This window comes from Mobula birostris, chromosome 13 (genome assembly GCF_030028105.1).
Source record: "Mobula birostris isolate sMobBir1 chromosome 13, sMobBir1.hap1, whole genome shotgun sequence".
Classification (NCBI taxonomy): domain Eukaryota; kingdom Metazoa; phylum Chordata; class Chondrichthyes; order Myliobatiformes; family Myliobatidae; genus Mobula; species Mobula birostris.
Window position 1 is genome coordinate 110,333,520 of NC_092382.1, and position 122,938 is coordinate 110,456,457.

General features: G+C 49.2%; 3 protein-coding genes across 7 annotated transcripts; all 3 read right to left on the reverse strand.

Annotated features, from left to right (window-relative positions):
* Window positions 1-12,723: 12,723 nt before the first annotated feature.
* On the reverse strand, window positions 12,724-27,873 carry LOC140207345 (uncharacterized). The gene is made up of 6 exons (XM_072275890.1): window positions 27,770-27,873; window positions 22,610-22,726; window positions 18,424-18,858; window positions 15,771-15,913; window positions 15,296-15,360; window positions 12,724-14,343 (listed from the first exon to the last, which is right to left on the reverse strand). Exons 1-6 carry the CDS (start codon window positions 27,813-27,815, stop codon window positions 14,154-14,156), a joined length of 996 nt encoding a protein of 331 aa, XP_072131991.1. The 5' UTR covers window positions 27,816-27,873; the 3' UTR covers window positions 12,724-14,153.
* A 5,543-nt stretch (window positions 27,874-33,416) lies between these two features.
* Window positions 33,417-89,207, reverse strand: LOC140207342 (C-type lectin domain family 9 member A-like). Of its 4 annotated transcripts, none has more exons than XM_072275885.1 (8): window positions 89,135-89,207; window positions 87,011-87,130; window positions 83,848-83,967; window positions 77,880-78,028; window positions 76,517-76,622; window positions 35,556-35,698; window positions 34,644-34,708; window positions 33,417-33,606 (listed from the first exon to the last, which is right to left on the reverse strand). In XM_072275885.1, the coding sequence occupies exons 1-8, from the start codon at window positions 89,199-89,201 to the stop codon at window positions 33,417-33,419; spliced, it is 960 nt and encodes a 319-aa protein (XP_072131986.1). In that variant the 5' UTR covers window positions 89,202-89,207. The 4 variants fall into 4 exon arrangements, with proteins under 4 accessions (XP_072131986.1, XP_072131983.1, XP_072131984.1 ...); XM_072275882.1 differs by lacking the exons at window positions 33,417-33,606; window positions 34,644-34,708; window positions 35,556-35,698 and adding exons at window positions 70,290-71,481; window positions 72,974-73,038; window positions 75,074-75,216 and having other exon boundaries at window positions 76,517-76,783; window positions 77,912-78,028; XM_072275883.1 differs by lacking the exons at window positions 33,417-33,606; window positions 34,644-34,708; window positions 35,556-35,698; window positions 83,848-83,967 and adding exons at window positions 70,290-71,481; window positions 72,974-73,038; window positions 75,074-75,216 and having other exon boundaries at window positions 76,517-76,783; window positions 77,912-78,028.
* A 15,185-nt stretch (window positions 89,208-104,392) lies between these two features.
* On the reverse strand, window positions 104,393-119,329 carry LOC140207348 (C-type lectin domain family 9 member A-like). 2 transcript variants are annotated; one of them, XM_072275897.1, is made up of 9 exons: window positions 119,281-119,329; window positions 117,116-117,201; window positions 115,614-115,685; window positions 114,073-114,192; window positions 108,400-108,516; window positions 107,787-107,864; window positions 106,273-106,415; window positions 105,562-105,626; window positions 104,393-104,642 (listed from the first exon to the last, which is right to left on the reverse strand). In XM_072275897.1, exons 2-9 carry the CDS (start codon window positions 117,180-117,182, stop codon window positions 104,453-104,455), a joined length of 852 nt encoding a protein of 283 aa, XP_072131998.1. In that variant the 5' UTR covers window positions 117,183-117,201; window positions 119,281-119,329; the 3' UTR covers window positions 104,393-104,452. The 2 variants fall into 2 exon arrangements, with proteins under 2 accessions (XP_072131998.1, XP_072131999.1); XM_072275898.1 differs by lacking the exon at window positions 114,073-114,192.
* Window positions 119,330-122,938: the final 3,609 nt, after the last annotated feature.

Sequence of the window (122,938 nt, forward strand, 5' to 3'; positions counted from 1 at the left end):
CTTGAAGGGCCGAATGGCCTACTCCTGCACCTATTTTCTATGTGTCTATGTTTCTATTTCTCTCTCTCTCTCTCTCTCTCTCTCTCTCTCTCTCTCTCTCTCTCTCTCACTGTGTTTAATCTGCCCAAACCACGGCAGCCAGTGACTGACGTCATATCCTGCCTCCCTCAGGCGTTCTGAAAGCGACAGTCCACAGTAAACGAAACCTGCGGGTTTGGAACAACACCGACCCATAACACACTGACAGGGTTAGACACAGAGTGAAGCTCCGTCCACACCGTCCCAACACGCTCTCCCGTGGTCAGACACAGAGTGAATCTCCCTCCACACTGACCCATCACACAATCCCGGGGTCAGACACAGAGTTAATCTCCCTCCACACCGTCCCATCACACACTTCCGGGGTCAGACACAGGGTGAAACTTTCTCCACCCCGTATCATCATACACTCCCGCGTTGAGACACATAATGAAGCCTCCTCCTTCCTTTTACACAATTTGGTGATCAGACACAAAGAGTGCAGCTCCCTCCGCACTCTCCCTTCCCCCCACTCCTGTTGTAATAATCCGAGAGAGACTCCGTAAATTGTTTCCCATTCTAGGAATTAATCAAAGGAATTTAATTTCACCGAGTGTTGTTAGCACGCTCATGACATCTTTATCCATGCAACTGGATTGGAAATGCGAAAAGGGGTAAGATTTGGACTGATCTGTCGGGTTAGAATTAGGGAATGACACAATACTGACTGGAGAAAATTGGATTAGTTTACGGACTGAAATATGTTTGTGGGAAGAAGTGGACTATCGGGATTGTTTGAAGTCTGTAGGAGATTGTCGGGAGTGGGTCGCACAATGGGAATATTTTGGGGAACAATACGTGTCTGTCGAGGAAGGGTAGGGCTGTGGGAATATCTTGAGGACGGGCAGGAACTCTGGGGAGGATCAGTACCCTGGGATTACTTTGCTGACAGATGCAGGGCTGTAGGAATGCAAGACGCAGCGGAATTAGTTTAGAGAGGGACACGAAGTTATGGGGAGATGGATGGAACGTGGCACTGAACTGATTTGTGAGAAAAACGTTGGGCAGCTGGACCTCTCTGGCGCAGGTGTGACCTGTATCAAAACGACGAGTTGCACTTGAATCCTAGGGGGACCAATATCCTGGCGGGGAGATTTGCGAAGGCTACTGGGGAGACTTTAAGCTAGAATCGTTAGGGGGTGGGAGTCAAATTGAAGAGACGAGGAGAGAGGAGGTTAGTTCACAATTAGAGAAAGCTAGTAGACAGTGTGAGGGAGGATAGACAGAGGACAGCGAAGGGGAGCACACAGACCGAAGATGTAGGGGAGAAGGTAGAAAAAGATAACAAAGTTATTTTGCACCATTAGGGATAAACAGAGAGTAAGAGGTGGAGAGTTTATTAAATACATCTATTTCAATACTAGGAACATTGCAAAAAAAAGGTGGATAGTTTAGTGTATGGACTGATATCTGGAAATATGATGCTGTAGCTGTTAGTGAAACGTGCTGAGGCAGCGGTGTGATTGGCAACTAAATATTCCTGGATTTCGTTGCTTCAGGTGTGATAGAACCGGAGGAACAAGAGGGGGAGGTGTTGCATTGCTTGTCAGAGAAAATATTACAGCGGTACTTTAAAGGATAGATTAGAGATAGAACATGGTTTACTCGTCGGCAGCTACAAGATAGAAACTACAGGATAGAAACATGCACTGAGCTCATCTGCCTTTCGTACAATACTTCCTGCATTAAAACGCACTCAGCTCATAACATGAGACCCAGCAGGCTCAAATGTTTACTTCCATACTTTCTCTGAGATCTTAACAACATCTACCCCAATAACCACTCCACTATCAGTTTTGGCATTCTGCTTTACATCCCTCTGCATCTCGAGTATAAACCGTTTCAAGCCCCCTCTTATATGAAAACTTCCCGCTGGGTTATTGGTTCCCGTCCAGTTCGGGTGTAAACTGAGAGAGTTGCTCGGGGCAGAGAAAATGAATGAGCTGCACAATGTGGGGTGGTGTGACGTGGTCTCCAGGCAGGAGTATGTGCTGCCCCCTAGTGTTCGGTCGGCAGATGACAAGCTCTGTTCTGGTCTTCTGCGGATTTCAATGGCAGTCAGTGGACCCAGAGCTGCACGCTGCGTTGTCGCCGATTTTTATATACAAGCCCACAGAACCTCTTTTCTGTCCTATAACACGAATCCGCTATCATCACAGCTGACCTCATCTCGTTCGTCCCTTTCTCTTCTGAATCACCAGAGCCAACCTCATAGACATCATCTGCCAGACTTGCATCTACCCGGTTATTTGCACCCCTCTCCCTCGCCTAGAAGTCTACACAGTATTATACCTGTTAATGAGGAGTTTGACCCGGGGCACACTACACTGGGACTGGCTGTTTAATCCCTTTCATCCTCCTGACTGTCACCCAGTTCCCTGTGAACCTTGGTCTAACTTCCTGCCTATCACCGCCCCCCTCAGCTTCCCGCATGACCCTGAACTCATCAAGTTCCATTTCCTTATCTCTGAGTGTTGGAAGCAGCATCCGGATGCACTTCTCACAGGTGAAGTCGTCAGAGACACTGGAGGTCTCCCTGCCGTCCCAAGTCCTGCAAGAGGAGCATTCAAATATCACTCCAGGCATGCCTAATGCTCTTACTGTGCTCTTACTAAATCAAACCTATCAACTTTTACCCCTATCTTATCTTTATTTGCCCCCGCTTGGGAATCCGCTTCACAGATTGGTTGTTGTTCAAAAAAAAAAAAAAAACAACTCGAGACGCTGCTTTTTAATTCACATACAGTGGAATGCAAAAGTTTGGACACCCCTGGTCAAAATTTCTTTTACTGTGAAAAGATAAGCGTGTAAAAGATCACCTGATTTCCAAAAGGCATAACCTGAAAGATTACACGTTTGGTTCATATTTTAAGCGGATTACTTTTCCTTTATTTCCATCTTGTACAATTTAAAAATAACAAAAAAGGAAAAGGGCCCGAAGCTACAGTTCGGGCAGCCTGCTTGGCCAGTACTTAGGAACACCTCCTGTGGCAAATATCACAGCTTGTAAACGCTCCTTATAGCCTGCTCAGAGTCTTTCAATTCTTCTTCAGGAATATTCTTCCATTCTTCCTGCAAAACGCTTCTAGTTCTGAGAGATTCTTGGGCCGTCCTGCGTATCTTTTCAGGTCTTCCACAGACTTTCGATGATGCTTGGGTCGGGGGACTGTGAGAGCCAGGGCAAAATCTTCAGTTTGCTCCCCTTCAGTTAGTCTATTGTGGATTTTGAGGTGTGTTTAAGTTCATTATCCTGTTGTAGAAGCCATCCTCTTTTCATCTTCAGCTTTTTTACAAACAGTGTGCCGTTTTATTTATTTTTTATTTTCCAGAATTTGCTGGTATTTAATTAAATTCATTCTTCCCTCTTCCAGTGAAATGTTCCCAGTGCCATTGGATGCAACACAAGCCCAAAGCATTATCGATCCACCCCCGTGCTTAACAGTCGGAGAGGTGTTCTTTTCATGAAATTCTGCACCTTTTTTTCTCTAAACATACCGTTGCTCATTGCAGACAATAAGTTCTGTTTTCACCTCATTAGTCCACGGCACTTGTTTGCAAAATGAATCAGGCTTGTTTAGATGCTCCCTTGCAAACTTCTGACGCTGAATTTTCTGGTGAGGATGCAGGAAAGGTTTTCTTCATATGACTCTTCCATGAAGGTCATATTTGTGCAGGTGTCGCTGCACAATAGAAGAGTGCACCAGTACTCCAGGGTCAGCTAAATCTTCCTGAAGTTCTTTTTCAGTCAAACGGGGCTTTTGATTTGCCTCACCAGTAATCCTACGAGTAGATCTCTCGGAAAATATTCTGCTCTTCCAGCCCTCAACTCAACCTCCCCGTTCCTGTTAACTGCCATTTCTTAATTACATTACAAACTGAGGAAACGGCTACCTAAAAATGATTTGTTATCTTCTTATAGTCTTTCCTTGCTTTGTGGGCATGAATTATTTTAGCTCTCAGAGGGCTAGGCAGCTGCCTACAGGAGCCCATGGCTGCTGATTGTTGGGATAAGGTTTGAGGAGTCAGGGTATTTATAAAGTTTTCAACGTTGCATCACCTTGCTTTTCCTAACGATGATTGTCAACAAGCCATAACCCTAACAAGCTAATTAAGGTCCGAGACTTTGGTAAAAGTTATCTGAGAGCTCAAATCTCCTGGGGTGACAAACCTTTGCATCGTCATCCTTTCCCTTTTTTTCGCTCTAAAATTGTACAAAACAAAACAAATGCACTAATCTTGATTACAATGTTGAAAAGATTGTTTAAACATTAACTTAATGACTTTTGGAGATCAGGACATCTTCTATTCGTCTACACACACATTGCATGCCACCCTACTTGCCCCGCTCCTGATCTCTGTTTGGAGGCTGTCCCGACGCCAAAATTGTAAAAATTTATCACATATTCCTCAGATCATAGAGTGGAACTCCCACCGGAGCGTCCCATCACACAGTCCTTGGATCAGACACAGAGTGAAGCTCCATCCACACCGTTCCATCACACAGTCCTTGGATCAGACACAGAGTGAAGCTCCATCCACACTGTCCCATCACACACTCCGGGGGTCAGACACAGAGTGAAGCTCCATCCATACCGTTTCATCACACAGTCCTGGGATCAGACACAGAGTGAAGCTCCATCCATACCGTCCCATCACACACTCCGGGGGTCAGACACAGAGTGAATCTCCCTCCACACTGTCCCATCACACACTCCCGGGGTCAGACTCAGAGTGAATCTCCCTCCACACCGTCCCATCACACACTCCCGGGGTCAGACACAGAGTGAATCTCCCTCCGCACCGTCCATCACACACTCCTGGGGTCAGACACAGAGTAAAGCTCCATCCATACCGTCCCATTACACACTCCGGGGGTCAGACACAGAGTGAATCTCCCTCCACACCGTCCCATCACACACTCCCGGGGTCAGACACAGAGTGAAGCTCCATCCACACCGTCCCATCACACAGTCCCAGGATCAGACACAGAGTGAAGCTCCATCCACACCGTCCCATCACACACTCCGGGGGTCAGACACAGAGTGAAGCTCCATCCATACCGTTTCATCACACAGTCCTGGGATCAGACACAGAGTGAAGCTCCATTCATACCGTCCCATCACACACTCCGGGGGTCAGACACAGAGTGAATCTCCCTCCACACCGTCCCATCACACACTCCTGGGGTCAGAAACAGAGTGAATCTCCCTCCACGCTGTCCCATCACACACTCCCGGGGTCAGACTCAGAGTGAATCTCCATCCATACCGTCCCATTACACACTCCTGGGGTCAGACACAGAGTGAAGTTCCATCCACACCGTCCCATCACACACTCCCGGGGTCAGACACAGAGTGAAGCTCCATCCACACCGTCCCATCACACAGTCCTTGGATCAGACACAGAGTGAAGCTCCATCCACACCGTCCCATCACACACTCCGGGGGTCAGACACAGAGTGAAGCTCCATCCATACCGTTTCATCACACAGTCCTGGGATCAGACACAGAGTGAAGCTCCATCCATACCGTCCCATCACACACTCCGGGGGTCAGACACAGAGTGAATCTCCCTCCACACCGTCCCATCACACACTCCCGGGGTCAGACACAGAGTGAAGCTCCATCCACACCGTCCCATCACACAGTCCTTGGATCAGACACAGAGTGAAGCTCCATCCACACCGTCCCATCACACACTCCGGGGGTCAGACACAGAGTGAAGCTCCATCCATACCGTTTCATCACACAGTCCTTGGATCAGACACAGAGTGAAGCTCCATCCATACCGTCCCATCACACACTCCGGGGGTCAGACACAGAGTGAATCTCCCTCCACACCGTCCCATCACACACTCCTGGGGTCAGAAACAGAGTGAATCTCCCTCCACGCTGTCCCATCACACACTCCCGGGGTCAGACTCAGAGTGATTCTCCCTCCACACCGTCCCATCACACTCCCAGGGTCAGACACAGAGTGAATCTCCCTCCGCACCGTCCATCACACACTCCTGGGGTCAGACACAGAGTAAAGCTCCATCCATACCGTCCCATCACACACTCCTGGGGTCAGACACAGAGTGAAGTTCCATCCACACCGTCCCATCACACACTCCGGGGGTCAGACACAGAGTGAAGCTCCATCTACACCGTCTCATCACACACTCCGGGGGTCAGACACAGAGTGAAGCTCCATCCACACCGTCCCATCACACACTCCGGGGGTCAGACACAGAGTGAAGCTCCATCTACACCGTCTCATTAGACTTTGTCTGTCACAGACACAGAGCGAAAATTCTTCTTCACTGTCCCGTCCTACACTTACCGCCGTTCAATCTTTATGTGTGGCTCCCCTCCGCCCATTCATTTCGAGAGGACTGTGACGTAAAAGCAAGGATGGAATTTTACGGATCTGTGAGGTCATATTTGCAGTATTGTGATGTCAGTGACCTGTACTCGCTGGGATTGAGAAGAATGCGGGCTGACCTTATGGAAAGCTCTCGGATGGTGAAAGGCTGTGACAGAGTGGATGTGCAGAGAATGTTCATTATTGTAGGGGAGTTTCGGACCAGATGACACAGCCTGAGAACAGAGGGATATCTGTTGGAAAGGAGATGAAGAGGATTTTGCACAACCAGAGCGTGGGGAATCTGCGGAATTCAAAGTCGCAGGGAACCGTGGAGGCCCGGCCATTTGGGTATATTTAACGCAGAGTTTGATAGATTCTTGATTAGTCAGGGCATGAAAGGAGACAAGGAAAAGGCGGGAGAATTGGGGCTGAGAGGGAAATGGATCAGCCGTCATGAAATGGCGAGCGGACTCGATGGCCTAATTCTGCTCCTACGTCGCATGGACTTCTTTAAAGTTCCTGGGATCCAGGTCGTCAGCAACTCAGAGGATCTATAGTGGGCCCAACACGTTCATGCAAACACGAAGGTATCATGTGTCTGACTGAACAGGACAGACATGCGGGTTTCCGTTACTCCTTTACCCAGAGTACGGCGATGTCACTTTCCTTTTAAGGCTCAGACTTGCAATTATTCCCTGCCACATTCCTGCATTGGAAGTCTGTACTTAAAGGCCTCTTGCTGAGCACTCGGTGCTCAACCGTCAGATATACGAGTCCAGTCCTACTGTTTGTGATGTTTTTCGATTGGTTTCGATTCTTCTAGTTTATTTCTAGTCGATGCATGCGTTAATTCCAGACGTTAATATGTAAGTCTGTCATTAAATAACTCTAGCTGAGCACTCAGTGCTCAATCGTAAGAGTTAGGTTTCCAGTCCTACTGTTTGTGATGACTTTCGATTGGTTTCCTGCCGTCTGGCTTATTTCGTGCCTGAGTCTGAGTTAATTCTAGACCTCACTCTGCATTTGGGTTCAACACTATCCATAGCCGTCTTGTCACAGAACAGATCACAACTTTAGGAGTGTGAGCAGATGTGGGCTCTCATTGAAGATGAGGAAATTCCAATGGATGCACATTGGAGATCATGTCGGATAGCCTCCTGGTGTGGAGGCTGCAACGCACAGAATAGCAAGAGGCTCTAGAGCGTTACAAGCACAGCCAGCAGACACTATGATAGTCACACCCCTTCCAACCACAGACAAAACAGCGCAGCAGTCAACCGAAGTCCCTCGCGAAACGAATCTCATTATACAGCGCTCTCCTCACAGACCTGAGACCGTCCTCAAACAAATCACACTGACCCAATTGGTCCCGACAGCCCTGTGTCAGTCTCCAAACTAATCTCACAACATCGTGGACCACTCACAGGCTCCGGTCCGTCGCCAGACTGATCCTACTGACCCACTTTCTCTTCACAGTCCTATATCAGACCCACACGAATCCAACGGATGAACTCTACCTCGCCCACAAATGTATTTCAGTCCACAAACAAATATCCCTGTCCCACCCTCTCTCCGCAGACTGATGACAGTCCCGAAATGAATCGCTCAGCCCTGCTCTCTTCCCGCAAAAAGTTGGCGTTCCGCGAATTAATTCCATGGACCCTACCTCTCCCAACATTATCGTGTCATCCTCCAAACTAATCCAGCTATACGGCACTCAACCACAAACACGGGTCCGCCGCTAAATTTGTACCACTGAAAAACCCACTCCCACTTCCCTGCTTCAGTCCGCAAACTAACCCCACTGACGCTCTCTTTGCACACAGTCTCTAAGCTAATTCATTTTTCCAACTCTCTCCCCTCAGATCTCTGTCAGTCCCCAAAGTAATCCCGCTTCTGAACTTATTTTGTTTTACAAATCATTTCTGTCCCACGTTCCCTCCATCTCCCCATAACTTCGTGTCACTCTCTAAACTAATTCCGCTGCATCTTACATTCCCACAGCGCTGCGTCAGTCAGCAAAATAATCCCAGGATACTGATCTCTCCCGGGAGTTTCTGCGAGTCCTCAAGATATCTCCGTTCCCCTACCCTTCCTCAATAGACACGCATCGCCTCCTCAAAATATTCCCATTGTGCCAGCCGCTCCCGACAACCTCGTACAGACTTCAAACAATCCCGATGGCCCCCTTCCTCCGACAAACCTATTTCAGTCCGTAAACTAATCCATATTTCTCCTCTCAGCACAGTGTCATACCCAAATTCTCACCCCACAGATCAGTCCAAATCTTACACATTTTCGCATTTTCCAATCCATTATGCGGGGATACGGGTGACATGAGTGTGCTGACAAATAGGATGAATGTGCACAGTCTTTGTCTCCTTGTTTGGAGTATCGAGAGCCAGTGCGCACAGAATTGAGGTGAGAGTGGGTGGACAGAACGGAGAAAGGAGAGCAGAGAATGAGTTCCGGGGGGGGGGGGAGGGACAGGGTGAAAGGGAAGGAGTTGGAGAGAAGAAGGGGAAGAAGAGAAGAGAAGTGGAAAGGGGGAGTAAATAGGGGGAGCGAGGGAGAGCTGGGCAGGGAGGGGAGAAGTGTGGACTAGATGATGGAGAGGGAGAGCAGTGGAGGAGAATGGGGATGATAGTAGAGGAGGAGAATAGGTATGAGGGAGGGGCAGAGCGGGTGGGAGGGGATGAAAATATGGGGGAGTGAGAGTGCGGTAGATTGAATGGGGTGATGTGGGGTGTCGTCACTTGATTGAAGTCGGCCCGACAGGCTGTTGACAGAGACCTTGGATCTCTTCAGGTATATCCGGGTATAAATATGCAGACTTCGCGCAGATGAATCTGTATTTACTTTTGCAATTGTAACTCCATCTGTTCAGTGTCCATTTGAAGAACATCTCCGTGTCACAGTGAGGCCAGTCTGTCTCGTTCGCAGCTAATGCAAACGGTACTGTCCCTTCTGCAGTCAAGTTTCACTAATATCTGCAATGTCAGGCTCAGAGGCGTTGACCCCTGCCCTGAACTCATCTGCCCTTCGAACAAATCTTCCTGCATTGAAACGTACGCCGCGCAGAACATTAGTCCCAGAAGACTCAACGTTTTGCTTCTTGACTTTGTCTGAGGTCTTAAAAGCATCTGTCCCAACAACCACTCAACCTGTAATGACCTTCTTCTTTATATCTTCCAGCAACTCCAGTTTATACCACCGCTCAACACTTTTAATGGCAAACCTGACCGCTGGGATATTAGTTCCAACCCAGTTCAGGTGTAAACTGAGAGAGTGGCTCAGGAAAGAGGGAATGAAGGAGCTGAGCAACGTGGGGCCGGTGTGGCGCGGCCTCCAGGCAAGAATCTCTGCTGCCCCCCAGTGTTCGCTCGGCAGAAGACAATCTCTGTTGTGAACAATCGTCTATTACGGTTCCATTCAATGTGCCCAGGGCCCTCAAGCTGCATAAATGTGTGTGTGTGTGTGTGTGTGTGTGTGTGTATGTGTGTTTGTATTGTGTTTAGTAGCTTGGTCTTTGGCTGTATTCATGGGCTTTCATGTATGATGGAATTGCAATTAAACTTAAATTGAACTGAATTGAAATGAAATCAAACCGTCTCGTCTGTAGAGGTCGCACCTTCCGTGGAAGAGAGTCCAGCGATACGCATATCTGAAAATATTGATCCAATCCTAACTCTTCAGCCACAATTGAACTGAACGTTGTTTTTAATTTTGGCCACACCTGAAAATACGCAGGTTTGCAGAACTGGCTCCCTCTCCCTACCTAGATACTGGTGTCTATAACGACCGCATACATCAACAAATCTTGTTCTCGTCCACAGTACCACTTTTCTGTTCCCATCAAATCCCTATCCATACAGCTCGCTACATCTAACCCCCTTCACTTCTGAGCAACAACCACACTCTGTTCAGAGACATGACCGATGAGACATTGCTCTGATTAGTGATTTGCATCTCCCTCCTCCCATCCAGAAATATCCGAAGTGGTGTACCTGTTATTCAGCGCGTTGGCCACAAGGGGTCTCTGCACTGGCTCTACCTTTTTAGGTCCCTTTCACCTTTCTGAATGACACTCAATTTTCTGTGTCCTGCACCCAGCGTGTAAATATCTCTTTCTATGTCCTCCCTATAAACCCCTCAGTTACTCGAACGATCCCAAGTTCATCCAGTTCCAGCTCCAACTCTGCAACACAGTGTAAGGGGCAGCTGTGTGGCCTTCTTACACGTGAAGTTATCAGGAACCCTGGAGAACCCCCGCCTCCCCACATCCCGCATGGGGAGCATTCAACTGTCCTGCCAGGCATTGCTACCGCTCCAAATGTGCAATTACAAAGAAAGAAATGATAAATAAACTGAAAACAAATCAACCAACAGTTTTGTGCCTTCTCTCACTCAGAACTCTCCTCTCTGAGAAGAATCCATGAGTGACCCTAACCTGCTCTTTTCTTCAGCTCCATCCTGAGCTCCAACCCCTCGCTCCCTATGCCTTTCTATATCATTGTCCTTCTAGCTCAGCCCTCTCTTTCTCTCTTCGATCTCCCTTTCTCCACAACCTTGACGCTCATCAATTTTTTTCTCAGAGAGAGAGAGAGAGAGAAAGTTGGGGGGGGGGTGGGAGTTGGGGGTGGGGACCTCAGCACTGTCCAAACACTCACGATCGGGTGTCAGACACACAGTGAAGCTTCCTCCGCATTGTCGCATAGCTGACTAGTAGATCCAGAAACAGAGCGGATCTCCCTCTCTGGCCACTCTCCCTTCTCACCAATCACCAGCACTTCGGCGTTCCTGTAGTCTCGAATTCTGTGTCTGTCTCAGATTTAGCATGTGTTTGTGACCAGATGTACAGCAGAGGGAAGAGCAGGTAAGAGCAAGAGAGCGGAGGGCAGTGTAGGGATGTTGAGTTTGCAGTCCGTGGGACTAAGTAATGGGGAACCACACGACGACACTGCTAACACAGGGAGGTAGAGCGGTTCAGAACCGAGAGATCGGTACACGGTGGAATGGGAAAGTGAGAACACCAGACGTTAAAATTCCCCTTTATCCACGGAATTCCCTATTAACACAGACAGAAAACCGTTTGAGCCGCGTGTGCCGGAACCGGGATGCTGTTAGGGAGGAGGCGCATCACGGGGAATGAGGATCCAGAAGGGAGGGGGTGACGGAGAATGGCAGGGGTGTACGGCATTCAGGTGCTGACGGAGACGGGGAGGGGTGTAGATGAGGGATAACGTGACGGAGATGGGGAGGACTGTGAGGCAGTTGGAGTGTCGGATTTGGATTGTCCGACCTGCTTCAAAAGGGCGACAGTCACACCAGTGCCCGAGAAGAGTAGGGTGAGCTGTCTCAACAACAATCGCCCAGTGACCCTCACAGCTACTGTGATTAACTGCTTTGAGAGGCTGGTCATACCCGGAGTCAACTCCTTCCCCAGCAAGGACGTGGACCCGCCGTAATTTGGCGATCTGCACAAAAGGTCTACAGCGAATGCAATCTCACTTGCTGTCCCCTAGGCCCTGGGCCACCTGGACAATACACCAATGTATGGCTGCTTTTGACTAAAAACAACTCTGAATTCTGCATAATCAGACCCGCAAGTTCTTATACATAAGCTCCAGGTCATGGGCTAGTCTACTCCCTCTGTCACTAGTTGATGGACATCCTCATCGGGCAATCTCAGTCACTGCAGATCGGCACTGACGTCACCGATCTACAGGTAGGGTTGAGGAAGGACCAAGGCTAGAGGGGGGTTTTGAGAGATTGGGAGAAAGAAGCGGTGGGTGGATTACAGAGTCGGTATGTCTATGGTCATGCACTTCGGTGCAACAAAATAAAGGCGTGCACTATTTTCTGAATGGAGAGAAAATTCAGAGATTTGAGGTTCAAAGGGACTTGGGAGACCTCGTGCAGAATTCCCTAAAGATTAATTTACCGGTGGACTGTGTGGCGAGGAAGACAAACACGATGTGAGCATACTTGTCAACAGGATTACAATATGAAAACAAGGAGGCAGCTTTGAAACTTTGCAAAGCACTGGTGAGGCTTCACTTGGAGTATTGTGAACGGTTCTGGGTCCCTTATCTAATCCGGCCAGATGTGTTTGCAGTGGGAAGGGTTGAAAGGAAGTTCACGGAAATGATTCCGGGAATGAAACTCTTATCAAATCAGGAACTTTTGATGGCTGCAACCCAGAAGAATGATGGTTGTGTGTGTGTGTGGGGGGGGGGGGCGGGAGTGGAGTCGATTGCTGTAGTTGAAACCGATTGAAATTTTAGAGGCCTCCGTAAAGTAGATGTCGAGAGAAATTTCCCCATGGAGGGATAGTCGAAGACGAGTGGACCCATATCAGTCCTTTTAGAACGGAGTTTTGGAGGAATTTATTTAGCCAGAGTCTGGTAAGTCTGTGGAATATGTTACACAGGCGGTTGTGGAGGCCGATATTAGCTATATTGAAGTCATAGGTTGACAGATTCTTGATTAGTCTGGGCATGAAGGAATATAGTGAAAAGCAGGAGATTGTGGCCTAGAGGGAAATGGATCAGACCAGATGAAATGGCGCAGCAGCCTGAATGGGCCAAATGGCCTATCACTTCTCCCATATCTTACGGACTTATTTTAAGTTGCTGCGTTGCTGGCTTTCACCATCTCAGTAGAGCTATTCTGGGCCAAAGAATTTCACTCAAACACAAAGAAGGCGTCATGTTCCCGACAGAACAGCGGTGGGCATCAAGTGCGGGCACGCCCATTCTTACTAGAGTAGTTAGCTGTCACTTTCCCTTTAAGACTCAGACTGCCAATTATTGCCCGTCAACATTGCTTCATGGAATTTCTGCAGTCAAAGGCCCCCTGCTAAGCATTCGGTGCTCAACCGTAGGAAATCCAATACAGTACTATTCTTTGTGATTTAAACTTTGCATATCTTTACTGTCGTCTTGTTTATCTCCAGTCTGAGTATGAGTGTATTCCAGACCATGCTCTACTCGTCGTTTCCCAACCATCCATGGCTCTGTTGTTACAGAAGAAATTAGACCGTTAGCAGTTTGTGAAGATTTGGTCTTTCATTGAAGACCAGCAAATGGTCACTAGGAGCATTCCGTCTTGTTGCATCGCCGCCGGGTGTGGAGGCTGACACGCCCGACGTGGCAGGAGGCTGCAGATGGGTGTAGACCCAGCCAGCTCTGTCATTGGCACAACCACCCCCAGCATCCAGGACATCTTCAAGTTGCAATGCCTGGAGAAGGCGGCATCCATCACTCAGACTCTCACCCCGGGATAAGCTCCCTGTTCATTTCTATCATCGGGGAAGAGACACAGGAGCCTGAAAACTCAACGATCGGGGAAACCTTCTTCCCCACCGAAATCATATTTTTGAAAGCATGAGCACCACCTCGATATTTTTGCGGTCTTTACTATCTTTTCGTAGTTTACATTTTTTGCTCCGTACTGATCATGCAAGAATACAAATCTCAGGGCGATTTGTCACAGGTAATAAGTCACGTGTCGGGTGGCAAGAAACTGAAGGGAAGGAAAGTTGGGATGAAGTAGGGGCGATGGGAGAGCGAGTTTGCGGGGAGAAGGTAAAGAGATGGAACATTGCGGGTAAGAGTGCCGTTCGTAGAGAGAGGGGAATAGGGTAGGGCGAAAGGAAGAGCGGATGGGATTGTCAGAGTTTGGGAGGGAGATGGAATTGCGGTAAGAGGATGATGTCACTTGATTTACGTCGGCTCCACCAGATTTTGACAGAGATCCCAAATCTTTTCAGCAACGTCCGGGTGCAAAGGTGCAGACTTCTCACAGATGAAACGGTGCTGATCATTTTTACAACTGCTAAGCCAACCAGATTTACATTCGCTGCACTCGAACTTTCCAGCGTCCATCTTGTACACGAGATTAGAGGCCACTTTCCTGTCATGGAGGTGTAAATAATTTCAAAAGGGACAGCACAACTCCCGCAGAAATCCTGTATCAGTCTCCAAAATACAACCACTGAATCTATCTCCCCACACCGACCGGTGTCAGACCCCAAAATACTCCCACTGGAACTCAGTCTCTCCTCACTGACCGGTGTGAGGCCTCAAAATATTCTCATTGACTCAATCGGTCCTCACCGATCCTGTATCAGTCCCCCAAATACTCCACTAAATCCATCTCTCCACGCCGACCGGTGTCCGTCCCCAAAATATTCCCACTGACACAATCTCTGCTCACCGACCAGTGTCAGTTCCCAAAATACTCCCACTGACACAATCTCTCCTCACCGACCGGTGCCAGTCCCCTAACTACTCGCGCTGACTCAATCTGTCCTCACCGACCTGCGTCAGTCCCCAAAATACTCCCACTTATCTTCTCTCTCCCCACATACCTGTACCAATTCCCAAAACACTGTCACTGACCCACTCTCTGTAGCCCGGTTTCAGCCTCAGATTAATCCCTGGCCCAACTCTCTCCCCACAGAGCTGTGACACTCCCCAAAATAACCCCACGATACTTCTTTCTCCCCACAGGCCCGTGTTACTCACCAAATTACTCTCAAATCCCGGCCTCTCGCCACGGCCTCGTGTCAGTCCCTAGGATAGTCCAACAACCCGACTCACTCCCCACGGAAACGTGTAAATCTATAAACTGATTCCCTTGCTCCACTGTCCCCATATGCCGGTCTGATTCCCCAAAATACTCCCGATGATCCACTCTCTATCTCAAGACGCGTGTCTGTCCCCAAAATACTTTCACTGCCCACACCTCCATGACATTACACAATTAATCCCACTGCCCACTCCCGTCCCGCAGCCTGTATCAGTCCACAAAAAAAACCACGACCCATTCTCTCCTGAAAAACCTAAATGATCGCAGATCTTACCCGGCTTTGCATTTTCCAATCCAATATGAGTTGTCTTGTTCGCCGAAAGTTTTGTTAACAAAAATCTGTGAAAATAAATGCCTGTCATTAATGATTGAAATCGAGCATAATTTAAGGAGCCTCACGCACTTTCTAACCCCCGGAGAGTGTGATGGGACGTTGTGGAAAGAGTTTCACTCTGTGTCTGACACTGGAAGAGTGTGATGAGACAGTCTGCAGGGAGTTTCAATCTGTTTCTGATCCCGGGACTGTGTGATGTGATATTGTGAAGTTAGCTTCACTCTGTGTCTGACCCCGGAACTGTGTGATGGGACCGTATGGATGGAGCTTCACTCTGTGTCTGACCCCGGGAGTGTGTGATGGAGCAGTGTGGAGGGAGCTTCACTCTGTGTCTGACCCCGGGACTGTGTGATGGGACTGTGTGGATGGAACTTCACTCTGGCGTAGATACAACTTCTGTCGATCTGACACATACCTCTTCCTCTTCTGAATTTATTTCAAAAAGCTTTGAATCAGAGTCAGAACAATGTTGTTTCGCTCCATCGTATGATCTTTTAAATGTGGATATGAAATAACACCGGCCTTCATTTTTGATCCAGTCCTGGGAACACGCATGATCTGGAAATCAGGAATAAGGAACAGTGAATCTCCCTCCATACCGTCCATTCTGTCCGCTCGGAGTCAGACACGGAAAGGCACACCCCCGTGAACAGACATAGAGTGCAGCTCCCTCCACACCGTCCCATCACAGACTCCAGGGGTCAGAAACAGACCGAATCTCCATCCACACTGTCACGTCACACATACCCGGGGTCAGACAGAGAGTGAGCTCCTCCTCAAGGTCTATCAGAGACACCCGGTATCAACAGCAGGGTGAAGCACAGCTAGTAATAGACAATAGGCATTAGAGAATAGGTGAAGGAGTAGGCTATTCGGCCCTGCGAAGCAGCATCACCATTCACTGTGATCATTGCTGATCATCCGCAATCAGTACCCCGTTCCTGCCTTCTCACCATATACCTTGACACCGCTGTTTTTCAGAACTTTAACTACTCATTCTCGAAAGCATCCAGAGAATTGGCCCTCCCTGCATTCTCTGGCACAGAATTGCACAGATACACATCTCTCTGGGTGAAAAAGGATTTTTTCTGAACTCCGTTCCAAATGGCCTACTCCTTATTCTTAATCTGTGGCCTTTGCTTCTAGACAGCCCAACACTGGGAACGTTTCCTGCCTCGAGCGTGTCCAATCCATTAATAATCTTATGTGTTTCAATCAGATCCGCTTTCATCCTTCTAAATTCCGGATTATACAAGCCCAATCCCTCCCATCTTTCAACATATGACAGTCCCGTCATCCCAGGAATTAACCTCGTGAACATGCGCTGCACTCCCTCAATAGCAAGAACGTCATTCTGCAGATTTGGAGACTAAATCTGCACATAATACTCTAGGTGTGGTCTCACCAGGGCCCTGTACAACTTCGGAAGGACCTCTTTGCTCCTATACTCAACTCCCCTTGTTATGAAGGCCAACATGCCATTAGCTTTCTTCACTTCCTGCTGTACCTGCATGCTTACTTTCAGTGACTGATGAACAAGGACACCTAGATCTCGTTGTACTTCCCCTTTTCCTAATTTGCCACAATTCAGATGGTAATCTGTCTTCCTGTTCTTGACACCAAAGTGGATAACCTCATATTTATCCACATATAACTGCATCTGCGTTGCATCTGCTCATTCACCCAACTTGTCCAGGGCATCCTGCATTCTCATCACATCCTCCTCACATTTCACACTGCCACCCAGAATTGTGTCACATGCAAATTTGCTAATGTTACTTTTAATCTCTTCCTCTAAATCATTAATGTATATTGTGAATAGCTGCGGTCCCAGTACCGAGCCTTGCGTACCCCACCAGTCACTGCCCGCCATTCAAAAAAGGGACACGTTAGTCCCTACTCTTTGCTTCAGAATTTCCTTCAGTTTCCTCCGTTACCCTAGGTCCTCTGGCCACTCGGTCCATCATCTCTGGAGATTGTTTGTGTTTTCCCTAGTAAAGACAGATCCAAAGTACCTGCTCAACTCGTCTGCCATTTCTTTGTTCCCCATAATAAATTTACCCGTTTCTATCTTCAAGGGTATAACTGTAGTCTTATCTAGTTTTTCCCCTCTTCACATACCTAAAGAAGCTTTTACTATCCTCCTTCATGTTCTTGGCCAGCTTACATGCCTACCTCATTTTCTTTCCCAGTGTTGGCTTTTTAGTTATCTTCTGTTGCTCTTTGAACGTCTCCCAATCCTCTAGTTTGCCCACATCTTTATAATGTTATACTTCTCTTTTATCTTACACTGTCCTTGATTTCCCTTGTCAGCCATCGTCGCCCCTTACTCCCCTCAGAATCGTTCTTCCTCTTTGGGATGAACTGATCCCGCATCTTCTGTATTATTTCCAGAAATATCTGTCATTGTTGTCCCACTGTCATCCCCACCAGGGTGTCGTTCCAGTTAACTTTGGCCAGCTTCTTCGTCAAGGCTCATTCGTTCAACTGTAATACTGAGATTTCCAATTTCCCTTCTCCCTCTCAATTGTAAATTAAAACTTATCACACTATGGTCACTACCTCTTAATGTCTCTTTTACCTCGAGTTTCCTTATCAAATCCGGTTAATTACACAACACTAGATCTAGAATTGCCTTCTCCCTGGTAGATTCCAGTATAAACTGCTCTAAGAATCCATCTTGGAGGCACTTCACAAACTCCCTTTCTTGTGGTCCAATACCGACATGATTTTCCCAGTCTACCTGCAGGTTGAAATACCCCATAATCCGCAGCATTACCTTTGCGGCATGCCAAACCCTGAGCGAAATTATCTCCGTAGCGCCGCATCACGCCCTCCCGCGTATAGACACTTGGTGTCTCTCACTCCACACATTCCCATCACACACTCTCGGTGCAGGACCTTGGCTGTCGCTCCACCCCACCGTCCTATGACACACATTCGGTGTGACACTGTGGGTGTCGGTCCGATCGCACCTTCCCATTGCACATTCCCGAGATAGCTACAGAGTATAGATTCGTCTCTGTCTGCCGTGATGAGGAGAGGGAGAATGGCGGATGTTATCTCACCTTGTCTGCTGGTCAGCAGTTGGCAGATTTGAGCATTGGTTTCGTTGAGAGTTCTACACTGCATTTCGAGGTGATTGAAGTTGTGACGGAGATCGGCTTGCGTTTGATGCTGATCACAGAGCTCGGTGCTCCGGGGGGACAGGTTGCTTTCCAGGACCATCAATTGGTTCTCAAGGATGGAGACGTTGCATTCGCAGACAAATAATTTGTGTTCGAGCATGGAGAGGTTGTTGCTGGGGACGGAAACATTCTTGAGACAGGTGTCCAGGGAGAGCTTTTGGTGCGTATTCTTGGATGTCCTGGACTGAAGAGTTGAGTTCGGCTCGTGTATATGCAGCAGACATTGGCGCTGGGTCCTGTTCATCTCCTGATGTTGCTCCCAAAGTCTCTGGTACTTTTGATCGGAGGCGATCAGAGACTGACGGATCTGCAACACTGAGAGATACTGTGTAAGGTGTGCTAGTGTAACCGTGAGTGACGTGTCGGTGTTACATTAAGGGATGTTTTAGATATCACGTCGATGCGTGTGTTTGTGTTACGATCAGGTGCTTGTCCCTGTCACGGTGAGATTCGTGTGCCGTCACTTTGAGGGCTTGTTAGTGTCACGGTCACGGTTGCTTTCGTGTCCCCATAAAGGCATGTCGGTGTCACAGTGAAAGGTAAGTCGTCATCACTCTGAGAAATATTTCGGTGTCATGGTGATAGGCGTGTCGGTGTCACGGTGAAGTGCGTGTAAGTGTCACATTGAGAGGTGTGTCGGTGCTTGAAGAATTGTTGCGGGGCAGTAGTTTAGATTTTTTGGATCTTTGAGTTCTCTTCTGGCGGAGGTGCGACCTTACAAGTGGGACGGGTGACACCTGAACGCAAGGGATCCAGTTTGGGAGGGGTTACAAGAACTAAACGATTGGTTGTAAATGGAGTGATATGGTCGACGACATTGTTCTTAACAGGATGATTTGCGACGCTAAACGTGGACAGAATGGAGGGAAAAAAAAACAGATGTGTAAAGTGTTGACGGTATTATATTTGAACTACCATTGTGAACTGAATGAGGCAGATAAACGTGGAGCACAGTTTTGGTTCGGATATATGAAGTTGTGGATATAGTTCTAACATGGCCGCAGGAAGATTATAGCTGGGAGATTAACGTCCAAGCATCGACATTGTATCGAATATGGAGTCAAGTAGACAGAGGGAGCGGCGTGTCTCTGTTGGTAAACAGCTCAATCAAATCATTGGAAAGATATGACTTTTATCGTAAGGTTTAGAATCGTTGTGGATCGAGTAACGAAACTGCAAAGATAAAATGACACTGATGCGGGTTATATACAGACTCCCGAATAGTGACGAGGATGTACTCTACAAATGCTGGTAGATCGATAAAATTAGGTTGGTGCTGTACCGTAAAAGGGGGAGGTGGTGGAGGGGATGTGTAGAATGCAAAGGAGTTGAACTTTTAGAGCGGCTCGTGGTTGAGCCCACGAGGGGAATAGTTATTCGGAATGCATGCTGTGCAATGGATGGGAATTGATTAGAGAGCTTACGGGAAAAGAACCCATCGGCGGCACAGATCACAATATCACAAAATTCATCCTGCAATTTGAGAAGAGGAAGCTGAAGTCAGATGTATTTGTATTACAGTGGAGTTACGGAGAGCTGAGAGAGAAGCTAAACAAAATTTACTTCGAGGGGAAAACTAGCAGGGGCAGGAATAGTTAGAATCTCTGGGAACAATTCTGAAGGAGCAATATCGGAACATCCCAAACAGGAAGTAGAGGTATTCTAACGGCCGTATGCTGATGACCCAAACACGGCTGACAAGAGAATCGTATCCAGCATGAAAGCCAAAGATATAGAAAAATATTACAACAATAATGGGAAGTTAGACGATTGGGAATCCTCTAAAAACTAAAGGAAGGCAACAAGAAAGTCATAAAGGGATGGTGGACGAAGTTAATCTAGCCAATAATATTAAAGATGATATAAAAGTTTCTGCAGATATATAAGGTGTAAAAGAGAGGAAAAGGTAGATATCGGACCGCAGAACAATGATGCTGGAGAGATGGTAATGGGAGACAAGGAAATTGTGAAAGAACCGAATAAGTATTTTACATCAGTATTTACCGTGAAAGACACCAGCAGTATGCCCGAGATTTCTGATTGTCAGAGGGTAGAATTGGGTGACGGTGCCTTAACTATACAGAAGTTGCTTGAGAAACTGAGATGTATGAAGGTCCGGAAGTCATTTTGAATAGGTGGTCTACGTCCAGGTTCTGAAGCGGGTGGATGAAGAGATCATGGGTAGTTACTAATGCTTCTTCAAGAGGCATTGGGTTCTGCCATGGTTCAGAATGACTCGGAAATTGCAGATGTCACTCCACCCTTCAACAAGGGAGAGAGGCAGAAGAAAGGAAATCACTGGATTGTAGTTCTGACCTCTGAGGTTGACAATATATTGCAGTAGATTATCGAGTGTGTGGTTTCGGGTTGGAGGCACCTCATAAAATAGGCCAAAGTCAGCATAGTTTCCTTAAAGAAAAATCTCTCATGATGAATGCGTTGAAATACTTTGAAGGAATAGGACACTGGATAAACAAAGGAGATTCAGTGGAGATTGTGTACTTGGATTTTCAGAAATCCATTGACAAGGTACCACACATGAGTCTGAATAGTAAGTTAAAAGCTTATGTTATTACAGGAAAGATAAGAGCATGGATAGAGCAGTGGCGGATTGGCAGGACGCAAAGTATGCGAATAAAGGGAGACACTTCTGGTTGGCGGCCGGCGACTACTGGTGTTCCTCATGGTCTGAGGTGGGACCGCTTCTTTTTGCATTATATGTAAATAATATGGGTGAAGGAATTGCTGGCTTTGTGACCAAGTTTGTGGACGATACGAAGACAGTTATTCTTGCGAAATGGGAGAGGACATAGAAGGACTTACATTGATTGGGAGATTTAATCAACAATTGTCACAGGATACATTGTCGGTACGTGCACATTTGTAGCGGAAATAAAAGGGAAGATTATTTTCAAACGGTGAGATAACTACAAAGGTGCTTGGCAGTCCTCGTGCAGGGTTAATGGTAAGGCACTGAGGAGTGCCGTAGAACATAGCGATCTCGGAACACAGATACAAAATTCCCTAAAAGTGGCCTTACAGGTAGATAGGGTCGTAAATATGAATATAGGAAGGATGTGGAAGCATTGGGAAGGGTACAGAGGAGATTTACCAGGATGCTGCCTGGTTTGGAGAGTATGCATTATGATCAGAGATTAAAGGAGCTAGGGCTTTACTCGTTGGAGAGAAGGAGGATGAGAGGAGACATGATAGAGATAGAAGTTTAAAGGGAACATTGCGGGGGGGGGCGCTTCTTTACACAGAGAGTAGTGGGAGTATGGAATGAGCTGCCAGACGTGGTGGTAAATGCGGGTTCTTTTTTAACATTTAAGAATAAATTGGACGGATACATGGATGGGAGGTGTATAGAGGGATATGGTCCGTGTGCAGGTCAGTGAGACGAGGCAGAAAATGGTGCGGCAGAGCCAAGAAGGGCCAAAAGGCCTGTTTCTCTGCTGTAGTTTCTATGGTTTCTATGGTTTCCCTAAAGGTGAATATGCTGGTTGAGTCTGTGGTGACAAAGGCAAATGAGACGCTAGCATTGATTTAGAGCGGACTCGAGTACAAAAGCAAGGGTGTCATGTTGAGTCTTTATTAAGCACTGGTGAGGCCTCACGTGGAGTATTATGAGCACTTGTAGGCCCCCTTATCTAAGAAAGGATGAGTTGACATTGGAGATAATTCAAAGGAGAATCACCAAAATGATTGAGAGGCTTGTCAAATGAAGAACATTTAATGGCTCTGGGCCTGTACTCACTGGAAGTCAGGAGCATGGAGGGCAAATCTCATTGAAACCAAACGGTGACACGAGGCTGTGCGTGTTCATGCCCGTGACGCTGTAAAGACACTGTATTGTCACGCTGAGTGGCAAGTCGGAATCAGCATGAATAGAGAGTCGGTGAGGGGCCTGTCTGCGTCACGGTGATGGGCGTATTGGTATCACAGTGAGGGTCGTGTCGGTGTCACGTCGAGGAGAGTGACGGCGTCACTGTGAGGTTTTACGCGGTCACCTCACTCCACTCCGTTTCTTTAATGTCTGACTCCACACGGAGCCCATCTGACTCACCATGGATTGAGAGCCCCGCAATTATCGCGACGAGGACGGACGTAACGAGGCAGAGTAGGCAGATCTTACGGTACGATCTATTTCCGATGTTCCTTCTCGGCTCCTGTTTATGCGCACCTGTAGAGAGACCAGTCAGCGTTTGTGTGAATTCAGCCGTCTGCCCCACTGGGATTTCCTTCCACCCACCATCCACGCTCTCTCCTTCCACCACGATCACCCCTCCCTCTCCCAATCCCATTTACTTTCTAACCGTCGTCGCTGAGAGTGTTAAATCCGAAACTCGGCAAAGACGTTCTAATGTGGACTGATTTTTCGCAGTTGTAAATTGTTCAGAGGTTGGTAAATATTTGAAAAAAGAAAGTTGATTTCATAATAAATGCATTTTATAAAAATGAGTTTTTAACTTCGAGTTCGGCTGCCTACATAAGGCAGAGGGTGCTGCCGGATGGGACATATTCTCGCTCGTGGTCTGTGATTAGTGACGTCCCGCTGTGACCTACGCGGGGACCTCTGGTATTGTTGATGTATCGGATTGACATGGATGAAAATGGAAATGGGTGGGTTGGCAAACTTGCAACGACCGAAGGGTTGATGATATCGTGGACAGTGTAGAAGATCGCCCACGGATTCAGTGGGTTATTTGATCAGTTCTAAATGTGGGCGGAGAAAAGGGAGACGGGGTTTAACCTGGGTAAGTGTGAGGATTTGCGCTTTCCCAAGTCAAATGTAAATGGCCAGGACACAGTTAACGGCAGGACCCTTAAATTTCGACCTTCGAAGGGATCTTGGGTTGATCGTGCAATTGCGTAGGACGTTAAAGAGTTGACTTATGACGGGCCCTTGACAACGTCCCTTTCATGGCTGATTCACTCACAAGTTTGCCACGCATGGGATTCACATTGAACTGGCCATTTAGATTCCAAATCGGCCTGTCAACGGAACACAGCTGCGGCGGGTCGCTGGTTGGACGCCAGTGACAAGTGGAGTTACGCACTGATCCGCAGTGGGACCGCTGCTGTCTATGGCAATGTTTTCGATCAAAATCTGGCTAATCAACTTGGCTTTGTAGGTTTGGGACATTCCGCCTAGTGGATTTGGTATATTGGTATGTTATATTCACACATAGAAAACAGACAACCAGTTCCGAACAGAACAGACCCACAGTGTTTTCCCGAGTACATTCCCTCTGGTATTCGACATTTCAAGTTTGATGAAAAAGGTACCAGCAATCTACTCTCTCAGTGCATCTCATAATCTTATAAACCTCTGTCATATCTTCACACAACTTCCGCCGCTCCAGAGAGAACAACCCAAGTGTCCGACCTCTCGTTGTTACACACGTCATCTAATCCAGGCAGCTTCCTGTTAAACCTCTCTGGAGGCTATCGAAATCCTTGACATCCTTCCTGTAATTTGTTGACAGGAACTGTATGCAATGAGCCTGATACAGCCTAATTAGAGTTTTATTAAGTTGCAACAAAACTCTCTGACTTTTTAACTTAATGTCCCGACTAATAAATGCAAGCAGGCCACTTGCCTTCTGAAACATCCCATCAAAAAGCGTAGCCACGTGTAATGACTCTGGAATCCAGGATCCCCCTGCATTCTTTGCAAGTCTTCTCCACTATCCACAACATCACCCATCTTCCTAGCATCTGCACACCTACTGATCACCCATCTACATGTTATAACCATATCAACCATATAACAATGACAGTACGGAAATAGGCCATCTCGGCCCTTCTAGTCCGTGCCGAACTCTGACTCTCACCTAGTTCCACCGACCTGCATGCACCACATAACCTTCCCTTCCTTTCCTGTCCATATATCTATACAACTTAACTTTAAACGACAACATCTAACCTCCCTCAACTACTTCTGCTGGAAGCTCGTTCCACACAGCTACCACTGTCTGGGTCAAGAAGTTCCCTCTCATGTTAGCCCGAACCTTTTGCTCTTTAGCTCTCAACTCATGCCCTCTTGTTTGAATCTCCCCAACTCTCAATGGAAAAAAGCCTATCCACGTTAACTCTATCTATCGCCCTCATAATTTTCAATACCTCTACACCGCCCCCCCCCCGCCAACCTTCTACGCTCCAAAGAATGAAGACGCAACTTGATCAACCTTTCTCTGTAACTTAGGTGATGAAACCCAGGTCACATTCTAGTAAATATTGTCTGTACTCTCTCTATTTTGTTGACAGCTTTCCTAAAATTGGGTGACCAGAACTGTACACAAAACTCCAAATGTGGCCTCACCAGTGCCTCGTACAATTTCAACATTACATCCCAGCTCCTATGTTCTTCCAGATCGTTTATATACATCACAATCTGAAGAGGTCCCAGCCACTTCCATGGACACAGATCACTTCATTGGAGGAGAACAAGGTTGATCAATCACAGAATGCAGAATAATGTGTCACAGTTACAGAGCAAGTCCAGTGCAGGCAGACAATAAGGTGCGAGGGCCGGGACGAGGTAGACTATAAGGTCAAGAGTGCACCTTATCGTGCTGGGGGGCGTTGAATTGTCTGCTAACAGCGAGGCAGAAGCTGTCGCAGAGCCTGGTGAGACGTGCTGTCAGGCTATTGTATCTTCCCCCGATGGCGGCGGGAGGGTAAAGAATGTCCTGAGTGGGTGCGGCTGGGGACTTTACCGTCGCAGCAGGACGTGTAGACAGACTGCGTGGAGGGCAGTCTGGTTCCCGTGATAATCTGAGCTGCCTTCACCACTCTGTAGTTTCGTGCGATCACGGGCGGGGCAGTTCCGGACCAAGTCGTGATGCATTCCACTTGGATGCTGTCTGCGATGCCTCTGTATGAATGGCGGGGGTCGACGGGAACATGACAAGCCTTCAGCTTTTGAGTGTGGAACCAGCGCTATTCATGAGGTCAGTGGAGGAGAAATTTCAATAAGGGATTTATGGTTCCACACGGTAGGCTGCTCTGTAAAATGGTGTGGGGTCCATTATGATTTGACTGGCTGATTTGATAGTGGAGGACCTCTTTGTCTGGATTGCTGGATCCAATATATGCTGACATTAACATGTCCATTCACAAGGTCCCAGATGGTAGATTGCTGTGGTAGATGGACGAGGCAGAGATTAGGAAGGATATAGGGAGAGACTGAGAAGGAATAGAGTGGAGGGAGTGAAGGAGAAAGGGAGGATGGACGTTTGAAGCCGGAGGGAGATGCTAGATGACGAAAGACCGAGTGAGAGTTGCCTGAATGATTAGATCGGAGAGAACTGATCAGGCACGTAGAGCAGATGTAAGGACATGGACATGAAGAAGTCTATTAACAAGGGCACAGATGGTTCGCTGCTCTGGAGGCTGATACAGAACCAAAGGAGATCTATCTGACTAAATTGACTGCGAAGGTCTGATGGGGTCTGACTTGTAGATATAATGTAAGAGACTTCAAACAAGGACCCAGATGGAATAGCACTCTCGTTGCTGGTCTACGGCGCCGGTAGAGATGAGTGACTGGAAATACAATTGCCTCGGCAGTCAGAGCAAAGGTTTAGGGTTGATGTCCGTTTCTCAGACAGGAAGCCCGTCACTAGTACTTTTCACCAGGGGGTCGGCGTCGGGACCAATGATCTCTGTCAACGCTATCGACCATTCGCAGCAGATTACACAAGACGCAGTTGTTCAGCTTGCAGACAACACTAACTTTGCTGACGGAGTCAAGAGTGAAGACAGTTTTCTCTCTTAGTGGGATCTCGATGCTGGGGAAGTGAGCAGAGCAGCAACAAACGCAACTTAGATCAGATAAGCGCGGGATATCTCACTTCAGTAACAATAACCCTCTTTCACAGGGTTCAGGTTGAACGCTGAGAAGTGTTGTGGAACAGAGGGACCCAGGGGTACAGGGACACGATTCCCTGAAAGTGGAGTCACGGGTAGACAGGGACCCCGGGGAGTGTTGTAGAACTGAGGGACCCAGGGGTACAGGGACACGGTTCCCTGACACTGGAGTCACAGGTAGACAGGGACCCTGGGGAGTGTTGTAGAATAGAGGGACCAGGAGTACATGTGCACTGTTCCCTTAAACTGGAGTCACAGGTAGACAGGGACCCTGGGGAGTGTTGTAGAACAGAGGGACCAGGGTTAAAGGTACACTGTTCCTTGAAAGTGGAGGCGCAGATAGCCAGAGATCCCGGAGAGTGCTGTAGAACGGAGGGACCCATGGGTAAAAGTACACTGTTCGCTGAAAGTGAGGTCACAGGTCATAGGACGGAGAAGAGGGGAGCAAAGAGAGGGGGAGGAGGGGGAGAGGGTGAGACGGAGGGGAGAGTGAGGGGGAAACAGATGAGGCGGAGAGTGACAGAGGGTGAGAGAGAAGAAGAGAGGAAGAGGATGGGGTAATGGAGGATAGAGAGTGAAAGCTACGAAGTTAAAACTGTCGTCCATCTATCCGGAGACGGGGCTCAGGCAGAGCCGTGACGTTACATCCCACGTACGGTGCACCAGGTTCAGCTGGGGACAGCACAGGGAGGGTCAGAAACAGGGTGAGGCTTCCTCCACACGGTCCCAACACACACTCCCGCGGTCACACACAGAGTGAAGCTCCCTGCGCATCATTCCGTGACACACTCCCGAGGTCAGGCACAGAGTGAAATTCCAAATATATCGTCCCTTCACACACTGCCGGGGTCAAACACAGAGTGAAACTTCCTCCACACCGTCCCATAACACACTCCCAGGGTCAGACACAGAGTAAATCTCCATCGCCCTCTATACCGTCCCATCACAAATTCCCGCGGTCAGATACAGAGCGAGTCACCATCCGCACCGACCCCTCACACACTCCCGCGGTTTGACACAGAGTGAAGCTCCCGCCACATCGTCCCTTCACACACTCATGGGGTCAAACGCAGAGTGAATCTCCCTCCATATTGTCCTTTCACACACTCACGGTGTCAAACTCTGATTGAATCTCCCTGCATACCGGCCCATCACACAGTCCCGGGGTTAGACCCAGACCGAAGCTCCCTCTACATCGTCCCATCACACACTCCCGGAATCAGAAACAGAGTGTAGCTCCCTCCACATTTCTAGGGTCAGACACAGAGTGAATCTCCTTCCACCGCGTCCCATCACAAACTCCCGCGCTCAGACACAGAGTGATGTTTCCCTCTCTTTCTGCCCCACTCACCTCTGGAAGGAGACCGTGAGTCCATTTTGATGAACTTCGCATTCATGTACGTCTCGCACTGTCCTCCTGTCGAGGATTCTCTGCGTCTCTGAGCTCAGCGAGGGGAAGGAAATGTTGTCAGGGGAAGCCCGTGTTGACAAGGGGTGTGACCGACACAAACAAACACCGGATGAACAGCTGATAAAGGGACCAGGGGGAGGAGAGAGACGGAGGGTGGTGGAGAGGGTGATCCGGAGACACGAGAGTGGCGGGGCAAAGGATAGAGAGAGTGCGGAGATAGTGGGGGAAGGGGAGAGAGTGCAAATCTGGTGCTGACGGAGAGAGAGAAGTGGATAACGGTGCAGACAGGTTAGAAAGGGCTGAGAGAAGGAGATGTGTCAGGAGAGAGCTGGAAATTAAGGAATGGATATGGGGAAGCGTGAGAAGCCGGGACAGGGTTAGAGAAATAGAGGCTGTGGAGACTTGGAGGGATTGGGAGAGAGAGGCCGAGAAAAGAGGAACGGAAAACAGGAGAAAGAGTGAGAAGGGAGACGGAATGTGATGAACGGAGATAGAGGAGATGGAGAAGAGTGAAAGCGATAGAGGGAAGTGGGGCTCATGCAAGGCAGGAATGAGGGAGTGTGGACGATGGAGGGACAAAGTAATCGAGGAGGGAGAGAGAGAAGGTAGGAATGGAGGGACGGAGTAGAGAGGGTGGGTGTGTGTAAGGAGAAGCAAGTTAGGTGCGAGACATGAATGTGATGGGGAATGCAAAGTTGGTGGTGTATAGAGGCTGTAATTATGGAGTTATCGGGTTGTGTGTACACCCGGATCAAGATAAGGAGTGGGGTAGAGGGCGGGGTTTCACCTCCCTGAGAAGGAAGAGGATGTTCCCAAAGAAAGAGGGATAGACAAGGTAGAGGGGTGAGGTATAGGACACAGGAATTGGGAGGGGTTATGGATAGCCCTGCTCCTCTTCTCTTGCCGTCTGTGCTTCTCCTTTAAGGCTCGGAAAAGCGGGACAAGAATCTCCCGGCGCAAGGAGAGGTGAGGGACCGAGTGGAATCCTCTCCCCCTCCCTCTCCAATTCTCTACCCGCCCTCTTGTTCCTGTAAATCTCTTTCTCCCTCTCCTCTCACTTTATCTCCTCTCTTCCTCTCCAGCATCACCCTCTCCTCCGTGTCTCTGTCTGTCTCCCGCGTCCCTGCGGAATTCGCTGTCTTTATCTCTTTCCCTCCCTCTCTCTCCATCTCACCCTCTCTCTCCATTTCACCCTCTCTCGCCATCTCACCCTCTCTCTCCATCTCACCCTCTCTGACCACCCTCCCCCCTCACTGTAGCAGTTCTATCTACACCCTCTCTTTGAAGGCGTGCAAGCCTTCACACAACACATCAACTCGGTGAATAGAAATATTAAATTTACAGTAGACCACGTCGAGAACAATGTAATGCCCTTTTTTTTAGATTGTGGAGGGCTTATCAAAGGAAATGGACAGCTGGATATTGATGTTTACAGGAAATCAACGCAGACAGATCACTCTTTACGGTTTGACACTTCCCACCCATTGGAACATAATTATATGTTATCCGAACACAAATATCACCGCGCCAAGAATAAGCCCACAAACATGACAGCCAAAGGCAGGGAACACAAATATTTGAAAGAAGTCTTGAAAGCTTGTGGCTTCCCTGACAGACCTTCGTCAAGACTGCAACAACAAAAAAAAAGCAGTGACGTCAGCCCAGCAGAAGGCGATAAGAAGCAATGCAGACGGGAAACACAGACTTCCCAGACGGACCGGGAGTTTCAGAGTGACTCAGACAGGTTTTCAACAAACATGAAGTCCCTGTGTTCTTTCAACCTGCACACTCACTCAGAGAGAAACTGCAAGCATCCTGAACCCAGATATACACAGAGCAATGTTTATATGCTAGCGAAAGCAATGGGAACTGCACAGATCTGTGTATCGGCGAGAAAAACAACCACTTCACAAACGGATGGCCCAAATTCGGAGTGCTCACCCATCAGGTCGAGATTCGGCTGTATATCTACACCTAAAGGACAACGGACAGACCTTTGATGGCAACAATTTGCACATATGCACAGAGAGAACAGGTGGCTTGAAAGAGGGGTTAAAATAGCCATCTTTGTCAAACTGGAAAACCCATCCCAGAACAGAGGGGGTGTTGCACGACACCACCTGTCAGCTACCTACAAATCGGTCCTCAGATCCCAACCCCGCGTCCCCATTGTAGGTCACACCTCCGTTCATGCAAAGATAAGGCTCATGACTCTGTTATTTCCTCTACGACTCTTACCGACCCTCACGTGATTTTTTCAAACAACTCACAGGGTTTATCAGCTGGATGAGAGTCGCGATGTAATGATGCAGCTCTATAAAACTTGACCACACTTGGAGTACTGTGTTCAGTTGTGGTCGCCTCACTATAGGAAGGATGTGGAAGCATTGGAAAGGGTACAGAGGAAATTTACCACGATGCTGCCTGGTTTAGAGGGTATGGATTATGATCAGAGATTAAGGGAGCTAGGACTTTACTCTTTGGAGAGAAGGAGGATGAGAGGAGACATGATAGAGGTGTACAAGATATTAAGAGGAATAGATAGAGTGGATAGCCAGCGCCTCTTCCCCAGGGCACCACCACCAAATACAATAGGACATAGCTTTAAGGTAAGGGCTGGGAAGTTCAAGGGGGGTATTAGAGGAAAGTGTTTTACTCAGAGAGTGGTTGGTGCGTGGAATGCACTGCCTGAGTCAATGGTGGAGGCAGATACACTAGTGAAGTTTAAGAGACTACTAGACAGGTATATGGTGGAATTTAAGGTGGAGGCTTATATGGGAGGCAGCGTTTGAGGGTCGGCACAACATTGTGGACCGAAGGGCCTGTACTGTGCTGTACTATTCTATGCTCTATGTTCCCTGTGAACACAGAGAGGGAGGCGTTTGGGTGGCAGTGGGTAGTAACGGAGCCGTGGGGGCTGCAGGGAATGAGGTGGGTATCGGGGAATGGGCATCGGGGACGACAGGGGATGACGGAGAAGGGGCGGGTGTAGTTCCCTCAATGTCGCCAAAACAAAGAAGCTGTTTGTGGACCACAAGAGGAATGGAGCCAGGCTGAGCTCTGTTGACATCATTAGATCTGCTGTTGAGAGGGTGAGCAACCTTTAGATCTTCGGCAGAAACATCACCGAGGATCTGATGTGGTCTATACCTACCGGCTCTGTGGTGAAAAAGTCACAACGGCGCCCCTTTCACCTCAGAGTTTGACAAAGTTTGGTATGAGCTCCCCAAACCTAAAAACGTTCTACCTCGGTAGATTTGAGAGCATCCTGACTGTCTACATCATTGCCTGGCATGGGAACTGTAATTTCCTCAGTCGCAAGTAGCCAAATGCAATGTTAACATTCATGTTAAGCGGATTAGAATATAAAATCACGGATGTAAAGTTGATGGTTTATAACGCACTGGCGAGGCCTCACGGAGGACTGTGAGCGGCACTGGGTCCTGTATCTAATCCGGCCAGATGTGTTGGTACTGGGAAGTGTTGAAAGGAAGTTCATGGGAATTATTCCGGGATTGAAACGCTTAACAAATCAGAAAAGTTTGATGGCTGTATCTCAGAATAATGATGGGGCGGTGGGGATAGGGGGTTGTTGGTGCTGTTGAAACCGAACGACCGTATAAAGGCTTCGATAAAGTACATGTGGAGGGAAGTTTCCGTATGGTGGGAGAGTCTAAGTCCAGTGGGTTAACATGGAATAGCGGGCCGTTATTTTAGAATGGAGTTTTGGAGCAATTTCCTTTGCCTGAGTTGGGTGCATCGATAGAATCTGTTGCCACAACCGGTTGCGAAGGTTAAGGCATGATTTTTATGGCAGAGTTTGAGGGATTCCTGATTAGTCAGGTCATAAATGGATGCAGGGAGACAAGCAGGAGATTGGGGCTGTGAGGGAAATGGATCAGACATGATGAAATGGCGGAGACAGACCCAACGGGCCAAATAGCTTAATTCTGCCTCTCCGTCCTATGATCGCATTTCACGTTCCTGAGTTGCTGTGTGTCAGCATCTCGAAGGATCTACACTGGGCATGCAAACACGGAGAAATTATTTTTATCGGCATGGATTCAAGATTCGAAATCTCCATTTCCTGGAGTGTGGTTAGCTGTCACTTTCCCCTGAAGGCTCTCACTGCCAAATTTTGCCTGTCAGTAGTTAAAGGGCTCGAGCTGTAGGGGATCCATTTCTAGTAATACAGATTGTGATTTAATATTTGGATCTCGTCACTGTCGGATTGTTTATTTCAAGTCTGAGTCTGAGTGCATTCCAGACAATGCTCTACATCTGTTCACCACCACCCATAGATCTCTCGTTTCAGAAAGTGTTGCAAGGTCAGGAGTCTGAGAAGATTTGCCCTTTCATTGAAGACTAGGAAATGTCTACAGATGAACGTTGGGAGCATGCTGACTTGGAGCATCGCCGCCTGGAGTGGAGGTTGCAAGGGATAGGGTCACAGGAGCCTGCAGAGGGATGTAGATCACCCGGCGTCAAAGGCCCCACCTTCCCCAGCATCGAGGACATCTTCATCAGTGAGGCCCCTCACCCCGGGACAAATTCCCTGCTCAAAACTACCATGGTGAAAGAGGTACAGAAGCCTGAACACTCAGCGATTCAGAAACGCCTTCTTCCCCTCCACTACCACATTATTGAACTCCTGTGCACCAACATCGACATTTTAAGGTTTTTATTATCTTTGTTTTTTTTGTAATTCACATTAATTTTACATCGTTGCGTTGTACCGATGCTGCGAAAGAACACATTTCAGGTCGTATAAGTATCAGATAATAAAACAAATAGCGATTCCGTTGGAAAACATCCGATACGTGTGGAGAGGACACCCGGCAGGCTGGTCTTCACCAGTCAGGGCACTGACTACAGGAGTCGGGAGATGACGTTGCAGTGCGACAACACGTCGTCAAGGCCGCTGTGCTTTATGGGAAATGCCATTGAACTGGATAGCGTGTACAGGAAGTTCTGCGGGGATATTGCCAGAACTCGAGGGACTGAGTTGTGGAGAGAGTGAGGGGAGGCTGGGACTTTATTCCCTGGAGCGTATTTGTAAATTTACAGAGTTCCCATAAACACAAGACGGGCACAGACAGAGGGAATAGGCATAGTCTTTTACACAGGGTTGGGTTATCGAGAACCGGACAGCACAGGATTGCGCTGAGAGTGGGTGGAAAGGAGAACGAGAGAGAGAGATAAGGGAGACGGATGGTTCAGAGAGAACGGGGAGGGAAGTGAGAGAGAGCGGTAGAGAGGCGTCAGAACGGGGGATAGAGTTGAAAGTTGTGGACAGAGAGAGCAGAGGAAGAGTGGGCGGAGAAAGAGCGAAGAAATAAGAGGAGGTGAAGGGGTAGAGAGAAATTTAGATGGAGCGGGAAAAAAGCGGGTAGGAGGAAATGGCGAGAAAGAAGGTGATACACAGAGAGAGAGGTTTGTCAGGGTGTGGTGGGGAGAATATGGTTGCGACAAGGGGAGGAGATGGAGTAGGAAGGAGGGGCAGAGAGCGTTGGGAGGAAAATTGAAAGGATCCAGGAGTGAGAGAGAAGGAGAGAGAAGGAGGAAAAACTGGGGTTAGGCATTTGATTCATGTCGTCTCCACTGGCTGTTGACAGAGATTCTGGATCCTTTCAGGAATCTCCGGGAGCAAAAGTGCTGACTTCTCGCAGATGAAACGCCGATCACGATTGCAAGGGTAACTCGCTGGGTACGAATAGCAGTCTTTGCAGTCCGATGTTACAGAAGACACCTTGTACAGGATAGCCAAGGCCACATTCCTGTCCAAGAGGGTTAAACATTTAAACAGAGACAAAACAGCTCCAGCAGAGAACCCGAGCCGAGACCGTCCACAAGCTAATCCCATAACATCACTCCCTCCTAACAGCCTATGTCAGTCCGCAAACTCATCCCACTCATCCACTCTCTCCCCACAGCCCCGCGCCAGTACCCAGACAGATACCACGGTCCCAATGTCTCCTGACAATCCTGTGTCATCCCCCCAATAATCGTACTGACTCAATGTCACCCCACAGCCCCGTGTATTCGCAAAGGAACTCACAGAACCGCCTCCAAACCACAGTCCTCTGTCGGTCCCCTACGAATCGAACAGGGCCACCCTCTCCCCTCAGATCTGTTTCAGTCCCGGAACAAATACCACTGTCCCACCGTTTCACCACAGACTTTTGGCTGTCCCAAAATGAATACCACTGGTCAACACTCTTCCCTCAACCCTATGTCGTCCCAGATTAATCCCGTTGACCCTCCCTCGACCCAGAGCTTTGTGTCTGTCTGCGAACATATCGCACTGCACCGCGCTCTCACCATCGCCTCTGGTCCGCCTCCAGAATTATACAATTGGCACCCTCTCTCCCCATCCGTGCGTCCGTTCACAAGCTAATCCCATGAACACACTCTGTGCCAACCGCTCTGTATCGGTCTCCAAACTAATCCACTTGTCCTACTCTTGCCCCCCAGATCTATGTCATTCACCAAACTAATCCCGCTGTTGCTCCCTCTCTTTACAACCCAGCGACTATCTCCAAAGTAATCCCACTTCACCGCGCTCTCCACCCCGACATGCGTCAGTAACAAAATAATCTACGTGTACTGATCTCTCCCCACTGCCTCCTCGCAGTATCGGTAATTATTCCACTGCCCTGTCTTTCCCCGACAAACACGCAGGCCCGAAAAAGTTCCCTTTGTACCACACTCTCCCGAAAACCTAGTGTAGTCTAATCGTAAACTAATCCCATTTTCTCCCGTCAGGGCAATGTCGACGCCCAACTCTCACCCCACAGATCAGTTCAAATCTCACCAGTTCTCGCATTTTCCAATCCAATATGAACGGTCTCCGTCCACAAGTTTGCGGGAGACAAAGTTCTGAGAAATTAAAATTATTTGATTTACGCCAAAAATAGAAAACTGTTGACGGAGCTTCGTTCAGTTTATTAACAACCGGAATTGTGATGGGACGGTGCGGAGAGACCTTCACTCGGTTTCTGACCGCGGGAGTGTGTGATGGGATGGAGTGGAGAGTGCTTCATTCTGAGTCTGATCCCGGGAGTGCGTGATAGGGTGGTGAGGAGGGAGCTTCACTCTGTGTATGACCCCTGGAGTGTGTGATGGCATACTGTGAAGGAGACTTAATAGTGTGTCTGGTACCGGGAGTATGTGTGGAGGGAGATTCACTCTGTGTCTGACCCCGGGAGTGTGTGATTGGACTCTGTGGAGGGAGATTCGCTGTGTGTCTGACCCCGGCTGTGTATGATAGGACGGTGTGGAGGGAGATTCACTCTGTGTCTGACCCCGGGAGTGTGTGATGGGACGGTGTGGAGGGAGATTCACTCTGTGTCTGACCCCGGGAGTGTGTGATGGGACGGTGCAGAGAGAGATTCACTCTGTGTCTGACCCCGGGAGTGTGTGATGGGACCGTGCAGAGGGAGATTCACTCTGTGTCTAACCCCGGGAGTGTGTGATGGGACGGTGCGGAGGGAGATTCACTCTGTGTCTGACCCCGGGAGTGTGTGATGGGACGGTGTGTAGGGAGATTCACTCTGTGTCTAACCCCGGGAATGTTTGACGGGACAGTGAGGAGGGAGATTCACTCTGGTCTGACTCCAGGAATGTGTGCTGGGAGTGTATTGTGAGTTTTCACTCTGTATCTGACCTCGGTGGTGTGTGTTGATTCCTGTGTTACTGCGGGATCTTCTCGTGCCGTGACACATACCGCTTCATCCCTTGAATTGATTTCGAGAAGCCTTGAATCACTGTTTGAGCATTCTTGCATCGCTCTTAAGGACGATGTGTCAACCGTGGAGACATAATAACACCGGTCTTTATTTCTGATCCAGTCCTTGGAACACGGTTGCTCTGGAAATCAGGAATACTGAACAATGAATCTCCCTCCACATGTTCCCATGGCAGACACACGCCCGGGGTGAGACACTCAATGAAGATCCCTCCACGCTCTCGCATCGCACACACCATGGACCAGACACATCGTCAAAATCCCACCACACCGTTTCATCGCACACACCCAGGTGAGACGCAGAGTCGATTCAAGAGTCGAGCTCAACTCTTAGTCCTGCTGTTGATATTGGATCTGTGTTCTGTTCATCTCCCTGTACTGTTCCCAAAGTAGCTGTTTTTTTAATGTCGGAGATGATATGAGACTGACGAATCTGTGATATTGAGAGAGATGACCATGGATTTTCAACATTTGCAGTGACATGTGAGACAGCAGTACTTTACTGGGCGGGTCGCGGAAAGAGGTATGTCAGTGCCACGGTGTGGTAGTGTGGGGTTCATACTGAGGAGCGTGTAGGCGTCACGGTGACGAGTGCTATGTTACAGTGAGGATGTGATGGTTTCTTGTCCCGGTGGAAGGCGTGCTGTGTCACGGTACAGATCGTGCATGTGCCACGGTAAGGGGCCTGTTAGTATCAGGAATGAGGGGCCTATCGGTGTCACAGTCCAGAGCGCGCTGCCACCGTGAGGTGTGAGTTTGTGTCAGTATCACGGTGATGCTTGTTTCCGTGTCACAGTGAGGGGCATGTCGGTGTTGCGGTGAGGGCACAAGCAACAAGGACAGATGAGCAGCAGTGGCTGGGATTTCTGCGAAAACTGAGTGAAGTGCAAGACAGATATATTCCAAATAAGAAGACATTATCGTATAGAAGAAAGACACTGCCATGGCTGACAAGTGAAGTCAGAGCCGAAGTAAAAGCAAAAGAGAGGGCACAGAAGGACGCCAAAGCTAGTGGGAACGTGGAGGACTTCCGAGTTTTTTAAAATCTTGCAGAAGGAAACTAAGAAGGTCATAAGGAAGGAAAAGATGAATTATGAAAAGCAGCTTGTGACCAATATCAAAGAAGATACTAACAGTTTTTTTTTTTGAGTATATCAACGGTAAAAGGGAGCCGAGGGTAGATATGGGCCCAATAGAGAATAATGCTGGAAATATTTTAATGAGAAGGAGCATTGGAACTGAATGCGTATTTTGCATCAGTTTTCACAGTGCAATGGGTCTGCAGTATACGGGACATTCAAGAGTGTCAAGGAAATGAAATTTGTGCAGTGGCAATTACGGCAGAGAAGATGCTCAGGAAGTTTAATGGTCTGAGGGTGCAAAAATCTCCTGGACCTGATGGAGTGCACCCTCGGGTTGTGATGGAAGTAGCTGGAGAGGTTGCGGACGCATTGCCGATTATCTTTCAAGAATCGATAGATTCTGGCATTGTACCGGCTGACTGGAAAATTGCAGACGTTATTCCGCTCTTTAAGAAGAGTGGCAGGCAGAAAAAAAGGAAACTTTAGATCTGTGAGCCTGGCAACTTTGATTTGGAAGTTGGTGGAATCGGTTGATCGGAGTAGGACTGCACAGTACCTGGAGGCACAGGAGAAGAGAGGCCAACGCCAGCGTGTTTTCCTCAAAGGAATATCCTGCCTAACAAACCTAGTGCAATTCTTTGAGGAAATTACAAGGACGGTACATAAAGGAGATGCGGTACACATGGTGCACTTGGATTTTCAGAAGGCCTTTGACAAGATGCCGCTCATGAGGCTGCCTATAAAAAATAAGAGACCATGAAAATAAGAGACTCAGAGATTAAGGAAGCAAGGGCTTTACTCGTTGGAGAGAAGGAGGATGAGAGGAGACATGATGGATCTGTACAAGATAATAAGAGGAATAGTTAGAGTGGATAGCCAGCGCCTCTTCCCCAGGGCACCACTGCTCAATACAAGAGGACATGGCTTTAAGGTGAGGGCTGGGAAGTTCAAGGGGGATATCAGAGGAAGGTTTTTTACTCAGAGAGTGGTTGGTGGTGGAATGCACTGCCTGAGTCAGTGGTGGAGGCAGATACACTAGTGAAGTTTAAGAGACTACTAGACAGGTATATGGAGGAACCTAAGGTGGGGGCTTATATGGGAGGCAGGGTTTGAGGGTCGGCACAACATTGTGGGCCGAAGGGCCTGTACTGTGCTGTACTATTCTATGTTCTATGTTCTCTGGAATTACAGGGAGGTTATTAGCATGGCTCGGGCATTGGCAGGTTAGCAAAAAAAAAAAAAATGGGCATAAATGAATTAATTTCTGGCTGGTTCCCGGTTACCCGTGGAGTTTACACCCGTCGGTGTTGGGACCGCTGATTTTTACGACGGATTCATTGATTTGGACAACGGTATTGATTGATTAGTGCCTAAACCTGCCGATGATACAAGAGCGGGTAGTGTTGAGGAGGCAGAGAGCCTGCAAAGAGACTTAGATAGTTTCGGGGAATGGGCACAGAAACGTTCAATGAAATACAATGACAGAAAGTGTATGATCATGTATTTTGGTAGCAGAAATAAACAGGCAGACTATTATTCAGGTTCGCAGGGAATTCAAAATGCAGAAATGCAAAGGGACTTTGGTGTCCTTGTGCAAATATCAAACAGATGAACATCCAGGTTGAGTTGATGTTGAGAACGTGAATGCAATGTAGGCATTCATTCCTAGAGTTATAGAGGTATGGAAACCCGGTTTCGCTCCCCCTACAAAGCCTCGTCACACATTGCCTGGATGAGACACAGAGTGAATCTTTCTCCCCATGGCCTCATCCCACATTCCAGCGGTCAGACCTGGAGTGACGATCACTGCACACCGTACCGTCACGCTTTTCCGGGGTCAGATACTGGGTGTTTCTCCTTCCACACTGTCTCATCACACACTCCCAGGGTCAGACACCGCGTGAAGCTCCCTCCACAGCGCCCCTGACATACTCCCTGGGTCAGAGAACAGAATATAGATCCCTCCACAAAGTCCAATCACACACAGCCTTGGTCAGACGCACTGTCAATCACTCTCTCCGCGACCCCATCAAACACCCCAGCGGTCAGACACGGAAAGAAACTCCCTCAGCACACACGACAAATGTCAGAGGGAGAGTAATTCTCCCTCTTCGTCTTCTCATCACATCACCGAGGAAAGTGTCAGACACCCCCTGGTGAGTCACAGATTGAAGCTCTCTCTGAGCAGCCCATACCATGCCGGGCACACTCACGGGGTCAGACTCCCTCCACAACATCCAATCACCCAATCCGGTGTCAGAAAGAGTGAGTGGCCCTCTGCGCTATCCCATCACACATTCCTGGATTCAGACACAGAGATTAACTGCCTCTCCACGGTCCCATCACACACTCCCGGATTCAGACACAGAGTGAGGCTCCATCCACACAATCCCATCAGACACTCACTGATTCAGACACTGAACGAAGCTCCCACTGCACCGTCCCCTCACTCACTCCCGGAAGTCAGAGACAGACTGAGGCCACACCGTCCCATCAGACACTGCCGGGGTCAGATACAGAGTGAAGCCTTCTCTGCAGAATTCCGTCACATCCTCCCAGATTCTACAAAGTGAAAATCACTCTACATGGTACCATAACAGACTTCCGGGATCAGGCATGTGGTGAAGCTCTCTGGGTGCTGTCCCACTGTCAGATACAGAGTGAAGCTGGATCCATCCAGTCCCATCAGAGATTCCCTGATTCAGACATAGAGTGAAGCTGTGATGTTACGTCTCAAATTCCCGTCATCTGTCACAATGAATCCACCTCCACAGCGCCGCATCACACTCTCCTGGGTTTCGTGATAGAGTTAAACTTCCACCAGGCTTCACCATCACACACTCAGCCTGTCAAACACAGAGTGAATCTCCCTCCATCCCACCTCTTCACACGCTGCCGATGTCAAGCACAGAGTGAGCTTCCTCTCTCTATGCCTGCCCTGTGATGAGGAGCGGGTTAAAGAGGAGGATGATGCCTCACCTCTTTTGCTGCTCATTAGATCACAGATCTGAGCCTTGATTTCGTTGACAGATCTGTCTTTCCTTCCCGTCTCAGTACAGTTTCGGTCAGAGGTGATCATAGACTGACGAATCTGTGATACTGGGAGAGATGGTGAAGGATGTGTATCGTTTACAGTGACACGTGAGTCAGCGTCATGCTACCGAACGGGTCACAGAGAGTGTTGTGTGATTGTCACGGTGAATGGTGTCACAGTGAACGATGTGCTGGTGGCACAGTGTGAGGCGTCTGCGCAAACCTGAGGAGCGTGTCTGTCTCAAGTTGAGGGATATATCAATGACCTGGTGAAGGTTTTGTTGTTGATACAATGGGGTCTGTGTCAGTATCGTGGTGATGATTGATTCCCTGTCTGACAGCGGGCCGTGTCCGACATTCTGTGAGGGACGTGTCGGTGTCACTGTGATAGGAGTTTCTGTGCCCCGGCGAGAAGTGTGCCGGGTTACAATGAAGTGTATCTCCACGTCACGGCGAAGGAAATGTCAGAGTGCGGGAAATTTTAGAATGACAGTTCTGGCGATGTCACAGTGAGTGGAGTGTCTGTGTATTGTGTGGGTGTTGGTCTCATTGAGAGGAGTGTGTCTGTGTCATCGTGAGAAGCATGTCATGGCCACGCTGTGTGTGACTGTCTCAGGCTGACGCGTGTGTGTGTCGGTGTCGTGGAGAGTACTATGTCTGTGTCATTGTGAATTTAGGTGGCGGTATCACGGTAAGGGGTTTGCCTGTGTCAGGGTGCAGTGTGGGTAGTTGCCTCAGTGAGCAGTGTATCAGTGTTATGTTGAGGGGCAATGCTGTCTCGGTAAGGGTTGTTACAGTGACATGTGAGTCTTTGTCACGACGCGGAGCTGGGCGGTTCGCTTTGAGGAACCTGTCGGTGTTACACTGCGTGGTGTCTTAGTGTCACGGTAAAGGGCATCTCGGTGATACTGTCAGCTGTGTTTGGGAGTCCCCTTAGCCAGGTTCTCTCGGAGAGATCCGGCTGGGAAATCGCAGATATCTTCGATTCAAAGGTTGAGGATAACTGATAGACTGGTAGTCGACATGGGTGTTGAGTCCTGTTCAATCCTAATATTCTTCCCGAAGGAGTTTGTAATTTTGGTCGGAGCTGATCTCAGATGGTGAAGGGTGTTTGGCGTTTACACTGTGTCAGCGTCAATCTACTGATCGGATCACGGCGAGTGCTGTGTCAGTGACACGATGAGGGTGTCACAGCGTGGGGTGTGTTGGTGGCACCGTGAGGGGCGTCGGAGCCACAGTGAGGTACGTGTCTGGGACACGCTGAGGGGTATATCACGGTACCAGCGTGGTTTTTGTTGGTGTCACGATCGGGGCTACGTCAATATCGCGGTGATAGTTGATTCCCTGTCACAGCGAGTCGTTCTTTCAGTGAGGGACGTGTAACTATCACTGTGACAGGCGTTTCTGGGTCCGAATGAGAGGTGTACCGGGTCACATTGCGGTGTATCTCGGTGTCACGGTGGGAGATATGTCGGGGTCACAGTGCCAGACTTGTCGGTGTTACAGTGACACGAGCGTCTGTGTCGTAGTGTGCGGTGTATTGGTGTTTGAGGGAAAATGTCGTTGTCACGGTGAGGGGTGTGTCTGTGTAACGGGGAAGCGTCTGTTGTGGTCACAGTGGATGTGTCAGTGTCATAGTAAGTTTAATGTTGTTGTCACGGTGAGGACTGAGTGGCTGACACACTGAGGGTCTTTTCGGTGTGATGGCGGGGGGTGAGTCTTTGTGACGGTGACTGTTATGTCGGTGTTTTGGTGGGGCGGCTGACATGATAAGAGCTGAGTCGGATTCAAAGTGATGGTCGTGTCTGTGTCACAGTGACGGATGTGTCCACGTCACAGGGCGTGACGTGTCGGTGCCAAGGCGAGGGGCGTGACAGTGTTACAGTGAATCGTTATTACATTACGTTGTGTGTTGGTATCACGTTGCGGGATATATCGGTACCATGTTGAGGGATGTGTTGGTGGGGGTTGTGTCTGTATCACAGTGAAGGGTGAGTCGTTGTCATGCTGAGAGACCCGTCAGTCCCACAGTGAGGAATGTGTTGACATCACCGTAAAGGGTGTTTCTGGGAAATGTTGAGAACGTGTCGCTATTACAGTTGCCATTTTTATTCTCTACGATTTACTCGTTCCGACCGTTGTTCAACTCACCATGAATCCACCAGCAGATCCCCGTGATAACGAGGGCCGTTGTTAAAACGCAGATTAGCCATATTCTTGAGTCTGATCTGCCTCTTCTTGCGGGTCGTTCACTGCCCATGTGGTCTGAGGAAAAATCGTTCCTTGACATTGTCAATCCATCATCATATTCCCTGACCTACCCCACCTCTGCTCTTCCCACCTTCTGAGTTCAAATCACTCTCTTTCGCTCGTGCACAGCACTGAGCGTAAATCACAGGCAGGCTTTTTCCAAGATTAGGTGGGACTTCCACCAGAGGTCACAGGTTAAGGTCAGAGTTCGCTGGTCTATTATGTAGCCCGAAGAACATGGTCATACATTTCTTATTCCTTATTTCCACCCATAATGCCTCACTTCGACGACTTCCTTTGTCTGTCCTGACTGCGCAGTTCGGTGATATTTTCTCTCCCTCGTACCGTCACCCCTCCTCCTTTAATTCCTTACGCCTTTTGACGTCTGAAAATGAGGAACCCCGAAACATTGTGCTGTCTGGCTTGCTCCTCCTGCCACCAAGTTCCAATAATGGCTACCATATCAAACGGCCAAGTGCTGATTCATGCCCTGAGCTCACCTGCCTTTATGTAAAACTTCCAACACTGAAAGATAAGCACTACGGGACACTTTCCACATCTTGCTCGACCATGTGATGCCTGCCATTTTCTGACGTCTCTGGAATATCCGTCTCCACATGGAGTCCGCTATCTGCTCTGCAGCTCTGTGTCCTATCTCCCAGCAGCTCGAGTTTAACAAACTCTGTCCAAAAACCGTCATGCTCAGTACTGGCAAACCACCCCGCTCGGATATGAGCTCTCCTCCAGATTGGGTCTAGACTGACTCATGACCCGCTTGCTAAACTGTATGGTCTTCCTATGTCCGCTCCGAGCTTCGCCGCTTCACTTGCCGCTGCCTTATATTTGTTTGCACTTGTAATGAATCCCGTCCCGTGATTGTTTGCTATTCAAACGCCGGATCTTCCGCAAAGTACTGTTTTTAATGCACACTCCCATAAAGTTTCAGTTCCAACTTTCTCGTTCCCTATCTCTGACTGGAGTCTGATTAAACTATCGCCTGACACTCTGCCTGTGTGAAAAAAGGGGCGAAGCTCCCATCTTCCCTGATTCTCACCGCTCATTAATACCCAGCACTTCGGCATTCAGTAATCCCGAATTATGTGTGTCTCCCGGGGATTGTGAATGTGTGGATGCCGATGGAAGCGGGGATGAGAGGAGGCCAGAGAGAGGGCGTTAAGATTCCAGCCTTTGGTGCAAGTTTTATCTGTCCAAACGACCGGCCTGTGCATTCAGAGCTGTGGAGACAATCAGAACCGACAGATTAATAACCAGTGAAATGGGCCAGTTGTGAGTTCCAACATGTTGAGGTCTCTCGGAAATGGAGTTTGTCACGGACACGGGGAGGAGCGTAATGGAGTCAGGGCGTGACGGAGACATGGAGGTGTGCAGAGCAGGACGTGTGTCATTGAGTTCGGAAGTGTTTTTGAGGGGATGGGGATAATGGAGACGGTGAGGCGTGTGTCAGTGTTACAATGCAGGACGTGTCGGTGTATCATTGTCACGATGAAGAATGTGTCGTGTCACGGCGGTGAGTGTGTCAGTGTCACAAAAGCCGGTTTTTGTGCCCCGTCGAGAGCGGTGCGCCCTGTCCCATTCACAGTGTGTGTATCCCAGCCTTGTACACCAAAGTCCATCTCTCCTTCAACACTTCCCTCAATTCACAGTGTAGGCTGTTCCCTTTAACACCGACTTTAAACAGAGCTTGGGCTCAAAATTACCAAGTACATCTTTGGCAGAACAGAGCTTGGCCAAATCTACACTTTCCAGATCCTTTCTGATCGAACGTAAAATTGGCCTTGCTCCAATTTACAATCTAAACCGATGGTCAGTCCCGTACTTTTCCATAATTACGTTAAGACAAATGGCTTTACGATCAAGAGATACAAAGTGTCCACTTGCCTTGTCTCATTGCGTAGTAGGAGATCAAGTATTGCTCTCTCTCCTTGGGCTTTCTACGTACTGATTAAGGAAACTCCCCTGAATGTTTTTGACAAACTCGCTCCCACTGGTACATTTGAAATCTACGGCCCACAGTCAATACGTGTAAAGCTAAAATCACCTGTTATCGCAACGTAATGTTTCCTGCAACAGTCTGCGATCTCTCTACAGGTTTGTCACCCCGCCTCCAATAATTCCTTCCTCTTTTGACGTCTAAAAATAGGGCAACCCAAAATATCGTGCTCTCGGCTTGATGTTCCTGCAGCCAAGTCTCAATAATGGCAAAAATATTATATTTCAATGTGCTGATTCATGCCCTGAGTTCATCCACCTTTACTTAAATCGTCCAGCATTGAAATATACGCAAGTCAGGACATCAGTCACAACATGCTCCACAGATTGGTTCCAGCCTTTGTCTGAGGTCTTTGCAACATCTGTCTCCACAACGATAACGCTATCTGCTGGGAACTCTGAATCCCTTCTCCGTCCAACTAGAGCTTAAAAACTCTCCTCAAAACCCTCAAGTACAGTACCGGCAAACATTCCCGCTGGGACGGATTGTGGTCTTGTCCGTTAGTTTCATAACTGAATCCCTGAGCTCACTTTTTACAACCAACTTCCTGTCCATACCGATGTCGCTAATACCGATATGGAGACGGACTTCCGGCTACTCACTCACCCACTTCAGAATCATACAGAAGGAACAGTGCGCAGAGGGAAGAGGAAGCAAGGGGAGGAGAGTCGAGGCCACAGAAAGGGTGTTCAGATTGCAGCCTTTGGGCATGAACGTCTCAGTTAACATTTTCTTCTTCACGATCTCTGATTGGAGTCAGTTTAAACGCCGAAATACTCAGACCTACGACTGTGAGTCAGAGACAGAGCGAGGCTCCCTCCAGATAATCCCATCACACTCTCCTTCCACACCATACCATAACACACTCCCGGGGTCAGACAGAGAGTGAATCTCCCTGCGCAACGTCCCATCACACACTCCTGGGGTCAGGCACAGAGTGAATCTCCCTCCACACCGTCCCATCACACACTCCCGGGGTCAGACACAGAGTGAATCTCCCTCCGCACCGTCCCATCACACACTCCCGGGGTCAGACACAGAGTGAATGTCCCTCCGCACCGTCCCATCACACACTCCCGGGGTCAGACACAGAGTGAATCTCCCTCCGCGCTGTCCCATCACACACTCCCGGAGTCAGACACAGAGTGAATCTCCCTCCACACCGTCCCATCACACACTCCCGGGGTCAGACACAGAATGAATCTCCCTCCGCGCCGTCCCATCACACGCTCCCGGGGTCAGGCACGGGTTGAATCTCCCTCCGCACCGTCCCATCACACACTCCCGGGGTCAGACACAGAGTGAATCTCCCTCCGCACAGTCCCATCACACACTCCAGGGGTCAGACACAGAGTGAATCTCCCTCCGCACCGTACCATCACACACTCCCAGGGTCAGACACAGAGTGAATCTCCCTCCACACGGTCCCATCACACACTCCCGGGGTCAGACACGGAGTGAATCTCCCTCCACACCGTCCCATCACACACTCCCAGGGTCAGACACAAAGTGAATCTCCCTCCGCACCGTCCCATTTACACTCCCGGGGTAAGACACAGAGTGAATCTCCCTCCACACCGTCCTTAACACACTCCCGGGATCAGACACAGAGTGAATCTGCCTTCACACCGTCCCATCACACACTCCCGGGGTCAGACACAGAGTGAATCTCCCTCCGCGCCGTCCCATCACACACTCCCGGGGTCAGACACACAGAGTGAATCTCCCTCCGCACCGTCCCATCACACACTCCCGGGGTCAGACACAGAGTGAATCTCCCTCCACACCGTCCCATCACACACTTCCAGGGTCAGACACGTGAGGTACCTACCGCACCATCATGTGGTGCAGAGGCACTCCACCGGCCTGTGCATGCAGAGTTGTGGAGGGGCTCAGAACCTGGTAACAGATATGCGGTGGAAGGGGAGGTGTAGCGCCAGACGTGAACTCTCCCTCATACTCCCCACAGTTGCCTGTGAACACAGAGTGCGGCAGCGACGGAGTTGGGGCTGTCTCTAGTGGATACAGCGGGTCACGGAGACGGGGTGTGCAGTAGGGCAAGTCAGGGATGACGGAGACGGGAAAGTGTGCAAGAGAGGGTGTGGGTGACGGAGACGGGGAAGTGTGCAAGACAAGGTGTGGGTGACGAGACGGGGTAGTTTAGTTTGCCAAGGAGGGAGTGGTGTCGGAGACAATAGTGATGTTCCAGAGGGAGTGCATAACGGAGACGGGGATCAGAGCAGGAGAGTAAGAGGGTGTCGGAGACGTGGAGAGTTTTGCAAACTGAGGGACTTATACATACGGGGAGTAGTGTTCCCGTGCTACGGTGATTCGTGTATCGCTCTGCCGGTATCTTTGAGTGGTGGGTTCCTGTTACGGTGCAGGCCATGTCGGTGTGTCGGTGTCCCGATCAAGAGCGTGATCGTTTCACGCCGCGGGTTCTGTCGGTGCCACCGAAGCACTGTGAAGAGTCTTTGAGTGCCTGTCACGGTGAGTGTTGTTTGTCTCGTTCACAGCCTGTGCGCTCTTTGCTGTTTTTCCCCTGTGTTTGTCAACTTATCGTCAAATTCCTTGATCTCCCAAACCCCCTGCTCTTCCCATAGAGTGCGCTGGTAACCCCAGGGAATTTCTCAGGTAAGGACATTTTCGAGACAGCCTTCTGGGCCGGAAGGCGTGAATTGTGCTGCAAGTTTTCTATGTTTCTAACTATGTGTTCAATTCTCTATCTGCTGTTTCTTCAGAACAGAGAACGTAGATCACAGAAGAGATCAGACCCTTCGGCTCATAAAATCGTGATATCCCAATGAAACTAAATCCGTTCTGCCGACACAACGTCTGTCTCCCTCAATTCCCTGCACACTCACGTGCCTGTAAATAGCCTCTTAAACGCCTTTATGAACCTCCCTCCACCACCAGCGCTGGCAGCACGTTCCAATCACAACCCACTCTCTGTGACCATGCAGGGAAGGGAGGATTGAAGGAGAAGGAATATGGAAGTTGGAAGGACCTAGAAATAGAAGAATGGAGAGAGAAAAGAATGGAAGAAGGGGAAGAGTGAGGGATGACGAGTGAACAAGGAGGGAAGGGCGGGCGGATCTGTTGTCACAGATGCAGAGACTTTATTGTCCGAGAGACTTGCAACGAACACCAGCCCTCCCTCCCCTTAACCCCAACCTCCAGGTGATTCCTGGTTTGAGCGTCAGTGCTCCCGTTGCTCTGCTTATCGCCGGGTCTTCAGACCTTCAGTGCTCCAGAAACCACGGCGCGGGGACAAACCCGCAACACCCACCGAAGTAAGCGAGCCCCCTCCCTCCGAGAAGACGTTACAGCAATAGATTGACATTTTTAGACTGTGCAGTACTTATCAAAGGAAACAGGCATTCAGATATGGAAGTTTACAGGAAACTAGCGCACGCTGATCTGTATCTGAGGTTTGACTCTCCTCACCCATTGAAACATAAGCCTGGGGTTATCATTATTTCAGAGAAGTTTTGCAAGCGTTCAAATACACTAATTGACCCACCATATAGACAAAAAAAAATCGGTAAAGTATTCCCTCCGTCGTCTGCAAACTATTGGGAAGGATTGTTAAGGATAGAATCTTCGAGCATTTGGAGCAGTATCGTCTACTCAAGGATAGTCAACATGGCTTTTGAAGGGAAGGTCGTGCCTCACGAGCCATATTGAGTTTTTTGAAGAGGTAACAATTATATATTGATGAGGGTAGGGCGGTAGATGTGGTCTACATGGATTTTAGCAAGGCATTTGAAAAGGTCCCTCACGAGAGACTCATCCAGAAAGTCATGAGGCATGGGATCATGGAACCGAAGCTGTTTTGATAAGATATTGGCTTAAAGGAAGGAAGCAGAGGGTAGTAGTGGAAGGATAGTTTTCTGCCTGGAGGTAGGTGACTAGTGGAGTTCCGCAAGGATCTCACCTGGGACCCCTGACTTCTGTGATTTTGGAAACTGACCTGGATGAAGAGGCGGAAAGATAGGTGTGTAAGTTTACGAATGACACGAAAATCGGAGGAGTTGCGGATGGAGCTGAAGGTTGTCGAAGGTTACAGGAGGATATATACAGGATGCAGAGTTGGGCAGAAAAGTTGCAGATAGAGTTCAATCCGGATAAGTGTGGGCTGATGCATTTTGGAAGGACAAACCAGAAGGCTGAGTACAGGGTTAATGGTCGGTTACTTAAGAGTGTCGATGACGGAGGGATCTTGGGGTTCAAATCCATACATCCCTCAAGCTAGATTGACAAGTTGATAGGATATTACGAAGGCCTATGGGATGCTAGGCTTCATTAATAGGGGGACTGAGTTCAAGAGTAGAAAGGTCATGTCTCAACCCTACAAATCTCTGGTGAGACCACACTTAGAGTATTGTGTTCAGTTCTGGTCACCTCATTATAGGAAGGATGTGGAAGCTATGGAGACGGTGCAGAGGAGATTCACCAGGATGTTGCCGGGATTGGAAAACAAGTCTTATGAGGCAAGGCTGGCAGAGCTGGGACTTTTCTTTTTGAGGCGTTGAAGGATGAGAGGGGACTTGATAGAGGTCTACAAGATTATGAGAGGCATAGATATAGTGAATAGCCAGTACCTGTTTCCCAGGGCACGAACAACAAACACCAGAGGACATATGTACAAGGTTAAGCGAGGGAAGTTTAGGGGAGACATCAAGAGTTCATTTTTTGCATCTAGTGTTGTGGGTGCCTGGAATGACTTGCCAGGAATGGCGTTGGAAGCTAATGCATTAGGGGTGTTTAAGAGCCGCATGGACAGGCACATGGATGAAGAAAAATGGAGAGTTACAGGGTAGTGTGAGTTTAGTACGTTTTTTAGTGATATAGGGGTCGGCACAAGTGAAGTGGTCTATTTTGATAGGTCAAATATGATGGCAGAATATAGTATAAATGGTAACATTTTTGACAGTGTGGAGGTTCTTGAGGGATCTTGGGCACCGAGTGCATAGGACGCTCAAAGCAGCTGTGCAGGTTGACTCTGTGGTTAATAAGGCGTACAGTGCATTGCCTTTCATCAACCGTGGGATTGAATTTAGGAGCCGAGAGGTAATGCTACAGTTATATAGGACCCTGGTCAGACCCCACTTGGTGTACTGTGCTCAGTTCTGATCGCCTCACGACAGGAACGATGTAGAAACCATAGAAAGGGTGCAGAGGAGATTTAACAGGATGGTGCCTGGACTGGGGATAATGCCTTATGAGAATAGGTTGAGTGAACTCAGCCTTTTCTCATTGGAGAGACGGAGGATGAAAGGCGACCTGGCAGAGGTATGTAAGCTTATAAAAGGCATTGGTGGTGTGGATAGTCAGAGGCTTTTAGCCAGCTATGAAATGGCTAGCAGGAGAGGGCACAGTTTTAAGGTGCTTGGAAGTAGTTGCAAAGGAGATGTCAGGTGAATGTTTTTTTTTTACGCCGAGAGTGGTGAGTGCGTGGAATGGGCTGCCGGCGGCGGTGATGGAGGCGGATAAGATAGGGTCTTTATGAGACTGCTGGATAGGTACATGGAGCTTAGAAAAATAGAGGGCTGTGGGTAACACGAGGTAATTTGTAATGTTAGTACATGTTCGGCACAACATTGTGGCCCGAAGGCCTGTGCCGTGCTAAGGTTGTCTATGATGTTTCAGCACTGCTTAGGGTCTTCGCTGTGATAGTCTGTCATTTCTTTCATTTGACCGACCAAGGTGTACCATTTTATGTTTGTCCGGGATACACTCCAACTGCCCGGTCTCTAAACCATATCTGTAACTGATCTACGTCCCACTGAATTCTTTGTCAGTCTCCTCCGCTCTCCACAGAACCACCTCTAGCCGTATCATATGCAAACCTACTAACCCACGCATCTGCAATTTCATCTGGATCACGTATATACATTTAAGGGCCAAGTGGTAATGTTGCAGCTATACAGGATCCTGGGCAGACCCCACGTTCAGTACTGTGCTCAGTTCCGTTCGCCTCACTATAGGAAGAACGTGGAAACCATAGAAAGGATACAGAGCAGATTAACAAGGATGTTGCTTGGATTGGGGAGCATGCCTTCTGTGAATAGACTGAGTGAACTCGGTCTTTTCTCCTTGGAGCTACGGAGGATGAGAGGTGACCTGAGATATGTGTACAAGACAATGAGAGGCATTGATCTTGTGGATAGTCAGAGGCTTTTTCCCAGGGCTGAAATGGCTAGCACGAGAGAGCATGGTTCTAAGGTGCTTGGAAGTAGGTACAGAAGAGATGTCAGGGGTAAGGTTATTTTTTGTTTTTTTATGCAGAGATTCGTGAGTGGAATGGCCAGCCGGCGGTAGTGGTGGAGGCGGAAAAGATAGGGTCTTTTAAGAGACTCCTGGATGGCTACGTGCAGCTTCGAAAAAATAGAGTGCTATGGGTAAAGCCAAGGTATTTCTAAGGTAGGGGCATTTTCAGTACAGCTTTGTGGGCCGAAGGACCTGTATTCCGCAGTAGGTATTCTATGTTTCTATGTACATCAGGCACAGGAGAGGTACTAGATACATCCGTATACACAGATCACTTCATTGTCGTAGAACAAAGCAAATCAATAAAACAACGCAGAATGACGTGTCACAGTTACAGGGAGAGTGCAGTGCAGGCAAACTAGGTAGATCGTGAGGTCAGGTGTCCATCTGATTGTCCTAGGGGGCCGTTCGATAGTCCGATATCAAGGGGGTAGAAGCCGTCCTTGAAACTGGTGGGACGAGCTTGCGTATCTTCCCCCACGATGGGAGACTGTCCGTGTTGGGTGGGTGTCTATGATCATGCAGCAAGCTACCAGGAACTGTAAACAGAGTCCACGGAGGGAACATGGCAGATACCTATCTTTCGAGAGAGGCAGCAGGACGGCTGATGAGGGCAGTGTACTAGACGTGATGTATTGGGACTTCAATGAGCTATTGTTGGGCTGCTGTGCATAATAGTGCGGGGACCAGGGAGATTAGACTGACCGAGTTGATTGCGGGTGACCTGTTTGTCCTGATTGGTAGATAAAATGTACACTGACTTGGACAAGTACAGTCACAAGATCCCTGATATTAGATCACTCTGGGAGATGGAAGAGAGGAAGCCCGGAAGTGACGGAGAACAAATGGACCGGTGAGAGAGGGAGGAGGGGTGAGATAGGGAGAGTGGAAGGTGAAGGAGGGAGAGAGATACCAGATGGCCTGAAACCCAGGGGGTGTTGTCGGGCTAATGTGATCGGGAAGGACTGATCAGGCACCGACAGTGGATGTCATCTACCTAGACTTTAACAACGTCTCAGATGATACACTACTGTGGAGGATGATGGTACAGGGGTCGGGAGGTCACGATGCAGTTGTACGGTGACGCCGCACTTGTTCAGTGCTGGTCGCCAGGATATCGGAAAGGCCAAAGAGCTGGAAGGCTTACGAGGATGTTGGACTCGGGGGTGTGAGGCATGGAGAGAGGTCGGGCAGATCGGGGCTTAATTCCTTGGAGCGCAGGGGTGACCTTGCACAGGTGTATAAAACCACGAAGGGCGCAGGCAGGGTGAATGTGCACAGACCTTCCTTACTTCCGGGGTATGGGGAACCAGAAGGTATAGAATTGAGGTGAGAGTCGATGGCGAGGAGGGAAAAGATGTGTAAACGGTGGGGGGTGGGGGTGGTGGTGCTAGAGAGAACGAAGAAGGCGAAAGAGAGGCAAGAGATAGGGAGGGGAGGAAATAGGGGAGGAGAGAGTGGAAGGAGGGAGTGGGGAGAGTGGAGGGACGGCGAAGAGTGGAGAGATGGGGAGAAAGAAGGGCAGAGATGGGGCAAGGTTTGTAGGAGTGTGGTGAGGGAGAATCGGGAAGCGAGCAAAAGAGGAGAATGGGGTAGGGGAGGGGCAGAGAGGGTGGGTGGGTAATGTGAGGGTGGAGGAAAGAGAGGGAGGAGAACAAGGATTTTGCCGGACTCGAGAGCTGATTGATGGAGGGAGGTCGGGCAGGTTAGGTCTTTAATTCTTGGAGCGTCGGGGTGACCACACAAACCCGTATAAAACCACGAGCTGTGAATGCGTACAGTTACTTTCTCTAGACTTGGAGCATCGAGGACCAGAGAGCACAGGTCTAAGGTGAGAGGGGAAAGGGATGTAATTGGGGAGCCGAGTGACAACTTTTTGTGACCCACATGGTGCTCAATCTATGTCACGACCTGACAGAGGAAGTGGTCGAAGCAGATGCATTGGAAACTTGGTCCCTTGGGTGTATAACACAAGACCCCTCCAAAATGACGTCATTTCTGCGAACTCTGACCTGTTTTATCAGTGGTTGGCAGCCCGCCGGGTCCCGAGGTAATGGGAGGATCCTCGTCCTCATCGATGCGGTGTTCCTCTTTCCGAAAGTTCAGCTCTGAGTAGGTGGAGTTCAGACCAGCTGGGAGAGAGAGTCGGACAGGCAAATGAGGAAGAGAGTAAGAGCGGTAAAGAATGGGGGAGGGAGTCGGGGAGAGAGAGAAGACAGAATGGGTGATGGAAGAGAGAGAGAGGGATAAGTGAGGGGGAGAGACGGGGTGAGACAGCGAGAGAGATAGAAAGTGAGGGAGAAGGGGAATGAGAGAGGACAGAGATGTGGAGACAGAGAGAAGGCGAAAACGATGGACAGAGAGGGGAGAGAGCGATGTGGGCAATGGGCAGGGAAAAGCGTGAGAAAGAATGGGGAAAGAGAACGGGTAGAGAAAGGGGAGAGAGTGGGAAAAGGGCAGACGGGGAGATTGTGTCGGAAACCGCGGACTGAGAGGTTTAAGAGGAATGAAAAGGGAGACCGAAGGAGGGTAGAAGACAGAACAGGAGAATTTCAGAGAGACGGGAAAGAGCGGAGGGGAGTGCGTCGGGGAGCGGGAGAGGGGTGTGGGTAGAGAGGAGGAGAAGGCGTGGAGGGGAGATGAGCGGCAAAGTTAGGGAGAGAGGGAGGTGGGAAGAACGGGAGGGGTGGATGGGGTGCGGATGAAAGTGAGCAGAGAGAGAGGGAAAGAGTGCCGGGGGAGACCGAGAGTGGGACAGACGATGACTGTGACAGAGGAGAGACGAGACAGAGAGGGGGCAATGAGAAGGGGCGAAGAGACGGGACAGTAGAAGACATTAGGGGAAATACTGTGAGGCGGGACAGGGGAAGGGGGAGAGAGGAGACTGGGTGAGAGAAGGGGTAACAGGGTAAAGAGAGTGGGGTTAGTAAAGGGAGAGAGTGGTTAAGGTTTTATACGGCGTTCCCTCCTCACCGTCTGTCCACCGTCCTCCATCCTCACCACCCCGACACGGCTCTAACTCATCTCCAGTACCCCTGCCCACTGCGCAACACTCCGCACCGACCATCAAAGAGTGTTCCCCCCTCATCACATCTCTCACGCGTTCCCTCTGTCGTATTACAAGACACGGAATCATTAGGATCAACTGTGCGCTTGTCCTGAGATGTCTCGACAGGATTGGAGACATCAGCTAAACAGGGTGCACCAACAAAGATAAAACTGACCTCGATCAGTTCGGACCCGGGGACGAGAGCCGGTCTTGAAATTAATGTCCGCATACGATGCATCAGGTTCAACTGCGGACAGAATATCGAGAATCAGACACTGAGTGATGCTCCCTCCACACCGTCCCATCACACACTCCCGGGGTCTGACACAAAGTGAATCTCCCTCCACACCGTCCCGTCACACACTCCCGGGGTCAGACACATAGTGAATCTCCCTCCACACCGTCCCATCACACACTCCCGGGGTCAAAACATAGTGAATCTCCCTCCACACCGTCCCATCACACACTCCCGGGGTCTGACACAAAGTGAATCTCCCTCCACACCGTCCCGTCACACACTCCCGGGGTCTGACACAGAGTGATGCTCCCTCTACACCGTCCCATCACACACTCCCGGGGTCTGACACAGAGTGAATCTCCCTCCACACCGCCCTATCACACACTCCCGGGGTCAGACACAGAGTGAGCCTCCATCCACACTCTCGCATTACAGACCCCGTGGTCATACACAGTGAAATCCCTGAACACCATGGCTTTACGGATTCTCGAGGTCACATACAGAGTGAAACTCCCTCCACAATGTCCGACCACACACTCCCGCAGTCAGACACAGAGTAAAACTCCCTCCACACCTTCTCATCACGCTCTCACGGGATTAGACACGGTCTGACGCTCCCTCCACACCGTCCCATCACAAACTCCCAGGGACAGACACAGTGTGAAGCACCTTCAACACTGTCCAATCACACACTCCAGGGGTCAGCCACCCAGTGGAGCTCACTCCAGGCATACCATCACACACTCCCCCCGACAAACACAGAGGAAAGCTACCTCGACACCGTCCCACCACACACTCCCGAGGTCAGACAGAGAGTAACTATCCGTCCACACCGTCTCATCACACACTCCCGGGGTCAGGCACAATATAAAGCTCCTTCCACACTGTCCCAACACAGAGTCACGTGGTCAGAGACCCGGTGGTGCTCCCTCCTCACCATTCGCATCACACACTAACCCTGTCAGAAAATGCAAAACTACCTCCACACCGTCCCAACACATACTCCTATGGTGAGACACAGAGAGAATTTCTCTTCACACTGTTCCATCACACACTCACGGGTTCGGATACAGAATGAGCTATCTCCACAGAGTCTCATGACATACACTCGGGGTCAGAAACAGAATGCAACATCCTCCACTCCGTCCCATCACACACTCCCGGGGACAGACACAATGTGAAGCTCCTTCCACAACGTCCCATCACACACTCCCGGGGTTAGAAACCTCGTGGAGCTCCCTCAACACCATCCCATCGTAAACTCCCTCAGTCGGACATAGAGTAAAACTACCTCCACACCGTCTCATCACATAATCCCGTGGTCAAATACAGAGAGAATCTCCCTTCACACCGCACCATCACATACTCCAGGGTCAGACGCAGAGAGAAGCTCCCTGTACACTGTCCCATCACGCACTCCAGGGGTCAGACACATAGTGAATCTCCCTCCACACCGTCCCATCACACACTCCCGGGGTCAGAAACATAGTGAATCTCCCTCCACACCGTCCCATCACACACTCCCGGGGTCTGACACAAAGTGAATCTCCCTCCACACCGTCCCGTCACACACTCCCGGGGTCTGACACAGAGTGATGCTCCCTCTACACCGTCCCATCACACACTCCCGGGGTCTGACACAGAGTGAATCTCCCTCCACACCGCCCTATCACACACTCCCGGGGTCAGACACAGAGTGAGCCTCCATCCACACTCTCGCATTACAGACCCCGTGGTCATACACAGTGAAATCCCTGAACACCATGGCTTTACGGATTCTCGAGGTCACATACAGAGTGAAACTCCCTCCACAATGTCCGACCACACACTCCCGCAGTCAGACACAGAGTAAAACTCCCTCCACACCTTCTCATCACGCTCTCACGGGATTAGACACGGTCTGACGCTCCCTCCACACCGTCCCATCACAAACTCCCAGGGACAGACACAGTGTGAAGCACCTTCAACACTGTCCAATCACACACTCCAGGGGTCAGCCACCCAGTGGAGCTCACTCCAGGCATACCATCACACACTCCCCCCGACAAACACAGAGGAAAGCTACCTCGACACCGTCCCACCACACACTCCCGAGGTCAGACAGAGAGTAACTATCCGTCCACACCGTCTCATCACACACTCCCGGGGTCAGGCACAATATAAAGCTCCTTCCACACTGTCCCAACACAGAGTCACGTGGTCAGAGACCCGGTGGTGCTCCCTCCTCACCATTCGCATCACACACTAACCCTGTCAGAAAATGCAAAACTACCTCCACACCGTCCCAACACATACTCCTATGGTGAGACACAGAGAGAATTTCTCTTCACACTGTTCCATCACACACTCACGGGTTCGGATACAGAATGAGCTATCTCCACAGAGTCTCATGACATACACTCGGGGTCAGAAACAGAATGCAACATCCTCCACTCCGTCCCATCACACACTCCCGGGGACAGACACAATGTGAAGCTCCTTCCACAACGTCCCATCACACACTCCCGGGGTTAGAAACCTCGTGGAGCTCCCTCAACACCATCCCATCGTAAACTCCCTCAGTCGGACATAGAGTAAAACTACCTCCACACCGTCTCATCACATAATCCCGTGGTCAAATACAGAGAGAATCTCCCTTCACACCGCACCATCACATACTCCAGGGTCAGACGCAGAGAGAAGCTCCCTGTACACTGTCCCATCACACACTCCAGGGACAGACACAGAGTGAAGCTCGCTCCACACCGTCTCATCACTCACTCCCGATGTCAGACAGAGAGTGAAGCTTCCTCCACACCCTCCATTCGCACACTCTGGTGTCAGACACAGACTAAACATCTCTCCACTCCGTCCCATCAGACAGTCCCGGGGACGGACACGATGTGAAGCTTCTTCCACACCGTCCCATCGCACACCCCCGGGGTCAGACTCAAAGTGGAGCTCCCTCCACACCGTCCCATCACACACTCCCCAGTCACATACAGAGTAAAACCACCTCCACACCGTCTCATCCCACACTCCTGTGGTCATACACAGTGATAATCTCACTCCATACCGTCTCATCACACACTCACGGGGTTAGTCATGGAGTCACGCTCACTCCACACCATCCCATCACACACTCCCTCTGTCGGACACAGAGTAAAACGACCTCCACACCGTCCCATCATACACAACCTTGGTCGAACACAGAGTGAATATCCTTCCACATCGTTCCATCACACACTCAGAGGTTCAGAGACCCAGTGAAGCTCCCGCCACACCATCACATCACACAGTACCCCAGTCAGACACAGTTTAAATCTACCTCCACAGCGTCCCATCACACACTCCGCTGGTCAGACACAGAGAGAATCTCCTGCACACCGTCTCATCATACACTCACTGGGTTAGACAGAGAGTGAGGCTCCCTGTACACCGTCCCATCACACACTCCAGGGAAAGAGACAGAGTGAATCTCCCTCCACACCGTCCCATGACTTACACCAGAGGTCATACGGAGAGTGAATCTCCCTCCACACTCCAGGGGTCAGGCACAGAGTAAAGCCCTCTCCACACCGTCCCTTCACACAGTCCTGGGCTCCGATACAAAGTGAAGCTCCTTCCACACCGTCACATCACAAATTGCCAGGATCAGACACGAAGTGGAGCTCCCTCCACACCATCCCATGACACACTCTCCCAGTCGGACAGAGAATAAAACTATCTCCACACCGTCCCAACACACGCTCCCTTTTCCAGGCGCAAAGAGATTCTCCCTCCACAAAGTCTCATTGAACACTCACGGGATTACATACGGAATCATGCCCACTCCAGACTATCCCATCACACAATCTCGGGGTCAGACACAGAGTGAAGATCCTTCCAAACCGTCCCATCAAACCGTCACGGGGTCAGACACCTAGTGCAGCTCCCTCTACACCATTATATCACACACTCCCCCAGTCAGACACAGAGTAAAACAACCTAAACAACTTCCCATCACACAATCCCATGGTCAGAAACAGTGTCAATCTCCCTCCACGACGTCTCATCACACACTAACGGGGTTAGAAATGGAGTGACGCTCACTCCACACCGTCCCATCGCACACTTTTCGGGTCAGACACAGAGTCAATATCCCTCAACACCGTCTCATCACACAATCCCGTGGAAGACATAGAATGAAGCTTCCTCCAGACACTAACATGACACAGTCCGGGGATCAGGCACAGAAGTAAGCTCCATCAACACCGTCCCATCACCCACTCTCGGGGTCAGACACAGAGGGAGATCCCTGCGCACCCTCCCATTACACACTCACGTGGTCAGAAACGGAATGATTCTCCCTCCTACCGTTTCATCACTCACTCCCGGGGTCAGACACAGAGTGTTGCTCCCTCCACAAAATCGAATCACAAACACACGGGGTCAGACACAGAGTGAATCTCCCTCCACACCGTCCAATCACACAGTCCCGGTGTCAGACACAGAGTGAAGATCCGTCCACACCATCGAATCACAAACACACGGGGTCTGCCACGGAGTGAGGCCCCTTAACTTAGCCCGATCAATGATTCCTGAGATCAGACACAGAGGGAAGTTCCTTCCGCACCGTCCCATTACACAATCACGGGGTCGGACCCTGAATGAGCTATCTCCACACATTCTCATGACACACACTCTGGGTCAGACACGTAGTACAGCTCCTTCTACACAGTCCCATCACACACACACACTTTGTCAACACAGAGTGAATCTCCCTCCACCCCGTACCATGACAAACTCTCGGGGTCAGACACAGAGAGAAGTTCCCTCCTCACTTTCCCATCAATCATACTCGATATCAGACACAGACTGAAGTTCCCTCCACACCTTCCATTCGCACACTTCCGAGATAAGACACAGAGTACAGCTCTTTCCAAACCGTACCAGCACACACACCCGGGGTCAGACACACAGTGAATCTCCCTTCACACTGTCCCATCACCCACTGCCTAACTCAGACGCAGAGTGGAGCTCCCTCCACACCGTCCAATCACACAATCCCGAGATCAGAGACAGAGTGAATCTCCCTCCCTCTGTCTCTCTGCCCCACTCACCTCGGGAAGGTGACCGTGAGTCTGTTTTTGTGAACGTCATATCCATGTAATTCATTCTGTCGTCCATCCTGTCGAGGATTCGCTGCGTTCTGAGCTCAGAAAGCGGAAGCAACCATTGTCAGAGGAAGCTCGTGTTGACACTTAGGTCAGACCGACACCAGCGTGCACCAGAGAAAGGGCTGATAAAGAGAGAGGCCGAGAGCAGGCAGAGGAAGTGCCGGGCAGCAGGGGAGATGGACTGTGTGTGAGCGGTTGGAACCTCTTCTCACCGGGCGACTAGTATCCCATCCACCGACCCTCACCCGCAGTTGGTTTCGGTTTTAGTTGTCGGACCCTCCCACTGCTCTACTCACCGCTGGAGATTCAGACCCTCTGTGCGTGAGAAACCACGGCCCCAGAATAAATACCCAACACCCACCGAAGTGAGCGAACCCTCTCCTTCCGAGTGAAATGAACAACTCATTTGAGTCTCTCTCTCAATTCTACACCAAATTTACACCACAAGAACTTGCCAACAACAGACTGCCATTTTTGGACCATATAACGCTCATCAAATAAAGTGGGCATGCAGCTGTTGAGGTTTACAGGAAACCAACGCACGCTGATCGGTGTCTACGTCTTCACTCTCGTCTCCAATTCGAAAACAACTTGGGGGTTATCAGATTCTCAGAGAAGTCTTGAAAGCGTGCGGCTACACTGACGGGGCCTTGACCAGACCATTATCTCCCTATTGATCTCCCATGAATGGCTCTAACACGCTTCAATTTCGCAGCTCTCTCCCCAACCCTCCCTAAGCCTTTCTCTCTCCTTTCCAACGTCACTGAGCCTTCTCTTTCTGTCTCCCCACCTTCGGAACCAAACTCTCTCTCTTCCCACTGTCTGCCGGTCAAACTGAGTTTTCACCTCACGGAATTGTGACTGGGACATTCCAAGTAAAGGCGCGGCCCGCTGGACTGCCGGGATCGGTTACAATTCTTCACAGTAAGTAAGGGCGGAGGCGAAAAGAGAAATGGGGTTGGAAATTTGGAAATGGGAGTGGGGTGGTGTGGGTGGCGATGTGCTGGAGAGGCTGTGTGTGTGTGTGTGTGTGTGTGTGTGTGTGTGCGTGTAAGACAGAGAGACAGAAGGAGAGAGAAAGAGAGAGAGAAAGAAAGAGAGAGAGAGAGAGAGAGAGAGAGAGAGAGAGAGAGAGAGAGAGAGAGAGAGCGCGCATCGGCAGAACAAGCATTCAAGCATTCCCGGAGTCAGAAACAGAGAACAGCAGAACAGCTCCTTCCAACTTAAATCACAGACTCCCTGGATCAGACAAAGAGTGAAGCTCCCTCCGCACCATCCCATCACACACTCCCGGGATCAGACACAGAGTGAAGCTCCCTCCACACCGCCCCATTACACACTTCTGGGGTCAGATATAGCGTGTAGCTCTCTCCACACCGACCCATCACACACTCCTGGGGTCAGACACAGAGTGAAGCTCCTTTCATCCCGTCCCATCACACACTCCCAGGGTCAGACACAGAGTGAAGCTCCTTTCACCCCGTACCATCCCACACTCCAGGGATCAGACAGAGAGTGAATCTCCCTCCACACCGCCCCATCACACACTCCTGGGGTCAGACATAGCGTGAAGCTCTCTCCACACCGACCCATCACACACTCCTGGGGTCAGACACACAGTGAAGCTCCTTTCATCCCGTCCCATCACACACTCCCAGGGTCAGAGACAGAGTGAAGCTCCTTTCACCCTGTACCATCACACACTCCCGGGATCAGACAGAGGATGACGCTTCCTCCTCACGATCCCATCACACACTCCCGTGGTCACACACAGAGTTAATATCGCTCCACACCGTCGCATCTCACACTGCCGGGATCAGATACAGCCTGAAGCTCCCTCCATACCGACCAATCGCCCTCTCGCGGGGTTAAATACGGAGTGACGCTTACTCCATCCCATCACATCACACTCTCCCGGGGTCAGACACAGAATAAAACGCCCTCCACACCGCCCCATCACACACTCCTGGGTCAGACACTGTATTCATCTCCGTCCACACCGTCCCATGACACACTCCCGGGGTGAGAGACAGAAGGATGCTCCATCCACACCATCTCATCACACACTCCCGGGGACAGTCACAGATTGATGCTCCCTGCACACGATCATATCACCAACTCCTGTGGTCATACACAGAGTCAAGATCCTTCCACACCGTCTACTCACAGACTCTTCGGTCAGATCCAGAGTGAAGCTTCCTTCATGCCGTGCCATTACACACTCCCGGGGTCAGACACAGAGTGTTTCCCACTCCGCACCGTTGCATCACACACTCCCGGGGTCTGACACAGACTGAAGCTCCCTTCACAGCATCGAAACACAAACACACGTGGTCAGACACTGAGTGAAGTTCCCTCCACGCCATCCGGAGTCGGACTCAGAATGAGCTATTTCCACACAGTCTCATGACACATACTCTTGGTCAGACATAAAGTGCAGCTGTCTCCACACAGCCCCCTATCACACACCCTTTGTCAGGCACAGAGTGAATCTCCCTCCAAATCGTCCCATGACAAACTCGCAGGATCAGTCACAGAGTTTAGCTCCCTCCACACCGTCCCATCACACACTCCCGGGGTCAGACACAGAGTGAATCTCCCTCCACACCGTCCCATCAGACACTCCCGGGGTCAGCACAGAGAGAAGCTCCCTCCACACCGTCCCATCACACACTCCCGGGTTCTGACACAGAGTGAATCTCCCTCCACACCGTCCCATCACACACTTCCGGGATCAGACACTGAGTGAATCTCCCTCCGCACCGTCCCATCACACACTCCCGGGGTCAGACACAGAGTGACTCTCTCTGTACACCGTCCCATCACACACTCCCGGGGTCAGACACAGAGAGAAGCTCCCTCCACACCATCTTGTCACTGACACCCGAGGTCAAACACAAGGTGAATCTCCATCCATACCGTCCCATTGCACACTCCAGGAACAGACACATCGTGAAGCTCCCCTCCATACCGTCCCAACACTCACACCCGAGATCAGACACAGGGTGAAGCTCCCTCAGCACCGTCCATTCGCACACTCCAGTGGTCAGGCAGAGAGTAACGTTCCCTCTGCACCGTCCATTTGTACACTCAAGGGGTCAGACACAAAGTAAAGCTACATCAACACCGTCCCATCACACACTCCCGGGGTCAGACACAGAGTGAAACTCACTCCCTCTGTCTCTCTGCACCACTCACGTCGGGAAGGAGACCGTGAGTCCATTTTTGTGAACGTTACAGTCAGTTAAGTCTTGCTGTGGTCCATTCTATCGAGTATTCTGTGCGTTCTGAGCTCAGAGAGGGAAAACAACCGTTGTCAGAGGAAGCCGTGTTGACACGGGGTCAGACCGACACCAGCAAACACCAGAGAAAGGGCTGATAAAGAGAGAGGCCGAGGGCAGGGGGAGGAGGTGCAGGGCTGTACGAAAACTGAGGGTTTGAGAATGTATGTTCCCGAGAGGTGAGAGAGCCGGGGGGAGGAGTTGTGAGAGAGTGGAGAAAGAGGGGTAGTGGAGAATGAGGCAAGGTTGGATGAGGTCGAAGAGGGAGAAATGGGTGACTGGGGACGGAAAGGGGGAGCCGGGAGAAAGGGGTCAGGGTCACATTTAGGAGAATGCGTATAGAGAGTTGGAAAACAGCGGGAGATTTTTGAAAGGGAATTAGTGGTGAGAGGGGGAAAGCCGAGGGCGAGCTGATGGGGTAAAGAAAGAGAGAGAGAGAGAGGGACATAGATGGGCCGAAGAGTATGAGAGGAAGGAGAGAGAGTGCTACAGAGAGGAAGAAGGGATGCAGGGCAGGGACGTTGGAGGGAGATAGAAAGAGATTGGAGGGAGAATGTAGTGGAAGAAGGGGATTAGTGAAGGATGCACTGACTGAAGAAGGAGTGAAAGACGGAGGGTTATGTGTCACTCATGCAGAGTCTCTATTGTCCGGGAGAATTGTATCCCCTCCACCCAACCTCCCCCGGCCCTCACCCGCGGTTGGTTCCGGGTTTGATCGTCAGACACCAGCCCCCACCCCCACCCTACCCCCGCCACTCTTCTGCTCATCGCCTGGGGATTCAGACCCTCTGTGCGCGAGAAACCACAGCCCCAGGGTAAACAGCCAACACCCACCGAAGTAAGCGAGCCCAGTCCCTCCGAGTGAAATAAACAACTCCTTTGAGTCTCTCTCTCAAATCTACACCAAATTTACAACAGAAGAAGTTGCGAAAAAACAAACTGCCCTTTTTCGGTCAATGTAGTGCTTATCAAAGAAACTGGACATGCAGCTGTTGAGGTTTACAGGAAACCAACGCACGCTGATCTGTATCTGCGTCTTCACTCTCGTCTCCAATTCGAAAACAAGTTGCGGGTTATCAGCTTTTCAGAGAAGTGTGGAAAGCGTGCGGCTACACGAACGGGGCCTTTATCAGACCACTATCTCCTATGAATTTCACTCACACGCTTCAAATTTACAGCCCTCTCTCCCTCTCTCACCCTCCCTCAGCCTTTCCATCTCACCCCACCCTCAATGAGCCTTCACTGTCTCTCTCCGCACCCTCTCATCCTCACTCTCTTCTCGTCCCACTCTGTCCCGCTCACACTGAGCTTTCACCTCACGGAAATGTGACTGGGAAACTTCCAGGAAATGCGCCGCCCGCTGCACTGCGGAGGTCGGTTACATTCTCCGCAGTAAGTAAGGGCGGAGGCGAAAGGAGAATGAGAGGGGGGCTTTGGAAATGGGGGTGGTAGTGAGGTTGGCGATACGCTGGAGCGGCTGTGTGTGTGTGTGTGTGTGTGTGTGTGTGTGTGTGTGTGTGTGTGTGTATGTATGTGTGTGTGTGTGTGTATGTGTGTGTGTGTGTGTGTGTGTGGGTGTATGTGTGTGTGTGTGTGTGTGTGTGTGTGTGTGTAAGAGAGAGAGAGAGAGAGGGGAGAGAGAGAAAGTGAGAGATTAACAGATTAAGGTGAGTGGATAAAGGGAGGGAGAGACAGAGAAGGAACACACACACACACACACACACACACACACACACACACACACACACACACACAAACACACACACACCAAACACCCACGGAGTCAGAAACATTGAAGCAAAGAGCAGCTCCTTCCAACCGTCCGATCACACACTCCCGGGGTCAGACACAGAGTGAAACTCCCTCCACACCTTCCCATCACACACTCCCGGGGTCAGACACAGAGTAAATCTCCCTCCACACCGTCCCATCACACACTCCCGGGGTCAGACACAGAGTGAATCTCCCTCCTCACCGGCGTATCACACACTGCCGGGGTCAGACACACTGTGAATCTCCCGCCTCCCCGTCCCATCACACACTGCCGGGGTCAGACACAGAGTGAATCTCCCTCCACACCGCCCCATCACACACACCCGAGTTCAGACACAGAATGAATCTCCCTCCACACCGTCCAATCACTCACTCTCGGGATCAAATACAGAGTGAAACTCCCTCCACTCGGATCCATCGCACACTCCCGGGGTCAGACACAGGCTGAATCTCCCACCTCACCGTCCCATTAAACACCCCCGGGGTCAGACACAGAGTGAATCTCCCTCCACACCGTCCCATCACACCCCCCCGGGATCAGAGACAGAGTGAATCTCCCTCCACAGCGTCCCACCACACACTCCCAAGGCCCGAAACACAGTGAATCTCCCTCCACACCGTCTAATCACACACTCCCGGGGTAAGACACAGAGATAATCTCCCTCCACACCGTTTCATCACACACTCCCAGTGTCAAAGACACAGTGAATCTCCTTCCTCACCGGCCCATCACACACTCTCAGGATTAGACACAGTGTGAAATTCCCTCCACAGCGTCCAATCACACACTCCCAAGGTCAGACACACAGTGAATCTCCCTCCACACCGTCCCATCACACACACCCGGGGTCAGACACAGAGTGAATCTCCCTCCACAGCGTCCCATCACACACTCCCGAGGTCAGACACAGAGTGAATCACCCTCCACACCTTCCCATCACAGACGCCTGGGGTCAAACACAGTGTGAATCTCCCTTCACACCGTCCAATCACACACTCTCGGGGTCAGACACACAGTGATTCTCCCTCCTCACCGTCCCATCGCACACTCCAAGGGTCAGACGCTGACTGAATCTCCCTCCACACCGCCCCGTCACACTCTCCCGGGGTCAGACACAGAGTCGATCTCCCTCCACACCGTCCGATCACACACTCCCGGGGTCAGACACAGAGTGAATCTCCCTCCACACCGTTCCATCACACACCCCCGCGGTCAGACACAGAGAGAATCTCCCTCCACACCGTCTAATCACACACTCCCGGGGTCAGACACAGAGTGAATCTCCCTCCACACCGTCCCATCACACACACCCGGAGTCAGACACAGAGTGAATCTCCCTCCCACAGTCCCATAACACACTCCCTAGGTCATACAGAGATTGAAGCACTCTCCACAACGGCCCATGACTCACTCTCAGGGACAGACATATAGTGAATCTCCCTCCACACCGTCCCATCACACACTCCCGGGGTCACACACAGAGTGAATCTCCCTCCTCACCGTCTTATCACACACTCCCAGCGTCAGACACACAGTGAATCTCCATCCACACCGTCCCATCACACACTCCCGTGGTCAGACACAGGGTGAATCTCCCTCCACACCGTCCCATCACTCAATCCCGGGCTCAGACACAGAGTGAATCTTCCTCCTCACCGTCCCATCACACACTCCCGGGGTCAGACACAGAGTGAATCTCCCTCCTCATCGTCCCATCACACACTCCCGGGGTCAAACACAGAGTTCATATCCCTCCACACTGTCCCATCACACACAGTCCCTGAGTCAGACACAAAGTGACGCTCCTTCCTCGGTATCCCATTACACGCACCCTGCTTGAGACATAGAGTGCAGTTCCCTCTGCACCATCCCATCACACTCTCCAGAGGTCAGACACAGACTGAAACTTCCTCCACACTGTCCCATGACACACTATGTGTTAAGAAACAGAACGGATCTCAGTCTCTGTCCACTGAGCCGCTCACCAGTCAGCAGCTGCTCAGAACCGAGAGATCAATATCCGATTGTAGGGAGGAGTTGTAACACCAGACATCAACTCTTCTCACAATTCCATGTGGAGCGAGGGGGAATGACGGAGCCGATGTGGCTGTATGGCTGAGGTGGGACGCGGGGAATGGGTATCGGGGAGGGAGGGGGTGACGGAGAAGGGGAAAGCGGTGTATGTTGAAGCGGTTGAAGGAGACGGAGAGTGCTGCAGGTGAGGGATACAGTGACGTAAGTGGGGACAGCTGCAGCGGCAGGTGGAGTGTCCGAGGACATCTTCGACCCCTCTCTCTTGCAGTCGGAATTCCCCACCTGTTTCAAAAGGGTGAAAATCTCACCAGTGCCTGAGAAGAGTACGGTGAGCTGCCTCAACAACAAATGCCCAGTGACCCTCACAGCTACTGTGATTAAGTGGTTTGAGAGGCTGGTCATACCCGCAGTCAAGTCCTTCTACAGCAAGGTCGTGGAGCAGCTGCAATTTTCCGAACATCACAAAAGGACTGCAGCTAATGCAATCTCATTTCCTCTACCCTGGCCCTGCACCATCTGGGCAATACAACGCCAATGTCAGGCTGCTGCTGACTGACAAAAGCTCGGCGTTCAGCAGAATCATCCCCTCATTTCTACTCCTCAAGCTCCAGGTGTTGGGCCTGTGTACCTCCCTCTGTCACTGGATGATGGACATCCTCATCGGAAACCTCAGTCACTGCAGATCGGCAGTGACGTCACCGATCTACAGGTCGGGTTGGGAAACAGCGAGGCTACAGAAGGGTTCAGGGAGATTGAGCGAATGGGCAAAGAAGCGGCGGGTGTTTCACAGTGCCGGGATGTGTATGGTCATGTACTTTGGTACAGGAAATAAAGGCGTAGGCTAATATATAAATGGAGAGGAAATTCAAACATCTGAGGCGCAAAGGGAATTGGGAAACCTCACGCAGGATGGCCTAAAGTTTAATTTACAGGTGGCGTCGGTTTTGAGGAGGGTAAATACAATGTCAGCATTCTTGTCAGGAGGATTAGAATATGAAAGCAAGAATGTAGCGTTGACACTTTAGAAAGCTCTGGTTAGGCTTCACTTGGAGTACTGTGAGCGGTTCTGGGTCCCTCATTTACCCTGGCCAGATGTGCTTGCATTGGGAAGGGTTGAAACGAGGTACACGAAAATGATTCCGGGATTTGACATGTTTGACAAATCTTACCGAAATTTTTGAGAAGATTACTTGGAAAGGTGAGGATGGGAAATGGGAAGATGTTGTCTATATGGACTTCAGTTAGGCCTTTGACAAGGATCCACACGGACGGCCTGGTACATTTATAGGTACCAATGACATAGTTAGGAAAAGGAAAGAGGTCCTGAAAGGTGAATAAAGGGAATTAGGAAGGGAGTTGAGAGAAGGAACGCAAAGGTAGGAATCTCGGGATTACTTCCTGTGCCACGTGACAGTGAGAGTAGGAATGAAATGAGGTGGAGGATAAATGCGGGGCTGAGAGATTGGAACAGGCGGCAGGGATTCAAGTTTATGGATCATTGGGACCTATTTTGGTGCAGGCGTGACCTGTACAAAAAGGACGGGTTGCACTTGAATCCTGGGGGGGCAATATCCAGGCGGGGAGATTTGCGAAAGGGAACTGATGAGACTATAATCTGGAATGGATGGTGGGTAGAAATCAAATTAAAGAGACTATGAGAGAGCAGATTAGTTCACACATAGAGAAAGCTAGTAGACAGTGCCTGAGGGTGGATAGACAGGGGACAGAGAATGACAGCACACAGAGCGAAGATGTAGGAAAGAAGGAAGAAAAAGATAACAAAGGTGTTTGCTCCATTAGGAATAAACAGAGAATAAGAGGTGGAGACTTTCTTAAATACATCTATTTTAATGATAGGAGCATTGTAAGGAAGGTGGATGAGCTTAGATCATGGGTTGATACCTGAAAATATGATGGTGTAGCTATTAGTGAAACATGGTTGCAGGAGGGGTGTGATTGGCAACTAACTATTCCTGGATTTCATTGCTTCAGGTGTGATAGAATCGGAGGGGCAAGAGGGGGAGGTGTTGCATTGCTTGTGAGAGAAAATATAACAGCGGTGCTTTGGCGGGACAGATTGGAGGACTCGTCTAGGGAGGCTATTTGGGTGGAATTGAAGAAATGGAAAGGTGCTTTGACGCTTATAGGGGTGTATGCTAGACCAACTAATGGGGAGCGAGAATTGGAGGAGCAAATTTGTAAGGAGATGGCAGATAATGTAGCAAGCACAGGCTTGTGATTGTGAGAGATTTTAATATTCCACACATAGACAGGGAAGTCCATTCTGTAAAAGGGCTGGATGGTTTGGAGTTCGTAAAATGTGTGCAAGATAATTTTCTGCTGCAATATATAGAGGTACCAACTAGAGAAGGGGCAGTGTTGGATCTCCTGTTAGGGAATGAGATAGGGCAGGTGACGAAGGTATGTATTGGGAGCACTTCGGGTACAGTGATCACAACGCTATCAGTTTCAATATAATTATGGATAAGGACAGGACCGGACCCAGGGATGAGATTTATGCCTGGAGAAAGGCTAACTTTGAGGAGATCCGAAAGGATTCAGAAGGAGTGGATTGGGACAATTTGTTTTATGGGAAGAATGGAATAAATAAATGGATGTCATTTAAGGGTGAAATTTTGAGTGTACAGAATCTTTATGTCCCTGTTAGGTTGAAAGGAAAGGCTAAAAGTATGAGAGAGCCATGGTTTTCAAGGGATATTTGAAACTCGGTTCGGAAAATGAGAGATATCTGCAATAAATATAGGCAGAATGGAGTAAATGAGGTGCTCCAGAAATATAAAGAATGTATAAAGAATCGTAAGACAGAAATGAGAAGAGCTAGAAGATGATATAAGGTTGCTTTGGCAAGTAAAGTGAAAATAAATCCAAAGGGTTTCTACCGTTATGTTAATAGCAAAAGGATAGTGAAAGATAAAATCAGTCCCGTAGAAAATCAGAGTGGACAGCTATGTGTGGAGCCAGAAGAGTTGGGGGGAGATTCTGAACAATTTAGTTTGTTCGGTATTCACAAAGGAAAATAATATTGAATTGGGTAAGATAAGGGAAAAAGGTAGGGATGTTACGGAAACTATGATGATTAAGGAACAGGAACTACAGGAGCTTCTAAGGAATATAAAAGTGAATAAGTCTCCGGGTCCTGACAGGATATACCCTAGGACTTTGAGGAATGTTGGTGTGGAAATAGCAGGGGCTCTGACAAAAATATTTCGAATTTCATTAAAAACGTGGATGGTGCCGGAGAATTGGCGTATTGCTCATGTTGTTTCATTTTTTAAGCAGGGTGCTCAGAGTAAGCCTTGAAGTTATCGGCCTGTGAGTTTGGCGTCAGTGGTGGGTAAATTGATGGTAAATATTCTTAGGGATGGTATATATAATTATCTGGATAGATGGTCTGATTAGGAACAGTCAACATAGATTAGTGCGTAGAAGGTCATGTTTGACAAATGTTATTGAATTTTTGAAGTTACGACGAACGTTGACGATGGTAAAGCGGTGGATGTTTTCTATATGGACTTTTGTAAGGCCTTTGACAAGGTCCCACACGGAAGGTTGGTTAAGAAGGTAAAATCGTTTGGTATTAATATTGAAGTAGTAAAATAAATTCAGCAGTGGCTGTATAGGAGACGCCAAAGAGTGGCGGAGGTTAACTGTTTGTCAGATTGGCGGCCGGTGACTAGTGGTTTGCCTCAGGGATCTGTACTGAGACCAGTGAGACTCAGAGAGTGCTAACTGTGTGGAAGGGATTCCTGCAGAAGTGGTTGAAGCTGGTTCGATGTTGTCATTAAAAGTTAAATCGGACAGCTCGACGTACAGGAAAGGGATGGGGGGTTTTGGGACGAGTGCAGGTCTGTGGGACGAGATGACAGTAAGAGTTCAGCATGGACCAGAAGGGCCGAGATGGCCTTTTCCATGCTGTAAGTGTTATATGGTTATGTGCTTTTATGAGTGGAACGCTTATCAAATCAGTAGCGTTTGATGGATGAAACTCAGAGAAATGAGGGCGGTGGGTGATGGGAGGTGTTGTTGAAACCGATCGAATCTTTAAAGGCCTCGTTAAAGTAGATGTGGAGAGAAGGCTCCCCGTGACGGGACAGTCGAAGACCAGCGGACCTACATAGGAATGGAAGTCCGTCCTTTGAGAAAGAGATTGGGAGGAATTTATTTCGCCAGAGTATGGTTAGTCTGTGGAATGGGTTTTACAGGCGTCTGTGGAGGCCGATATTAGATATATTGAATGTTGACTGCTTCTGGATTAGTCAGGGTATGAAACAATACAGTGAAAATACTGGAGATTGCGGCTGAGAGGAAATTGATCAGACATGATGAATGGTGCAGTAGACTCGATTGGCCAAATGGCCTATCACTGTTCCCATATCTTATGGAATAATTTTAAGCTGCTGTGTTGCTGGGTGTCACCGTCTCAGTGGATCTGTCCTGGGCACAACACATTTCATGCAAACACGAAGGACGTGTCATGTTCCCGACTGAACAGCACCAGACTTCGAAGCGTCAGCAGGCCCATTCCCCGGAGTGTGGTTAGCTACCGCTTTAGCTTTCAGGCACAGACTGCCAATTATTTCCCGTCAAAATTGTTTAATGGCAAATCTGTCGTAGGCGTCACCATGCTGAGCACTCAGTGCTCAACCGAAGGAGATCCATTTCGAGGACTAATTTTGTGATTTAATCTTTGGATTTCTTTACTGTCGTCTTGTTTGTTTCGAGTCTGAGTTTCAGTGTACTCCCGACCATTCTCTACACTTCCTATCACCATAACATACCTCTCGTTACAGAAGTAATTACAACGTTAGCAGTTTGAGAGGATTTGGGCTCAAATGGATCAAGTGATCGCCGGGACTTATTGCATCGCCGCCTGTTGTGCAGGCTGCAACGCACAAGGTCCTCAGAGGCGGCAGAGGGATGTAAACTCAGCCAGCTCCAACACGGGCAGAACACTCCCCAGCATCGAGGACATCTTCAAGATGCCATGCCTCCAGAAGGCAGTATCCATCACAGAGTCCCTCACCCCGGGACAACCTCCCTGTTCGTTTCTGTCACCAGGGATGAGGCACAGGATCCGGAAAACTCAACGATTCAGGAACACCTTCTTCCCCTCCGGCATCATATTTTTGAACGCATGAGCACCACTTCGACATTTTAGAGGTACTTATTACACCTTACATTAACTTTACATCTTTGCGCTGTACAGATCGTGCAAGAATACAAACCTCAGGGCTGATAACTCACAGATGATAAGTCAGGTGGCAAATATAGGAAACAGTCTTTTGATGCTGGAAGGGGGAGACAAGAACGTGAGGGGAAGGAAATGGGGATGAGATAGGGGGAGGTGGCACGGGGGGAGTTATCAGAGAGAGCAAGTTCGGAGGGGCGAGGGTAAAGAGAGAGCGAGATGGTGAGTAAGAGTGCCATAGGTAGGGAGATAGTAATTGGGTATGGGCGAGGAGCAGAGCGGATGGGTTGTCAGAGTCGGGGATGCGAGCTGCAATTGGGGTAAGAGAATGATGTCACTTGATTTAAGTCGGCCCCACGGACTTCTGACAGAGATCCCGGATCTTTTCAGGAATATCCGCGCACAAGGGTGTAGGCTTCTCACAGATGAAACGGTGCTGATAATTTTTGCAACTGCTAAGCCAACCGGCGTTACATTCACTGCATTGGAACTTTCCAGCGTCCATCTTGTACACGACAGGAGGGCCCATTTTCCTATATTGGAGGGATAATCAATTTCAAAAGGTACCACACAACTCCAGCAGGCAAACGTGTATCAGTCGCCAAAGTAATCCCACTGACTCAATCACTCCTCACTGAACGGTGTCAGATTCCAAAATACTCCCATCTCCTCACCGACCGTTGACAGTCCCCAAAATACTCCCACTGACTCAATCTGTCCTCACCGACCGGTGTCAGTATCTAAAATACTCCCAGTGACACAATCTCTCCTCACCGACCGGTGTCAGCCGCAAAATACTCCCACTGACTCAATCACTCCTCACCGACCGGTGTCAGTCCCCAAATTACTCCCACTGACATAATATCTCCTCACCGACCGGTGTCTGCTTCGAAAATACTCCCACTAACTCGATGTCCACTCACTGACCGGTTTGAGTCCACAAAATACTCGCACTAACTCAATCTCTCTTCCCCGAACGGTGTCAGACCCCAAAATACTCCCACTGACTCAATCTGTCCTCACCGACCGGTGTCAGATCCCCAAAATACTCCCACGGACTCTCTCTCTCCTACATACCTGTTCCCGTTTCCAAAATACTCTCAATCACCCCTTTTTCGCAACCCTGTGTCAGTCCCCAAATTATCTCTTGCCCAACGCTCTACCCACACAGCTTTATCAGTCCCCAAAATAACCTCACTCTCACATTTTCTCCCCATAATACGATGTCATTCATCAAGTTACTCCCGGAACCCCAGCCTCTTCCCCACAACCCTCGCGCCGTCCCAAAGATACTCCCACAGCCTCCCTCTCTCCACACAGAACGCTGTCAGTCCCCAAACAAACTCACTGCTCCACTGACCCCACAGCCCTGTCTTCTTCCCCAAAATACTCACACTGACACACTCTCTCTCTCCCGAGGCCGCATGACTGTCCCAAAATGCTTCCATTTCCCACTCTCACCCGTCAGCCCCGTGCTAGTTCCCAATATGACCCCACTGCCCAAACCTCTCCCTACAGATCTGTGTCAATCACGAACACGCTCCCACTTCCCACTCTCTTCTGACAGTCCACGTCAGCCCACAAATTGACCCAACTGCCTGCTCTATTCCAACAGCCCGTGTCGGTCCCCAAACTAATCGCCTTGTCCAATCTACCTCTACGGACCCGTGTCGGTCGTCACTCCTTCTTCACAGTGGCTCTATCCAAATAGTCGCACTGAGGCATTTTTCTTCCCACAGATCTATGTCACTTCCCAAAACACTCCTCCTTTACACTTTCTTCCCGCAGACCGCGTCAGTCAGCAGTTAATCACACTGCCCACAAAATAGTCCTACTGCCTGACTCTCTCCCTAGAGACCTGTTTCTGTCACCAAAATATCCCCAGTGACCCACCCCTCACCACTGAATTGTGACAGTCCCCAAAAGTTCCCCGTACACCACTTTCCCCAGAGGCACGTGCCAGTCCCCAAAATTATTCCCACTGCCTAATCTCTCCCGAAAAACCTGCATGAACCCAAATCTCACCCCGCTTCGCATGATCCAATCCAGTATGAGTCTCGCTGGCCGCGGAGAGCATTTTTGACAAAATTCTGTGAAAATGAATTGCTAAAATTAATAATTGAAATCCAGCACAATTTACGGAGCGTCACTCAGTGTCTGACCCCGGGAGTCTGTGATGGGACGGGCTGGAGGGAGATTCAGTTTGTGTCTGACAACGGGAGTCTTGATTGTAAGGTCTGGATGAAGCTTTGCTCTGTGTCTGAAGGCGTGGTTCACAATGTGTCTGACCCCGGGAGTGTATGATGCAACGTTGCGGAGGGGAGCTTCACTTTGTGTCTGACCCGAGGAGTCTGTGCTGGGATGGACTGGAGGCAGTTTTACTCTGTGTCTGACTCAAGGAGTGTGTGATTGGACAGTGTGGAGAAGATAACCACTATTTCTGACCCCGGGAGTGTGTGATGGGACGGTGCGGAGGGAGATTCACTCTGTGTCTGACACCGGGAGTGTGTGATGGGATGGTGCGGAGGGAGATTCACTCTGTGTCTGACCCCGGGAGTGTGTGATGGGACGGTGCGGAGGGAGATTCACTCTGGGTCTGACACCGGGAGTGTGTGATGGGACCTTGCGGAGGGAGATTCGCTCTCTGACTGACCCCGGGGAATGTGTGATAGGACGGTGTGGGGAAGATTTACTTTGTGTCTGATACCGAGAGTGTGTGATGGGACAGTGTGGAGGGAGTTTCACTCTGTGTCTGTTCTCCGGAGTGTGTGATGGGAAATTGCGGAGGGAGCTTCACTCTATCTGATCCCGGGACTGTATGATGAGACGGTGTGGAAGGAGATTCACACTATTTCTGACCCCGGGTGTGTGTGATGGGACGGTGTGGAGGAGATTTACTTAGTGTCTGACCCCGAAAGTGTGTGATGGGGCAGTGTGGAGGGCTTTTCGCTCTGTGTCTGTCCTCCAGAGTGCGTGACGGGAAGTTCCGGAGGGAGCTTCACTCTGTCTGACTCCGGGAGTGTATGACGGTACAGTGTGGAGGAGATTACCACTCTTTCTGACCCCGGGTGTTTGTGATCGGACGGTGTGGAGGGAGCTTCACTCTATCTGGTCTCGGGAACGTGTTATGGGACGGTTCGGAGGGAGATTCACTCTGTTTATGACCCCGGGGAGTGTGTGATGGGACGGTGTGGAGGAGATTTACTTTGTGTCTGACCCCGGGAGTCTGTGATGCCACGGTATGGAGGGAGATTCTCTTTGTGTATGACCCCTTGACTGTGTGACGGGAAGGTGCGGAGGTAGATCCACTCTGCGTCCGACAATGGAGTGTGTGCTGGGACGCTGTGTACAAAGATTCACACTGTGTTTGATCCCGATAGTGCGTGAAGGGGCGTTGCAGAGGGAGTTTCTGTCTGTGTCTGATCCCAGGAATGTGTGATGGGACAGTATGGAGGGATCTTCACCCTGTGTCATACCCCGGGAGTGTGTGATGAGTTGGTTCGGAAGGAGATCCATTCTGTTTCTGACCTCGGTTGTGTGTGATGGGGCAGTGTAGAGAGAGATTCACGCTGTGTATGACCCCTTGACTATGTGACGGGAAGGTGTTCAGCGAGCTTCACTCTGTGACTAACCCTAAGAGTGTGTGATGTGACGTTGCGGAGGGAGATTCACATTGCTTCTGACCCAGGGATTGTATTTGGGACAGAGTGGAGAGAGCTTCACTCTGTGTCTGTCCCCGGGAGTGTGTGAAGGGGCGGTGTGGATGGAGATTCACTCTGTTTCTGACCCCGGGAGTGTGTGATGGGACGGTGCGGAGGGAGATTCACTCTGTGTCTGACCCCGGGAGTGTGTGATGGGACGGTGTGGAGGCAGCTTTACTCTGTTTCTGACATCAGGCGAGGATGCTGAGATGGTGCGGACGGAGCTTCACTCTGTGCCTGACTCCGGGTGTGTGTGAAGGGACGGCGTGAATGGAGATTCACTCTGTTTCTGACCCCTGGAGTGTGTGATGGGACGTTAAGGAGTGAGCTTCACTCTGTGCCTGACTCCGGGAGATTGTGATGGGACGGTGTGGCGGTAGCTTCCCTCTGGTGTGGATATATCTACCGTCGATTTAACACATACCGCTTTCTCTGTTGAATTTACTTCAAGAAGTTTTGAATAGGAGCTTGAGCAATGATGCTTCGCCACATCGTAAGAACTTTTAATCTTTGATATGAAATAACACCGGTCTTCATTTCTGATCCAGTCCTGCGAACACGCTTGCTCTGGGATTCAGGAACAAGTAACAGTTAATATCCCTTAATATCGTCCATTACATCCACCGGGAGTCAAACAGAGAGTGAATCTTCAATCACACTATCCGTCAGACAGTACCAGGGTCAGATACAGAGCGAATCTCCCTCCACACCATCCCATCACACACTCCCGGGGTCAGACACAGAGTGAATCTCCCTCACACCATCCCATCACACACCGCCGGAGTCAGACACAGAGTTAACCTCCCTCTGCACGGTCCCATCAAACAAATTACCGTGGTCACATACAGAGTGAATCTTTCACCACTTCATTAAATCACACACTCCCGGGGTCTGTCACAAAGTGAAGCTGCCTCCACACTGTCCCATCACACACTCCCGTTGTCAGACACAGAGTGGATCTCCCACCACGCTGTCCCATCACACAGTCACCGTGTCAGACATAGAGTGAATCTCCTCCACACCATCCCATCACACACTCCCGGGGTCAGACACAGAGTGAAGCTCCCTCCGTCCGTCCCATCAAACACTCCCAGGGTCAGACACAGAGTGAATCTTCCTCCATGCCGTCCCATCAAACACTCCCTGGTGAGTCAAGTAGTGAAGCTCTCTCTGAACCGTCTCATCACAGCCCCCTGTGTTCACACATAAAGCGAAGTTCCACCCACATCATCCCATGCACAGCCATTGTGTCACATTCCCTCCACAACATTCAATCACACAATCTGGTGTCACATAGAATGAACGTCCCTCTGCACGGCCACATCACACACTCCCGGAGTCAGCACAGACTGTCTCTCTCTATGATCCGATTACGCACTCCTTGAGTCAGAGACAGATTGAAATTTCATCCGCACCGTCCCGTCACACACTTCCGGATTCAGAGTGAAACTCTCTCTCCACGGTGCTATAACACCATTCAAGGGTCAGACATGGGGTGAAGCTCTCTGGGCCCTGTGCGGTCACACAATCCGCCTGTCAAACACAGAGTAAAGCTGGCTCCATACTGTCACATCAGAGATTCTCGCAGACAGACACAGCATGAACCTGTAATTTTACGACTCACAATCCCGTGGGTAGACACAGAGTAATTCACCTCCATACTGTCCTGTCATATTCTCCTGGGTTCAGTGATTAAGTGAAACTTCCTCCATGCAGCAACATCACACACTCACCGGTCAAACACAAAGGGAATCTCCCTCCACACCATCTCTTCACACACTCCTGATGTCAAACACAAAGTGACGCCTCAGCTCTCTCTGCCTGCCCTGTGATGAGGAGCGGGTTAAAGAGGGAGATGATGCCTCACCTCTTCTGCTGGTCAACAATTCACAGATTTGACCCTTGGTTTCGTTGACAGATCTGAACTTCGTTTCCAACTCAGTGAACCGGTGATTGAGATTAGTGTGCATTCGTTTAAAAACGGACAGTTTAGAGGTGAGCGCAGAAAGATTCTTGAGATAGGTTTTCTCGGAGTGATTCAGGTGGGAAATCACAGATATCTTGGATTGAAGGGTTGAGTTTAACTCATGGTAGTTTCGGTCGAGGGTGATCTTGGAGTGACGAATCTGTGATACTGAGAGAGATGGTGAAGGATGTTTAGCGTTTACAGTAACACGTGATTCGGCGTCACGTTACCGAGCGGGTCACAGAGAGTGTTGTGTCAGTGTCACGGTGAAGGGTGTCACAGTGACAGGAATCGGCGTGTACTGTCACGCTGAGGGGTATATCAATGTTCCGCTGAAGGTTCTGTAGTTGTCACAGTGGGGATCTGCGTCAATATCGTGCGGGGTATGTTCGAGTTGCTGTGAGTGACGAGACGGTGTCACTGTGATAGGTGTTTCTGTGGCCCGGCGAGAGTTGTGCTGGGTCACAATGAAGTGTATCTCGATGTCACGGCGAGGGAAATGTCAGAGTGGGTGGCCTGGTGGTGCCACGGTGAGTGGAGTATCTGTGTCATCGTGTGGGGTGTGCTGGTATCACAGAGAGGGGTGTGTCTGTGTCGCGGTAAGAGGCATGTCATTGCCATGGTAGGTGTAACAGTGTCAGGCTGAGGTGTTTTGGTTAAGAGGTTTGCCTGTGTCAGTATGAGGTGTGGGTAATTGCCTCAGTGAGTGGTGCATCGGCGTTATGTTGAGCGGTGATATTGCCTCTATAAGGGATGTTACAGTGACTTCTGAGTCTTTATCACGAGGCGGTGTGGAACGGATCACGTTGAGGAGTGTGAAGGTGTCTCGGTGTACGGTACCTCAGTGTCACGGTGAAGAGCGTGTCGGTGTCATTGTGAGGTGTGTTTCGGTGTCGCCTTGAAGACTTTATCAGTAACACGGTCAGGGGCATGTCGACGCTACAGTCAGGGGTACGTTGCGGTCGGTGTGACTGCCATGTCTGCGTCACGGCGGGGTTCGTGTCCGTGTCGCGGTTAGGAGTGTATCTATGTCTCGTTGAAGGCCGTGACCGTGCGACGGTGACAGCATTGTTCACGTCATGGTGAATGGCGTGTCGGTGTCAGGAGGAGTCTTGATTGTGTTACGGTGAAGGTTGTGTCTTTATCACGTTTAGGTGTGCGTCCGTGTTATGGTGATAGGTTTTAATCGGTGTTACGGTAAGGGGCGTATCGGTTCCACTGTGGTATTTTAAATTAAGGATTTAATCCTCTCTCTTTATTTACGGTCTGACTTGACCTGGAACCCGTTCCACTCACCATGGATAGAGAGTCCGATCACTATCACGATGAAGGCAGACGTAACTAGGCAGAGTGGGCAGATCTGACGGTAGGGTCTATTTTCCATCTTCAGTTTCGACTCGTGTTCATGCGCACCTGTGGATAAACCATACGGCCATAAGACCTTAAGATATAGGAGCAGAAGTAGGCCATTCGGTCCATCGAGTCTGCTTGGCCTTTCAATCATGGGCTGATCTAATTCTTCCAGTCATCCGCACTCCCCTGCCTTCTCCCCATACCGTTTGAAACGCTGACTAATCAAGAACCTATCTATCTCTGCCTTAAATGGATTCAATGACTCGTGCTAATTTCATCCAGCAAAGCATGACCATACACTTTCCAACATTGTATTTCGTTTGCCACTTATTTGCCCATTCCCCAAAATATGTCTCTCTGCAGGCTATCTATTTCCTCAACACAACTCGCTCCTCCACATGTCTTTGTATCATTGGCGACTTTTGCCACATATCCATGAATCCCATCGTCAAAATGAGGTCATGTCTTCGACAGTCTGAACGGGGCACGACTGCGCAAGCGCGTGAAGGTCGGCCGGTGAGTAGAGCGGGAGAGTTTACAAAGCGAACAGATTAACGGAGCAGGCGACTGAGTAGTGGGGAACAGAGTCGGAAGCCTTTGGCTCGAGAGGATTCGGCGAGCAGCGGCTGATGACGAGCTTGTTCCCAGTGAGTAAAGGACGGGTAAGCTCCTTTAATTAATCGAATTAACTTAGAGGTAGGTAATGGAGGCAGCAGTTAGGGCAGTCGAGTGCTCCGTTTGCAGTATGTGGGAAGTCAGGGAGAGCACCATTGTCCCTGATGACTGCACCTGTAAAAGGTGCATCCAGCTGCAGCTCTTGACAAACGGATTAGGGAACTGGAGCTGGAGCTGGATGAACTTCGGATTATTCGTGAGGCAGAGGCAGAAATAGACAGGAGCTTCAGGGAGATAGTCACCCCTATAAGTCAGGAGGCGCGTAGCTGCCTGATTATCAGGAGAGGGAAGGGAAATAGACAGAATGAGCAGAGCATCCCTGTGGTCGTTCCCATCAAGAATAAGTATGCCGTTTTGGGTACTGTTGGTGGGGACGACCTACCCGGGACAAGTTGCAATGGTCGCATCTCTGGGACCGAGACCGGACTCTCAACTCAGAAGGGAAGGAGGGAAAATTAGAGAGCAGTAGCGATAGGGGATTCGATAGTTAGGGGGACAGATAAGAGGATCTGTGGGAGAGATCCAAAATGTTAGATGGTCGGTTGCCTCCCTGGTGCCAGGGTTCGCGATATCTCCGATCGAGTTCTAGTACTCTCAAGAGGGAGGGTGGTCAGCCAGATGTCGTGCTCCATGCAGGGACCAATGACGTGGATAGGCAAAACGGAAGAGGTCCTGCAAAGAGAGTTTAGGGAGTTAGGTGCAAAGTTGAACGAGAGGAGCTCCAGGGTTGCAATCTCATGATTGCTACTCGTGCTACATGCTAGTGATGCTACAAATAGGAAGATAGTGCGGCTAAATGCGTGGCTACAGAGTTGGTGCAGGATGGAGAGCTTCATGTTTCTGGAAAATTGGGACTTTTTCCAGGGAAAGTGGGAACTCTTCCGACGTGACGGTTTGCACATGAACTGGCGGAGGACTGACATTTTTGCGGGAAAGTTTGCTCGTGCTGCTCCGGGGTGGGGGGTGGGGTATTGAGCTAGATTTGCAGGGGGAGGGGAACCAGAGTGTTAGAGCAGATAGTGAGGTGGAGGAGGATAAAGGTCATGTGAGAACTGCAAGTATAGTGCATGGACTAAAGCCAGATCTAACATATAAAGATGTTTTGAGGAAAGAGAAGTAGAATAAAGCGTGTAAAGGTAGTAAGGTAGAAGGGCTAAAGTGCGTGTACTTCAATGGAAGAAGCATCAGGAACAAAGGTGATGAACTGAGAGCTTGGATATATACATGGAATTATGATGTAGTGGCCATTACAGAGACTTGGCTGGCACAAGGGCAGGAATGGATTCTCAATATTCCTGGATTTCAGTGCTTTAAGAGGGATAGAGAGGGCGGAAAAAGGGGAGGAGGGATGGCATTACTGGTCAGGGATACTATTACAGCTACAGAAAGGGTGGGTAATGTAGCAGGATCATCTTTTGAGTCAGTATGGGTGGAAGTCAGGAACAAGAAGGGAGCAGTTACTCTATTGGGAGTATTCTATAGGCCCCCTCGTAGCAGCAGCGATAGCGAGGAGCAGATTAAGAGATAGATTTTGGAAAGGTGCAAGAATAACAGGGTTGTTATGATGGGTGACTTTAAATTTCCTAATATTGATTTGTACCTGATTAGTTCCAAAGGTTTAGACGGGGCAGGACTTGTTAAATGTGTCCAGGACGGATTCCTTTCACAGTATGTTAACAGGCCGTCGAGGGGAAATGCCATACTAGATCTAGTATTAGGTAACGAACCGGGTCAGGTAACAGATCTCTCAGTGTGTGACCATCGCTCCCTGGCCTTCAGCATTATCATGCAAAAGGATAGAATCAGAGGGGACAGGGAAATATTAATTGGGGAAGGACTCATTGTGGCCAAAAAGTTCTATTCAAAAGATTTAAAGGTACATCTAAACAAGCCTGATACATTTTGGAAACAAGCCCTGCGGACTGATGAAGTTAAAGTAGAACTTTCTGACGCAATAAGCAAGGGTATGCTTGGAGAATAAAAAGGTGTAGAATTTCATGAAAAGAGCCGCTCTCAAACTGTTAAGCACGGGGGTGGATCGATCATGCTTTGGGCTTATGTCACAGCTAGCAGCATGGAAAACAGTTACAGGTAGAGGGAAGAATGAATTCAATTAAATACCGGCAAATTCTGGATGCAAACATCACACCGTCTGTAAAACAGCTGAAGATGAAAAGAGAATGGCTCATACAACAGAATAATGACCCTAAACACACCTCAAAATCCACAATGAACTACCTCAAGAAGCACAAGCTGAAGGTTTTGCTATGGCCCTCACAGTCCCCTGACCTAAACATCATCGACAATCCTGTGGATAGACCTCAAAAGGGCAGTGCAAGCAAGACGGCCCGAGAATCTCACAGAACTAGCAGCTTTTTGCATGGAAGAATGGGCGAAAACCCCCAAACAAGAACTGAAAGACCCTTAGCTGGCTACAGAAATCGTTTACAAGCTGTGATACTTGCCAAAGGTGGTGTTACTAAGTACTGCCATGCCAGGTGCCCAAACTTTTGTTTCAGCCCATTTCTCCTTTGTGTTATTTTGAAACTGCAAAAGATGGAAGTAAAAACATTTCCTTGCTTAAACTATTAAAGGAATGTGTCATCTGTAACTCTATGCCTTTTGGCAACCGGTTCATCTCTTACTCGCTTAGGTCTTCACAGTGACGGACATTTAGATCGGGGTGCTCAAACTTTTGTATACAACTGTACAGTACAGGGAGGAGGTGGAATGAGATTCCAGAAAACTGTTCGAGGCAGATGAATTATTACAGTCAAAAAGAAAATAATAGAATAGAATAGAAAGAGTACAGTACAATACAGTCCCTTCGGCCCACAACGTTGTGCCGTGCATGTTCCTACCTGAGAAATTACTAGGCTTACCTATAGTTCTCTATTTTACTAAGCTCCATGTAGCTATACAGAAGTCTCTGGAAAGACCCTATCCTATCCGCCTCAACCACCGTTGACGGCAGCCCATTCCAGGCACTCACCACTCTCTGAGTGAAAAACTTACCCCTGACATCTCCTCTGTAACTTCCCCCAGCTCCCTAAACCTGTGTCCTCTTGTGGCAACCATTTCAGCCCCGTAAAAAAAGCCTCTGACTATTCACACGGTCAATGCCTCTCACCATCTTACACACAAGAAAATAAAACAAAAGCTTACAAATGTTTCAACGAGCTTGGTAATGTTAGAAATCTGTAAGATTATGAGGCTCATAGGAGGGAGTTTAACAAGAAAATTAGGAGAGCCAGAAGGGGCTATGAGAGGCCTTGGCGTGCAGGATTCAGGAAAACCCCAAGGCATTCTACAGGTATGTGAAGAGCAAGAGGAGAAGACGTGAAAGAATGGGACCTATCAAGTGTGACAGAGGGAAAGTGTGTATGGAACCGGAGTAATTAGCAGAGGTCCTTAATGAATACTTTACTTTAGTATTCACAATGGAAAAGGATCTTGGTGGTTGCACCGATGAATATAATCAGACTGAAAAGCTTGAGCATGTCAATATTAAGAAAGAGGATGTGCTGGAGCTTTTGGAATACATCAAGTTGGATGAGTCGCCGGGACCGGATGTGATGTAACCAAAGCTACTGTTGGAGGCGAGGGAGGAGATTGCTGAGACTCTGGCGATGATCTTTGCATCATCAATGGGGACGGGAGAGGTTCCGGGGGATTGGAGGGTTGCGGATGTTGTTCTTTTATTCAAGAAATTGAGTAGAGATAGCACAGTAAATGATAGACCAGTCAGTCTTACCTCAGTGGTTGGTAAGTTGATGGAGAAGATCCCGAGAGTCAAGATTTATGAACATTTGGAGATGCATGATATGATTAGGAGTTATCAGCATGGCTTTCACAAGGCCAGGTCGTGCCTTACGAGTCTGATTGATTTTTTTGAAGATGTGACTAAAGACATTTAATAAGGAAGAGCAGTAGATGTACTGTGTATGGATTTCAGCAAAGCATTTGAGAATGTACCCCATACAAGACTTATTGAGATGTAAGCAGGCATGGGATCCAATGAGACATTGCTTTGTGTATCCAGAAATGGCTTACCCACAGAAGGCAAAGTGTGGTTGCAGACAGGTCATATTCTGCATGGAGGTCGGTCACCAGTGGTGTGCCTCAGGGATCTGTTCTGGGACCTTTATTTTTCGTGATTTTTATAAATGACCTAGATGAGGAAGTGGATGGATGGTTTAGTAACTTTGCTGATGACACAAAGGTTTGGTGGTGTTGTGGATAGTGTGGACGGATGTCAGAATTTACAGCGGAACATTGATAGGATGCAAAACAGGGAGGAGAAGTGGCAGATGCTGTTCAACCCGGGAAGTGGTTCATTTTGATAGGTCAAATATGATTGCAGAATATAGTATTAATGCTAAGACTCTTGGCGGTGTTGAGGATAAGAGGAATCTTGTGGTCCGAGTCCATGTGACATTCTAAGCAGCTGTGCAGGTTGACACTCTGGTTAAGAAGGCGTACGGTGTATTGACCTTCATCCATCGTGGAGTTAAATTTAGGAGCAGAGAGGCAATGTTGCAGCTATATTGGACCCTTGCTAGAGCACACTTGGAGTACGGTGCTCAGTTCTGTTTGCCTCACTACAGGTAGGAGTCGAAAAGATACAAAGATTGCAGAGGAGATTTCCAAGGATGTTTCCTGGATTGGGGAGCATGCCTTATGAGAATAGGTTGGGTGAATTCTGCCTTTGCTCCTTGGAACGACGGAGGATGAGAGGTCACTTGATAGAGGACCTGATAGAGGGGTGTAAGATGATGAGAGGCATTGGTCGTGTGGATAGTCAGAGGCTTTTTTCCCCAGGGTTGAATTGCTTGGCACAAGAGGACAAAGGTTTATATTGCTGGGGAGTAGGAGATGTCAGGGGTATTTTTTTTTTTTTTTTTTTTTTTACTCATGAGAGGTGAATGCATGGAATGGGCTTCCGGCAAAGTTTGTAGAGGCGGATACGATAGGGTGTTTTAAGAGATTTTTAGATCGGCACATGGAGCTTTGTGAAATAGAGGGCTATAGATAAGACCAGCAATTTGTAAGGGAGGGACATGTTCAGCACAACTCTGTGGGCTGAAGGGCCTGTATTGTGCTGTAGGTTTTCTGTGCTTCTATGTTTCAAATTCGAAATTTGAAAATCTTGAGCAAGTGACACCTGAAGCTTCCGGAATGGCGTCACAACTGTGAACTCTGACCTGCTTGTGCAGTTCTTGGCATCACTGCGGGTCCCGAGGCAATAGGAGGATCCTCGTCCTGATCGATGTGGGGTTCGCCCTTTCGAAAATTCAGCACTGCATAGGTGGAGGTCAGACCATCTGGGAGTAAAAAGACGGACAGGATGATAAGGGGGAGAATGAGACAGTGGTAGAGCTTGGGGGAGAGAGTCGCGGAGAGAGAGAAGAGACAGCAGAAGAGGAAGAGAGATGGGTAAGCGAGAGGGAGACAGGGCCTCCGAGACAGCAAGGGAAATGGCTTATGAGATTGGGGAGAGCGAGGGGAGAGAAGAGAGACGGTGAAAGCGGTGGACAGGGACGGGGAGAGAGCAATGGGGCATTTGGCGGGAAAATGCGAGAGCAGTGGGGAGAGAGAACGAGGTGAGAAAGCAGAGAGGGAGTGAGTGATAGAGGGGGAGTGTGTAGGGGGAGAGTGCAGAATGACGGGAACAGTGATAGGGGAGTGAAAGTTGCGAGATGGAGCGAATTGGGGTGATTGAAAAGGGAAAGTGTGCGGAGAACAGTGGGAGATGGATGGTGAAGAGAGAGGAGAATTTCAGAGAGGGGAAAGAACGAGGGGAGAGCGTCTAGGAGAGGGAAATAGAGGTGTATATGGAGCAGCAGAAGGCGTGGAGGGGAGATGAGCAGAAAACGTAGGCACAGACAGAGGTGAGAAGAACGGGTGGGGTTCGGAAAAGGATAACAGTGAGCGGGGAGGTCGAAAATAAGGGGACATTGGAGACAGAAGGGGAAAGATTTTGGGAGAGGGACAGGCTGATAGAGGAGGCGAGAGAAGGAGTGAAGAAAGGGATAAAGTGAGGAGACGGGGTGAGAGAAGGGGAGGGGAGGATAGAGAAAAGAGGGAACGAGAATCAGGTTAGAAGAGGGAAAGAGTGGTTCAAGGTTTACACCGTGCTCCCTCCTCACCATCTCTCCCACTGTCCTCCCTCCTCACCACCCCAGCATATACATCAGAGACAGGAGAGGTCCCAGTGTATTACCATGGAAACAGATCACGTCACTGGAGTAGAACAGGGGAAAACAGTCACAGAATGCGGAGTGAAGTGTCACAGTTACAGAGAAAGTGCACTTCATGCAGTTAATAAGGCGCAAGGGCGACGGCTCGGTAAACGTTGAGGTGAAGAGTACATCTTATCGGAATAGTGGGCTGTTCAATTGTCTGATAACAGCGGGGAAGAAATTGTCTTTGACCCTGGTGAAACTTGCTTCAGTATCTTCCACCGATAGGAGGTGATGGAGGGTAAGAAAATTATCCAGGATGGGTCGAGATCTTTATTAAGCTCTCTGCTTTAGCAAAGCAGCGGGAAGTGCAGGCAGCGTCCATGGAGGTAAGACTGAGTACTCCAGGTATGCTGAGCTGTGTTCACGAGTCTATGCCGTTTCCTCCGGTCAGGGACGGAGTCGTTTCCCTCAAAGCCGAGCTGCATCGTGATTAGATGCTCTCGGTGGTGCATCGGGAAAGATGGGCGAGGTTCCACAAGAACATGCCAAGCTGACTGAGGAACCAAGAGACCGACGAGGACAGAGCAGTGGACATGAATTATAGGGACTCCAGTAAGTCTATTTAATTTCTCCACTTGATAGGCTACTCCGTATAATGGTGTGGAGCCCAGGGAGATTTGACTGATTTGTTTTCATATTTCAACAAGATAAATATGAAAAAAAAACATAAGAACTATGTAAACGTTCACAGTGTACTGGAGGGTCCCTGGCGAGAGTTGTGGAGCAAAGTGACATGAGGCTATAGGTACAGTACACAGCTCGCTGAAAGTGGAGTGACAGTTACACAGGGCGATGAATGAGGCGTCTGACACGCCATTCTTCATCAGTCCGGACACTGAGTACGGGAGTATAGTCTTCATATACTTGAAGACAGCTTTTAGCATCCTCTTTGATATTATTGCAAGCTTCCTTTCATCCTTTCATCGTTCATCTTTTCCCTATTAATGAACTTCATCGTTTCCTGTTGTAAGCTTTTAAAAACTTCGCCAGCCTCTGTCTTTACCTATTTTTTGCTTCCTTGTATGTTCTCTCCTTTGCATTAACTTTGGCTTTGACTAATCTTGTCAGCCACGTTTGCATCCCTCTTCCATTCGAAAATGTCTTATTTTTTGGAATATATCTGTCTTGCACCTTCCTTACTTCTCGCATAAACTCCAGCCAATTCTGCTCTGCCGTCCTTCCCACTCGTGTCCCTTTCTAATCCCTTTCCCTTTCTGAGGTGTTTTTTGATTGAGTATACCATGCGAAATTGTGAATGTTGGTCTGTCAGTCATGAACTACAGATTGTGATTTGTTGTTAAGGGGACAGTAAATGGAGCAGAGCCAATGAAAATGTGTTAAAGTTCAGGCACGTGACCGCCAGTGAATGACCCTGGAATGAAATGGATGATCTGGTAAACAATTAATGCAGTATCAGAAAAGACGTTTTAAATGTGTTGCCGGAGGTCACTCTGAAACAGAACAACTAAATTTCAGACACGTGGAAACTCAAAGCGCGGGACCACGAGGAACATGTTGCCAGCAGCAAAAACTCTTTTTTAACTGGTAATAACTTTTCTGTACTGTGACGGTTCATGAAAGTCAGAATTGCTTAGCTGGAGCGGACACAAGTTATTCCGTGAATGAGTTCACCTACTTGGTAAATTGGGCAACACGGGTACTTGTCGATAATACAGATCGCCCTGTGTCACCGTGATCATTATTAGGTGAGTCTTGTAAGACTTTGAACAGGAGAGAGTGCAGAGGGACATTTACGAAGATATTAACTGGACTCGAGGGACTGAATTACTGAGAGGAGTCAGGCTAGTTGGGACTTTATTCCTTGCAGCGCAAAGTTGACCTTACTGAAGTGTACAAAACCACGTGGGGCACAGGTGGGGTGAATGAGCACAATCACATTTTCCAGGCTTGGAGAATCGAAGACCAGAGAGCACAAACCAAAAATGAGAGGGGAGAGAGTTACTTGGGCAGGCTAGCGACAGCTTTTTGTTACCCAGATGGCGGTCCGTCTATGGACCCATCGGCCAGAGGAAGTTTTCCATTCAGATACATTAGAAAACTGGAGACTTGCGTGCATGACTCGTGAAACGCTTTAGAATGACGTCATTACGCGACCGCTGACCTGTCTGTGCAGTGATTGGCAGCTCGCCGGGCCTCGAGGCGGTGGGAGGATCCTCATTCTCAACGATGAGAGGTTCGTCTTTCGGAAAGTTCAACTCTGAGTACGTGGAGGTCAGACCGTCTGGGGGAGGGGGATAGAAACATTTACTTCACTTTACATTATTGTCCCCAAACAATTGATGCTAGAGCATACAATCATCACAGCGATATTTGATTCTGAGCTTCCCACTCCCTGGAGTACAGATCGATAGTAAATAGTAAAAATTTAAATTATAAATCGTAAATAGATACTGGAAAATGGAAAGTACGGCAGTGCAAAAAACCGAGAGGCAAGTTCGGATATTTGGAAGGTACGGCCCAGATCCGGGTCAGGAACTGTTCAGCTGCCTTATAACCGTTGGAAAGAAGCTGTTCCCAAATCTGGCCGTACGAGCCTTCAAGCTCCTGAGCCTACTCCCGGACGGAAGAGGGACGAAACGTGTGTTGGCTGGACGGGTCGTGTCCTTGATTATCCCGGCAGCACTGCTCCGACAGCGTGCGCTGTAAAGTGAGTCCACGAACGGAAGATAGGTTTGTGCGATGTGCTGGCAAGCGCTAAGGTGTTCTGCAAAGGTAGCAGCGAGAGAGCGAGAGAGAGAGAGAGAGAGAGAGAGAGAGAGAGAGAGAGAGAGAGAGAGAGAGAGAGAGAGAGAGAGAGAGAGGGGGGGGGTATGGAATGAGGAGATAGGACAGAGAGAGGGAACAGGGAGTGGGGAGGAGAGGCATCGAGAGAGATAGGTAAGTGAGGGGGAGGAGAGAGGAATGAAAGGCAGGAAGAGGTGACGGAGAAGGGGAAGGGAGGGCCGTGAGCCCGGGAGACAGAGCAGGAGAGAGAGAGAGCGTGAAGGAAATGGATGGACAGTCGATGGTGGCAACGGCCGGGGAAATGAGAGACATAGGGGAGAGAGAACGGAGAGAGATAGAGGAGAGAGAGTGAAGAGGAGACCGACAGAGGTCATGAGTGAAGGAGCAGTGAGGGGGATGAGAGAGATAGCAAAAGTGGGGAGCGGGAGGACAGGAGACAGGGAGGAGAGAGGAAAGAGACAACGAGAGCGAGAGAGACAGACTTAAAGAGGGTAAAAGAGAAGTGTAAGAGAGACGGGAGAGAGCGTGAAGGAGACAGAGGAGAGGGGTGGATGGAGAAGGGGAGAGAATGTGGAGTGGAGTAGTGGATGAGTGGAAAATAGTGGGCAGCGAGAGAGGAGGAACAGAGAGATAGATTGAAAGAGAGGGTGAGGGGAAACAGGGAGTGTGCGGACAGAAGGGGATAGAGGACGTGGGGAGAGGAAGAGCTGGAGAGGGGCGGTGTGAAAGAGGGAGACGGTAGGGAGTTTGGACAGTGAGAAAATGAAAAGGAATGAAGGGGAGAGTGGGGAGAAGGAGGAAGAGGATGGAAAGAGAGGGGAGAGAAGGTTTGAGAGATGGAGGGAGGCAAGAAGGAGAAATGTGAAAGTCGAGAGAGAGGAAAAGGGGGCGAGAACGTGTGAGACAAAGTGGAGTTAGAGGATGAAAGAGAGGGAGGGGAGAGAACGGGGGAATGAGAGAGAGGGGGAGGTAGTAGGAGAAAGAGGGGAGAGAGGAGGGGAAACAGGGTGGCGGAGTGTGAGAGAGGGAATAGAGAATGGGCTAAGAAAGAGTAGAGTGATGTTAATATTTTATACAACGCCTCTCCCACTGTCCTCTATCCACATCAGTCCTCCCTCGGTGTGTCCTACACTCCGCCCATCCCCACTGCGCTCCTTTCTCTATGCCCCCTGCTCAACACCCCTCCCACGGTACTACCTCCAGCCCGCCCTACCTGTGACATTCTCTCTTCACTGAATCCTCCCACAGCACTCTCTCTTAAACCTATTCCACAGCTCGCCCCCTATGCCGCCCCTCCCCGGCTCTGCCCACACGCCACTTCCCCGAGTGCTGGCCCCTCACCAACCCTCCAACGGAGTTCCCTCCGCATCGACTGTCCCATCCGTTCAGCTGGGGACAGAACACTGAGAATCTGTGAGGTTCCCTCCACCCGTCCCATCACACACACCCGGGATCAAACACAGAATGGAGCTCTGCCCCCAGGTGTTTCTGCACCACTCACCGTTGGAAGGAGACTGTGGGCCCGTGTTTTGGAACTTCACATTCACATAAGTCTTGACCTCGTCCATCTTGTTCAGGAGTCTCTGCGTCACTGATCTCACGAAGAGGAAGGAGCCGTTGGCAGAGGAAGCCCGTGTTGAGAAGACGGTTTGACCGAAACCAGCCAACACCAGATGGACAGCTGATAAAGAGAGGAACCGAGAGCAGGGAGAGGAAGTGCGGGGAGCTGAGAGAATGAGGACGTGGGAGTGCCTGGTCGAGAGAGATTTGAGTGGCGGGTGTTGGGAGAATATTGAGAGTGGGCAGAAAGAGAGGGAGGGGACAGAGTGGAGAGAGGGGACAATTAGGGGTCAGCTGAGAGAGGGAGCAGCAGTGTACAGCGGGTAGAGAGGGTGAGAGAAGGAGGAGTGCGTGGAGAGAGAAGGAAGGTAAGCGTGTGGGAAATGGGGACACGGGAGTAGGGAGAAGGAATGTGGAGAACAGAGAGTGAGGAGTTTCGACGAGATATTGGGAGAGACAGGGAGAAAAGAAGCGGTGAACGGGAGAAAGAGAGGGAGAGAGAGAGACGGGATGACAGGGGACAGAGGGTCGGAGAGGGAGCAGGAGAGAAGCGCTATAGAGAGTGCACAGAGATACGTGGGGAGTGATGAAGGAGAGGAATATAGACGAAGGACGTAGACAGGAAGATAAAAAATGGAGAAAGAGAACAGGAATGGAAGAAAGGCAGAAGATACTGAGGGCAGGAGGGAATGAAAGAGGGAATGTCCGAGGGATTTCTGTCACTCAAAAAGAGCCTGTAATCTCCGGGTGATATGAATACACCGCTGGTTTCTGGTCTGCGCATTGGACTGTTCCTGTTCATCGCCGGGGCTCCAGGCCTTCTATCCGCGGGAAGCCACAACCCCGGGTCAAAGCCCGAACACACACCGAAGTGAGTGAGTCCCCCACTCCGCGAGTGAAGTAAACACCTCCCCTCAAAACTCGTTCCATCCACGGGGATTCCTCGCCTTCCTCGTACGGTGGCGTGCTCTCTCTCTCTGTCCTTCCTTGTTCCATGCAATCTATCTCTATCTCATTCTCTCTCTCTCTCTCTCTCTCTCTCTCTCTCTTTCTCTCTCTCTCTTTCTCACTCTCTTTCTCTCTTTCGCTCTGCTTCTCTATCCTTCCCCCACTCTCCCCTTTTCCCCAACATTCCTCTCTCTCCCTTGCCCACGTACCTTCCACCTTTCCGCAACCCTACCTCCTCTCTCTACACACCTCACCCCTTCCTTTAGATTCCTGGGAGCCAGATAGAAAATTGAAAACGGGACCTCCAGAATAATAATCTCAGGATTACTGTCTGAGCCACGCGCTAACGAAGGTAAGAATAGCATAATTAAGCAGATGAATGTGCTGCTAAATAACTAGTGCGGGGGGCAGGGCTTCAAATTCTTAACTCATTGGGATCTATTTTGGGGGAAGTATGACTTAGACAAAAACGATGTGTTACACTGAACTCAAAGGGTACCAATATCCTGGAGGGATTGTTTAATATTGCTGTTAGGGAGGGTATACACTAAATTGGCAGGGGTGAGGAAACCAGGGTGTGAGTGAGGGTCGAGGAAGAGGAAAATAGAAATAAGTCAAAGATACTGTGCTGCAAAGACGGCAAGATGGACAGGTAGGTGAATAGGCAGGATAATTTGCTGTGCGATGGAAAAATAGCAAAATCGGTAACAGATACTGATCTAAATGTACTGACGCTTCCAGGATGCTGCATCGGTAAGTTGGCGGCGCTGGAGGTTTACCGTCTGCGTGAGATGATGGGACTTTGAGAAACTCTGAGACTTTTACTGTGCCATGATCTGTTCTTATCAAATTAGGGTATAGATTTGCACTGTTGTAACTATATGTTATAATTATGCGGTTCTTGTTAGTTTTTAAGTCGGTTTGTCATCTGTTTTCGTGATATCGTTCTGGAAAAAAAATAACATTTTTATCATTTCTCAATGCATACTTTACTAAATGGCAATAAAAGGGGACTGCGTGTCCTCATAATCATACTTAAATTCACGCAGCATTAGAAATAACGTGGATGACCTTATTCTTCAGCTACAGGTTAAAATATATGACATTGTGGCCATCACCGCGTCATGGCTGAATGACGGATGGAATTGGGAGCTGAATGTCGAAAAATACACAGTGTATAGGACAGATAGGAATGTAGGTAAAGCGGCTGGCGTGGCACTGATTGTAAGCAACAATATCAAATCACTAGAAAGAAGCGACATAGGATCAGAAAAGGTAGAATCCTTATGGGTCGAGTTAAGAAATGGCAAGGGTAAAAACACACTAATAGCACTTTTATACACGCCTCCAAACAGCTGGAAATAGAAAAGAGTGTCAGAAGGAAAATGTCAAGACAATTATGGGGAATTTTAATATGAAAGTGGATTGGGAAAGCTGGGAAGGCAGTGGATCGCAGGAGGGGGAGTTTATAGAATGCCTATGGGAAGGCTTTTTGGAGCAGCTTATTCATAAGTCCACCAGGAGATCGGCTGCTTTGGATTGGACGCAGTGTAATGAACCAGAGTCGATTCGGGAGCTGGATGTCATGGAACCCCTTGGACGTAATGATCATGATGTGATTGAGATCAGTTTCAAATCTGAAAAAAAAAGAGAAGCTGCTATCAGCTGTATCGATATTTCAGTGGAACAAAGGGAATTGCAGTGGTATTAGAGAGGAACTGGCCCAATTCGATTGGAAAGGTAAGCTAGATAGAGGGACAGTAGAGCAGAAATAGATGAAATTCCAGCAAGGAATAAAGAAACTGCAATAAAAAATATATATTGCAAGAAAAACGAAAATCATTAGTGGAAAAATGCCACAAATGTGGCTAACGAGAGAGGTTAAGGCTGAAATAAAAGCAAAAGAGGTGGTCTTCAAGGAAGCAAAAAATAGTGGGAAAACTGTGCTCTGGACAAATTTTAAAAACTTACAGAAGGAAAGTAAGAAAGTCGTCAGGAAAGAAAAGATGAATTATGAAAGAAAGTTAGCAATTAACATTAAAAAAAAAAGGATACTGAGATTTTTTTTTAATATATGAAGAGTAAAAGAGTGACATGGGTAGATATAGGACCGATTGAAAATGATACTGGAAAATAAAAAAAATATGGGTAACAAAGAGATGGCAGAGGAACTAAATGAGTATTTCGCATCACTCTTCACAGTGGATGACATCAGGAACGTACCTGACAGCCAGAGGTCTCTGGGAATGGAATTATGTACAGGTAAGATTACTAGAGAGAAAGTGTTTGGGGAGCTAAATGAACTAAGGATAGATATGTCTCCCAATCCGGATGTGGTGTACACACGGGTTCTGAAGTAGGTGGCTTTGGAGATTGTGGAGGCATTGGAAATGATCTTCCAGGAATCAATAGACTCTGGCATTGTTCCGGAGGACTGGAAGGTCGCAAATTTAATTCCGCTGTTCAAAAAAGGATGAGGCAGCAAAAAAAAAAACAAAAAAATTACAGACCTATTAGTCTGACATCGGTAGTTTGACGGTTATTGGAGTCTATCCTCAAGGACGAATGTGTAGAACCCTGTGGATTTATAGGTGTTTCACAACACTGCATATAAGCATTTGGGACCACCTCCTTTTCCTTCCTCTTCTTTAGAATTGAACAATTAGCCACAATGTCACCAGTTTTCTTACAATAGTGACAAGTATGACCAGAATATTTCCTCTTCACTTGGTTCTCTTCATCCTTACTTTTGGCGCTAGTCTCAGATTTAAGTTCTGGTTTACCCTGACTATACATGCTCCTCTTTTGGAATCTCTTACTCGGGATAAATTTAACCTTGTGGGTTAAAGCTAATACATGTGCTAATCTAGCAGACTCCTGCGAAGTGGCAACATCCTTTTCATCTAAGTATACCTTTATGTTATTAGTGACGCACCTCTTATTTTTTTTTCAATTAAGACCAACTCTTTCAAAATGTTAAAATTATCATTCATATGTTTAGATGTGCAACACCGGTCATAACACACAAACTTCTCATAAGCAAATCGTATAAGTCTAGTTCACAGATTTCCTCAAATTTCTAAACCTTCGCCTGTAGGCTTCTGGAACCCATTCATAGAATTTAGGTACACTCTGTTTCACTGTCTCATAATTAACTGCATCTCCAATTGATAAGGCAGAGTAAACTTTATGAGCCTTACATTCAATTATACTCTGTAACAAAAGAGTCCAGCTTTCTTTCGGCCACTTTGGACTCTGAGCCGTTTTCTCAAAACGCTGGAAGTATTTATCAACCTTAGTCTCATTAGATGGAAGGACCAGTTTAACGTCCTGGCTGGCATTAAACGGTACCACCAGCTGCTTAGAGCCAGCGGCTTCTTTCTCGGGCTTTAACACATACATCGCAAAATGCCTTTGGTTTTCTGCTTCCTCAGCTTCAAAACGCTTTTGATTGCCTGCTCTACCCTCCGTTTTTCGGTCTCTCTAGCATCAAATATCCTCTGTCTTTCTTTTTCTTCAGCCTCTCATTTAAACATATAAAACTTCATTTGTTCGAGTCGTAACTGGATCTCCTCTTCACTTACAGGAAACCTTTTTAACAACTTCTCATCAAACAGCTTCGTAGATGTACAGTGCTCAACTATTTTCCTCTGAATTTCTGGCTTTCTCATACACCCCTTTACCTCCTTAATCGTCAGCCTATCATCAATAGTCACCAATCAATCTTTTTTTTTTGGCTTTTTCTCATGCCGCAGGCGTTGGTGCTTCCAGAATTGTATTAATATCCATTGCTGCTGATTTTCACACACAAGTAAATCAAAAGAGAAGTAGCCAATAACATCGGTAATCAAATTTTTGTTCATTTCGCGGACGACGGCTCAATTTGCTACGAACTGTAATTTTTTTAGAAATAAACCAGCCGCAAGAGATTTCACACTGAGTCAGGTTTCAATATTAAAATCTTTATCAGTATCTACCTTAAAATGCCGTAACTCTGATGGTGTGAAGTGGTAGGTAAATAGGGTTATAGACTAAGAAAAATGATTAATTAATGTTCGATCACCTTGTGGGCGCCTTAGCTTTCTGTTTCGGACAGTCAAAAAGAAGCTTTACCCAGCAACCGGTGACGTCATGGTCATTGTTCTCTACAGATAGGCAAAGGCTCAAATAAGGAACCATCCGATCTGGCAGAAGCAGTTGAAGGCAGAGCTAAATATGGGAATTATAGAGCAGGGGCTAGAATTTTCTGGAGAAAAGGGGAAGGGTTCGAATGGGAACTGATGGGCTAGCTTTGGCTTAAGATAATTATAATTAACTGACCAATCATTATTTTACGTCTAATTGTATCTTAGGATGTGATTGAAATGATTCTAATATTATCTAAGCTTGTAATCGGAAGACTTCCTGCTACATGATCAATGTTTGCAGATGAAACGAAGCTGGGCGGCAGTATTAGCTGTGAAGAGGATGCTAAGAGGATGCAGGGTGACTTGGATAGGTTAGGTGAGTGGGCAAATTCATGGCAGATGCAATTTAATGTGCATACATGTGAGGTTATCCACCTTGGTGGGAAAAACAGGAAAACAGATAATTATCGGAATGGTAGCCGAATAGGAAAAGGGGAGGTGCAACGAGACCTGGGTGTCACCATACACCAGTCATTGAAAGTGGGCATGCAGGTGCAGCAGGCGGTGAAAAAGGCAAATGGTATGCTGGCATTCATAGCAAAAGGATTCGAGTACAGGAGCAGGGAGGTACTCCTGCACCTGTATAAGGCCTTGGTGAGACCACACCTGGAGTATTGTGTGCAGTTTTGGTCCCCAAATCTGAGGAAAGACATCATTGCCATAGAGGGAGTACAAAGAATGTTCACCAGATTGATTCCTGGGTTGGCAGGACTTTCAAATGAGGAAAGACTGGATCGACTAGGCTAATATTTGTTGGAAAATAGAAGATTGAAGGGGGCTGTTATTGAAGCATATAAAATTCTAAAGGAAATGGACAGGCTAGATGCAGGAAGATTGTTCGCGATGTTGGGAAAGTCCACAACGAGGGGTCACAGTTTGAGGATAAAGGGGAAGCCTTTTAGGACCGAGATGAGGAAAAACTTCTTCACACAGAGTGTGGTGAATCTGTTGAATTCTCTGCCGCAGGAAACAGTTGAGGTCAGTTCATTGGCTATAGTTAAGAGGAAGTTAGATATGGCCCTTGTGGCTAAAGGGATCAGGGGGTATGGAGAGAAGGCTGGTGCAGGGTTCTGAGTTGGATGATCAGCCATGATCATACTGAATGACAGTGCAGGCTCGAAGGGCCGATTGGCCTACTCCTGCACCTATTTTCTATGTTTCTGGTTTCTATGTTATAAATTGTGGAGAACTGTGTAATTTGGGGGCAGTGTCTGGACTGGCTCTTCTGGGAGATCAGTCTGTAACTACCCCCATAGCATGCAATGAGTAAAGAATAAAGGTTTGAAAAATAATTATGTGTGTGTTAGTGTTGTTGTGGTACTTTGTCTTTGCATTGGTCGCTTCAGTACCACAACTCAACCAAGATAAACAAATGTTATCAGTGTTATGTGTTTAGATGTGTAAATATTACTCCCAAAGGAAGTGGAGCTTGGGGAAACAAAGTCTTATACTCTTGAGATAGTAAAGTAGGAAACTTAAGTTCCTCCACGGAGAGTGAGATAGGAGAGGGATATTTGTAACGCTGGGGGAATCGCAGAGAAAAGGGGATTAGTCGAATTTCACAGGTAAACGAAATCATCGCCGTGGAAGATCTTGTCTGTCGTATCGTTCCAAATCCACGGAGAAGTTATCACAGAAAATGACCTGTCACAGAGATACCGTATTCAAGTGGATGGCAGACAACATACCTGGGCAAGGGTTAACACAATAGTGGTCTCCACGAGATATTCCAAACTAAATCCACCCCTTTTGGAAGATACGAAGTGACAGTCCCACATTCGATGTGCACCGTCTGTCGATATTTAACCCAATCATTTGGGCTTAAAAGAGTTTCAAACCATCGCAGTGACCAGCTGAAGTTTCATCAGCTGGTCTCCTCTCTCTCTCTCTCTCTCTCTCTCTCTCTCTCCCCTGATGCTGCGAGTGCGACTAACGATAAAGTCTCTCTCTCTCTCTGTGGTTCAGCTCACAGTTCGTAGTGCCAGCCTGTGACTGACGTCATAGTCCCGCCTCACTTAGGCGCTCTTAAAGTGACAGTCCACAGTAAACGAAACCTGTGGGTTCGTAACAACTGCATTTCTTAAATTACATTACGAGCTGAGGAAACGGCGACCTGGAAAAGCTTAGCTATCTTCTTATAGCCTTCTACTGCTTTGTGGGCACCATTTATTTTAGTTTTTATGTGCAGGCAGCTGCTTAGAGGAGTTAAAGGCTGCTGATTGTTGGGACAAGTTTTGCGAAGTTAGGACATTTATAAAGCTGTGAAATTTGCATCACCTGGCCTTTCCTGACGATGACTGTGAACAAGCCATCGCCCCAACAAGCTAATTAACGTCTGAGACCTTGGTAAAATTTATCTGAGAGCTGAAATCTCTTTGATGTCCAAACTTTTACATGGTGCTCCTTTCCACTTTTTCACTCTAACATTTTACAAAATAAAAATAACACTTGCTTAAAAATAATACTATTCTTGCTTAAAGTATCGAAAAGAATGTTACATCTTTAACTTTATGACTTTTGGAGATCAGTTCTTCTTCTACTCACTTAACTATTCACAGTAACAGAAATTCTGCCCAAACATTTGCATGCCACTGTATGTATCTATTCTGAGGCTCTGTTTTCTGGTCCCAGATTCTCCTACAATGGGAAACATTCTCTGCACAACCACTCTGTCTTGGTCTTTCACCATCCGACACCTTTCAACAAGCTCACCGCTCATTATTCTGAATCCCAGCGAGTACAGGACAGGAACGTTAACGCAACGACGTCATTCTAAGGCTGAATAAGGCGCTCGTGAGGCCATATGAGCAGGTTTCTTTCGCTTACCTCCCAAGGGATGTGAGATATTAGACAGAGTTCAAAGAAGCTTCACGAGAATAATACCGGTATTGCACGTCTTGTTATAGGAGGAGAATTTGATAGTCCCAGGAGACAGAACACCCACACACAACGACTTAGGAAAAGCTTCTTCCCCTGCGCCATCACAACTTTCAACGCAACATCACTAACTGGATATTTTTGTGGTATTTGTTAATATTAGTAATTCACATTAATCGTACATCTTTGCGCCGTGCTGATGCTTCACAAGAATAAATTCCAGGTAACATATGTTTTTGATTTTATATGAAATAGCGATTTCTGTGGTAAACATCCGATGCGAGTGGACAGGACTCTTGGCACGCTGGCCTTCACCAGTCAGGACGGGAGAGGGAGGCACTTTGCAGTTGTCCAAAATGTGGACGCGATTGGAGTACCATGTTCGCACAAGTCCAGGAAAATGCCAATTGAGCTGGAAAGAATGCACAGCGAGATGTGAGGGGATATTGCCAGGACTGGAAGGACTGATTTCTGGGGAGAAGGAGGGAAGGTTGCGATTTTATTCCCCGGGGGATAGTTGTAAACTTACAGAGTTCCATAAACCCGAGGGGCACAGACAGTGGGAATGCGCACAGACATTTAAGTAAGGTTCGGTTATCGAGAACCAGACGTCACAGGACTGAGGTGAAATTGTGTCGAAAGCGGAAAGAGGGTTGGATCAGGGAGACGGAATTGTTGGAGAGACGGAGAGGCGAGGGAGAGACTGGAGTAGAGAGGGGGGAGAAAGCGAGAGAAAGGGAACAGAGCTGGGCAGAGCGAGCGCAGAATGATGGGGCGGAGAAAGGGCGGAGAAACAAGGGGAGAAGAATTGTGTGGAAGGAGAATTAGAGAGATTAAGGAAGAGCGGAACGGGAGGTGGGGTTGTGGCGAGAATGCAGGGGATAGAGCGGGAGAGAGGTTTGTCAGTGTGTGGTGGGGAGAATGAGGTTGCGACAAGAAGAGGAGAATGGAGTAGGGGAGGGTGATCAGGGAATTCAGAGGATGGGCGAGTGAGAGTGGTGGAGAGAAAATGAGGAGATAGAGGGAGTAGTCCCTTCATTCAAATCAGCACCACTGGCTGTACACAGAGACTCTGGATCTTTTGAGGAATTTCCTGGAACAATAAACTGCGAGCACGATCGCAAGTAGAAACCCATATGTACTAGTCCGAGCGACTGGTGGCGAAACCTCCATCAACACCTTCCCATCACACCCTCCCGGGATCAGAAAGGAGTGATCTCCCTCCACAGCGTCCCATCACACATTCCCGGGGTTAAACATGGAATAAAGTTCCCTCCAAACTATCCCATCACACACTCCCAGGGGTCAGACACAGAGAGAAATCCCGGGCACCTTCCCATCACACACTCCCGGGTTCAGACACAGAGTGAATCTCCCTCCACACCGTCCCATCACACCCTCCCGGGGTCAGACACAGAGTGAATCTCCCTCCACACCGTCCCATCACACACTCCCGGGGTCAGACACAGAGTGAATCTCCCTCCACACCGTCCCATCACACACTCCCGGGGTCAGACACAGAGTGAATCTCCTTCCACCCCGTCCCATCACACACTCCCGGGGTCAGGCACAGAGGGAAATCCTGCACGCCTTCCTATCACACACACCCGGGGTCAGACGCAAAGAGAAGCGCCCTCCATACCGCTGGTATTACATCGGGACATAACAGGACAGGGATCCAGATTTCGGCACGTCCAATCCCCGGAGTGTCTTCTGCTGTCGCTGTCCCTTTAAGACTCAGACATGCAACAATCTTTATTTAAAGGCCTCTTGCTGAGCACTCAGTCTGCGTCAATTCCAAACCTGATTTTGCATTTGGATTCAACACCATCCATTGCTGTCTAGTTGCATAAGAGATTACTAATTTCGGAGTATGAGGAGATGTGGTCTCTCAATGAAGAGGTACTGGGTATTGTGGAGAGCAATCTGTCTTGTCGCGTCGCCTCCTGGTGTGGAAGCGGCAACGCATAGAATCGCAAGGTGATTCAGAGGTTTCAAGACTCAGCAAACAGTCACACGCCTCCCACCATCGAGGACATTTTGGAGAGGCGATGCCTCGAGAAGGCGGCATCCGCCACTGAGGTCCCTCACCACACAGGAGAAGCTCTCTGCCTGTTCCTACCATCAGCGGACGCGCAGGAGACTGAATCGTTGTGAACACGGACACGCATCGATTCAGGGGCAGCATCCACCACTGTGCCAGACATCTTTGAACACAGGAGCGACATTGTGTTTGTATTTATTAACATTTGTAAATTACATTAGTTGTACATCTTTCCGGCGTACAGGTGCCTGAGGTGCGAGTGGGTTGAAAGGAGAAGGAGAGAGAGAGAGAGAGAGAGAGAGAGAGGGTGGGGGGAGAGGGAGAGAGAGAGAGGTGAGACGGAGGGGTAGAGCGGGGAGGAAAGGAATGGGAGGGAGTAGAGAGTCGGAGAAAGGGGAAGGGAGGGGAAAGAGGTGGATAGAGCAAGCGGCGAAAGACGTGGAAATAGAGGGAGGAGAGGGTCTGGAGAGAAAGGGACAGGGAGTGGGGCAGAGCGGACTTAGAAACATAGCAAACCTACAACACATTACAGCCCCTTCGGCACACAAAACTGTGCGGAAAATGACCCTAACCTAGAAATTAACTTGACTTACCCACAGCACTCTATATTCCTGAGCTCCAATAATCTATCCAGGATTCTCTTAAAAGACCCTGTCGTTTCTGCCTCCAGCACCGCCGCAGGCAGCCCATTCCACGTAATCACCACTCTCTGTGTAAAACACTTACCGTTGAAATCTCCTCTATACCTACTTCAAATCACCTTAAAACTATCCCCTCTGGGGCTATCCCTATCAGCCCTGGGAAAAAGCCTCTGACGAAACACACTATCAACGCCTCGCATTATCTTATACACCTCTATCGGGTCACCTCACATCCTCCGTCGCTCCAAGGAGAAAATGCCGAGTTAATTCAATCTATTCTCATAAGACATGCTCCCCAGTCCAGCAACATCCTTGCAAATCTCCTCTGCCCGCTTTCGAAGGTTTCCACGTCCTTCCTGTAGTCAGGCGACAAGAATTGCGTATCGTACCCGAAGTGGGATATCCCAGGGTCCTATACAGCTGCAACATTACCTTTCGGCCCTTCAGCTCAATCCCACGAATGATGAAGGTCAATGCACCGTATAGCTTCTAAAACAGCAGCTTTTAGTGTAATATGGACTCGGACCCCAGGATCTCTCTGATCCTTCATCGGGCCAAGAGTCTTGACATGAATGCAATATTCTGCCATCATATTTTACCTACCGAAATGAGCCACCTCACACTTATCCGGCTTGAACATCTTGTGCCACTTCTCAGCCCAGGTTTGGATCCTATCAATGTCCCGCTGTCACGTCTGACAGCCCTCCACAATATCCACAGCACTCCCAATTTTTCCGTCATCAGCAAATTTACGAACCCATCCCTGAATATTATCCTCTCCAAATCTTCATCAATCCTGCTTTCAAGACAATTTCCATCAACTTACCAACCGCTTAAGAAAGACTCAGTAGTCTGTTTCCTGGGGTATCTCTGCTCGCTTTCTTCAATAAGGGAACAACATCAGCAAACGTCCACATCTCCGGAACATCTATCGTCTCCTTTCATGATGTAAATATCATTTCAGAGGCTCAGTAATCTCCTCCCCCAACTCCCACAATAGTCTGGGGGGCAGCAAATCCTGTCACGAATACTTATCCAATTTGATGCGTTCCTGAAGATCCAGCACATCCTCTTCCTTAATATGTATGTATTCAAGCTTTTCAGTCCGTTGCAAGTCATCCCTACAATCGCCAAGATCCTTTTATGCAGTTAATACTGAGGCAAAGTATTCATTAAGTTCCTCTTCCATCTCCTCCGGCTCCATACACACTGTTCCACTGTCACGCTTGATTGATCCTATTTTCTCACGTCTTAGCTTCTTGCTCTTCGCATCCTAGTTGAATGCATTGTGGTTTTCCTTAATCCTGTCCGCCAAGACCTTCTCATTGCCCCTTGCTGCTCTCCTAATTTCATTCTTATCTCCATCCTGCGAGCCTTATAACCTTTTAGATCTCTATCATTACCAAGGTTTCTGAATCTTTCGTAAGCTGTTCTTTTCTTTTTGACTAGATTTACAATAGCCTTTGTACACCACGGTTCCTGTACCCTACCATCCTTTCCCTGTCTCATTAGAACGTACCTACTCAGAACCCCACGCAAATATCCCCAGAACATTTGCCACATTTATTCCATACGTTTCTCAGCGAACATTTGTTTCCAATATGTGCTTCTAAGTTCCTGCCTGATAGCCTCATATTTCCCCTTACTCCAATTAAACGCGTTCCTAAACTGTCTGTTCCTATCCTTCTCCAATGCTTTGGTAAAGGAGATAGAATTGTGATTACTCTCTCCAAAATGCTCTCACACTGAGAGACCTGACACCTGACCAGGTTCATTTCCCAATACCAGATCAAGTACAGACTCTCCACTTGTGGGCTTATCTTCATATTGTGTCAAGAAACATTCCTGAACACACTTAACAAACCCCCATTCCATCTAAACTCTTCACTGTAGGGAGATGCCAATCAATATTTGGGAAATTAAAATCTCTCACCCCAACAACCCTTTTATTATTACTCCTTTCCAGAATCTGTCTCTCTATATGCCCCTCGATGTCCCTGTTTCTATTGTGTGGTCGATAAAAAAAAATCCTGTAGAGTTATTGACCCCTTCCTATTCCTAACTACCATCCACAGAGACTCTGCAGACAACCGCTCCATGACTTCGTTCTTCTCTGCAGCTGTGACACTATCGCTGATCAACATTGCCACGTCTCCACCTCTTTTGCCTCCCTCCCTGTCATTTCTGAAACATCTAAAGCCTGGCACTCGATGTAGCATTCCCTGCCCCTGCACCACCCAAGTCTCAGCAATGATAGCCTCGTGCTGATCCCCGCTCTAATTACATCGGCTTTATTCATAATACTCCTTGCATTAAAATAGACACATCTCAAGCCATCAGTCTGAGTGCGTCCCTTCTCTATCAACTGCCTATCTTCCCTGCAGCAATGTCTCCAAGCTTTCTCTATGTGTGAGCCAACCTCCCTTTCTTCAGTCACTTCAGTTCGCTGCCCACGCATCAAAAATTTGAGTTTAAACTCTCCCGAATCGCCTTTACAAAACTTCCCGCCAGAATATTGGGGCCCCTCAGACTCAAGTGCAACCCGTCCTTTTTGTAATAGTCACAGCTGCTACAGGAGAGGTGCCAATGGCCCGGAAATCTGAATTCCTGCTCCCGCTCCAATCTCTCAGCCGCGCATTCATCATTCATCTCATTCTATTCCTATGCTTACTGTCACGTGGCACAGACAGTAATCCCGAGATTAGTACCTTTGAATCCTGCTTCTGAACTTCCTTCCTAACTCTCCACAGTGTGAGTGGAAGGTCATGTTTGACAAATATTTTTGAAGTTTTTGAAGAGGTTACTTGGAAAATTGACAAGGGTAAAGCGATGGATGTTGTCAATATGGACTTCAGTAAGGCCTTTGTCAAGGTTCCACACGGAAGATTCAATCGTTAGGTATTAATAGTGAAGTAGTAAAATGGATCCAACTGTGGCTGGGTGGGAGATACCACAGAGTAGCTGTTTCTCAAGTTCGAGGCCGGTGACCAGCGGTGTGCCTCGGGGATCTGTACTGGGTCCAATGTTGTTTGTCATATACATTAATGATCTGGATGATGGGGTAGTAAATTGGATTAGTAAGTATGCAGATGATTCTAAGATAGGTGGCGTTGTGGATGATGAGGTAGGTTTTCAGAGCTTGCAGAGAGATTTAGGCCAGTTAGAAGAGTGGGCTGAAAGAGGCAGACGGGGTTTAATACTGATAAGTGTTAGGTGCTGCATTTTGGTAGGACTAATCAAAATATGACATACATGGTAAATCGTAGGCCATTGGGGAATGCAATAGAAGAGAGGGATCTAGGAATACTGGTGCATAGTTCCCTGAAGGTGGAATCTCATGTGGATAAGGTGGTGAAGAAAGCTTTTGGTATGCTGGCCCTTATAAATCAGAGAATTGAGTACAGGAGTTGGGATGTAATGTCAAAATTATAGAAGGCTTTGGTGAGGCCAAAGTTAGAGTATTGTCCATAGTTCTGGTCACCGAATTATAAGAAAAACGTCAACAAAATAGAGAGAGTACAGAGGAGATTTACTAGAATGTTACCTGGGTTTCAGCACCTAAGTTACAGAGGAAGGTTGAACAAGTTAGGTCTTTATTCCTTGGAGCGTAGAAGGTTGAGGGGGGACTTAATAGAGGTACTTAAAATTATGAGGGAGACAGATAGAGTTGACGTGGATAGGTTTTTTTTTTCCATTGAGAGTAGGGGAGATTAAAACAAGAGGAAATGAGTTGAGAGTTAAACGGCAAAAGTTTAGGGGTAACATGAGGGGGAACTTCTTTATTCAGAAAGTTGTAGCTGTATGGAACGAGCTTTTAGTGGAAGCGGTACAGGCAGGTTCTATGTTGTAACAAAAAAAAAAACGATAGACATGTGGACAGGAAAGGAATGGATTGCTATGGACTGAGTGCAGGTAACTGGGACTAGGTAAGAGTAAGCATTCCGCACGTACTACAAGGGCCGCAATGTCCTGTTTCCGTGCTATAATTGTTATATGGTTATATGTTATTCGCCCTTTTCCTCCCTCTGGAGGAGAATGGAGTAAGAAGGAGGGGCAGAAAGAGTCAGGAGTGAATTTGAGAGGATGGAAGAGTGATAGTATACGAGAGAGAAGGGCGAGTATTAGCGGGTGATCACTTCGCTCACACATGCTCTTCATATTCTATCCCTTCACACTATGATCCGGGTCAATTTTGACTCGGCCCAAGAATCCCCTCATAACAAGTGTCTATACCAAATTCTGAACCACAGATCTTTTTGAAATATATAAATAGCTTATCTGACATTAATAAATGGGTTATTAATTCTTAATTAATGTTTCAGTGATCTAAAATCCCTTTCAATAGATATGAGTCAAGTTTGACCCGGAACAACCACAATGTACAAACAATTGTAGTACCTGTACAAAAGTGTATACAGATATAAATATGTTCATTGTTGCTCATTTTGGTTCACTTTAATAAAAGTCACCAAATTCTGGCTAAAATATCACTTAGGGTGTTTTTATTGTTGTCAAATGTAAAAGCGTGTCAAATCGGACCCGAACATTATGCATGGGTTAATTCAGATCGGTCCCACGGGCTGTTGACAGAGATCCTGGATCTCTTGAGGAAAATCTGGGAACAAATGTGCGGACTTCTCGCAGATGAAACCGTGCTTACGGTCGCAAGGAGAACTCCCTCCGTTCCGGTCGCAGTGACCGCAGGCGGGTGTTCCAGGGTAAATCTTGAGCAAGAGTCCAGAGGCCACATTCCTGTCAAAGAGGGTTCAACAATTTCTACTGAGACAAAACTAATCCGATTAAACAACGTTCTCCCCACAGACCTGAAACCAACCCCAGACTAATCGTACTGACCCACTCTGTCCCCACAGCACTGTGTCAATCTCCAGACTAACCCCACTACACATCGCTCCCCTCAGATCTGTTTCAGTCCCCAAAAATCTCGCTGCTCCACCTTTTCCCCACATTAAAGTCCGGAAATTAATCCCAAAGGCCCACTCTCATCCCGCAGCCCTGTGTCGGTCACTAAATTAGTCCCATTGCCCTTCGCGCTCCCGACAGCTTCGTGTCTGTCTTCAAACTAATCCCACTGCATCGTCCTCTCCCCACCGTCACGTGTCGGCCGCCAAACCACTGACACACTCTCTCCCACAGCCCTGCGTCAGTCTGCAAACTAATCTCACTGACCCACTCTGTGCACACAACCCTGTATCGGTCTTCAAACGAATCCAATTGTCCCACTCTCTCCCTTCAGATCTCTATCAGTAACCAAACTATTCCCGCTGCCCAACTCCTTTCTCACAGAACAATGTCAGTCCGCAAGATAATCCCACTCTATTTCCCTCTCCCCACCTTTCCCTGTCAGTACAAACTAATTCCACTGCATCGCGCACTCTCCACAGCCCTGTGAGCGTCAGCTAAATAAGTCCATGGCCCTCTACCAGTCCTCAAAATATTCCCCTGCCCTGTCCTTCCCCGACAGAGACGTATCGGTCCCCAAAGAATTCCCGTACTACCATCCTCTCCCGACAACCTCGAAAAGTCTTCAAACAAATCCCAATCCCGCTCCCTCTTCCCACAAACCTACTTTAGCCTTTAAACTAATCCCATTTTCTCCCCTCAGGACAGTGTCATTCCCCAACCTCAACCCCACATATCCATCAAATCTCACCCGTCTTCGCATTTTCCAATCCAGTAAGCAAGGTTTCGGTTACGAAGAAAAAGGAAAACAGCTTTCTGTGAAATTAAATTCCTTCGATTAACAGCTAGATTCACAAACTATTTACGCAGCCTCCGTCAGTTGTTGATGGTATGATGCGAAGGGAGCTTCACTCTCTGTCCGATCCAGGAAGTGTGAGATGGGACGGAGGAAGCTTCATCCCTTGTCTGACCCCGGAATCTGTTATGGGACGGTGTGGAGGGAGCTTCACTCTGTGTCTGACCCCGGGAGTATGTAATGGGACGGTGGGGAGGGAGATTCACTCTGTGCCTGACCCCGGGACTGTGTTATGGGACGGTGCGGAGGGAGCTTCCCTCTGTGTCTGATTCGATAGTGTGATGGTAAGGTGTGGAGGAATCTTTACTCTGTGGGACCCCTTGACTGTCTCTTGCGGCGCTGCGGAGGAAAATTCACTCTGTGCCTGACCCCGGAATTGTCTGATGGGACAGTGTGGAGGGAACTTCACTCTGTGTCTGACTCCGGGAGTGTGTGATGGGATGGTGCTGAGGCAGCATCACTCTCTGTCTGACTCCGGGAGTGTGTGGAGAAAAATTTACTTTGTGTCTGACCCCAGGTATGTGTGGTGGGTGTTTCACTCTGTGCGTCGGGAGTCTGTAATGAGTTCTGTGTTACTGTGGGATCTTCTCGTGGTTTGACACCTACCGCTTCATCCCTTGCATTGATTTCGAAAAGTCTTGAATCACGGTTTGAACATTCTTGCATCGCTGTGTAGAAAGATGTTTCAAAGATGGATACGTAATAACACCGTTCTTTATTTCTGATCCAGTCCTTGGGACACGTTGTCTCTGGAAATCAGCAGTAAGGCACAGTGAAACTCCTTACACACTGTTTCATAACAGACAATCAGAGAAGTTTAGTAATGTTCCTTCTACTCCGTCTGATCACGCAAACCCGAAAGTTTCCCTCCCCGTCGTCCGATCACACCCTGCCGGTATCAGACAGAAAGCGAAACTCCATCCAGAGCCGGTCAAGCGTTCCCGATTTCAGACACTGAGTGAACCACTCCCTATTTCTCCATAGTTTCCCATCACAAACTCACAGTGTCAAACAACGAGTCCCATCACAGTGTCCCGCTGTCAGATTCAGAGTGAAACTGCCTCCACACCGTCACATCACACACACTCTCTGGGCCAACACTAGATGTCGCTGCCTCCACGCCTTCCGATCACATACTGCCGGGGTAAGAAACTGGGTATCGTTCCCTCCACACCGGACGCTAATACATTCACGAGGTCAGCCACAGTGTGTGTTGCATCCAGACCTTCTCGTCAGAGACACCGGAGGTCAGCCACAGTGTGAATCTTACTCCCTACGGCCTCATCACACACTCCAAGTCTCAGACATGGAGTGAAGCTCATGCAAACAGTCCCAACACACACTACCGAGATCAGACACGGATTCAAACTATCTCGGCACCTGCCCCTCACTGACACGCGGAGTCAGTTACAGTGTGAAGCTCTCTGCACACCATCCAACCACACGATGCCTGGAGTCAGCTACCTATTGGGGTTCCATCCACACTGTCCCTTCACACTGTCTTGGAGACAGACACAGAGTGAAGCTCTTACCTCGTGGGCCAGTCGCACACTCCAGGGGTCAGGCAGATACAGGGTGAAACTCCAGGGCCAACGTTCCATCATAGATTCCCGAGGCCAGGCACAGAGTGAAGCTCCTTCCACACACTTCCATCACGCACTCCCGGGTTCACACACAGTTGATGCTCCCTCCATACCGTCCCATCACACAGTCCAGTGGTCACTCATAGATTAAAGCTCCAACCACGTTGTCCCATCGCACAGTCCCGTGGTCAGACACATAGCGATGCTCCCTCCACACCCACCCATAACACACTCCGGGGTTTAGACTGGAGTAAAGATCATTCCACACCGCCTCATCACAAAACCTCTGGGTCAGACACAGAGTGACCTTCCTCCACACCATCTATCACAAATTCTCCGGTCAGGCAGAGAGTGAGGTTACCTTACCCCCTCCAGTGACACACTCACGGATTCAGACATAAAGTGATGCTCCCTCCACACCGTTCCTTCACACACTCCCAGGGTCAGACACAGAGTGCAGCTCCCTCCACACCATCCCATCAACCTCCCCCCTCACCCTGTGATGACGAGCCGAGTAGGTAACCGTTGTTCCCTCACCTCTGTTGTTGGTGAGGAATTGGCAAAGTAGTTGGTAGTTTTTTTCGGAGATGATCTGAGACTGACGAATCTGTGATACTGAGAGAGATGGTGAACGACGTTTAGCGTTACAGTGACGTGTGAGACATTGCCACGGTGCTGCGCGGATCGCGGTAAGTAGTGTGTCAGTGTCACGGTGAGGCACGGTTCATGTTGAGGAGCGTGTAGGTGTCATGGTCAGTGGTCTGTCAGTGTCACAGTCAAGGGCGTGTCAGTGTTACAGTGAGGGCACATTGCTGTCACTGTGAGCGTCTTCTCTGTCTCACGGTGAGAATCGTGTCCGTGTCGCGGTTAGTAGTGTATCAGTGTCGCACACAGGGGCGTGTTACCGCTACGGTGCCAGGATTGTTGGTGTTATTGGGAATGGCATGTCGGTTTCAATATAGGAGACTGGATTGTGTTACGATAAAGGCCGTGTTATTGTCACGGTTAAGGGCTGTGTCGGTGACACCGTGAGGTGTTTGTCTGTGTCACGTTCAGGGCCGTGTCGGCATCACTGTGAGGTTTTACCCTAACACTTCATTCCACTCTGTTAGTTTACGGTCTGACACTATCCGGATCCCTTTCGACTCACCATAGATTGAGAGCCCGGCCACTGTCACGATGAGGGCGGATGTAACTAGACAGAGTAGGCAGATCTTAAAGTTCGATCTATTTCCGAGGTTGTCTTTTGGCTCACGTTTATGCGGACCTGTAGAGAGACCATTCCGTGTGTGTGTGGATTCAGCCGTCTCCACCACTGGGACTCCCTTCCACCCACAATCCGCTCTCTCTCCTTCCACCAGGATTACCCCTCCCTCCCTCAATCAAATCTACTTTCAACCGTTATCGCTGAGAGTCCAAATTGGTTGTCCTGGCAAAGTCTGTCTCATGTCTAACTGATTCGAGAGGTGTTTTTTTTCCCTCTCTCTCTCGAAGGTGATGGATGAAGTTGGACTCGGGGATGTTGTCTACGTGAACTTCAACTGGGCGTTTGACCAGGTTCCTCAGGAGGGCGTTATCCAGAGAGATTATGCTTCAACGGATCCATGAGGAATTGGCCGCTTCGTTTAAGAGTTTATCATTTTTCACAGTTGTATTATTGTTTTCACGCTTTCTAATTGCAAATGCAACTCCGCTATTTAAGAAGGGGACAAGGAAGCAAAAAGGAAGTTATGGACCTATTAGCTTGACATCGATGGTTGGGAAGTTGTTGGAGTCGATTGTCAAGGATGTGGTTACAGAGTACTTGCAGGCATATGACAAGACAGGCAGAACTCAGCATGGTTTCCTTAAAGAAAATCCTGCCTGACAAACCCATTACAATTTTTTGAGGAAATTACAAGTAGACAGGACAAGGGAGATGCAGTGGATGCTGTATATTTGGATTTTCAGAAGGCCTTTGACAAGGTGCCACACATGAGACTGCTTAACAAGGTAAGAGCACATAGAATTATGGGAACGTTACATATTAGGATATAGCGTTGGCTGATTGGCAGGAAACAGATAGTAGGAATAAAAAAAGATCCTTTTCCGTTGGCTGCCGGTTACCATTTGTGTTCCACAGGGGTCCGTGTTGGGGCCGCTTCTTTTTACATTGTACATCAACGATTTGGATTATGGAACAGATTGCTTTGTGACTACGTTTGCTGATGATACAGGGATAGGTGGTTGGGCCGGTAGTCCTGAGGAAACAGAGAGTCCGCAGAGATACTTGGATAGATTGGAAGAATGGACTAAGAAGTGGCAAATGAAATATAATTTTGGAAAGTGTATGGTTATGCACTTTGTCAGAAGAAATAAACGGGCAGACTATTATTTACATAGGGAGAGAATTCTAAGTTCTGAGATGCAACGGGACTTGGGAGTCCTCGTGCAGGATACCCTTAAAGTTAACCTCCAGGTTGAGTCAGTAGTGAAGAAGGCGAATGCAATGTTGGCATTCATTTCCAGAGGAATAGAGTATAGGAGCAGGGATGTGATGTTGAGGCTCTATAAGGCGCTGGTGAGACCTCACTTGGAGTACTGTGGGCTGTTCTGGGCTCCTTATTTAAGAAAAGATTTGCTGACGTTGGAGAGGGTACAGAGAAGATTCACTAAAATGATTCCCGGAATGAGAGGGTTAACATATCAGGAACTTTTGTCCGCTCTTGGACTGTACTCCTTGGAGGCTAGAAGAATGAGGAGAGAGCTCATAGAAACATTTCGCATGCTGAAAGGCATGGACAGAGTGGATGTGGCCAAATTGTTTCCCATGATGGGGGAGTCTAGTACGAGAGGGCATGACTTAAGGATTGAAGGGCGCCCATTCAGAACAGAGATGCGAAGAATTTTTTTTAGCCAGAGGGTCGTGAATCTATGGAATTTGTTGCCACGGGCGGCAGTGGAGCCCAAGTAATTGGGTGTATTTAAGGCAGAGATTGATAGGTATCTGAGTAGCCAGGACATCAAAGGTTCTGGTGAGAAGGCGGGGGAGTGGGACTAAATGGGAGAATGGACAACCTCATGATAAAATGGCGGAGCAGACTTGATATGCCGAATGGCCGACTTCTTCTCCTTTGTCTTATGGGACATATGACCGTCTTGTGGGGACTAACATGTTGCGGGGATATTCGTGGACTCCATTGTGTTTCTTTATTTTATAGCTGCGGCATGCAGAGGTGCGGTACGGTAACGTAGTGGCTGGCACAGCGCTCCACAATACCAGAGAAGCGGGTTCAAATACCGCCACTACCTAGGTGCTCTGGTTTCCTCCCACAGTCCAAAGGCCTATCAGTTGGTACGTGAACAACTCATTGCAAGTTGTCCCGCGATTAGGCGAGGAATAAATTGGGGATTGCTTGCTTGAAGGGTGGGATGTGCCGAGATTCTTCAATACATGTTCAAATCTAAATACTTTTCTAAAATGCCTGTATATGATGTATCTGTTAGTCTTGCGAGACCATGGTTCTACGCCTGGAAAGTCTTCTTTCTCCAGGGTGCAGGCCTGGGCAAAGATGTATGGAAGACCGGCGGTTGCCCATGGCATGTCTCTGCTCTCCACGACACCGATGTTGTCGAAGGAGTCGATGCAGCTTGGAACCAGTGTCGACGCAGAGCACTGTGTGGTTAAGTGCCATGCTGAAGGACACAACACGCTGGGGCTCGAATCTTCAGGTCGCTAGAGGAATGTCTTACCTACTTGGCCACATGCCCAAACAGGACTGGAATTCTAAGTGAAATGCTAAGGGTTAAGACCCTTAACTGACAACGTAGAATAGGATTTTGGGTTGGCCGCGCAGGTCAATGGGGTGTTTAGTATGACAGTAGAAAAGTGTTTATGGAAACGGTGGAGATAGCAGAGGTACTTAATGGATATTTTGCTTTAGTGTTCACGACAAAAAACGATCATGGCAATTGTCCTGATGACTCAGAGCAGACTGAAAAGCTAGAGCATATAGAAATTCAGCCTTCTGTGGGAATCGAAGGAGGAGATTGCTGAGCAGCTGCAATGATCTTTGCATCATGAACGGGTACAAAAGAGGTTCCCAATGATTGGAGGGTTGCAGATGTTGTTCCCTTATTGAAGAAAAGAACCAGGGACAGCCCAGGAAATTAGACCAGTGAGTCTTACTTCAGTGGTTGCTAAGTTGATGGAAAATATCTTGAAAGCAGGATTTATGAATATTTGGAGAGGCATAATATGAATAGGAATAGTCAGCATGGCTTTGTCAAAGGCAGGTCATGCCTTCCGAGCCTGATAGAATTTTTTGAGGATGTGACTAAACACATCGATGAAGGGACAACAGTAGTTGTAGTGTACATGGATTTCAGCAAGGCATTTGATAAGGTACCCCATACAAGGCTTATCGAGAAAGTAAGGAGGCATGGGATCCAAGGGGACATTGCTTTTTGGACCCAGAATTGTATTGTCCACAGAAGACAAATAGTGGTTGTAGACGGGTCATACTCCGTATGGGGTTTGGTAACCAGTGGTGTGCCTCAGGGATCTGTTCTAGGACCTCTTCTCTTCATGATTTTTACAATTGACCTGGTGAGGAATTGGAGGGATGCGTTACTAAATTTGCTGATGACACAAAGGTTGGTGGGCGGGGTGGGGAGGTTGTGGATAGTATGGAGGGGTGTCAGAGGTTACAGCGGGAGACAGATAGGATACAAAACTATACTAATAAGTGGCAGATGGCGTTCAACCCATATAAGTGTGAGGTAGTCCATTATGATAGGTCAAATATGGTGGCAAAATATTGTATTAACGATTAGGCTCTTGGCAGTGTGGTGGATTAGAGGGATCTTGAGGTTCGAGTCCGTGGGGGACACTCAATGTAGCTGCGCAGGTTGCTATGTGTTAAGAATGCATATGGTGTATTGGCCTTCATTAATCGTGGAACTTAGTTTAAGAACCGAGAGGTAATGTTGCAGCTATATAGGACCCTGGTCAAACCCCACTTCGAGTACTGTGCGCAGTTCTGGTCGCCTCTCTATCTGAAGGATGAAAGGGTGCAGAGGAGGTTTACAAAGATGTTGCCTGGATTGGGGAGCATGCCTTATGAGAATAGGTTGAGTGAACTCGGCCTTTTCTCCCTGGAGCGACGGAGGGCGAGAGGTGACCTGATAGAGGTGTACACGATGATGAATGGGCACTGAACGTGTCGATAGTCAGAGGCTACAATGGCTAACAGGAGAGAGAATAGTTTTAAAGTCCTTGGAGAAAGGTACAGAGGAGATGCCATATCTAAGTTTTTTTTTACGCTGATAGTGATGAGTGCGTGGAATGGGCTGCCGGTAACGATGGTGTTGGCGGACCGATAGGGTCTTTTAATGGACTCCCCGATAGGTGCATGGAGTTTAGAAAAATAAAGGGCTATGGGTAACGTTGGGTAAATTCTAAAGTAACGTTACATTCATCACAGCATTGTAGGCCGAAGGGCATGTATACCGCTGTTGGTGTTCTACGCTTTTATGTTTCTCTGATAGAGGGGAGAAGAGAGTGGCCGGGGAGGACTGGAGAGAAAAAAAAAGATGAAGGCCTTGAAGGAGTCGATGTGGACAGGGTGCTTCCTGTGGAAGGAGAGTGGAAGACCAGGGGACACAACCTCAGAATAACGGGGCGTCCATTGGAACGCAGATGAGGAAAAATCTCTTTAGCCAGACTGCGGTGGATCTGTAGATATATTGCCACAGGCCGCTCTGGAGACCAAGTCTCTGTTCAGATCTATGGGAGAGGGTGCCAGATTCTTGATTAGTCAGGGCATCAGGGTCTTGGGATGAAGGAAGGGGATTGGACCGAGAGTAAATTGGAACGGCCATATCGAAAAGGAGAAGCAGACTCAATGAGCAAAATGACCGAACACTTCTCCACATCATATGGCCTTACAGTCGGTTACTCTGTGTCATTGAGGAAGGAAAAAAAAAGAGATAATTTGGCCGTCAAGCTATACCAGTCAAGGATAGCTCAGGATGCAGGCCATGGGGATGAAGCACAGCGATCCAGAGATACGGATACACGGTTCCCTGAAAGCGGAATCACAGGTAGACAGGAACCCTGGGGAGTGTTGTAGAACAGAGGGACCCAGGGGTACAGGGACACGGTTCTCTGAAAGTGGAGTCACAATAGACAGGGACGCTGGGGAGTGTTGTAGAACAGAGGGACCCAGGGGTACAGGTACACGGTTCCCTGAAAGTGGAGTCACGGGAAGACTGGACGGTGAAGAAGCCGTCTGACACCCTGGCCTTCGTCAGTCAGGACACTGAGTGCGGAAGTCGGGAGGTCACGTTGTAGTTCTACAATATGTCGGTGGGGCCGCACATGAAGTACGGTGTTCAGTTTCCGTCGTCCTGCTGTGGGGAAGACACCACTGGGCCGGATGGATGGAAGGAAGGAGTGCAGAAGGAGATTCATGAGGATGTTCCCAGGACTTGAGGGACTGACTTACGGAGAGAAGTCCGTCAGGCTGGGACTTTATTGCTTACAGTTTACCTGTGACCGTACAGAGGTGTACAAAACCATGAGGGGCACAAATCGGATGAATGAGCACATCAGGGAGAATCGAGTACGGGAGCGCACGGGTCTAAAATGAGACAGGAATCAATTTAATTGGAGACCACAGAGGCAATTTTTTCAAACCAAATGCTGGTCCGAATGTGGAACTAGCTGCCTGATAAATGGAGGCTGAGGGAGATGAATTTGAAGCATTAAAATAAGGCACACGCTCTTCTGAATATAACTTGTGGCTTTCTCCACAGTGACGCCAATAATGTGAACTCTGACCTGATAGGGCATTGTCTGGCAATTTTCGGAGCCTAGAGCCGATGGGAGGAGCCTCATCCTCATTCATGAGGTGATCGTCATTCCGAAAGTTCACCTCTGAGTAGGTAGATGTCAGGCCGTCTGGGGGAGAGAGCGATGGAGGATGAGAGAGAAGGAAATAGAATGAAGAGCGGCCGGCAGAGAATGGAGGGGGCTAGGACAGAGAGTAAGAGCAGAGGGAGAGGGTGAGGTGAGGGGGAGAGATAGGGCTGAAAGGCAGGGGTGGAAGGAGAGATTGATGGAAGAGAAGAGAGAGTGGGTAACGATAGGAAAATGGGAGAGAGAAAATAGGGAGAGATATTGAGTATAGGAGGGGAGCGACAGCGGGGGCAGAGAGTAAGAGTGAGCCAGGACAGAGAGGGCTGAGAGAAGCAAAGAGATGGGAGAGTGAGGGAAGGTGAATAATGAGAGAGAGGGAGAGAGAGGGGAGGAGAGAGACAGAGAACATATACGAGAGGGAGAGAAAGGGAATGGGAGCAGAGAGAGAAGAGCGGGAGCTGAGAGGAAAATCAGGCGACAGGAAGAACAGGGAGAGGGAGACAGAGAGGTGGAGTGGAGGAGATAAATGGAGGAGAGAGAGTGAGCAAAGATAGAGGGCAAGAATGCGACGGAGAGAGCGAGAATGAGAGAGGGAGATAGGGGCGAGTTTTGACATTGGGAGCAGTGAGGGAGAGTAGGGAAAGGTGGGAGAGGAATGGAGATGGAGAGTGTTGTGGAAGGGAGAGAGGAGGATGGGCGAGAGAGGGGGAGAGAGAGGTGGATGTTGATGGATGGTCTAGTTACGAGATAGTGAGCAGAGAGAGGAGAAAGGATTGAAGAAGAGAGTGGGAAAGAGAGGTGGACAAGGAAAGGGTAAGAGAAGGGGTGCGAGAGAAGAGAGGGGACTGGGAGAGGGAAGAGGGGGAGCCGGAGGGGTGGAAGTGTGTGGGGGGGGGGCTGGTTGAGAGGGGAGAGGGAAGAAGAGATGAGAGGGGAGAAAAGGAGGATTAGAAAGCGGACAGGGTCGTTCGAATGTTCTACAGTGTCCCATCGTAACTGTGTCTTTCACTGCGCCTCGTCCTCACCTCCACTCCCACGGTGTTCACTACCCACCGCTCCTCCCACAGAGCTCACTCTTCACAGACCCTTCCCACGGTGCCCCCTGCGCGTCGTGCCCCGCCCCCTCCCCCCCCCCCCAATAGTGCTCTCTCCTGGATGTACCTCTTCCTCCCGCAGCAATCCTTCCTCCTCCCGTCACACAGCGCTACATCCACAGCTTCCGTCTCGGGACGCACCAGCCCCACCAAGCGCTGCTCCCCGCTTCCAGGGCGCTACACCCTCCCAGAGCGCACCCTGAACACCGACCCTCACAGAGCTCCCGCCTCACCATGTCAACCACGTGTTCTCTTTGACTTATTCTATATCAGGGGATCGGTGAGTTTAATGTACACTTGCCCTGAGATCTCTCGACACGAATGGACGCGTCACGTAAACACAATGAAATCAATATCGATGAAACTGACCTCCATCTCTACGGACCCGGGGCGCTGAGACGGCCGTGAAATTAAGTTCCACGTACGAACAATCAGGTTCAGCTGGGAACAGAAAAAAGAGGGTCAGAAAAAGAGTGAATCTCCCTCCACACCGTTCCATCACACTTTGCCGGGGTCAGGCACAGAGTCAAACTCCCTCCACACCGTCCCATCACACATTGCCGGGGTCAGGCACAGAGTCAAACTCCCTCCACACCGTCCCATCACACACTGCCGGGGTCAGGCACAGAGTCAAACTCCCTCCACACCGTCCCATCACACACTCCCGGGGTCAGACACAGAGTGAATCTCCCTCCACACCGTCCCAGCACACACTCCCGGGGTCTGACACAAAGTGAATCTCCCTCCGCACAATCACATCACACACTCCCGGGGTCAGACACAGAGTGAATCTCCCTCCACACCGTCCCATCACACACTCCCGGGGTCTGACACAAAGTGAATCTTCCTCCGCACCGTCACATCACATACCCCCCGGGGTCAGACACAGAGTGAATCTCCCTCCACAACGTCCCATCACACACTCCCGGGGTCAGACACAGAGTGAATCTCCCTCCACACCGTCCCATCACACAGTCCCGGGGTCAGACACAGAGTGAATCTCCCTCCGCACCGTCCCATCACACACTCCCGGGGTCAGACACAGAGTGAATCTCCCTCCACACCGTCCCATCACACACTCCCGGGGTCTGACACAAAGTGAATCTTCCTCCGCACCGTCACATCACACACCCCCCGGGGTCAGACACAGAGTGAATCTCCCTCCACAACGTCCCATCACACACTCCCGGGGCCAGACACGGAGTGAATCTCCCTCCACACCGTCCCATCACACACTCCCGGGGTCACACACAGAGTGAATCTCCCTCCACACCGTCCCATCACACAGTCCCGGGGTCAGACACAGAGTGAATCTCCCTCCGCACCGTCCCATCACACACTCCCGGGGTCACACACAGAGTGAATCTCCCTCCGCACCGTCCCATCACACACTCCCGGGGTCAGACACAGAGTGAGTCTCCCTCCACACCGTCCCATCACACACTCCCGGGGTCAGACACAGAGTGAATCACATTCCACACCGTCCCATCACACATTCCCGGGGTCAGACACAGAGTGAATCTCCCTCCACACCATCCCATCACGCACTCCTGGGGTCAGACACAGAGTGAATCTCCCTCCACACCGTCCCATCACACACTCCCGGGGTCAGAAACAGAGTGAATCTCCCTCCACACCGTCCCATCACACACAACCGGGGTCAGGCACAGAGTGAAGCTTTCCTCAGTCTCATCCATCACGCTCTCCCGGGGGTAAAGCAGAGAGTAAAGCTCCCTGGGCACCAACCTGTCCCACCCCAGCCCCCCAACCTGTGTCTGATCACAGAGAGCAGCTTTGTCCACAGAATCCCTGCACATACGCCCAGGTGTAGAAACTGCGGGAAACTCCTTCCGTCTCACCGCGCTACTTACCTCCGGAAGGAGCAGGTGATTTCCATCCTGCGAGCTGCCTATCCGCGTAGGTCTCGTTCTCAACCATCTTATCAGGTCTCTGAGCTCTGAAAGGGTTAGGAACATCGGTGGAGGAAACGCGTGATGGCAGACCGTGTCTCAGCAACAGCTGGTGAACAGCCGATAGAGTGAGGAAACTAGAGCAGGGACAGGAAGTGCAGGGAGGAGGGAGATTGCGGGTGTGGGAGACGGTGGGATAGATGCGATTGCCAGGAGGGAAGAAATAAAATTGTAGAAGAGATGTGGAGAGTAATTGGGGGAAGAGTGCAGACAGTGGCGAGAGAGAATGAGGGAAGAAACGGAAGGAGGGGTTTAGAGAGGAATAGCAGGGGAGCGGAAGGAGGAAATGACGGAGATATTTGTGTCATCGAGGCTCTATTGTCATGGAGACCCCGGCCCCCAACCCGCACCCACCCCCGCACCGTTCCCCACTGGTTCTGAAAGGTTCGACTGTTTCTGTTCAACTCCAGGGCTTCAGGCATCAGAAACTCTGTCTGCGAGAAACGGCGGCTGCAGGAAACACCCCCAACACACACCGAGGTGTGTGAGCTGTCTCCCTCCGAGTGATATAAACAGCCCCCTCGAAACTCGTTCCATCCGAAAGGCTTCCTTGCCTTCTACGTCCTCTACATCCTCCCTGCACCTTATAATATATATGGCACCCCCCTACACACACACTCTCTCTCTCTCTCTCCTCTCTCTCTCTCTCTCTCTCTCTCTCTCTCTCTCTCTCTCTCTCTCTCTCTCTCTCTCTCTCGTTCTCTCCCTCCCACCATCACCCCACAGCACTTTGGACTTTGGACTTTTCTCTCCCCTTTCCCTCCAAAGTTTATCAGTCTCCCAGTTCTATTCTTCGCCGTTTACAAGTTTCTCCCTCTCTACCGCCACTCCCACCACCGTCTGCCCTTTTCCACCCAACTTCCAACACCCTTCCCTTCCCCTCTCTCCCACCTGGCCCCTCTCTCCCTCTTTTCTCCTCTCTCCCACGTCCTCCCCCCCTCCCCAACGCCGTCTCCTTCCATATTATCTTAACCCACTCTCTCCCCCAGCATCCTACCGCACTCCGTTTCACCTCTCTACCCCCACCAGCCCTGTCTCTGTGTCTAAGAGATATCACACCCTTCCCCCACCCAAGCACTACACAGTGTTCTCCCCAAAATTCCCACGTCCCTTACACTGTTAGAGGGGAAGGGGTTAGTTGCTTCATGGCTCGGGATACCCAGCCGTCTTTCACATTCTCCCATCCCCGATTACCCGCCCTCCCCCTCGCTCACCTCATTTCCCTTCATCATATCTCCAGCTCTCCGCCACAGCGGCTTCCGCTTCCCCTTCCCTCCCCACCCCCATGCCGTTGCTCTTTCCTTCTCCTTCACTGGCACCTTCTGTCCACCGCTCTGCCCGGTCTCCCTCACTCCCATCCTCACCCCTCACCCGCTTCTTCTCCTCCGCTCACCATTCCTCCCTACCTCCAGCCGTTCCAAAAGCCTTGCCTTGTAATCTGCCTCAGAGATTGCGTGTGTATGTGTGTCTGAGAGCCGGTGTGGTTTATACGAAAGAGGAAGGACGAGAAGGCGAGGACGGGAGGGTGCGAATGCACACACCACCCTCTCCGCTTTCAAACCCACCTTCCAACACTCTCCGTCCCCCTCTCTCCCACGCCCCCCTCCCCCATCTACCAGCCTCATTCTCTTTTATCTCTCTACCACACCTGTCGCCAAGAGATATTTCCCCCACAAACACACCCATGTTCTCCGGATATTTTCCACGTCCCTTCCGACTTCTCGAAGGTGGAGAAGGGGATGGGAGATGTTTTGGATCGGGACACTCAGCCTCTCTCACATTCTCCCATTTCCCCCTTTCTCCGCCCTCCCCTCCCCCATTCTCCCCCTTTCCCTTCTTTGCCCCTTCCTTCCACACGCCCTCCCGCTCCCCCTTCTCTCCCGCCACACCTTCCATCTTTCCCTCTCCCCTGCTTCCTCCCTCTCTGGCCCTCTTCGCTGCAGCCGTCTCCCGCACTCCCCACCCTCACCCCTCCTTCTCTCCCGCGTCCCACTCTCCCCACTGTCACTCCTCACCCGCTCCTTCTCTCTCTTTCAACACGTCTCCCTTCTCCACCACCTCCCTACCTCTAGCCGTTCCAGAAGCTCGAATTGTGTGTCTGCCTCAGAAATTGCGTGTGTGTGTGACTGGGAGCCGTTTTAGTGTGCAGGAAAGAGGAAGGAAGGGGAGGCGGGGAAGGGGACAGGGATTGGGTGGAGATATTATACATGACAGGAACCACATGATGTCCTAACAACACAGAACTGTGGTGAGGCTCAGATAGTCGGTGGGAAAAGTAGTAAAACCAGGCGTCAACTCTCTCTGTCATCGTCCTCATAAATCCCAGTGAACACAGAGCGGAAGATTTGTAGATTTGACGCAATGTCCCAGCCCTCTCAGCACCACTGGTCTGTAGAAATGGAGGTCAGTTTCATCTATTTGGTTTCACTCTGTTTAGGTGAGGTGCCCATTAGTGTCGAGACATCTCAGGGCAAGTGTACAGTAAACCCGTAACGATTCCCTGGTGTAGAATATCAGAAAAACGCGTGATAGAGATAAGGAGGCTGGAGCTCTTTGGGAGGGTGGGTGTTGAGGGTGGGCTCTGGGAGGTACAGTGAGGGTAGACCTCCGTGGAAGCGGGGAGCAGCGCTTGGTGGGGATGGTGCGTCCCGTGAAGGGAGGTGTGGATGGAGCGATGTGTGATGCGGGGGACGGGGGATGGTGATGGGGGGCGCGGAGCGTAAAGAGCGCGGTTGGAGGGGTCTGTGAAGTGGGAGCTCTGTTGGAGGGTCAGTCAGTACGAAACACCATGGGAGGAGGGGAGGTGAGGAGGGATGCAGTAGAAGAGGCAGTGAGGAGGGGACGTTGTATTACACTTGAACGACTCTCTCCGCTTTCTAAGCCTCCTTCTCTATCCTCTCATCTCACCCACACCTTCTCTCCCACCCTCACGCTCCCCCTCTCCCTTCTCCCACTCCCCTCTCCTCTCGCTCCCCTTCTCTCAACCGTCTCCTCTTTTGTGTTGGGGCCAGAGACGCGGAGGTCTGTTGGTGATGGAGCGGTAGACACAAACAGAGAGTTGAGCCGGGGAGTTTGGGAATCAGGGAGAAGGGTGCAGTGGAGCAAATAGGTGAAAGGAGGAGTTTGAAGGGGGAGGCTGCAACAGAGACGGGGAGTATTGAGAGGTAGATTGTCAGTGACGGGAAGTCGGTGTGGGGGATTGTGGAGGGGAAGTGTACTGCAGAGGAGTCAGGAGCTCATGGAGATGGTTAGTGGTGAAAGAGAGGAGTCGGGTGACGAGATGCCGCATCTTCTGTGATCTCTGCATCTGGCAATACTTAAGAGCGTCCTTCAGGTGTCACGCCCGATGATCTACAGACCTGTGTCCGACAACAGACTGGGCCTGAATGGAGAGAAAATTAAAATACCTTTGGTACAAAGCGGCTTGGGAGACCTCGTGCAGGACTCCTTTAAGGTTAACTTTCCGGTCGTGACGGTGGGGATGTTAGTATTCATTTCTGGAGGTCTGGAATATATGAATACGGATTCTTCCGAACTGTAACGATTTATAAACAAACCAGCAGCAAGAGATTTTGCACTATGTTATATCAGTTGTAGAGTACTGTATGATAACCGATAGTGTATTGTGTAATTTTGAAAAACATTATACAGTTGTATATTTTGTTTGTAACGCTCAGTTATATTGGCTCGTATATGCCTATGGGAAATCCCACCCAGCACCTGACTCAGATCTTCCAACGGAGTCGGGAAATGGAGTGGTCACCGATCCAGCTAAGATAGCCGCGGTGACCACCTGGCCGACACCCCAGAAGGTGAGCGCCTTACGCTCGTTTTTGGGGTTCTGCGGGTATTACCGCCAATTCGTGAAAGGATATGCGAAAATGAGTCACCCATTGAGCCAGCTGTTGTGTGGTTATCCACCTGTGGGGAAGAAAAGGAAGGGAGACCGAGGGCCGGAGGAGGGAGGATACTTGAACCGGGGGAGCCTTTGAGGTCGTATAAGGCATTGGTCAGGCCCAATCTGGAGTATTGTGTTCAGTTTTGGTCACCAAATTACAGGAGGATATAAATAAGGTTGAAAGAGTGCAGAGAAGGTTTACAAGGATGTTGCCGGAACTTGAGAAACTCAGTTACAGGGAAACGTTGACTAGATTAGGACTTTATTCCCTGGAGCGTAGAAGAATGAGGGGAGATTTGATAGAGGTATATAAAATTATGATGGGTACAGATAGAGTGAATGCAAGCAGGCTTTTTCCACTGAGGCAAGGGGAGAAAAGAAACAGAGGACATGGGTTAAGGGTGAGGGGGGAAAAGTTTAAAGGGAACATTAGAGGGGGCTTCTTCACACAGAGAGTGGTGGGAGTATGGAATGAGCTGCCAGTCGAGGTGGTAAATGCGGGTTCTTTTTAACATTTAAGAATAAATTGGACAGATACATGGATGGGAGGTGTATGGAGGGATATGGTTCGTGTGCAGGTCAGTGGGACTAGGCAGAAAATAGTTCGGCACAGCCAAGAAGTGCCAAAAGGCCTGTTTCTGTGCTGTAGAATTTCTATGGTTTCTATGGTTTTCTTCTATGGTTTTGGATCGAGGTGGGATGCTCAATGTGAGGAGGTGTTCCAATCTCTAAAACGGGCGCTGACACAGCTCCCGGTGTTAGCTGTTGCTGATCCCCGGAAGCCGTATGTTCTACACACTGATGCCTGTCACGAGGTTCTTGGGACGGTCCTGTACCAGGAACAGGGCAACGGATTGAGGCTGGTGGCATTTGTCAGCCGGAGCTTGTCGACAGCTGAGAGAAACTATTCCACTCACAAGCTGGAGTTGTTGGCGTTGAAATGGGCGGTGGTGGACAAGTTGAGTGACTATCTATACGTGGCCCAGTTTGAGGTGAGAACTGACGGCAACCCCCTCACTTATATCCTGACCTCGGTAAACCTGGACGCTACTGGACACCGGTGGGTAGCGGCCTGGTCTGCCTATGAGCTCAGCCTGAAGTACCGGCCGCGGAGTCGGAGAGTCGGAACATTGATGCAGATGCTCTATCTCGTCGGGCGCACGTCGAGTCGGGCACGGCTGAGGAGTGGTAGAGTGTCCCTGCCCCGGTGGTAAAGGCCATGTGTCAAGTTGGGAGCGACGGGGAAGTAGGAGCCCCGATGGGAACGGATCGGGCAGTAGATCAATTGGGGGCTGACGATGACGTGCTACGCACTGCTTACTGTAATTTGACTGCTCTGAGGAACAGGCAGTTGCCGGAGTTGAGCCTCCAGGAAGTCGGGGCGGCTCAGTGTGATGACATGGGCATTAGCACTATCTGGTACGCGGTTAGACAGGGCGATATGGGGCAGGTGGAGAAGGCGAAGCATGCCTCCGTTTCCTTACTACTGAAGGAGCGTCCTCGGTTGAAGCTGAAGAACCACGTCTTGTACCGGGTCACGTCGCCTCCGGACTATCCCCGGCGGTGGCAGCTGGTCATGCCTAAGAAGTATTGAAAAACGAGGTTTCTTGACACAAAATGTTGATAAGCCTATAAGAGGTGAGTCTGTCCTTGAACTGGTATTGGAAAATGAACCTGGTCAGGTGTCAGGTCTCTCGGTGTGAAAGCATTTTGGAGATAGCGATCACAATTCTATCTCCCTTACCATAGAATTAGAGACGAATAGGGACAGAGAGTTTAGAAAAGCGTTTAATTGGAGTCGGGAGAAACATGAGGCTATAAGGCAG

Excerpts from the sequence above, each read along its gene's own strand:
- LOC140207345 (XM_072275890.1), bottom strand. The coding sequence starts at position 27,815 with ATGAATGCGAAGTTCATCAAAATGGACTCACGGTCTCCTTCCAGAG. Across the intron at positions 22,727-27,769 it reads CTCACGGTCTCCTTCCAGAG|GTGCGCATAAACAGGAGCCG; the intron begins GTGAGTGGGGCA and ends GTCTCTCTACAG. Across the intron at positions 14,344-15,295 it reads ATTGGAAAATGCAAAGCCGG|GAAAGTGGCCTCTAATCTCG; the intron begins GTAAGATCTGCG and ends CCTCCATGACAG.
- LOC140207342 (XM_072275882.1), bottom strand. The coding sequence starts at position 89,201 with ATGGACGAGGTCAAGACTTATGTGAATGTGAAGTTCCAAAACACGGGC. Across the intron at positions 83,968-87,010 it reads GCCAATCACTGCACAGACAG|ATGGTCTGACCTCCACCTAT; the intron begins GTCAGCGGTCGC and ends TTTTACTCCCAG. Across the intron at positions 73,039-75,073 it reads TAAATTCAACAGAGAAAGCG|AATTTTGTCAAAAATGCTCT; the intron begins GTATGTGTTAAA and ends TCATTTTCACAG.
- LOC140207348 (XM_072275897.1), bottom strand. The coding sequence starts at position 117,182 with ATGGTTGAGAACGAGACCTACGCGGATAGGCAGCTCGCAGGATGGAAA. Across the intron at positions 115,686-117,115 it reads ATCACCTGCTCCTTCCGGAG|CTGAACCTGATTGTTCGTAC; the intron begins GTAAGTAGCGCG and ends TTCTGTTCCCAG. Across the intron at positions 107,865-108,399 it reads GGCCGGGCTCTCAATCTATG|TATCACAGATTCGTCAGTCT; the intron begins GTGAGTCGAAAG and ends CATCTCTCTCAG.